The sequence below is a fragment of the Xyrauchen texanus genome, chromosome 32, assembly GCF_025860055.1.
Source record: "Xyrauchen texanus isolate HMW12.3.18 chromosome 32, RBS_HiC_50CHRs, whole genome shotgun sequence".
Classification (NCBI taxonomy): Eukaryota; Metazoa; Chordata; class Actinopteri; order Cypriniformes; family Catostomidae; genus Xyrauchen; species Xyrauchen texanus.
Window position 1 is genome coordinate 31,907,915 of NC_068307.1, and position 133,511 is coordinate 32,041,425.

The 133,511-nt window shown below is 37.1% G+C and overlaps 12 protein-coding genes, 1 non-coding gene and 2 pseudogenes across 16 annotated transcripts; 7 read left to right on the forward strand and 8 right to left on the reverse strand.

Annotated features, from left to right (window-relative positions):
• Positions 1 to 2,128: 2,128 nt before the first annotated feature.
• On the forward strand, positions 2,129 to 3,290 carry LOC127626383 (protein ATP6V1FNB). Its single transcript, XM_052102131.1, has 2 exons — positions 2,129 to 2,654; positions 3,153 to 3,290. The coding sequence occupies exons 1-2, from the start codon at positions 2,237 to 2,239 to the stop codon at positions 3,269 to 3,271; spliced, it is 537 nt and encodes a 178-aa protein (XP_051958091.1). The 5' UTR covers positions 2,129 to 2,236; the 3' UTR covers positions 3,272 to 3,290.
• Positions 3,291 to 3,352: 62 nt separating this feature from the next.
• Positions 3,353 to 15,887, reverse strand: LOC127626382 (deoxyribonuclease gamma-like). 3 transcript variants are annotated; one of them, XM_052102127.1, is made up of 10 exons: positions 15,775 to 15,887; positions 9,123 to 9,256; positions 7,949 to 8,098; positions 7,273 to 7,361; positions 7,009 to 7,101; positions 6,674 to 6,786; positions 6,475 to 6,587; positions 4,836 to 4,993; positions 4,503 to 4,599; positions 3,354 to 3,844 (listed from the first exon to the last, which is right to left on the reverse strand). In XM_052102127.1, exons 3-10 carry the CDS (start codon positions 8,081 to 8,083, stop codon positions 3,779 to 3,781), a joined length of 864 nt encoding a protein of 287 aa, XP_051958087.1. In that variant the 5' UTR covers positions 8,084 to 8,098; positions 9,123 to 9,256; positions 15,775 to 15,887; the 3' UTR covers positions 3,354 to 3,778. The 3 variants fall into 3 exon arrangements, with proteins under 3 accessions (XP_051958090.1, XP_051958087.1, XP_051958089.1); XM_052102130.1 differs by lacking the exon at positions 9,123 to 9,256 and having other exon boundaries at positions 3,353 to 3,844; positions 15,775 to 15,868; XM_052102129.1 differs by lacking the exons at positions 9,123 to 9,256; positions 15,775 to 15,887 and having other exon boundaries at positions 7,949 to 8,175.
• On the reverse strand, positions 9,862 to 9,943 carry trnas-uga (transfer RNA serine (anticodon UGA)). Its single transcript has one exon. It is a non-coding gene; the product is annotated as a tRNA-Ser (tRNA).
• Positions 11,510 to 25,050, forward strand: LOC127626381 (monoacylglycerol lipase ABHD6-like). The gene is made up of 9 exons (XM_052102126.1): positions 11,510 to 11,620; positions 13,378 to 13,497; positions 15,788 to 15,944; positions 16,124 to 16,237; positions 16,733 to 16,865; positions 18,606 to 18,763; positions 21,343 to 21,397; positions 21,589 to 21,689; positions 22,936 to 25,050. Exons 2-9 carry the CDS (start codon positions 13,379 to 13,381, stop codon positions 23,116 to 23,118), a joined length of 1,020 nt encoding a protein of 339 aa, XP_051958086.1. The 5' UTR covers positions 11,510 to 11,620; position 13,378; the 3' UTR covers positions 23,119 to 25,050.
• An 8,376-nt stretch (positions 25,051 to 33,426) lies between these two features.
• LOC127626011 (transcription factor HES-5-like) lies at positions 33,427 to 34,685 on the reverse strand. The gene is made up of 2 exons (XM_052101512.1): positions 34,631 to 34,685; positions 33,427 to 34,522 (listed from the first exon to the last, which is right to left on the reverse strand). Exons 1-2 carry the CDS (start codon positions 34,676 to 34,678, stop codon positions 34,103 to 34,105), a joined length of 468 nt encoding a protein of 155 aa, XP_051957472.1. The 5' UTR covers positions 34,679 to 34,685; the 3' UTR covers positions 33,427 to 34,102.
• A 4,003-nt stretch (positions 34,686 to 38,688) lies between these two features.
• On the reverse strand, positions 38,689 to 44,401 carry LOC127626007 (transcription factor HES-5-like). Of its 2 annotated transcripts, XR_007968393.1 has the most exons (3): positions 44,347 to 44,401; positions 43,528 to 44,238; positions 38,689 to 38,868 (listed from the first exon to the last, which is right to left on the reverse strand). XR_007968393.1 is itself a non-coding variant. In XM_052101508.1 (2 exons), the coding sequence occupies exons 1-2, from the start codon at positions 44,392 to 44,394 to the stop codon at positions 43,807 to 43,809; spliced, it is 480 nt and encodes a 159-aa protein (XP_051957468.1). In that variant the 5' UTR covers positions 44,395 to 44,401; the 3' UTR covers positions 43,479 to 43,806. The 2 variants fall into 2 exon arrangements, 1 of the variants encoding a protein (XP_051957468.1); XM_052101508.1 differs by lacking the exon at positions 38,689 to 38,868 and having other exon boundaries at positions 43,479 to 44,238.
• LOC127625989 (transcription factor HES-5-like) lies at positions 38,962 to 39,732 on the reverse strand (annotated as a pseudogene).
• Positions 44,402 to 46,123: 1,722 nt separating the features above from the next.
• On the forward strand, positions 46,124 to 46,788 carry LOC127626009 (transcription factor HES-5-like). The gene is made up of 2 exons (XM_052101510.1): positions 46,124 to 46,191; positions 46,300 to 46,788. The coding sequence occupies exons 1-2, from the start codon at positions 46,144 to 46,146 to the stop codon at positions 46,717 to 46,719; spliced, it is 468 nt and encodes a 155-aa protein (XP_051957470.1). The 5' UTR covers positions 46,124 to 46,143; the 3' UTR covers positions 46,720 to 46,788.
• Positions 46,789 to 56,913: 10,125 nt separating this feature from the next.
• LOC127625990 (transcription factor HES-5-like) lies at positions 56,914 to 57,654 on the forward strand (annotated as a pseudogene).
• A 3,974-nt stretch (positions 57,655 to 61,628) lies between these two features.
• On the forward strand, positions 61,629 to 62,601 carry LOC127626010 (transcription factor HES-5-like). Its single transcript, XM_052101511.1, has 2 exons — positions 61,629 to 61,696; positions 61,805 to 62,601. Exons 1-2 carry the CDS (start codon positions 61,649 to 61,651, stop codon positions 62,222 to 62,224), a joined length of 468 nt encoding a protein of 155 aa, XP_051957471.1. The 5' UTR covers positions 61,629 to 61,648; the 3' UTR covers positions 62,225 to 62,601.
• A 7,701-nt stretch (positions 62,602 to 70,302) lies between these two features.
• On the reverse strand, positions 70,303 to 71,408 carry LOC127626012 (transcription factor HES-5-like). The gene is made up of 2 exons (XM_052101513.1): positions 71,354 to 71,408; positions 70,303 to 71,245 (listed from the first exon to the last, which is right to left on the reverse strand). The coding sequence occupies exons 1-2, from the start codon at positions 71,399 to 71,401 to the stop codon at positions 70,826 to 70,828; spliced, it is 468 nt and encodes a 155-aa protein (XP_051957473.1). The 5' UTR covers positions 71,402 to 71,408; the 3' UTR covers positions 70,303 to 70,825.
• A 4,945-nt stretch (positions 71,409 to 76,353) lies between these two features.
• On the forward strand, positions 76,354 to 77,502 carry LOC127626008 (transcription factor HES-5-like). The gene is made up of 2 exons (XM_052101509.1): positions 76,354 to 76,421; positions 76,530 to 77,502. Exons 1-2 carry the CDS (start codon positions 76,374 to 76,376, stop codon positions 76,947 to 76,949), a joined length of 468 nt encoding a protein of 155 aa, XP_051957469.1. The 5' UTR covers positions 76,354 to 76,373; the 3' UTR covers positions 76,950 to 77,502.
• A 3,530-nt stretch (positions 77,503 to 81,032) lies between these two features.
• LOC127626374 (transcription factor HES-5-like) lies at positions 81,033 to 81,849 on the forward strand. Its single transcript, XM_052102117.1, has 2 exons — positions 81,033 to 81,116; positions 81,232 to 81,849. The coding sequence occupies exons 1-2, from the start codon at positions 81,060 to 81,062 to the stop codon at positions 81,643 to 81,645; spliced, it is 471 nt and encodes a 156-aa protein (XP_051958077.1). The 5' UTR covers positions 81,033 to 81,059; the 3' UTR covers positions 81,646 to 81,849.
• A 2,804-nt stretch (positions 81,850 to 84,653) lies between these two features.
• LOC127626375 (transcription factor HES-5-like) lies at positions 84,654 to 85,657 on the reverse strand. Its single transcript, XM_052102118.1, has 2 exons — positions 85,601 to 85,657; positions 84,654 to 85,485 (listed from the first exon to the last, which is right to left on the reverse strand). Exons 1-2 carry the CDS (start codon positions 85,655 to 85,657, stop codon positions 85,072 to 85,074), a joined length of 471 nt encoding a protein of 156 aa, XP_051958078.1. The 3' UTR covers positions 84,654 to 85,071.
• Positions 85,658 to 98,434: 12,777 nt separating this feature from the next.
• LOC127625906 (delta-1-pyrroline-5-carboxylate dehydrogenase, mitochondrial) lies at positions 98,435 to 115,402 on the reverse strand. Its single transcript, XM_052101351.1, has 16 exons — positions 115,302 to 115,402; positions 114,366 to 115,135; positions 112,307 to 112,400; positions 112,136 to 112,228; positions 111,308 to 111,355; positions 109,885 to 110,040; positions 109,561 to 109,710; positions 109,301 to 109,375; positions 109,037 to 109,224; positions 107,381 to 107,454; positions 106,276 to 106,472; positions 103,782 to 103,829; positions 103,506 to 103,658; positions 102,738 to 102,859; positions 102,439 to 102,557; positions 98,435 to 100,899 (listed from the first exon to the last, which is right to left on the reverse strand). Exons 2-16 carry the CDS (start codon positions 114,404 to 114,406, stop codon positions 100,787 to 100,789), a joined length of 1,671 nt encoding a protein of 556 aa, XP_051957311.1. The 5' UTR covers positions 114,407 to 115,135; positions 115,302 to 115,402; the 3' UTR covers positions 98,435 to 100,786.
• Positions 115,403 to 133,511: the final 18,109 nt, after the last annotated feature.

A 133,511-nucleotide genomic window follows, 5' to 3' on the forward strand; every position in this document is an offset into this window, starting at 1 on the left:
ATTTCCCTGCTAAACACAGAAAACAATGCACATTATGGTGTTACCATAATAACCTTCCCAGATAGCACACATACATTTCCGAGATGTCTGTTTTAGATCTTTTTATATGGAAACAAATATCACAATCTAATTAACATCTGTTAAACATCTTATAAAGATCATATTTACAAACAAGCATCTCAAAGACGTCTGCTGAATGTTTTATTGACATCCGAAACATAAAGACAAACCGTATTGCAGATATGCAAACAACGTAAAAAATGACGTCTTCCAGATAAACACACACATCATGTATACCTCACATGTGCTATCTATCAGGGGTGATTAAGGGCTGCCATATTTCACTGAGATCGCACATTTAGCCCCTATACATATAGAAAATAGTATTCCTAACAAATGATGTCCAACATTGATGGAAGTGGGCAGTGGGACTAAGTTGTGATATTTTAAATAATACCAAGCTATAACAAGTCAGAAATGTTTAATCAAATATTGTATTATGTTTACAGGACTGTTGGTTATTCATGTTTTTGAGATGTTACAGACATTACATCAGAAATGTGCATAATTTATTCAGATTCAAAGTAATGTCCAGCATCATCCAATCACAGCCATCCATGTTAAAATAACATTTAGCATTATAAATTGTGAATCTATGTACTGATGATCATTGTCCCATGTGTGTCAAACATGTTGAGAGATCCAAACATCATCTGCAGCCGGAAACTGAACTTTAAATAGGAAGATTAAATTAACTGTATAGAGAGCTATAGGATGCTCCCTTGCTCCCTATTTAGTGAATGACTTAACCTCCAGTGTGCTGTCTGTCTGCACTGGTCTCAGAACAGTTCAAAATACACCTTCATTTCATCCTAACTCCATATAAAGCCTCTGAAAGCAACATTTTCCAGTTTTTGGATGAACCCATTGCTTATCAATGTGAATGAACGGTAAATATATGAATTAATTTACTAATATTAATGAATGGAAACATATTGTTCAGTGATAACAAAATAAAATAATAATTTAATATAAAATTTATATTACAATTAAGCAAAATAACCCAACATTTGTTAATGTTGAAAGTTATTTAAAATAGTTAACATGTTTTTTCATGTTTTGTGGGAATAATGTCCCAAAATCCCCATATGTGGACATCATGTTTATCAGCACGCTGACACTAAAATATTAATGCATTTTTTAAAGTGGCATATCAAATTAAACTAGAGACGCTACTTTTTACACCCAAACAGGTTTCAATAAAAAATGAAAGACATTTTTTTAAAAGAGGCACTTTTGTTGGCTCAGCACCCACAGAAGTGCTTTACGGAAATTGATGTCATGTTGTTGTGTTATGCAGGGCTCTACTGGCAATCTGGCAGAACCGAGCGGGCCGGTGATGCTTCCGCAAAACGTGGGCCTCAAAAAGCAAAAATGAGCCGCGCCGTTATACAGAGCGGACAACAAAACGGCACCGCGATATGCAAAGGACAGCGAACCCCACCCCCCCCCCCTCCCCCCTTTGGGCCAGTTGCCATGTAAAATCCCAGGCCGAGTTCTCTTCCCAGTCCAGCCCTGGTGTCATGTGACTTGGTGGGACAGAACTTTAACCCTTAAATGACAGCCTAGAGTATTGTGAACATTATTCAGTCAGTTTAAATTCATTGAAAGTACGTGTTGCATATAGCAAAGCCAAAATACAATGTCCACGCATGTGGATACGGAGTCGCACAAGGTTAAGAGATCACTGTTTCATCTTAACAGAGTAAGTCCTTGCTTTTTTATTTAATTTCCATCAAGAGTATCATAAGTGAAAACTTGGCTTGTTTGTAAGATATTTTTATGTATTTACTTAAATATGCATATATCAGCTGGGCTATGACCTAGGCGATATTATACAGTACAGGTCCATGTTGAGATTTTCTCCTCATTTCTTGGGTATTTTGGATGCTTTCTGCAGAAACCCTTATATTTTTCTGCATTGTAGAGTAGCGTAGGTCTCTTTTGTTATTCTGTCAACACATTTTTGTGTGTGTGTGTGTGTGTGTTTGTGTGTGTGACAGAGTGAAAGTGTTATATGCCCTCTCCACTGTCTCCCCGATGAGTGATCTGTCCTCTGATTGGTCAATTGTGGGCAGGGTACAGTAAACAGACTCCTCTTGGGTTTCTGTGGATGCACTCTCCCATTAATCAGTAAGAGAGACTCAAACAACGACTGCATTCTTGCAACCTAGACATGAGGAACCTGCTCACCACTCAGGACCAGAACTTCTACCGTGAACTGATTCTGAAGGAGGCCTACACACGACTGGCGTGGAAGATGAAATACAGCGAGGAATATCCGACTAGATTCACAACTCGCAGGTCCAAGTCAATTGAGCCGTTTAACCCCCCGACTGTCAGTAAACTCGTACTGCCTCCTGTGGTCCAAAAGCTTGAGAAGAAACAAGGAGCCCCTGTCTTGGTGAAGCGGTCCCTGAGTGAGGCCCCTCTGATGAGGCCTGTGAGCCCACACATCAAAGAGTCTCTCTACCATGGCTTTTCCAAAGAGGGCAAAGGACGACATCTGTATCTGCGAAAACGTGCCCAAAAAGACCCGGAGAACAAATTTGATTATCCAATCCTGTCGTCCTGGGACTATGGTTGGAGGTTAGGTAAGGAAAGTGGGAATTTAGGAAATTCAGGGATAAAATGCTTGATTTGAAAACTAGAGTGGTGGTTACCTATGTAAAAGTTACCACCATGATGCTAGGTTGTTTTTCGGTAATTGCGAGGGCATAACTATGTGGTTGCCAGGTGATTGCGTACTTGCACAAGTTAAACAAAAAACACCCAAAAGTCACTATTCTGGTCTCTGGATATTGTAAGGGTTCCTGCTTCAATGTAAATCTATTGGATTTTTTTCTTTTGATGTTAACCAGCCAAATTATCTAGAAAAGTAATAGCACGCATCTCCTCCTGCAGCACTTCTGGTTTTAAATCCATAACCCAAAGTATGAGCGAAAGTAATAGTGCTACTTGCTTTAGCAAACCACAGACTGTAAAGTTAACTAATACAATAGTTAATGCTGAAGCTGCTGTTTTATGATTTGTGTAATGATAAATGCTTTATAGAGTAAATATTCCACTGAACTGACTTTATGGTTCCCCAGGTGACTATGAGATGGACTGCAAGACGCCGGCCCATGGGAGATCTGGGATTGTGAGGAGCACATTCTACGCCAGGAATGGCATTTTTAATATTCCCACGGCAACGGATCAGTTTGGATGAAATGTCACCGTCTTTCTCGCCTTCAGAACTGTTTACACTGAACAGAAAATGTCTTTTCCTTCCCACGAACTTTAACTCACCTTCTAAGTCTAAATTGAAGCAATTAATCTCATGACAATGGCAACAAGCTCTTTAATGAAAAATTATTTGATAGAACATTAAGACTTTATTTAGTTACACAGCATATCGATATCTTGTCATGAATGGAGTTAATTATTAATATAGAGGTGTAAATGTATGAACAAACTTGCAAACTAATCCTTACAGTCTCATAGCAACCGGTAAACCAACACTTTAAACTGCTGGTTCATAATTAACAAGCACTGGAAGCTTTTCATCTCCTTTCAAATAAACATGCACTCTTATTTCTACAGAAATACCATTGATCACACAATTTCTGCATCTCTGATTAATTGGCAATGTGTTCTAACTGATTAATTGTCTTATATAAGCTGTACTTCAATCTTAACTGTAGCAGGCAAGTAAAAGTGTACAAGGAGTATATTGTTATCCTCTCATCCGTGCTTGATTTACAGTAATGCAGAGTGGAAAATGGTCGCTCACTGCCAAAGCCTGGAGAATAGACAAAGATAAGAGTGCTGTTAGTATTTCTTATGGTTTAGTATAGTCTTTGGGTCTATATATATATAAGCTTGAAGAGGTGGTCACCATAAACTGCCATTGTATGACATCACTGAGCGCAACATTTGTATTCACAATTTCTACCTTTGAGTTTAGAAAAAGAAAGAAAGTCATACAGGGTTATAACAACACATGGGTGAGTTAACAATGACTGAATTTAAACTTTTGGGTGAACTATCTATTTAGGGTTTGGATTTGGCAATGTGAAACTGGTCCTAGTTCAGTAGTTATGGACTGCTTCAACACAAAGCAGAAATTGAAAGAAACAGGTGGTGGATTTAAGTGAGAGGCCTGTTTCGACTTTATTGCAGGACTATAGTCATTTAAATGTTAGTCGAGACTTTCCTTCTTACGTTAGTGCATGAAACTCAAATCATGGAAAAAAATCTAAAAAGTTTTACAAATATATTAAGATTAATTCAATTAATTACAAGCAGGAAAAAAATTGAAGTTATGCTATCAAAAAAAGCACCACTCCCACACCCAATATTATAAGATAATAAGTGTCAGTTATTTAGTGGCTTAGAAATGTTTGAGTAAGAACTTTTCCAAAAACTCAAAGATTTGAATCTCATTTTATATTATTTACCTGTTGCTCAGTGAGTCCAAATTCATCTTTGAAGTCGAACACCTCTACTGATTCAGGGTTCACAGCTTCAACCAACTTCTCTCCACGGAGAACGACCCTGCAGCCCGGAAAATGAGAATATTAAGACATTGGATGACATTAACTTAGCCATGATTGCATTTGGGACCATGTGTCCTTCATAACATCAGGTCAAAGTAGTAAAGACAGTTCAAGTTCATGTTAAGTTTTAGCACATCCACTTCAGCCATTAAGAAATGTGTCCAGTACATCAACATATCAGTGCTTTATTAACATGACGTGTTCAATCATCTGTTCTCCTAAAGAGCTGCTGACCTGTCATAAGCACATTTGGTTGACACCTTCACTGATGTGTCCAGCTTGTCCCCGGTCAACCACACAAATTGACTGTCAGATCGCAGACGGATGTTCACCCATTGTCTCTTCGGCACGTAACCGCAGGCGGCATTGAAATCACCCATGATGATGAAGTTCTGGCACAATTAGACCAGGTGAACACTTGAGTTAGGAAACAGGAACTCAGAAAGACGCCAAGAAACCAAAGACGCTTTGTGGGTGAAACCAGGTGCACAGTAGACCAGGTGTGTGGATCACTTTCAGTAATGCAGAAAAACAACTCCTATACCCTAGTGTAATATAATAAAGTCATCATTGCTATGAAATACAAGTATGGGAAGTATGATAATTATGAAGCGACCAAATCAAAAACTCTTATGTATGCTGGAGACTTGTTGACTGCTTTTATTTTTTAAAGATATTCATCCCGTGTGAGCCCCAGTTTCTATTTATCTACAAAACATATTTCAAGCATTGAAGGTTTTTAAGATCATGAGATTCAAAAATGAAGTCAAGCATGTTCACACATTCTTTACAGAATAGTCCTGTTTGAATTAAATTCCACACTGTTTGTTTATGGTTGGAATGCATATACTCATATACACCACAGTTAGTTCCGGTCCTCAAATCTGATTGGACGAGAGACGTTCCATGAGTACTGATGGTGTGACAGGATCAGCACTCGGACGCTTCACTGTGTGTGTATCACTCCGCTTGTGTTCATGCTGTTCTAAACTAAAGTGTAAGAGTAGTGCATATCTGTTAGGAGTTACTGTCTTTATTTTTAAATTACATAAGTTAGCCAGCAGGTGGTGGCAAAAGATTATATTTGTGTGTAATATGAGCCAGTTGGTGACGTAAAGTGAATCCGTTAGTCATTGTTTACATAGAACAGTATTACCACTACACTACTTAAGCTTGTTTTAAACAGCTTTAATTGAACAATTTCAGGATTAAGGCTCATCGCAGCTGAGAGACGCAACAGACTGTTTGATTACAGAACTTGAGGCACTTATCTAAAATAGGGAGAAATACCCCTGCTTGGACGCTATTTTTCCACTGAGAAAGCTGACCTTCAGAAAGCTGACAGCATCTTTGATTGGGAGTGGCAACAAGTGATCGCACACACACTCTCTCTCTCTCTCTCACACACACACACGCACGCACATCCATCAATCCATCCTTGTTTATCCAATAACTTGTTAGAAACAGAACAAGCCGTGATACTATTTCTGAAGTGACATTTTTGAATTACTAACGGAGGCTTGGACGCATCATTTGTTTTGAACCAGCAACGGCAGATTCTGATCCATCACGTAAGAAAGTAGTTCCATGCACAAATGCGTTTTTATTTTTTTAAATTGACTTGTTCATTGAACTGTTGAATATAAGCAATATCACACTCGCAATCGTGCGATATGGCCCTACATCAGCACTGCTGTAATTACCTACGGCACTCGACCTGCGGCCGAATCACAACAGTGCTGATGTAGGGCCATATCGCACTCTTGTTCATGTGATATTAATTAAATATTATTACCCTCTAACATATGACATTTTTGTTATCAGTGTATTTTGCAAACCAGACCATGATCAATTCAACTTGAGAAATTCTCACCTCTGATTGCCACAGTTCTGAGACGTTGTGATAAACATCGTACAATTCATCAATTTCTTTCACGGCTGCCTCTGGGACTGTGTGAATAGGAATGACGACAAAATCCTTGATTTCTGTTGTAAGACAGACAAAAATATGTTTGCCCTCATTTCGATAGCCAATGTAAAATCTTTCACCTTGCAGATGTTATTTGTCTCACCAGTCTTTGGAGACGAAAACCAAACGGCAAACGGTTCTCGAGCGAATGCATCTTCATCTCCAGTTTGTGTGTCTGGATACTGATAGACTGCATTCACAGACACCCTCTTCTGCCTAATATGACCATGAGGAGCATTTTTATGGCCTGATTATATTTCAATACTTTTGGACTTATTGCAACTCAGCATTTATCACATTTGCATCCTTCTTGTGTAAATGTACAGAAACCAAGTACATCAATGCACACTGCTAAACAAAACCATACAAATCTGTTTTTGCATGCATACTAACACTTTATATAATCATTAATCATCTTTGTTAAAGAATCATACATACCTGTATATGAAAGCATACTGCTCCTTATATGATTTTCTCCCCAGTCTCTCACTAATAACGTAACCAAATTCATCTGCTCGGGTTCTGTACCTGCTGTAAAAGGTGACGAGTTTACCATCAGGAAAATGCATGAACTGTAACTGTAACTGACTGGCATTTTACTTTGACATTATGACTATTAGCTGCTCTCATATTACAATACATTAGCTGTCATCAATCAATATCAATTGCAGTGCCAGTAGATTTATATTACAGCAGAGGTACCTGTTCAGTTGAGTCATGAGTTGACCGAATGCGTTTCCTTTCACATCTTTGATCTCCAGAACAAGCATGAGGTCACAGCGACTGATACTCTGCAGTGTTATAGGGAGAAAAACTATATTCCAACATTCATTCATGCCATGAAAATTACTGCACTTTTGTCAAGATATGTTGGTGAGTCACCAAGCGCTAAACTTTGACGCATTGGGAGGAGATCCAGAAAGAAATCATTGTCCTTCAGAGGCCTGAGCGCCCCCCAAAACAACAGCAAAAACTACAATGGGAACGGCAGTATATCCTGTTCCCAATTGTTCTCCTGTTTTGACACAATGAATGTAAAAAAAACTGTGCATCTTCTGGGGAACTCATTACAATGGTTATGCATTCATTTTCTCATTTGCAAAACATAGAGAAACAACTGTATCTGGTTTTAAGTGCATTAATGTAATGTTTATTTAAAACAGAAGCACATCAAGGGCCAGTACATCACATATAATGTTTATGGGTCAGTCTTGGTAATGGATTGCATTCAAACATAAATAAAACACAATTAAATGAATTATGAAATATATAGTACCTTTAAATATATACCCTATAACAGCCATAAAAATGGTTTCTATGTGGCATTACTTATTTAAAAAAATAGCATGCAAATTAAAAATGAAACCAAAAATCTCACCTCCAGGATAATGTCCATCACATCTGGTTTGGAGATTTTGCTCTCTCCAAAGGACTTTATGTTAAAGGAGCAGATCTTTAGGGTCAGGGCTCCTCCGAGGTTCAACAGCAGGAACAGAGCTCTGGTCAGCGTCATTCTGAGTGAAGTTGGCTTGAATGAGAGTCAAAACGGTGAACTTCCCTCAAATATCTGTAACCGAACACTTTCAGTTTTTATCAGTGGAGAACACCCACTAATGCATTCTCATTAAATGTCATTAAATGATATAGATGTAATCAAGGGCGTAGCAGCCGGGTGTGGGGGGGGGGGGATGCGCTGTAAGTGTTGGGTCTGTGCAAGCCACCTACTGATAGCTGTGTCCCCCTTTTTTAAATGACTGTTACACCCCTGGACATTATTAAAAAGACTACATAATAATAATAATAAATGTATTTACAACTATTAAATATTTATGGAACAAGGACAAACTAAAATACATATGGGTAGTTTCCAATAAAATTAACATAAACATTTTCAACATCTTGAATTTATATGAATATATACTGGAAAGTGTATTTTTAGCTTCACTATTTTCAATTCAATATTTTATAAAATGTTTTTAAGTACAAATATTTTAGTCTCTCATGTAATGAGATCAATAATGCCATAAAAAGAATAGGAATAAAAAACATTTAAAATAGGAATATGCTAATATTAAGGGTCATTTTCAAAACTAACAAAAAATCGGCATTCCGATTTGCTAAATATAATTAAAATATAATATAAATATATTTGAAAATGTTCAATTCAGTTCTGTTCAGTTTTAGCTGAGGATAAAATTGCTTGCAACATTTTGAAATGATTTTTAATCATAAAGCACAACGTGACTGTTGTTCTTTTCTTGTTTAATTGTGTTTAACTGAATGCAAGGTTTGCACCAGTGACAAATTCTCTTAAAGAGGTCATGACATGAGGAATAAACATTTCCTTGATATTTTGACATAAAAGAGGTCATTTTACTATAAAACCAAATGTAATTTTCAGAACTCAAAACTTCTCCTTGCTGCAAAAAGAGCATTTGTTGAAACCAAGCTGCCAAAACGACATTTTCTACGTCCTCCACATTGTGATGTCACACTGTGTAAGTAATTTGCATCTGACCGCCTCCACAACAACACATTAACGCCTACTTTACCTTATCACTTCCGTAGCCCCATCCAGTAGCGGTGAGATGGCAAGTAGAGAGAGCAGGTCAGTCAAGAGCCGAGAGCAGAGAGCCAATCAGAACAGTGGGTCTTAAAGGAGAAGCAGCACCAAAACTGACCGTTTCTGACAGAGGGTCAGAATGAGGGTAGAAAATTATCATTTCACAAATATATGACTGTGTTTTGAACAAAAAACCTTTACTAATACTATATGTTAACGTTAAGGAACATATTAAAATAATAAAAAAGTAATTTTGACCCCTTTAAAATATGCATTTTCTAAGACAGTGTTTAAATCAATAAATCTAATCATTCAAACTTTATTCAATTAAAATCTTTCACATGAACATTACACACCGTAACACCAATAACATATTTCAAACAAATTCAAATATATATTTCTAAAAATGTGCAAAACAAACCCCAAAACAACATTTTATATGATTTAATAAAAGGTTAGGCTATAGAATGATGCCTTTTAAATGGGGTTTATTGACTATTTGGAATCTTTTTTATGACTGAAAAGGGACATGTTTGTTGCCCATTTTGATAATGACCCTTAAAATAGTTGTCTACAGTAAGTACACTACACTTGAGTCAGTATTGTGGTACGACATCTGTATGGAAATGTAGTCCAACAATCATTATAAATATGACAACCTTCTGAAGACATTGATATCTTTTTCGTGATTTTCTAAAGATCCTGTCCGGCTTCAATATATCAACCTTCGCTGCGAGCAGGGTTCGAACCTGCGCGGGGAGACCCCATTGGATTTCAAGTCCAACGCCTTAACCACTCGGCCATCGCAGCTATAAAACGCAACGTGGTCTTGAACGGGATTCAAACAGTGTGTCCTATCTATAAACACACGCGTCTTGATTATTGGGAACTCATAATTTACTCCATCATGTACTTATTCTAATCTTCCTTTCCGTCTTTCCCATTCAGGCCAGATTGATCTTGTTTTACACTGTACGTTCCCCTTTAAATCGAGCGTAGTCCCATAGAAAGAGAAGTAGGTGGAGCGGCTCTACTAAATGTCAAAAAACGTGTTACGACAGTAAGTCACTGTTTGCTGATACCATACAAACGAATGGGTGGGAGCCGTAAACTGATACCCAGCTTGTCGCAAAATTGTCCGTGACTTCTCTTATAACGCAACAATTCGTGACAGTCCACACTCCAAAAGGATTGTTTAGTGTTTAAAATGTTTGTAGATTTGCGGCCAATTTGTGAAGTAATGAGCTGTTACCGGAACTGTTACTTTTCTCATCGCTGGTCAGGATGGACCAATCACGTTTTGTGATTTCTGGACGATGATGATGATGATGAGTGTAAAATCAGTTTAAGTGCTTATGTGCTTGGGCTGATTTCAATTCGCATATCAGATGTGAATCTTTTTATTCATAGATTCATAGTACAAATGTCACCAATGAGACGAAATTCACCCTGAGATTTGAATGCGGCCCAATGGATGATTCGGCTTTATGAGCTGCCAGGCGCCCTCTGGAGGAAAACTAGACTATATCTCAGAAACAAGTCATTATTTTGCTATATTTGCCGTCCAATTGTGTCATTCTACGGTCAGTTGTGCACCTATGGAGTTATATATGTGCCACAATTCTGCACGCGCACAATAATATTTTGAGTTCAAAAACAATGTTCTGCACATATAAGATTATATTTTGAGCGCTCAAAAAGTTATTTTTCACACGTAAGATGATATTTTGAATGCAAAAAAGAGTTCTGCATGCGAAAAATGATATTTTGAGTGCACAAAATCTTTTCTGCATGCGCAAGATGATATTTTGAGTGCACAAACAATGTTCTGCACATATAAGATTATATTTTGAGCACTCAAAAAGTTATTTTTTCGCAAGATGATATTTGAGTGCAAAAAAAAGAGTTCTGCATGCACAAAATTATATTTTGAATGCACAAAAACATTTTCTGCTTGCAATGTTCTGCACATGCAAGATGATATTTTGAGCGCACAAAAAAAATCTGCATGTGCAAGATGATATTTTGAGCACACAAAATTTTATTTTGCAAGTGCTTGAACACAGTTTTGTAAAACAATGAATCTTCTTGCAAAGATAATTAAATTTTGAGCAAACGAAAATCTATTTTGCACTTGGATAATGTTTATTCGAATGTGAATTTGCTCAGAATTCTTACATTTGCTTTCTCCTCATACCCACTCTGCATCCAAAATATTTTGCGTGGTCAAAATATCATCTTGCGCACACAGAATTGTGGCACAAATATAACTCCATATGCACCTGACAAGCGTTCACTAACAAATTTAATCGGCACAACATTCTCCACCGTATGTATTTCCCTTTAAATCTAGCGCACTTCCCTGTTCGAGAACGCGCATCGGGTCTGCAGCCTCACAGATAAAGAGCGAAAGGACTCTGTGTTGATCGGCCTGGACATTCATTCCAGTTACAACACATTCATTTAACAAGCTGCGGACATTTAAAGGTATAGGCCTACTTATTAATTACAAATACAACTCTTGTTCATTTAATTTAGCAGCTAAATCAAATGCTCTTCACTGTCATTGATTTGTATTCAAGATCTATTTTCAGATGACCAACACTGACTCTGATCTCTTGCATTATAATCTGAAATTGCCAGAGTATCAATAGCAAGTGAATTAGAATTCATGCTTCCTTGTAGTAGAAATACGTCTCATAATTTACAACGCAATGCTCTAAATATTGACTGTTTTGTATACCCTTCCTTAGTTTTTAATGGTCTGGATTTATATGTATTAATATACTACTTTAACCCTAGACTCTAGAGGGCATATGAAACTTATTTAACCTCATTATTTACTCACTCTCATGTCATCATAGATGTGTAGAACCTTTTCTGAAGAACACAAATGAAGATTTTTAGAAGAATATCTCAGCTTTGTTGGTCCTTACAATGCAAGTGAATGGTAGCCAGAAATGTATAGCTCTAAAAAGACCATAAAAGTAATCCATACGACCCCAGCGGTTTAATCCATGTCTTCAGACGTGATATGATAAGTGTGGGTGAGAATCAGATCACCAATTTAGGCCTTTTTACTATAAATCTCAACTTTCACTTTCACATTGTTCTTCTTTTGTTTTTGTTGATTTACATTCTTTGTGCATATCGCCACCTAATGGGATGAGAGGAGAATTTATAGTAAAAAAGCACTTAAATATTGATCTGTTTCCCAGCCACACCGATCTTATCACTTTTGAAGGTATGGATTTAACTACTGGAGTCTTATGGATTACTTTTATGATGCCTTTATGTGCTTTTTAGAGCTTTAACGTTCTGGCCACCATTCACTTGAATTATATGGACCTACAGAGCTGAGATATTCTTCTAAAAATGTTAGTTTGTGTTCAACAGAAGAAAGAATGTCTTACACATCTGGGATGGCATGAGTGTGAGTAAATAATGAGAGAATTACAATTTTTTGGTGAACTATCCCTTTAAACATCACGTCGTGTCCATTTAGTGACACTAGAGATCGACCCCTAGTGTCAGTACATCGACACGACATCTCGTTCCCTCCATCAGGGAACGGAGGTTACGACAGTAACCGAGACGTTTTAATTTGCTGAAACCTTTCCAGTCTGAACAGGATTTCTTGATTACGTTTCCATGGCATATTTTGTTGATGTGGTGTGTGTGTGGTTTCCACCAGTTCTACTCTCATATACTATTAGTGATTACATCAGCACATACTGAGCATGCACCAATTTCTGCTTTTTTCTTGCCATGTTCCTCTTTTTTTTTTCTTGTTCGAAGACTTTCAAGAATCAGTATCTTGCAAACTAGCCAATATCTTGCAGATATGGTTAGTTATGTATTCAAACACAATTTTATAATTGGTTTACTGGGTGTGCTCAATGTACATACAGTGGGGTTCAGTAGTCTCCAGTACACTCGTGGAAATGCTTCTGTTAATATCAGCATAACAATTTTAGTAAAAATAAATATGACCTTTTGTTCAAAGTAGTCGACATGATCTATGCAATGAATTTGCTTATTTGGTTATTGACCTAGAAATAGTGCAGAACGCAAGATTTTCATACCATTTCTTTACTTTGAATTTGTCAGAATCCTAAATCTTTCTGTTTATTTATGTTTAAGCTAGATATTCAATGCCATATTGTCAATGCTGACTCAGAATTTTGTGCACCCCTGTATTAGACACTGTCTAACATGATTTTCAATTCGGTGTTGTTTAACAGGATGGATTTGGACATGGTGAATATGTTCGTCATTGCCGGTGGGACGTTGGCGATACCCATTCTGGCATTTGTAGCCTCCTTCATGCTCTGGCCTGCAGCACTTATTAAAGTCTACCACTGGTGAGACCTTCTCCCTAGATGCTTCAATATAATTTCCCGATGTTCTGAGTTCATAAGAGCTCATTTGTACAGACCATCCAGAGAAAACATGTGCTGATGGATTGATTTACTCTTTACGGACACTCCGGGGCATTTGTGTATGAGGGGGGCACATTGTATTACTTTTGAAATACAATGTTCTGCATTGATTTTGTTTTTATATCTTTTAAGGCCAGAAATAGTCGTGTACTCAATTTTCTGAAGTGTATCTGTGACTAATGGGACTATTCTGCAATTGCCTTAAGTGTTATATTGCTCTACAAAGGTAGATAATTTTCTATCAGGCATTAAAAAAACTGAATAAAGACTGAGCTTATACATTTATTTTACCATCTCTACTACCATTTTAATTTATTATTCAATTTAACAATCTCTACATCAGGGGTCTGCATGGTTGCCAGATTGCACAAAATAAGTAACATTAGGCAGAATATTTCCAACTTGCGCAAGTATAAATCTCAAACTGGGGGTGTTGCATATCTTATCTGGCAACCCTTGGTATGTTAAATGCTTGTGGAGATGCGTTAAGTCCCAATGCATGTTAACTGAAATATCCAATGTAAAAAAATAAACAATAAATGAGCCGCAGGCCACATTAAACCATGTGGAGGGCCTGATCTGGCCTGCAGGCTGTATGTTGCCCATGTATATACTAGAGCTTCCATGCTACTTTCGCCAAATTTGGTACAGACCTTCAGAATGTTCTGACTTAGTAAGCTATGACTTTTCTTAATGATGAGACCTCCGATTTTCCTTTATCTGACATTCAAAGTGGCCAAAAATCCCATAGACTTACATTGACGTATCTGACCTTTTCTGTTGGTCAAACTTCAAGCTTTTCTAAATGCATTTTCAACTTTCATACAAGTCTTTGATAAACCAGCATAAAAGTTTGTCATGACAAACTTTATTTTTCTAGTTCATGTCTGTAGCACAAACGCTTAGGTTAATCTTATGTTAATTACATGACAATGGCTACATTTTTGCTAAATGATATGGTTTCTTTCCTTACAGTTCCGAGGTGAAATGTCCACTGTGTGGCGCTAAAAGCGAGTTAAATGTTTTCCCAGACAGATCAGGTATTTAAAGTTTATGCTTTATCGAGATTTAAATCAACAAATCCGACCTCCTTACCTCTAAACCTAAACCGATAGTGACAGAAAAAGAACATGTGAGATGAAAAACACAATTGCTGAAGTGTTTCTATGACACTTTCAGCTCACGTGTTAACTCGCGCTTCAGGACTCGTACCCAAAGTGCAACGCTCTATCAGTTGAGCTACTATGCATTTTGATCACTCTCAAACTAGCTTGTAAATGTAGTTGATTATGTAATGCAAATGTTAAAACAATTCATGTGCTATATTAAAAGTGTTTAGATGTCATAAGATAGCATTGTGTGAGGAACAGTGTGAAAAGTGTTTATAAAATGATAATCTGACATTTTACCGGTACTCATGATTTGTGTGAAAAGGAATAAAAGTCGTTGTTGCTGTAGCGCATGTAGTGTTCATTTCACCAGGAAACTGCCGCGATACATACTGTACAACAAGCAACGTAAAAATAGGTTTAGTAACCCGATTCTTTGTAACCAGGTTGGAGATTAGCAAGTTTTATACACTACCCCTGCCTTCCATTGGCCAAGTTTGTATTATTTAACATGTCTCTTATCTGATGACCGTTATGAAGACAGTTGGTTTAACAGGCTTCTTCTTTTACCACTCGCCACTAAACTAGGTCAAGGGTTATGATGTCATAATACATGTGTACAGCATGCCAATGTTTGAAATATTTTACTTGGTCATGGCAAAACTTTAGCTTTGAATAATACACGCTCTTTGTATGCCTTCAGAAAGCTAAATCTGTGTACATGCACTTGCTGAGTACATTGAGTATGTTGCACAAATCTTACACAAGCTGCCCAGTAGACTTTGGTTCTTGTTAATAAATTTTAGAGGCAAACTATGCTCCACATGATGAAGCAGCCATCAGAGCAGCTGTTTCTCTCTGGGCCGGACAGACTGATGTTTTCCTGCAATATCAGTCTTCTCCTGGATTATTTATGTATAATTTGGTGTTTACTAAGGCGAGCATCACTATTACTATTGCTCAAACTGACCAAGCAAACCCCTGACGTGTAACTCGTCATCAAACTTTTAAAGGGTGAAAGCAATCCACAGACTTATTTAAATGGTATTAAAATATTGAATGCTAGTTTGGTTTGGTAAAATGTACTGACCGTGTTTCAACAGGTACTGGCGGAGAAGGCTGGGGATGCAGGTGGATTATGCAGAACATGAAGGATATCGCTTCTGTTATTCTCACAGAGGGACTCCAGGCGTACGGCCGTCCTTTCTCATGTTACATGGCTTTTCTGCACACAAGGACATGTGGCTCACTATAGTCAAGGCAAGAAACAGCTTAACTCTTGCTTCACAGTTCAAATCACAATTCAAAAATGTTATTTCTGTTGATTTTAAATGCCAAATATTCAAGTTAAATGATCAAGAATAATGAACAATTCCATTAAATAGCCAACAAATCATGTGACAGCCAAAATTGTATTGCTTTTATTTTTGCTGTTGCAGTTTCTCCCTAAAAATTTGCACTTGATATGTGTTGACATGCCCGGACACGAAGGTACCACACGGACCAGTGCCATAGATTACTCCATAGAGGGCCAAGTTAGACGCATGCATCAGGTGAGAATGTTCTGGAAGCCTGCATGTTAACAAATTCTCCATGATCAGAATGTCCTCATAATTGCTGCAGGGAAGTATGTTTTATCACCTGTCTAGTCCTTTATTAACTTAGTCTTTAGTATTCAAAGGTGATGTGATGCCACAAGTTACAGTTCATTTTAAACACTGTGTCCTAAAAAGGAAAAAACAAAAATGTTCATACTCGATGTGACTCAACACAACCACAGCAAATCAGAACATATTTGATTTGATGAAAAAACATCCTGTCACTCAATGCCAGTCACAGCTGTGGCAGAATGGAATACAAAGTAGAATACGGGTGAGACAGAGAGACCACTCGCAACACAATATAGCAATTTTATTTCACTAAAAAAGCCAATCATCTTCTGAAAGAGGCACGCCCAGTTTGTTTACCCAAGAAGTTGCATTTACTGTCCCTTTAAGGCAAAGTAATATTTCATACTCTCATTTGTTTCTGTTTTCTTCTTTGTTTAGTTTGTGAAGAGCATCCAGCTGAACAAAAAGCCTTTCCACCTGATCGGCACGTCGATGGGCGGAAACGTCGCCGGAGTTTATGCTGCGCGCCACCCGTCCGATCTCTGTGGTCTAACGCTCATCTGTCCGGCAGGTTGGTCATGAATGTGTGTGTGTGTAGTGTTTTGTCTTGTGTTTCGGACCCTCTCAGTGCCTCTTTCACATCACAGTCATACTGATTGGGTCAGTCAGTAATAGTTCATTAGGGCCATTTTTAACCCTTGGAGAAAGACTAATGGACCATGAATGTCCAGATGAAAGTTAGAAGTATTTAATTAATGTCTTTTAAGGTCTGGCCATATATTCCCTCTAATCATCTAATGATAACAAACTTCACACCCTCAAATGAAAAACAGGTTTTTATCAACATTACTTTTCATTTTCACCAGGGGTGTAGCAGTCATTTAAAAAAGGGGGGGACTCCGCTATCAGTAGGTGGCACGCACAGACCCAACACTTACAGCACAGTATTGATATATATTACAGTATATATTAATATACAAGTACCATCAAAAGAACATTTTACTCCTTTAAAATCTGTCTAAAGACCTACAAAGAGACGCAAAAAATACTGTAGACAAATCCAACATTTGGACTCGGTATGGGTTTAGCTTGGAAAAGTGTGGGGTACCGGATACACCTTTTTTGAAGAGTGCAGGGGACGTGTCCCCCCTGGAGGCTACAGCCTTGATTTTCACTCATTTTAACAATGTAGGGCAAATGTATACAAATATACTGTATGAAAACTGAGGGAAAATCTTTTACAATACCTACCCACATAAGAACTAAAAATGCAATCTAATATACAGTATTTTACATAAAAATACATTTAAATAAATATGTATTTTTTTTTCACCTTTTAAAAAGCAGAAAATGCCTGTTTTTCCTTTTTCTCTAGTATATCCTCACATTCGGAATTGTGAACGCTGATACAAAGCTGTATGCACTTTAGAACCAAGCTAAACATAGTCAAAATAGGCCTATGTGAATGTTTGCAGGCTCACGTTATCAACAGATGAGACACCCCTGTTAACACATGAAGCATGGAGAATAAAAGCTAACTTTTATGTGTATTTTCTTAGTCATCTATTTAGCTTATGTTGAATAAGATTGTGCATATGAGCTGACACAAGTTCTGTAACAGCTGCGGTGATAATAGAATATATTTTACGTCTGTAGAATTTTTCACTCTACTAGCTAGCATATTGCAGAAATACACTTGATTGAATCAGACGAGATCAAATGCTCACCTAAACTGTGCTGGCTCTTGTTTCTGAAAGCAGTGTTACTGAACTATGGCCAGAAAAGCTTAAAATCGTGTGCCGGGGAATGTTGCACACGCTGAATGCTGTTTTGTGTCCTATTGTACAAAGGTGCTTGGGTTTGTTCCAGGAAGGCAGCAGATGCCCTAACCCTGGATTCTTAATAAGCAGATTGATAACTGCCATTTCAAAGTTTCTTGGGACATGTTCAAGGGATTGCGAGGAGTTAAAATTATTAAAATGAGGTTCTGAGATTACAGGGAATAAATCAGGGAAAATAAAAAGTCCCAGGGACTCCAATGGCACCTTTTTCTGAGAATGACCTCATAATGGCATTTACATTTTCTCATTTAGCAGACTCGTTTATCCAAAGTGAATTAAAGCTTTGCATATATTGTTCAGTCATATGTTGTCCAAGTTAAAAGGCCTTTGTTGATCTACTGTTACTTTTAGAAGCCCAGAGTAACATACTACTAATTAAAGTAAAGATGAAGCATTATCAGCACATAAAGTCTCCCAATAAGTCATTTTATTCCATAAGCTAAAATCAGACATTCCCTTATGTCTTCCAGGTCTTCAGTATCCCACTGAAAGTAAGTTTGTTCAGCATTTGAGGGAACTGGAGACTACTCCGGATAGTGACAGGATACCACTCATACCCTCCACAGCAGAGGAGATGGAGAAAATGCTGCAATTATGCTTTTATGTCCGCTTTAAGATTCCTAAACAGGTATATTGCGTATACATTGTACTAAAAATTAAGCACAGATCAAAATCACTCTTCTTATGGAAGTGCTTCCCAGCCATGTTCAAAAAATAACCATAGAAATTATAAACTTTTTACCAGAGATAAATAGGTCTATTACTAAAATCAGTTGACATCAGCACCCCTTGTTGCATTATATGCCAATGGAGTACAATAATGGGGGAAATGTTTTGTTTGTGTTATTTTTCTAAAGTTATAGTGCCCCATATCTCATATTTAACTATATAGAGCCTTAAAGAGCCCATTTTATGCAAATTTACATGTTCATAATTTTATTTTGGGGGGTCTACTAGAATAGTTTTACCTGCTATTTTTCTCATACTGTCCATTTCTTTTCCCCGCTCTTCATACTCTGGCCAAAACGTTCTGATTTAGGTCCTGTCTCTTTAAAGCCCCCCTTACCGAAAAGCCCAGTCTGCTCTGATTGATCAGCTGGCCTAGTCTGTTGTGATTGGTCAACCGCATAGAGCGTGTGTCGGAAATGTAACGGCCCTTGCCATGAGTTTCATCTCCCAAGGCTTCGTGAGCAGCTATGTATACGCTATTGTAACTATGGTAACAATGGCGTTAGTTTTTGCCTTACCAATTTTTTATTTATTTATATTTTATCCCCTTTCCTCCCAATTTGGAAAGCCTAATTCCCACAACTTAGTAGGTCCTTGTGGTGGCGCGGTTATTCACCTCAATCCGGGTGGCGGAGGGCAAGTCTCAGTTGCCTCTGCTTCTGAGACCTTCAGTCAGCACATTTTATCACATGGCTCATTGTGCATGACACCGCGGAGACTCGCAGCATGTGGAGGCTCATGCTACTCTCCATGATGCACGCACAACTTATCACATGCCCCATTGAGAGTGAGAACCACTAATCGTGATCACGAGGTGGTTACCCCATGTGACTCTAACCTCCCAAGCAACCGGGCCAATTTGGTTGCTTAGGAGACCTGCTGGAGTCACTCAGCACGCTCTGGATTTGAACTCGCGACTCCAGGGGTGGTTGCCGATAATGAAAGTTTGGAAGACCAAGCTGATCGACCCAAACCACCTTCACATGCACGACTTGAGCAGGATGTTTCACAGTGGTAAGTTTTAATTTAGTAGCTTTCCTACAAGTACACTGTTGATTGTTGTGAACCTATCAAAGCTTCAAGTAAAAGACACGTAGTGCATCTAAATTAGTCATCTTTTGCTGGAATGGGTGTAGAACTGAGGTTTACTCCAGGTTAGTGAGCAAGTTAGCCGGGGACTACCATTGATAGCGGCTGTAACATTACAGCTTGTAATTAGATAACTATATAAGAATCTTGACCATTTTGTTACACAGTTTTAGGTAAAAGCTGGCCCACAGCTGAATAGTAAACTCTTACCAAACCAATAACATTATATGGCAAGTTAGACAAGCACTATCGTGGATTGCAGATGTAAAATGACCGTTTGTAAAAATAAAATGCATCTCCACACTTGACCACTATTCATGATAGTAAGAATGACAAACAATCTGCATAATTCTACATAATTATAGGGAAAAGAGGGCCCGCAGCTCATTAACAGAACTATTTCAACACAATAACATTAGCTAGCAGGTTAGCTGTGCACTGGGTTTACACCGAAGCTGCAACACAAAACTCTGCATTTGAACTCTTGGTAGCAGATAAATCCACAAATAATGAATCATACTTACAGGTTGTGATCCTGAAGCACCAGATTGTCCCAAAAAGTGTGAACTGCTCCATCTTTCAGGGGTAACCTGAAAATCCAGCATTGCTTGTGGTTGTACTACTATAATTTGTCTGCCTGCTATAACTACGTTTGTTTGAGGGATGGCCAAAGTAGCCCTTAGGTGGGCATTATGCAAATGTGTTACATAGTGATGTAGTACTTAGCAGAAGAAATGGCTGGACTATAGTGTTCTCACTTTTGCGTGGACTTTGTGCTTTGTAAATCTGCAGACCTTTTACATGCACAAAGAGCTTTGTTACACACTAAAGGAAAGGTACAATTCCAAAAAGCATAATAAGACCTCTTTAAAAATTAAGATATAAAGTTAGTTTTGAACGAGAGTCTGAAAAGGTTATTAAGATTTTATACTTCTGTAGTTATGGGCACTCCAACTTTGTAAAACAACACAAAAAAAGTGTTTTGTCCAATTTTTTAACTCACACTATTGGAATGTAATTCAACAAGGGCTGCTGAAGTCAACAGATTTTAGTAATAGACCTATTTATCTCTGGTAAAAATACAACAATGAGGCTTCCATCTTTTGTAAGTCTTTTCCCTGTAGTTTTGCTCAAAAATTAAATGATTACTTTGACCCTGTTCTACAAAATAATGAAATACACAGCCATTTTGATCCATGGCATTAAATCTGGTTGAATTAACACGAAACAGCCCTACTTTATTTCGTCCCTTAAACAACTGTTGTTTCTATGTTGAAGAACATACTTGTCATGAAACTGCTAAAATGAAGGGATTGGATCCCCAAACATTGACTGATCGGAATATGAATCTGAATAAACTGCTAACTGTTGTATTTTATGGTTTTCCAGCTTCTTCAAGGACTGGTTGATGTTCGCATTCCAAACAATGACTTCTACCGAGAGTGTTAGTAACGCAATACACTGTTGATTCCATAGATTAATGAAGACAGCAACAAATACGTGTATGTAGAAATAAATAAGCTTTGCCAGAAGCATGTAGAATGGATTATTTACTACAGAAAAATCTTCGTTTTATGTTTTTTTTTGGACAGTTTGCTCACAACTCATGATGATATCTCTCATTGTCTACTGCAGGTTTTATGGAGCTTGTTGGAGAGAAATCGAGACACTCTTTACACGAGAGCATGCATCTCATCTCAGCTCCACTACAAGTTATTTGGGGAAAGAATGACCAGGTATGGCCAAACGTTTAACTAGTCAACTGTTTCATTTTTACTATAATGTTCTGTGGAATCTACATAGAAATACCTTTAAACAGACCCTTTATTGATTTGACGTCAGGGCCCACCGAGGAAATAAAATATGATCAAAATATAGATAACTACAGTCAAAATAGGTGTGGTTTTAAAGCTTAGAGGCTGTGCTTTACAATGCATGACCAAAACTGAACAAGTGCCTTAAAATTTGCAGATAAATCAAAAGTGTTCTGTTTTGATAATTTATTAATACTTTTGCACTGCACATATTAATTAGAAAAACATCAAACTTATCTAATAGCCATGCGTCATTGGAAAGCTCTCAAAGAGTAGAAAACAACCAGCCTATTTGTTCTACACACAGACAAAAATATAGAGAGTAATTGCTGTAACATACATGTTACATGTAAATAGGTGTTGATATAAGCTGCATTTTTGCTTATAACGTCAAGAAAAATAAACGAAACATAAAATATCATGTTAGCTTTCCTGGATCAGATGACTCCATCTGAAATAATGTAGTACGTTGTCCATCATGGAATGCTAAACCAATTATATTAGGATTCAGATTGCTGCAACCAGAGGTGGAAGTCATCCAAATATGGGCAGAGATGATCGTTCACTGTAATTACATATGATCACTGCTCGATGGGGCCAAGTACATGACACAGACTCAATGATGACTCAAATGACACAGAAAGGAACTGAATAACTGAATCCCGTTACTCATACCTGCATGCTTTGGGGAATGAGCATACAATTAGCCATAGTTGTATTTGCATTTGTAATTAGTTCTTATGTTCAATTGTTATGTTTTATTGGTTTGGAGATGTTTTTGGGCACTAGGATAAATAATATTCTTAATACTGAAACATTTATTGCTTTGTTGTATCAACACAAAATTTTTAGTCCGTTACAGTTGACATAATTGTTTTTTTTTTAGCTATCTTATTTATACCCAGAGATAATGTAAAATCAGAAAAATTTGAAAAAAAACTTCAGTTGACTTCAGTTTTTTGTTAATTGTTTTTCAGAGTCTTATAATTTAGCATAATCTATATCATAAAAAAATATGAAAGGTTTTCTTTAAAATAAACAATTGACCCTCTTTGATTTATTGTTGAGTTATAAGATTTAATTTTGGGTATGTCAGAGAAACAGGAAATCCTTAAAAATGCCTTCAGAGCTTAAAGGGTAAAACACTAATGTACAATCTTTACTACAGGTGCTAGACATGTCTGGAGCTTCGGTTCTCGCTGAGGCCGTTCCTGGTTGCCAGGTTCATCTCTTAGACAACTGTGGCCACTCTGTAGTGATGGAACGGCCAAGAAAATCTGCCCAGCTCATCATGGACTTTATCACCGCACAACAGAACACAGGCAGCAACAGCAAGAAGAAACTTTCATAAGACTAGACCATATATTTGTGCAATGTATGGGTTGGTGGTTGCATAAAAGCTATGGATCTCAGCTGCAAACACAAAGGTTGTTGGTTCAATCCCAAGAAACTGAAAAATTACAGAGATCGTAGTACTGCTATTGTACCTATAAGCTTGGCACCCAATTGTACGGTGCTGAGAGTATTCATACAGTTTTTGCACTAAAAGCTAAATAAGAAGTACCAGTATTGTCCACTTTTTACATAATCAGTAAATGTATTTTTAAGTGAACGCACAGTCGCCATCTGATCTAATCACAGCAGTTTTTTGCCATCCAGTTTTTATTTAAGTGGATTTGACAGACATGAGAGACACATAACAATACTGTTTGCAAGTTTAAAAGTGAAATGCTTTTATTAAAGTTTTGTTATTGTGTTATTTACGAAAAATATAATGGGCTGAAAGTATTACAGCAAAACTCATAATGTGTATTTTAACTGTCATTAACAAAGTAACAGTTCTTAGCTTATTTCCAGTGAGTCAATTTATTTAGTCTGATTCTTCCAGTCACTGGTCCTACTGATTCATATGTCTTTTTGATTCACTTAAAGAACCGGCTCAAAAGAGCCATTTGCTTGGGAATAGACCACACTTCTTGCACTTTGTTTCACGCTGTAGATTCAGTAGCAGTGTTGTGGCGCCGCTCAATAGTAGTGTAGTAATTCTTTTAGTATGAGTTTCTGCCTGAATCGGCATTCGAGAAACATTGACATTGACTGCATGAAAATCATTTGGTTCTGGTATTTTAATGCAATCATTTTTGGAGAACTTGTGTGGTAGTGGGTAATTAAACTTACATCAACTTAAATCTGAGAAAGTTCTTACCACTTCTTGATGGCATGAACAGCCCTGAGAACATTGCTTCACTTGAACTCAGTACTTTGTTGAAGCAGCTTTGGAAGCGATTTTAGCCACAAGCCTTTTTGGGTATGATGCGACAAGCTTTGCATACCTGGATTTGCCATTCTTCTCTGCAGATATTCAGTAAGCATCTTACCATTTATAATCCTGTATCTACCCAGTGGACCACGTTTTAAGGATATGAAAAAGGACCTATTTGTGAACCTCTATGTGGAGCTGCAACTTTATGTGGCGCTGCAACTCTGTGGCGCTGCAACTCTACGTGGCGCTGCATCTGGATGTGGCGCAAGCTGATATAATACCATTCAAAGGACCTTTCTCACATGTTAGCAAATTGGCTCGCTCACATGTGACATGTTAAGCCAACTGGCTCGTATTTTGTAAACTGATTGGTCCTTTGATGTGGAAAGGGTTAGCTAATCAACTTGCTTCTCTCTTTTTGTCTAACATTTTAAATTAATCAGTTTTGCTGGTTTCTCTGAAACTCGTCTTCACCCCAGATTCACATAAGGTCCTGTAATAAGACATATGAAACCAAACATTTTCACAAAGTCCTAAAACAAACAAACAAACAAACAAAAAAATAACTTTGTGGATAATTACATTTTAATTACAGATCTGCTTGTTAGTCAAAACCCAGCAGCATCAAATCTGTATTAATGCATCATATCTGACAATAATAATGTGAAGACTTGGAAACGATTGAGAAATGTACTTTTTATCTCAATTTTTTTTTACTTGTATCTTGATTAACTGTGCATGGACACTGGCAGGCCAAAAGTTTGGAATGTTGTACAGATTTTGCCCTTATGGAAAAAAATTGTTACTTTAATAGACCAAAGTGGCATTAAACTGATCACAAAGTCAGGATATGACTGATGTAAAAAACAGCACCATCACTATTTGAAAAAGTAATTTTTTATCAAATGTAGACAGCAGCATCACTCCAACAACTTATCCTTGAGTAATCATGCTAAATTGATCATTTGGTACTATAAAATCACTTGCCATTATATCAACCACAGTTGAAAGATATTTGATTCATTAAATGAAGCTTAACATTGTCCTTGTGTTTGTTTTTGAGTTGCCACAGTGTGCACTCGACTGGCATGTCTTGAGGTCAATATCAGGTCAAAAATGGCATAAAAGAAACCACTTTCTCAAGAAACTTGATGTCAATCATTGTTTTGAGGAATGAGGGCTTTACAATGCTTGAAATTGCCAAAAATAGTGAAGATTTCATACAAAATGTTCACTACAATCTTCAAATACAAAGAACAACTGCCTCTAACAAGGACAGAAAGAGATGTGGAAGACCAGATGTACAACTAAACAAGAGGATAAGAACATCAGAGTCTCTAGTTTGAGAAATAGACGCCTCACATGTCCTCCGCTGACAGCTTCATTGAATTCTACCCACTCAACACCAGTTTCATGTACAACCGTAAAGAGAAGACTCAGGAGGACTTATGGGAAGAACTGCAAAGAAAAAGCCACTTTTGAAACAGAAAAACAAAAAGAAAAGGTTAGAGTGGGCAATGAAACACAGACATTGGACAACAGATAATTGGAAAACAGTTATGGATCTTAACCCCATTGAGCTTTTGTGGGATCAGTTAGACTGTAAGGTGCGTGAGAAGCAGTGGCGGTTCTACATTGTATTGCACCCTGGGCGAGTCCACCTTTGAGCCCCCCCCCCAAAAAAGACACACACACAAAATTATCCACAAACAGTCATATTTTATTATAACAACATTTCTCTTAAAGAGAAATTTATATTTCTCAATTGCACAAATCCTTCCTAACATCCGACATTGTGCAGAATTGTGTTCATTGTCTTTTGGCAAACTATGGCAGTTATCAGAACTTAAATATACACTATATACATAAATGTGCCAAACATATATACAATCAGATATATAAAAATGTAACAAGTGCAGAGAGCAACAATAATATAACACATTAAGAATAATATACAAATAAAATATAGAATAGAATATATATATTATATATTACACACAAATGTGAAAACACACTAAAGAGAATCTAATTATTACACTATTGCACTAAGAACAGAAAACACAAACTAAAACCTGACTTTTCTGGCTTTCCTTGATGCAAAATCATCAATGATGTCATCGTATGAAATCTGCTTCCCTATTGATTGATACTGATGACGGCAAGGCCAGTGAGCCGTTCCTGGGACATGGTTGATCTCAGGTATGACTTGATCAACTTTAGTTTTGAAAAGCTCCTCTCTGCTTGAGCCACAGTGACTGGCAGAGTAAGTGCAATCCTGATAGCAGTCCAAAAAGTGGGGTAGATCTCCGATAGATCCTTATCATGCATAAAAGTGATAAGCTCAAGGAGGCTCATGGTCTTTGATGGCAGTTCAGGGAAGGTCTTAATTTCCTAAAAAAAGAATAAAGAAAAATATTCATGACACTCATTAAATATCGAGAATAAAGTCATTATAATGCGAGATTAAACTTAACGAGTTTTTTCTCGAAACACAACGACTTTATTCTCGATATTTAATGAGTTTATTCTCAAGATTGTATTTCGACTTTTTTCTCGAAATGTAACGAGTTTAATCTCGCATTATAATGACTTTAATCTCGAGATGGCTTTATTTTTTTTTATTATTGCTTGGCCCTAATCCTCTTCCGTACTTTGAAACTACCTACAGATTTAAAAAAAATTCCGTTGGCTAATTACAGGGCCTAACGTAACCCAACTGATGGAAATAAATAATAACTGAACTTGTAACAGTTTGGTTGCAAAGCACAATCTTATGGTGAAATTAGATGTCGTGTTTGTTGACTTAAAACCGAATTATTGTTGTATAAGCATAGCAAGCATCATAGCAAATAGGCTAACAAACGTAAGAGTTACCAACAATTAACATTAGCCCTTCATTCATGACAACATGGATACCGTAATTATATCACAGAGAAACATAGTTGCATACCTTTATCTTTTGCTCGTTTCTCCTCTTCTTCTTTTCCTAAATTGTGCACCTGATGGCTTTGACCTTTTCCTATCCATCCCTGTTTATTTGGCACTCGACAATCAACAGATTTCCCATCCCCCGCCCCCCAACACTGTCACTCACTCACCACGTTACGAGTCACGGCCAGAAGTCAAGACTAAACCAATTCACCTTGGTGAGGTGACCACGTAATCGTTTTGTATTACTTATTTTTATTAGCCATTTCACACAGAAAAACAAAAATGTGCAGGAACTATAGGCCTGTATTTATAATATTATGAATAAAATGTGCGTTATTTGGAAGAAAGTCGAGTGTGACTGACTTTAGCCCACTAATTTCATTAGAGTATTGCTCTGTTATACAGTGGACCCCCCCTCAGTCAGTCACCCAGAGGTGAACTATCCCCTGCCTGCTGCGCCCCCCTCCCCTTTCCCCTTCTCACACACGGCACATTCTCAGCACGCAGGGGCGCCAATTTGCCAATTCCCCACACGGTGAAATGATAGATCATTTTATGTATTTATTTATTTTTTTAACTGCTCGTGCCGCCCCCCATGTGACATGAAAAAATGCCGCCCCGGCCAAATGCCCGGTTCGCCCGTGCCTAAAACCGCTACTGGTGAGAAGTGCCCGACAAGACAGTCGCATCTATGGCAAGTGCTACAGGAAGTGTGGGGTGAAAGGTCAAGTGCTACAGGAAGTGTGGGGTGAAAGGTCAAGTGCTACAGGAAGTGTGGGGTGAAAGGTCACCAGAGAATCTGGACAAACTGACCGCTAGAATAACAAGGATCTGTAAAGCTGTCATTGCTGCATGTGGAGGATTTTTTGATGAGAACTCTTTGAAGTAGTTTAAGATGTTGTGAAAAAAAGAAAAATCCAATTGTAATAGTAACTTTTCACATTATTAATGTTCTGACTATTAATGTACCAATTTCTATCCAAAAGCTGTACATTATTCCAAACTTTTGGCTGCCAGTGTATACTGTACATCATTTTTTCCATTTTTCCTTTATCACAAATAATAGACTCTTCTGTTATAGGCTATTTCTCTTAAAAAGCACCATGATAATACACTTGTTTATTTAGTTATCTTCAGACATGGTCTGTGATAACCCCATGCTTTTGACATGTGTCATAGTAAAACCATGCTGTTTTTTAAAGTACCTTGGAGTACCATGAAACATGATCAGTAATTCAGTACCATGGCATTACCAGGTGATGTGGTGCACGGTGCGAAGGCATGGCGAGAAAGTGCCAGCGCGAGGTGATCGACTGTTCCGCGAATGCTACAGGGTCCTTGAATAATGTATAACACGTGAGTAAGGGCAGCTGGTGGAGTTTCTGGTGCCCCCTAGGGTATGATGGTGCCCCCCTAGAGAGTTGGTGCCCTACACAGACTGTGATAATATGTGTATAGGTATATGCGGTACTGTGGTAGTCTAATGTATTTCTCTGAAAGTAATTAGTCTAATGTCTTATTAGTTTTGACTAAACCAAACTGGCTTTGGCTGAACTGGACAGCTCCTTCAGTTTATGTCAATATTCTATAAAAGACTAATTGAATTTATATCTCTGAATGTGACGCGACTGCTCCCATTATAATTAATAGATCTGTCTACACTGGTGGTACATGATGTCAGAAATGCAGAAGCAATCGAGTATTATTCTTTTGATGAACTTACAGCACAATAACTGGAGTAGACTTTATATCTGACCTGTTATTCGTCTTAGGTAACGGCACTTCGATGTTCAAAGCTTAATTTTTTGCTTCCTTGAAGGACACTCCTGCGGGAGGGGATGTCACTCGAAAGCTCGTTTGAAACAAAAGTGAGAACATGTATCTTTTCTTGAAGGACTCTTTCACAAGACTGTTAGTGAAGGGTACATTGATACAGTAATGCCATGTTTCCTTCAGAGTACCCACTTCAAGGGCTCTGTGCTTCAGAGTGAGTAGGGCATAGGGACTATCACTTGCGATTGGACTCTGCCCCACGATATGCTGCAGCATGCACTCTTAAAGGCACCTACCTAAAACATTATTACTGTTATTGTGAGATTATTACGATATTTTAATTTAGTTTTATTTAACTATTTTTATTTATTAGCAAAAGGGAACCTTTAGATTTGTGAATGAAAGGGGCTTAGCCCCTGCTGCCCCCGTTCTATGCACGTCAGTGATTGTGTGTATCTTGGGTAACCGACACTGAGTCATATTGAGAAAAACACGTGTGTGTGCTGTGGATATAAAGATGATGCTTAATATTGTTTACAAACCAAAGTGACTTTAATTACCATTCTTAATTACTGGCAGCTGTTTCCGCTTTGAATCCAGGTATTAAAAGTAATTTTGGGTGGGGAGAGGGAATGTTGTGTGAGGAGTATTGGACTGAGAAGGGGAAGTTTGATTATGACTTTTCCTGGTCCTCTATTTACATTTAATTTATTATATATATATATATATATATATATATATATATATATATATATATATATAATAATAACCTTTTCTTTCTTTCTTTCTTTTTTTGTGGCAATTGAATTTTTTTGTTGAGTTTGCTTATTATATTATATTATATTATATCAATGATTTCAATTCAAAACCTAATTACACCCAAAAATAAACTAAGTTTGAGGGTTTGTAAAAAGAAATGTAAATGAAAGAAATAAAGCAAAAGAGGGACATCCCAAATAATACAAATTCTGAAATTGGTTTATTTTTTTTAGTTATGGTCATTCTTGAACTAAGAGGAAGAAAAATGGTCATAATGGGTCACCGTTGGGGGACATTTTTTTACTGTGTGCTGGAATGTTCCAGATCTGCATTTCTCCATATCATACCTTCTTGTTTTCATGACAGTGAATGGATTGGCCAAATTATACTCAACACTCCAGTATATCAATGTGTATGAACTGTGTCAACTGCTCTTTTACAACAATGTAGTATACTATACTTTGAAATGTTTATTGTAATATAATGCTTACTGTCCCACATAAAAAATAGTAGCAAGTATGCAGCATATACAGTACGCAGCATATAGGAAGTATGCAGCATATAGTGAGTACACATAATATAATTTATGCAGCATATAGGAAGTATGCAGTAATAAATAGGCTTGTATTCCATTCTGAACATTCTGTAGCCTAAATAAAAAACATTTTGAATAGGTATTGTCACGATGTGGGGAGTCAGGAGAAGGCAGACGGTAGATGCGGATCCAAACGCGGTTTTTATTAATGAATGTACACAGATAAGAAAACACGGGAACAAATCAAAAGTCCACGATGGGAAAAGTGCATTCAAACACACAGTGACACACGGGTGAACACAAGTTGACAAATATCCACGAAGGGGAGAGGGAACCTCGGACGAACACGAATCAACATCAGGGGCAAGAGCAGCAACCATGAAACGATCCATACATCCGTTCACAAACAACGACCGACAGAGACTGAACAAACAGACAGGGTTAAATACATGAACAAGGGAAAAAGGGGCCAATGAACAAACAGAACTCAAACAAGGTGATGAACAGAAACCAATGGCAAATTAAGGAGGGCAGGTGAAAACAATGAACGGAGAACACGAACGCTAACCAGAAAACTATGGAAGTACAAGGGTGACAAAAGTGAAAAACTAAGGAGTTAGAAAAGTGACAAAAAAGACAAACAAACGGCAACAGTGAGACAAGACACGGTAATCATTACAGGTGTCCTTATATTTTAAATAAATGTCTGTCCCTCTTTTTAATCCAAAGGAGAATAATATTTATATTGTTCATTGTTAGTTCATGATATCTGACAAATTAACAAATTGTACCTTATTGTAAACAAAGCGTTACAACATTTTTTTTTCTTTTTAAAATTTTTGAGTCTGGGTTTGTCTTCTTAACTCTTCATTGACATGAGCGAGAACAAGGCTGTTATGGTGTCAGATTTTTAAAATACTGAGTTTTATTGATGTTTAGTCATGCTAATGTGACTGATGTGACTCAGTGTACTAGAGCGTTCCCACACTGAACAAAAGACATGTGCCTATTTAAATGCTAATGAACGTTTGATCCTATCATGACAATTCCCCTGTGAGGCTGTTGAATGCTTGTCAGTAACCAGATAAACACTACTGAATAAAGGTTAATGCATTTGTACTAATATACATGTGGTGAAATAAATGTGGAGGTTGTTTTTCAGGTGACAGCAACTGGAGATTGAACAGAAGTTTTATGTAGAGCATGGAATAACCTTCATCTCTCAAACATCCAATAAACTGTTGAATTTCTGGAGAGATTTCACCAAAAACCCAAATTTGACTTGCAAGTGTAAAGTGACTGTAAGAAATGCAAAAGTACACAATACTTCAGCAACTGTAAAAGACACTGTATGATGTCCATACTTCATTAACCCTTTCATCTATTCTGCTAATAAATAAACTATTCTTGAGAATAAAATTAGCACATTTATTAGGGATTAGATGACATATATCTTCTTAGAAGACTGGAGTAATATCTGCTGAAAATGGGGCTTTACTATCAAAGGTACAATAAAAAAAAGAAAATATTTTTAAGTTGTTTACTAAATTCAAATGAACTGAAGCAACACAATTCTAAAACATTCTGTCAAGAATTAATTTCATTGTGTTCTATTTAATTACAGTTGTTAACACTTGCTCACCTGGCTTGAACTTATTAACTGATAATGATTAAAATAAATTAAATTGGACCAACACAAGAAAATGTGTTAAATTAAATATTAGTACATTTAGTTTGATGAACCAAACATCATCACCGTTTGACAGCGGCAAAACAAATGCTTGAAAAGCCTGAAGCAGTCACAACATATCCAACTGCACAGCTGCCACTGATCATCTCCATAGTAACAGTGTAAGTGTCTCCTCCACATTTTGTGTTCACAATCAAAATCCTTCTAAACTTTCGTGGGACCGCAGAGAGCACACATACATCACACAAGTGTTTAATCATCACCCTGAGTCCTGCAAATGAGACACAAAAACCCGCATTTATACAAAGATTCCCTAAAATTCACTTAAAAATCTTTAGTGTAGTAAATAAGACAAAATCAAATGAGATTAGAAATGATTAATAGGCTACAAATTTGAAAATCGCAATTTATGCTGAACACTTATATGCTGAAAGTAAATGTTAATACATGTTCTGATATAAAAAGGTCACTTATAGATATATGCAATATATATGACAAAAATGTCAATTTTCATAAATGTTAAATATTTTTTAAACACTTAAACTTGTACATAAATGCTCAAATGTATGAACTCTAATTGTATTTGTTTGTATATGTCCTGTGGTATAATGTTATAAGCGTTTATGGTGTAATTGCATATTAACTCCGATAGAGGGCCACCGTGTTTTTACGGCTGTGGTTACCGGGAGTGAGTGAGTGATATACATGCACGAGCTGGTTAGCAGCACGAGCTGTCAAGTGGTTCTGAGATAATCCTATCCGTGTGAGTAGTTTGTCAAATACACTACACGAGGAGGAACACTACATGTCCATACACCAGATTTAAATATCAGACCATGTAATAATGGCAACAGGCCTAATTATTGAATCCTCATTTGTGTTTTTAGTTTACAGATTTATTGTACATTTATTTTGACCTTAGATAATTTTCTTGCACTGTCTGAGGCAGAATATTTTCATACAAAAATAATGAAGGGTCTTTCAATACCCACAGATTTCACCTAAAAGTATGCTATTTTAGTGTAATGGCTTATTTATTTTTTGATTGCTAACTGCATATTCAGTTATTATACACTAAAGTATTTACTGTAACTGCAAAAACTGACACTTTAAATCAATATTGAAATGCACAATTTTGACAAAAATAGTTTTAAAGTGTATAAATATATATTCCGAAGCAAATCTTGTGATAAAATATCAAATTAAGTTACAGCAAGTCATCAGACTGCACAATAAGTGACTACAGTCATCTGCTGGCTGTTACTGGCATGGCATGTTGTTCAAGTCATGTTATTTATAATTTGTTCACCAGATGGCAACAATCTGTCACACATTTATGTGAAATTCTCATATTTTCTTCATGTTTCAACTTCAAGATACTAAAAGAAGGGTAAATTAATTTTATTAGATGCTATTTTGATGATGATATTAATTAAATCTAATAACATGGAACAAATAACACAACATTCAAAATTTTCATCTTCAAATCCAATTAATTTGTTATTATCATTATTATTATTATTATTATTATTATTATTATTATGTGCAGTCTGTTGTTTTGTTCTGCATATTCATTAACTATATAATCTGATGAAGCACAGACACATGAGGTAGAATCAACTTTTGATTTTATTTTCATGAATATCTGTTTTGTCATTTAGTCATAAAGTGAAAATATATCACAACATTTACTTGAAAAATTCCCAAGACACATTGTACTCTTAATAGAGCAGAATTTTAACATCGTTCAACAGTCTTCTCAAAAGACACATTTACATAATCAACACAGAAGTATTGCAGAGTTTATGATTAAACCACCATCTCTCAATATGACAATAATGATAATTAATACAAATACAATATCAATATTTGATATACATTAGTGTTTCAAGTAATGAAAAAGAAAGGTCAAAACTATAACATTGCTTTCATAAAAGCAAAATCAGAATAAAAACATTTTTTAATCAAAATGAATTAAAGGTTTAATCATTAAAATCATGTGGCCGTGATCATGATAGAAAGTCTTCATTGAAGACAGAAACAAGTACTTAAAAATACATAAAAGAATGTCCCCTATATGAGATTCTGCCAAAACCTCAAGAGACACTCTTAACAAATCAATCTCTTTCAGTCCTGAGACAGGACAATAATACAGTAAAGAAAACTGTTAAATGGATCTAATGTAAAAGTCAATGTTGTCTAATATAGACGTCCGTATATTTTCCCATCTGGACCTCTTTACATGAAGTCTTCATAGAAGATAAAATCATCAGTACTTATCAGTACAAAAATCTTTTCCATAGTGGAACTGGTTCAACACTTTTTCTCAAATCGAGACACATAATTGTTTTGTGCATTCAAACATGATCAGTTCATGTCAGGTTCTACCAAGGTCTCCAGATGATGCTCTTGTTGACATTCATCTCTTTACTGAAGGTGTTCTGGTCTGAGGAGATCAGCTGAGACAGGACACTTTCCCTCCTGTTCTGCTCACATGATGTCTGCAGGTTCTGGAAGTGTTTCAGCAGTCTTCTCTGGCTCTGTGTCTTCATCTCATCTTTGGACAGGAAGTGCACAATCTCATGGACACACCTGGAGAAGCCTTGATTGACAGCATGTGAACTGGAGTCTAGAACAGACTGCTGGTGTCTCAGGAAACTGACTGTCATCTCCAGGATATCTGCTTTCTCCAGCTTGGAATCAGACTGCTGGTTGAGGAACTCTGGAGCCAGAAGACACTTGAGCTGCTCAATGCTGCTGTTGATACGTTCTCTGCGCATCTTCTCCACTATTGGCTTTCTCCACTGAAAACAACAACAAAACACGTTGAGTAAACTTGCCTTCAAAAAGCAATACGTTTGAAGATGAGACATGAAAGCTGCTGCAGTAATGTTGCTGTAATGTGAAAGTACCTTGTTGTTGAGAGGGAGATGCTCCTTTGAGATGATTGTAGGTGTCATGTCTGTATCTCTGTGCAGAGTGAGTCTGATTTGCACTGGCCGCAGCTCCTCTATTTATACTCCCAAATCTCCATATGAATGTGTGAGGCTTGAGCTTGTTGGAGTTTCTCACAGTTTGTAGCCAATGGAAGAGCTCCAACAGACAATGAGGAATGTGTGGCGCCACATGCTCAATGATCCTCTATCAGGGGCACAAAGCCAGTGTCTCAGGGGAGCAGGTGATGGAGAGGGAATCACTGTGTGACTCTGGGAAAGTGTTGACCCTGTAGAGAGAACAGATCTGCGGCCTGATGTTCACATTAATGTCACTCAACCAGCACACGCTAGTCAACACTGTACACACGTGTGGAACGGCTGTTCATTTGAGTCTTGCATCAGTCAGACAATAAATAGTTTCAGACATTGTAGAGCATCAACAGCACTTAAAATGTGTTTTTCAAGGTGCCCCAATGAATATATTTATAGCTAAAGCTTTAGAGTTGTGTACAGTAATTCAGACACCATTGTCTCTATTGTCTCAGACTCCAGATGTGTGTTGTGTGTTTATTGTTGTTGGTCAGTGTGAGTCGAGATCTTAGATGAGGTTCCCACACTGAGTCTCTGTGTTCACATCAATGGAGCACAAAAGACATCCAGAGTCCTGAATGAAGCATTAGTGACGGCTGAAGACTCTGTCATCTATCTGACGTCACCAACCATCTGGAGGGAAACATCTGACTTGGTGCAAAAGTCATGAAGTTATTAAACACTTTTTTGGTCATTTTATTTTAGTGGAAATTGTTCTGCCTGTTATTGACCTCAACTATCGAATATGCAAAACACGACACTTTGTGATACAGTACATATTATTTAATTGACATTTTTGGCTGATAAAACATGTTTGGGAATTTACTCTCTTAAGTTCCAGATGTAAAATATTTGTTTCTGTATAATATAGATTTAAAAGTACATAATGAATGTTGACAAATACATTATATTAGATTTGAATAGTGTTTTAGTTTTAAGATTTCTGTTCCCGTTGAGGAGGCTTCTACATCAATGTTGATCGATCAACATCAGGTATATCTAAATATCTATAAGTGTGTCAACTCCCTTGTGTGTTTGTCAAATATTGAGGTTGTGTTGGGGGTTTGGGATGCTAATGACACTAGAACTGTGACTCTGTTCTCTGGAGTTTTCCCACATTCGGACAGTCACAGATATACACAACAATAGAAGTGTGTCTATTCACATGATAATGAAGATTCATTCAAGACAGATTTTCACAAGCATGATGATGAACGTTTACTTTTTAGTGTTTCAAATAATTTGTTTTTAATTCATTTCAATACATTATTTCTATATAAAATCTGAGTTACTGTTTATTTTATTATATTTTTAGTGAATTAATTTAAAATAGTATAAAGCTATAATCCAATTCATTCATGTTGACCTCTGACCCCTGGTCTTTGAGTTGAGTTTTATTGTCTCTCTCTGAGGGTCTGTGAGTGAGTTTTTCTCTGGTTCTCACACTCTGTTCATTCACTGATTTTAATTACACAACAATAGACGCGTGTCTAACTGAAACACACAGCAGACACGTGTCTCCAAATTTACACTGTCCTAAATTCATCAAACAGGATGTCATTTTGTTCCCTAAACAAGCAGAATGAAACAATTAGACACCTGATGCACCTGCAAAGAGATTTTATTGAAGTTCCTGTTTGATTCTAAGACAGAACCGAATGCCACAACAAACAGCTGCACAGTTAGCTCTAATATCCTGCTGGGCATTATTGCCTGCCCCACCTCCACCAGTGCCTTCAGCCCAACCAGGAACTACCTATCTTCAATATTTTGCCCCATTAATTCTGGAAAAACCCCTGGCGGAGTGCTCGAGGCTTGAGACTTGACCTGAGCTTGAATGCCCCCCGGACTGGATTAGTATTGATGGAATAGATAGGAGGAAATGGGGAGGCGTTGGGATGCCAGAAACACTCAATGCTACACAGAAGCAGCTGTTTAGATACTCTTGCTCTGGCTGTGTGATTGGTCGGATTAAATGAACTTGCTTCTCCTGAACTTTGTTAATAAAACACCATTTCAGTAGTTCGCAAGTTAATGTAATCCTGCTGTAAAGACCAACAGAGTAGTTAAGTACCATTTTGATTATAGTTACGCTATAAGGTTTCATTATTACGGTATCGAGCTTCACTTGGTAACCATAGAAACCGGAAGTATGGTAACGGAAATCAGTTTAACGAACGACTAAGAAGACGTAAGAAAGGTCTGAAAAGGTTCACGGAAAAAACAGTTAAAACTACAAGGTTTAGCTTCGGTCAATTGGGGGAACAAGGTTTGTAAAGTTAACGAAGCTTATATTTGAGCTACTTGAAATGTTTATCACAAAATGTATAATTTGGTAATACTAACGGATTGAAACTAATGTAATGAGCTGTGTAACGGTCGAAATGTGATGGTAATGCATGGTTTATTTGTTTTTACCCAGCTCTTACGTTGGTTAATGACACAGACGGCAATAAAAATCATTTAGCCATCAGTTCTGGCCTTCTCAATATTGACTGGATGCTACACCTGCAGTGAGGATAGTGTAAACATATGTGGCTTGCTGTCCCTGATGGAGGGCTCGAGGCTCCAAACTTGACCTGAGCTTGAATGCCCCCCAAAAAACCCAAGGAAGGGGGGGCTTGCCTGGCATTGTGTGCAAGATGGGCAGAAGTGCCAAGGAAGGTAAAACAAACGGAGCTGCTTGTGGGGGCATCATTATACTAGGGACCACTTGGGGGACAGGAAACCAGAAGGTGTATGATAGGGAGGAATTGGGGAGTGAAATTTAGGCAGAATCACTGAAAGGCAGTGGCGGTATCGGCCACATAGAAATGAGCTTGCAGAGAGCTATTGTGCACAGGAGGGATTTATACGCCCGAACAAGGGGGGCACCTATGAGAAACGGCAGGGTCAACGCCTGCAAACACACTTGTTGAGAGAGACGTGGTAAGCGTGACATCTGCGGATGCGTTAAGCTTAATTGTAGGCTAATTTAAGTGACAGGAACGTATGCTAAATTAAGTGACAGGAACGTATGTGAAGCAATGTCGGGATGCAGGCATGTGTAACTGGAGCCAGCTGATAGATAGCTGTACAATGTGTATAAACCTCAGTGTCCTGACCTCAAGAGGTAAACTAGCGACTGATGCTAGCGGCCGTAGCCTTTAGCCTCCTTGTTAGCGCACCTGCCTCCCATGCTGGAGACGCCGGTTTGAGTCCTGTACGGAGCAGGTAGAAGAGGAGCATCACACTTGCATGTGCATTTGTGATATGAACGGGCGGATCTTCAGTCATCCTCTGTATCGAAATTAGTATCGAGAATCATGAAATGCTAGTGGGATTGGTACAGGCTACTGAAATGTAGGTTTTATGAAAACTCAACAATAGACATGATGTGTCTCTCACAAGCTTTAAAGTTCAGTAACACCTGTTTATATAAGCACCATTTTCTAATTCAAAACTACATTAAAAATTAATCTTCAAATCCCATTAATTTCCTTTCAAATCAAATGTATTAACAAAAATGTATATTGTTTTCACATGTGATGTTCAATATTTAAGTTATTATAAGAATGTATATTATTATTATTATGTGCAGTCTGTTGTTTTGTTCTGCATATTCATTAACTATATAATCTGATGAAGCACAGAGACATGAGGTAGAATCAACGTTTGATTTTATTTTCATGAATATCTGTTTTGTCATTTAGTCATAAAGTGAAAATATATCACAACATTTACTTGAAAAATTCCCAAGACACATTGTACTCTTAATAGAGCAGAGTTTTAACATCGTTCAACAGTCTTCTCAAAAGACACATTTACATAATCAACACAGAAGTATTGCAGAGTTTATGATTAAACCACCATCTCTCAATATGACAATAACGATAATTAATACAAATACAATATCAATATTTGATACAATAGTGTTTCAAGTAATGAAAAAGAAAGGTCAAAACTATAACATTGCTTTCATAAAAGCAAAATCAGAATAAAAACATTTTTTAATCAAAATGAATTAAAGGTTTAATCATTAAAATCATGTGGCCGTGATCATGATAGAAAGTCTTCATTGAAGACAGAAACAAGTACTTAAAAATACATAAAAGAATGTCCCCTATATGAGATTCTGCCAAAACCTCAAGAGACACTCTTAACAAATCAATCTCTTTCAGTCCTGAGACAGGACAATAATACAGTAAAGAAAACTGTTAAATGGATCTAATGTAAGAGTCAATGTTGTCTAATATAGACGTCCGTATATTTTCCCATCTGGACCTCTTTACATGAAGTCTTCATAGAAGATAAAATCATCAGTACTTATCAGTACAAAAATCTTTTCCATAGTGGAACTGGTTCAACACTTTTTCTCAAATCGAGACACATAATTGTTTTGTGCATTCAAACATGATCAGTTCATGTCAGGTTCTGCCAAGGTCTCCAGATGATGCTCTTGTTGACATTCATCTCTTTACTGAAGGTGTTCTGGTCTGAGGAGATCAGCTGAGACAGGACACTTTCCCTCCTGTTCTGCTCACATGATGTCTGCAGGTTCTGGAAGTGTTTCAGCAGTCTTCTCTGACTCTGTGTCTTCATCTCATCTTTGGACAGGAAGTGCACGATCTCATGGACACACCTGGAGAAGCCTTGATTGACAGCATGTGAACTGGAGTCTAGAACAGACTGCTGGTGTCTCAGGAAACTGACTGTCATCTCCAGGATATCTGCTTTCTCCAGCTTGGAATCAGACTGCTGGTTGAGGAACTCTGGAGCCAGAAGACACTTGAGCTGCTCAATGCTGCTGTTGATACGTTCTCTAGCATCTTCTCCACTATTGGCTTTCTCCACTGAAAACAACAACAAAACACGTTGAGTAAACTTGCCTTCAAAAAGCAATACGTTTGAAGATGAGACATGAAAGCTGCTGCAGTAATGTTGCTGTAATGTGAAAGTACCTTGTTGTTGAGAGGGAGATGCTCCTTTGAGATGATTGTAGGTGTCATGTCTGTATCTCTGTGCAGAGTGAGTCTGATTTGCACTGGCCACAGCTCCTCTATTTATACTCCCAAATCTCCATATGAATGTGTGAGGCTTGAGCTTGTAGGAGTTTCTCACAGTTTGTAGCCAATGGAAGAGCTCCAACAGACAATGAGGAATGTGTGGCCGCCACATGCTCAATGATCCTCTATCAGGGGCACAAAGCCAGTGTCTCAGGGGAGCAGGTGATGGAGAGGGAATCACTGTGTGACTCTGGGAAAGTGTTGACCCTGTAGAGAGAACAGATCTGCGGCCTGATGTTCACATTAATGTCACTCAACCAGCACACGCTAGTCAACACTGTACACACGTGTGGAACGGCTGTTCATTTGAGTCTTGCATCAGTCAGACAATAAATAGTTTCAGACATTGTAGAGCATCAACAGCACTTAAAATGTGTTTTTCAAGGTGCCCCAATGAATATATTTATAGCTAAAGCTTTAGAGTTGTGTACAGTAATTCAGACACCATTGTCTCTATTGTCTCAGACTCCAGATGTGTGTTGTGTGTTTATTGTTGTTGGTCAGTGTGAGTCGAGATCTTAGATGAGGTTCCCACACTGAGTCTCTGTGTTCACATCAATGGAGCACAAAAGACATCCAGAGTCCTGAATGAAGCATTAGTGACGGCTGAAGACTCTGTCATCTATCTGACGTCACCAACCATCTGGAGGGAAATATCCTGACAAGAAAAAATTTATTTAGTCACATTATCCATGTAAGACTGGATGATCTGATGGAAAATTCAAAAAATTTCTGCAAATTTATTTGACCTTTTAGGAGATATTTTTAATAACATTGCATAGAAAATGTAAGATAGAATCAACATTATTCATCCTATTTAATATATCAGTTAAGGCACCTTCATAGCCACAATATATTTACATGTTTTATAGTTAAAAAGGTAAACAAGTAGCCTATCACATATCATGATTAAACATCTGTACTGAGAAAGTGTGTCTTTTCCCACATGACTCTTTATAAGTGTGTCAACTCCCTTGTGTGTTTGTCAAATATTGAGGTTGTGTTGGGGGTTTGGGATGCTAATGACACTAGAACTGTGACTCTGTTCTCTGGAGTTTTCCCACATTCGGACAGTCACAGATATACACAACAATAGAAGTGTGTCTATTCACATGATAATGAAGATTCATTCAAGACAGATTCTCACAAGCATGATGATGATGAACGTTTAGTGTTTCAATTAATTAGTTTTTTTATTTATTTGAATACAATAATTCTATATAAAATCTGAGTTACTGTTTATTTTATTATATTTTTAGTGAATGAATTTGAAATAGTATAAAGCTATAATCCAATTCATTCATGTTGACCTCTGACCCCTGGTCTTTGAGTTGAGTTTTATTGTCTCTGAGGGTCTGTGAGTGAGTTTTTCTCTGGTTCTCACACTCTGTTCATTCACTGATTTTAATTACACAACAATAGACGCGTGTCTCTCACCAGCGCTTTAAGTTTAGTTCACCTGTTTAGAGAAGGACCGTGTTCTTTGAATGACTTAGAATCAAATGTATTAACATTCTGAGCACCTGTGAAAAGGATGCGAGATATCAGGGATTTTGATTCCCCTTATAAAAATGTCCTGTGGTATGGTTGTGGTATTTCTATGTTTCCACACAACATCAGAACACGGCGGATTGTGACAGGATTACCACAGCACTTTCTGCTGTTCAGTATCACATGAATTTATCAACTTCACAGCCAATCAGCTCACAGTATGACACTACGGAGGTTACTATAGCAATCTTTCTGTTGAGCAGCTTTAGACAGTGTGTAGACAAGCAAGTCCTGCCATATTTATTACTTTATTATAGCTTCATATAGAATATCACATAAAACTACTAAAAAGTTCATGTTTTGTTTAAGAAACGTTCGTAAGACTATGTTAAAAAAAAACATCTTGCCGAGTTGAGTCTTTTGAATCTGTTTACCAAACAGATTCATTCAGATATGTTCAGAAACCATTTCTGTTGTTCACCTTTATGCCAGTAGACTGCGACAAATATGTGTAATATTTTATGATTTATTAAATCATTGATTCAACTGTGTTGTTAAAATAACACTTGTTTTGGTCGTGAACGAGAATGATTTGTTCACTTGAATGATTTGTTTAAAAACACTGATTTGTTCATGAATTAAAACACTAGTGTTTGTACTCAAGTGAAGTGATATTGATTTTACCAAACGATGGAAGTACGACGAACAGTTCATCAAATATAGATTCATGTGCATCATGTTAAATGGGTACTCTTAAAAAAGTTTTACTCCTAAAGAAATGAATATTCATTTTGAAACATATGTATAAAATCATAAGCACTCACATGTAATGAAAACTCCAGTCATATCAGTAACATTATAAAAGCTGTTTTATTCTACAGGAGAGGGTCCACCCTTGGGGCGGCCATATTGAGATCACATGACCAGCCGAATACTACTCGATTAATCTCAGTAACATCCCTTTTATTGGACACGTTATTTTCTTGGATTAAATGAATCATGGCTGAATATGAGTAGTGAATTTCTACAATGACATCTGTTAATTGGATTCATGTTGCTGTAGGTGTCACTGCAAGTCCAAATGACACAAGCAAAAAAGTTACTACTGAGTGCCCCTTTAAATAATGAACAACATCCACAGTGTGTTTTGTGCTCTGATCTGATCACAAATGACAGTTTTAAACCTGTTAAACTAATAACACACTTATAAACCAGACTAGTCAAACTAAACTAAACTCGCATCAAAAATAATTAGATTTATGGACAGTGGAGGATGATTTATGACTATCTGCGTCTCGTATTGAACCACAGACTGACATGCTGTGCTCTCAGGAACAGTCTCAACTATGTTAGTGAATGTTGATATTTTCTACCGGTATGCGAACAGCATGCACACATTAAGTAATATTATTTTAATAGTTAAGGGTGTTGCTACTGTAGCATGCATTTCTTTCTCAGTGGATTTTGGGTTGAGATGGGGGTGAAAATGATGGTGGTTTCACATATTCAAAGTTGACTTACACCCATTGCAAACAATCCTTAATGTATTAAATGAATGTTTTACTATTTTTAGGCTTGTTATTATTTTTAATTTATGTCTTTTGTTTTGGGGAATTTGCAGAATGAAAAAGCACAGAGACATTTATTAAGGTCAACTGATTTTATTATCATGAATATTTGTTTTGTTGATGAGGAAATTACCTCATTTAGACATTAAGTGATAATATATCACAACATTTACTCAGAGAATTCAATTCCCCAAGACTCATGTTACTCTTAACAGAGTTTTCAGTCTTTCAAAAGACACAATCTCATTCAACACACAGTAGCAGTGTTCATGATTACACAAACATTTCTCAATATGAAAATAATGTTAATTAAGACTTTGTTACAATAGTAACATTGGAGACTGTCACCTTAATTACAATTTCAAACATGAAATATCACAAAAACAAACAACAACAAAAACAAAAATTTTCCATTTACATTTTCCCTCAAAGAAAAATTGTTTAAAATAGATTTAAAAGCAAATTCAGATTAAATGTCAATCAAAGCAAATGAAAGATTTAATCATTAATATAATGTGTCCGTGACATTCTTAGAAAGTCTTCAAAGAAGACAGAAACATTTATGTAACAATAAATAAAATAATTTTCCCCAAAAAGGAAAAAAAGACTTTGTTTCTATTTGTGGTCAAATCTCAAAGTTATTGACATAAAGATCCCCTATATGAAATTCTGCCAAAACCTCAAGAGACACTCTTAACAAATCAATCTCTTTCAGTCCTGAGACAGGACAATAATACAGTAAAGAAAACTGTTAAATGGATCTAATGTAAAAGTCAATGTTGTCTAATATAGACGTCCGTATATTTTCCCATCTGGACCTCTTTACATGAAGTCTTCATAGAAGATAAAATCATCAGAGTACTTATCAGTACAAAAATCTTTTCCATAGTGGAACTGGTTCAACACTTTTTCTCAAATCGAGACACATAATTGTTTTGTGCATTCAAACATGATCAGTTCATGTCAGGTTCTGCCAAGGTCTCCAGATGATGCTCTTGTTGACATTCATCTCTTTACTGAAGGTGTTCTGGTCTGAGGAGATCAGCTGAGACAGGACACTTTCCCTCCTGTTCTGCTCACATGATGTCTGCAGGTTCTGGAAGTGTTTCAGCAGTCTTCTCTGACTCTGTGTCTTCATCTCATCTTTGGACAGGAAGTGCACGATCTCATGGACACACCTGGAGAAGCCTTGATTGACAGCATGTGAACTGGAGTCTAGAACAGACTGCTGGTGTCTCAGGAAACTGACTGTCATCTCCAGGATATCTGCTTTCTCCAGCTTGGAATCAGACTGCTGGTTGAGGAACTCTGGAGCCAGAAGACACTTGAGCTGCTCAATGCTGCTGTTGATACGTTCTCTGCGCATCTTCTCCACTATTGGCTTTCTCCACTGAAAACAACAACAAAACACGTTGAGTAAACTTGCCTTCAAAAAGCAATACGTTTGAAGATGAGACATGAAAGCTGCTGCAGTAATGTTGCTGTAATGTGAATGTACCTTGTTGTTGAGAGGGAGATGCTCCTTTGAGATGATTGTAGGTGTCATGTCTGTATCTCTGTGCAGTGTGAGTCTGATTTGCACTGGCCGCAGCTCCTCTATTTATACTCCCAAATCTCCATATGAATGTGTGAGGCTTGAGCTTGTTGGAGTTTCTCACAGTTTGTAGCCAATGGAAGAGCTCCAACAGACAATGAGGAATGTGTGGCCGCCACATGCTCAATGATCCTCTATCAGGGGCACAAACACACACAGCTGCTGGAATCACAGAGACACACGCTTTCACACACTTGTGTATTCATCACATTAAATCACTCACACAATAGAAGCGTGTCGGTTCTCACAGGATTAAATCATACTGTACGTGCTGAGTGTGTTTACTCACAAGAGTAGGTGAAACTCTTTGTTAAGGCTGGACTGATTCTTTTTTTCTCTAAAATTTGATAAATATTTTTTCTTGATTTAAGGATGCAAATGTTTATAATTAATAGATGCAACATATATTAATCATTTTTAACTGAAGTATGTTTAAATCAAGTTGGACCAAAATCATTTCTAAAGAAAAACTATTTTTAAATGTAAAAACTCTTGTGGAATTAATTTAATTTATCCAGGTAATTATCATGTGAATAGACACACTTCTATTGTTGTGTATATCTGTGACTGTCCGAATGTGGGAAAACTCCAGAGAACAGAGTCACAGTTCTAGTGTCATTAGCATCCCAAACCCCCAACACAACCTCAATATTTGACAAACACACAAGGGAGTTGACACACTTATAAAGAGTCATGTGGGAAAAGACACACTTTCTCAGTACAGATGTTTAATCATGATATGTGATAGGCTACTTGTTTACCTTTTTAACTATAAAACATGTAAATATATTGTGGCTATGAAGGTGCCTTAACTGATATATTAAAGAGGATGAATAATGTTGATTCTATCTTACATTTTCTATGCAATGTTATTAAAAATATCTCCTAAAAGGTCAAATAAATTTGCAGAAATGTTTTGAATATTCCATCAGATCATCCAATGGCCTTACATGGATAATGTGACTAAATACATTTTTTCTTGTCAGGATATTTCCCTCCAGATGGTTGGTGACGTAAGATAGATGACAGAGTCTTCAGCCGTCACTAATGCTTCATTCAGGACTCTGGATGTCTTTTGTGCTCCATTGATGTGAACACAGAGACTCAGTGTGGGAACCTCATCTAAGATCTCGACTCACACTGACCAACAACAATAAACACACAACACACATCTGGAGTCTGAGACAATAGAGACAATGGTATCTGAATTACTGTACACAACTCTAAAGCTTTAGCTATAAATATATTCATTGGGGCACCTTGAAAAACACATTTTAAGTGCTGTTGATGCTCTACAATGTCTGAAACTATTTATTGTCTGACTGATGCAAGACTCAAATGAACAGCCGTTCAACACGTGTGTACAGTGTTGACTAGCGTGTGCTGGTTGAGTGACATTAATGTGAACATCAGGCCGCAGATCTGTTCTCTCTACAGGGTCAACACTTTCCCAGAGTCACACAGTGATTCCCTCTCCATCACCTGCTCCCCTGAGACACTGGCTTTGTGCCCCTGATAGAGGATCATTGAGCATGTGGCGGCCACACATTCCTCATTGTCTGTTGGAGCTCTTCCATTGGCTACAAACTGTGAGAAACTCCAACAAGCTCAAGCCTCACACATTCATATGGAGATTTGGGAGTATAAATAGAGGAGCTGTGGCCAGTGCAAATCAGACTCACTCTGCACAGAGATACAGACATGACACCTACAATCATCTCAAAGGAGCATCTCCCTCTCAACAACAAGGTACTTTCACATTACAGCAACATTACTGCAGCAGCTTTCATGTCTCATCTTCAAACGTATTGCTTTTTGAAGGCAAGTTTACTCAACGTGTTTTGTTGTTGTTTTCAGTGGAGAAAGCCAATAGTGGAGAAGATGCGCAGAGAACGTATCAACAGCAGCATTGAGCAGCTCAAGTGTCTTCTGGCTCCAGAGTTCCTCAACCAGCAGTCTGATTCCAAGCTGGAGAAAGCAGATATCCTGGAGATGACAGTCAGTTTCCTGAGACACCAGCAGTCTGTTCTAGACTCCAGTTCACATGCTGTCAATCAAGGCTTCTCCAGGTGTGTCCATGAGATTGTGCACTTCCTGTCCAAAGATGAGATGAAGACACAGAGCCAGAGAAGACTGCTGAAACACTTCCAGAACCTGCAGACATCATGTGAGCAGAACAGGAGGGAAAGTGTCCTGTCTCAGCTGATCTCCTCAGACCAGAACACCTTCAGTAAAGAGATGAATGTCAACAAGAGCATCATCTGGAGACCTTGGTAGAACCTGACATGAACTGATCATGTTTGAATGCACAAAACAATTATGTGTCTCGATTTGAGAAAAGGTGTTGAACCAGTTCCACTATGGAAAAGATTTTTGTACTGATAAGTACTCTGATGATTTTATCTTCTATGAAGACTTCATGTAAAGAGGTCCAGATGGGAAAATATACTGACGTCTATATTAGACAACATTGACTCTTTAAAAGATGCTTGATTTTCCAATGTTTATAACATACAGAAGTTTTCTTCTCAAAGTTGATACAGAGGAAATTTGCACAGAAAGTTTTAATATTAAACATTTCTTGATATGAATTTTGCTCTATTATAAATTCTGTGCTGTTTATATCAAATGGCTCAAATTGGGCTCAATTTCTACTATTTCTGTGATTATCAGCCTATAGAAACTTTGCATTTCATATCTTTTTCTTAACTGTATAAAGTTGTCATCATTATGTCTTCTGTGAAGTTTTATATTGTCATGAAAATCTTTGTTTGTGAATTTGTCAAACTGATATGTGTGATTTAAATTGATCATGTGATCATTTGTTTCCTTCCATGAAGGCGATTTTTAAGTTTTAAAAGTCTAAACCAGTTCAGTGAATGTATTTCTGCTGTGAAATAAAACAATCAAATGAACATCTTTTCATATGTTTTTTGTGTTTCTCTCTCTATTTTAGTAGCCGACACTCAGTTATTATTTCATTATATAATTTTCCCATTATACAGGATTCATAGATTTTGAAGTGTGCTAGAACTCATTAAAGACTGTTTTATTAATATAATCTCACATATTGTATTTGCATATAGTGTAAACCTTAACCTCAGGCAGTTTCGATAAGCAAACCTTTCTCAAGAAAATTGGAAGTTAGTTTTCTTTATATTTAGCTGGTTATTCAAGTCAATGAGCATGTGATTGGTAGCTACACAAAATGAACTGTAAAAAAACTGAATTTAAATAAGGATTCATATATAATACAGTATGAATCATTGAGGAGAACAAACAGTAAAATGCCACAAACTTTCAAATGTTTGAATGTAATGCTGCTGCATGAAAAGGTGAAATATAGGTCATTCAGAAGATCTTGAATTAAAAAAGATGAACTCAAATATTCAGTGTATTTATCCTGAAAATATAATTAGGTTGTAAACAACAATTCTATTCTAATCCAGTCTGATCTCAATGTGAATTTGGTGACAGCATGATGATGAAATTCAAGCAAAGACCCCAAGTGGCCACAGCGGGAAGTGTTTTGAACGTGTGAGCACGTGTGACCTCCAGTTTCCTGGTAAAATGTTCACAGATCGCGCCAAAATCGAGTTGTTCACCCAAAAATGATTTTATTATTATTATTTGTATATATTTTTTCATTATTATACCAACCATTAACAGATCACAATATATAATAATAATAATACATCATAAATTATGGATAAGAATTACATTTATTTATGAAAGCCTTAAGAATATTACAGGTAAATATTAAATATTTAGATGCTTTGGTATTAAGAGGTCTAGACATTTTCTCTAAGGAGGCAAAAAGGCACTTCAGCAGAAAATATTATTTAATTAGGATATGTGTAACTCTGTCTTTGTGAATATGAAATTTACCCAGAAGACAAAGCGATATTGAAGTGTAATCAAAATTAAAATAGTTTGAATGAATATCTGAAAGAACTATCATAGTATCTGTAATCTGCACCAATTTGTTAAAACATAAAAACAATAAAACAGCAAGCTCAACTTTAGATTAAAAAAGAGCACAAAGGAGATTTTTCTTCTTCAAAGAATCGGTTTAAGAGTTTGTTGCACCTTCTGGACAAGGAGGAGAAATTATAGTATAAAAGGTCTTGAATATTGAAATATGTCAATGTCAACTGGAACATTCGATATAAACATGTTGACTCCATGCGATCATTTTGCCTCAACAGCGCTGAAATGTGTTTATATTTTGAACACTTTTCAGAATTTTTAACATTAGATTTGTATCTTTTATCTAATTTGAGTTTGTGACTTTCCTTAGAAATTCAAAGCTGAATGTATGTATCGGTTGTGAATATGAGTGTGGCGGTAAATCCTAATAATATATAGCATTACAGATAAGAGACGGAATAAACAAATGTCGTTTATGTGTTTATTTTCTTCATTTTGGACAGCATTGTCAATTTGTATGTTTTAATATAATGTACATATCATTACAGAATTAACAGATATGAACTACAATATTTGTACAACATTTACTCCCATTAAAAGGAGTTTTGGTTTAAAATCTTACGCCATGTGAATGTTTAAAATTAAAACACAAGTGGCATAAAGTCAAATACAAGTGCACATCAATCATTTACAAACAACAACATAAATTACACATTCTTAAAAACATGTAGCAGTGTAAATGCTAATAACAATGCATACAATGCAAATAATTGATCGTAAATATAGATTTAATTTTCTTTTGGGGGTTTGGGTAGCTCAGCGAGTGAAGACACTGACTACAACTCCTGGAGTTGCAAGTTCAAATCCAGGGGTGTGCTGAGTGACTCCAGCCAGGTCTCCAAAGCAACCAATTGTCCCGGTTGCTAGGGAGTTGTACGTGGATGCCGCGGAGAATAACATGAAGCCTCCACATGTGGTAGGTCTCCGTGGTAAAATGCTCAACAAGCCACGTGATAGGATGCGCGGATTGACTGTCTCAGACGTGGAGGCAACTGAGATTCGTCCTCCGCCACCCAGATTGAGTTGAGTCACTAGGCCACCATGAGGACATAGAGCACATTGGGGATTTGGCACCCCTGCCAAAAAAAAAGAATTATTATTGATTTACTTTACACTATATTTTTCACAGAAAAATATCTTTTCAAAAGTCACTATTAAAGTATAATCATTTGTTAAATGACATTATAGTTCAAGGTTTATTTATTTATGTTCTGTATTTGAAAAGAGTTGTTTGGGGGAAGAGCTTTTGTTGTTTATGACATCATCATCATCTTCAAGTGATGTTCATTCTTCAGAGCATAATGCAACTACACCCTCTGTGTGATCAGGGAAAAGACGGAGGATATCACATGTATATTTGGAGTAGCCGTCATGTGAAAGTAAAACTCTTTTCAAGGTGATGAAAGACACAACCCTCTCCAAAATATCTGAGGTGGAGGTGCCATTCAGAAGATACTCTCCAAGAGCACACTTGAGTTTCTCCAAACTGCTTCCACACTTTCTTTCCAAGCTCATAAGAACACATCTGAAAACAAGCACAGAATCTCTTTTAGTTGATGTTCATTTCAAATATATTTAACTTGGATACAATGGTGATAATAATGGAAATGTATTCAGAAATGGAGCCGTTTATAACGGTTTCAGGCCTAATTGCATGTTGAACATGTTGAATCTTGATGTTGTTCTGGAAAGACATGTCCATGTAGGTTGCCATGACTGATACTGATGCCTGTTGAAGTTCTTGAAGGTCTTCAGTGTGAAATGTTCCTGCAGGAGCTGTTGTCTCTGTTGAAGTAAAGATCTTGTCTGATGGATCCTTCATCTTCATCTTCCATTTATACTGACAGAGGAGCATCTCACTCATCTCAGCCAATCAGAAGCCTCAGAATTTTGAACAATAACGTGTGGATGATTTTCTGTGTTCAGTGAATAGATGGGACGTTCTCTTCACTGCCATCTGCCAGTAAGGTCACTCATATTCATCTTTATGAATGTGGGTACTCAAGACATTTCAAGTTCCCACAAGATGTTCAACACACAGTTATATCGTCAAGTGACTCAATATTTTTAATTTCAAGGAATGAGTGATAATAAAACAACATAGCCTTATGAATACTCGTAATAATTTCTACAAGATGGCGAAATCGTAAAACTTTTATTCATATTGAGACCAACCACATATCAAACAGAATTTCAAATTGTATCTAAACTCCTATTCATAACTTTATTTTAAGATGGAAATGCCTGTGAACAAATTTGATTACTCATTCCATATTTATTTTTGCAATAAATATGACTGATTTAAATTAATAACCTGTATTACGCTTCCTTCATCTCATTACTAGAGGTGTAGTCAGGACCAGATCATCCAAGAACCAGACCAAGACTAAACCCCTCGAGACCCAGACCAAAACTAAATCCCTAGAGATCCAGACTAAGACTAGACCTCTGGAGACCCAGACCCAAAAAAGACTAGACCCCTCGAGACCCAGACCCAGAACAAGACTAAACCCCTCGAGACCCAGTCCAAGACTAGACCCCTCAAGACCCAGACTGACTAGACTCCTCGAAACCCAGACCAAGACTAGACCCCTTGAGACCCAGAACAAGACTAGACCCCTCAAGACCCAGACCAAGACTAAATACCTCAAGACCCAGACTGAGACTAGACCCCTCAAGACCCGGACCTAGACCAAGACTAGACCCCTTGAGGCCCAGACCCAGACTAAGACCAGACCCCTCAAAACCCAGACAAAGATTAGACCCGTCGAGACACAGACCAAGACTAGACCCCTTGAGACCCAGACCCAGAACAAGACTAGACCCCTCGAGATCCAGACCAAGTCTAGACCCCTCGAGACCCAGAACAAGACTAGATTGTTCAAGACCCAGATCCAGACCAAGATCTGTCAGTTTAAGAACCAGGCAGTAAATCTGAATGAAATAAGATGCTGAATTTATATGTGAAGAATCTTCTTTAAAGTTTTCAAATACAAATTTGATTATTGCAGGCTCTGACATTTTCTAGACAGCTATATAGAGAAAACAGTCCAGTTTTACAAGATGCCTTCATAATCCAAATGCCCCAGGTGCCACAAAGCTGTTTGTTCTTCTACCATAATAAAAGAAAATAAAAAGTGTCATATATGGCTCTGTATTACAGGCATCATTTAAAAAAAAAAAAAAAAAAAAGAAATCCTGAAAGAATGTTAATAGATTGTAAATTAAATAATAACACTTCAGTTTAACCAATAGGATCTTAATGTATTCTTAGTGGATATTTACAGTATCTGATTGGTTCAAAATGAGATTTTTAGCATAAATTAACACTCAAAACACACATGGCTGATTCACATGTTAACACAAAATGCCATATTCCTCTTCACTAATTAAAGTTAAACAGAGAGGTGGAAACTTAATTGAAAAATATTGTTGGAAAATGAATCTATTAAAACAACTACGCATAAACAGAATGTTCTTTATTTATTGTGCAGTGTAGACAACTTCAATGATTATAACGGGAGTTTTGGCGAGTCAGTCAGTGAGTTCACACTGAACTGAAGTTATTGACACTTCAGCGATTATAAAGGGAGTTTTCTTTGCTCGCTTTCTGTATATAATTTCATCACAATTTGAATCACAGTTGTTTGTCCTGCTAATAAGAGGAACAATGTGAAGTTGACCATTTAGTCACTGTCTTGATTTACTGATGCATAGAACCAGGGGCACTTTTTTATTTTCACATTCTGGTCCACTGAGACACCTTTAATGATTGCACATTGTTACCATGTCAACAACCGCGTCTCCCGCTGCCAGCTTTTAAACGCGCTCCTACCGCTGGGCCCTATGGGAGTTGTAGGCCCCTGGCCTATAAGCCTGAGCGTTAATGCGCCTCTGCATAGAACAGCGATAAAACAAATTCATGAACACAGTTCTCAGCACTTTTGGGATGTGTAGCTACATAAATAAAACACCATACAATACATTTATATTAATCAATATTGTTAATAGTGATTTCAATATCAAGAGAATTAATCCTCAATTATGATTTAAGTCATAATTGTGCAGCCCTACTCCCACCAACAACTCTTTGGGGGCTTGGGTATCTCAGCGAGTGCTGACACTGACTATCACAGAGTTTGAATCCAGGGCATGCTGAGTTACTCCAGCCAGGTCTCCTAAGCAACCAAAATGGCCCAGTTGCTAGGGAGGGTAGAGTCACATGGGTTAACCTCCTCATGGTCACTATAATGTGGTTCTCGCTCTCGGTGGGGCACATGGTGATTTGTGCGTGGATGCCGCGGAGAATAGCATGAAGCCTCCACACGTGCTATGTCTCCACGCTCAACAAGCCACGTGATAAGATGCGCGTATATTTACAGTCTCAGATGCAACTGATGTTCATCCTCCACCTCCCAGATTGTGGCGAGTCACTACACCACCATGAGGACTTAGAACATATTGGGAATTGGGCATTTCAAATTGGGGAGAAAAGGGGAGAAAATAAAATAAAAAGAAAAGAATACCTGTCACTCCCGCTTACAACTCCCACAATGCAACAAGCTTAATGGGTCCCGTGGCTACTGCAAGTAAAGTCATGGCCTCTATACGGATGTTTTAACATACAGTGAGGAAAATAAGTATTTGAACACCCTGCTATTTTGCAAGTTCTCCCACTTGGAAATCATGGAGGGGTCTGAAATTGTCATCATAGGTGCATGTCCACTGTGAGAGACATAATCTAAAAAAAAAATCCAGAAATCACAATGTATGATTTTTTAACTATTTATTTGTATGATACAGCTGCAAATAAGTATTTGAACACCTGTCTATCAGCTAGAATTCTGACCCTCAAAGACCTGTTAGTCTGCCTTTAAAATGTTCACCTCCACTCCATTTATTATCCTAAATTACATGCACCTGTTTGAGGTCGTTAGCTGCATAAAGACACCTGTCCACCCCATACAATCAGTAAGAATCCAACTACTAACATGGCCAAGACCAAAGAGCTGTCCAAAGACACTAGAGACAAAATTGTACACCTCCACAAGGCTGGAAAGGGCTACGGGGAAATTGCCAAGCAGCTTGGTGAAAAAAAAGGTCCACTGTTGGAGCAATCATTAGAAAATGGAAGAAGCTAAACATGACTGTCAATCTCCCTCGGACTGGGGCTCCATGCAAGATCTCACCTCGTGGGGTCTCAATGATCCTAAGAAAGGTGAGAAATCAGCCCAGAACTACACGGGAGGAGCTGGTCAATGACCTGAAAAGAGCTGGGACCACCGTTTCCAAGGTTACTGTTGGTAATACACTAAGACGTCATGGTTTGAAATCATGCATGGCACGGAAGGTTCCCCTGCTTAAACCAGCACATGTCAAGGCCCGTCTTAAGTTTGCCAATGACCATTTGGATGATCCAGAGGAGTCATGGGAGAAAGTCATGTGGTCAGATGAGACCAAAATAGAACTTTTTGGTCATAATTCCACTAACCGTGTTTGGAGGAAGAAGAATGATGAGTACCATCCCAAGAACACCATCCCTACTGTGAAGCATGGGGGTGGTAGCATCATGCTTTGGGGGTGTTTTTCTGCACATGGGACAGGGCAACTGCACTGTATTAAGGAGAGGATGTATTGCGAGATTTTGGGGAACAACCTCCTTCCCTCAGTTAGAGCATTGAAGATGGGTCGAGGCTGGGTCTTACAACATGGCAATGACCCGAAGCACACAGCCAGGATAACCAAGGAGTGGCTCTGTAAGAAGCATATCAAGGTTCTGGCGTGGCCTAGCCAGTCTCCAGACCTAAACCCAATAGAGAATCTTTGGAGGGAGCTCAAACTCCGTGTTTCTCAGCGACAGCCCAGAAACCTGACTGATCTAGAGAAGATCTGTGTGGAGGAGTGGGCCAAAATCCCTCCTGCAGTGTGTGCAAACCTGATGAAAAACTACAGAAAACGTTTGACCTCTGTAATTGCAAACAAAGGCTACTGTACCAAATATTAACATTGATTTTCTCAGGTGTTCAAATACTTATTTGCAGCTGTATCATACAAATAAATAGTTAAAAAATCATACATTGTGATTTCTGGATTTTTTTTTTAGATTATGTCTCTCACAGTGGACATGGACCTACGATGACAATTTCAGACCCCTCCATGATTTCCAAGTGGGAGAACTTGCAAAATAGCAGGGTGTTCAAATACTTATTTTCCTCACTGTAGATAACTAATGATTGCTTTGTGTTGTTAGACCATAGTTCTTGTACTTACATTCATATGATGAGAGCAGGGCTGGACTGGTTTTCTGGCATACCGGGCATTTTCCCGGTGGGCCAACGCACTTTGGGGCCGATCAGGGGCGGACTGGCCATTGGAAGAATCGGGCTGGGCCACGATAAGCTAAAATTATTATGAAGCTAAAAGTTATGCAGAACGGACCACAAAACGCCGCCGCTCAACTTTTGGGCTGGTTGCCATGTAAATTCCTGGGCCGATTTCTCTTCCCAGTCCAACCCTGGATGAGAGAGACAGTGCTTGATGAAGCATACATGATGACACAAAGGCAGAAGTACTTGCAAATTCTCAGTAATGGTGAAGATGCCACACCAACTAGTGGTTGAAATAATTATCACATTTAGTGCACTGGTAATACACTGATTGCAGTCGTGATATATGCTTCATTCATATGCTATCGGAATTATCCTACTTCCCACTTCGGAAGTGGTAGTTATAAGTACGTTGTGTTCAAGTGCAGGAAACATGGACGACGCCAGGTTCATTCATACATATTTCTGAGAAACGTTTATTTTGACACCATAATACATATTACCCATTTAGCTTGCTGATGATAATGGAATACAAGCTATTTTCACGGTGTAAAGATGTACAACATGCATATAATGGTTGCTGACATAAATAAATAAATATGACAAAAATGGCAAGCACTAACAATTAGCTGAAAAATTAACAAGACCTGTCGTGCAAAACAGAAACTGCACTCTCCTCTGCCATGTTGAAAGTTTAGGACCTCTACCATCTCGGAAACTTGGGTATCAAAATGATCTCAGATATTCCCAGTCGTAATTACAACTTGAGAGGTCATTCATGTGCAACTTCCGAGTGGGAAACTCGTAATTTACGATAATTTTCCAAACCACGTGAAGGCAGCATAAGACCATAAGCTGAGACCCAGATCAAGACCAAGATTGCCTTTATATAGTCTCAAGACGTCTTGAGACCAAGACCACAAGATCAAGACTTTAACTTTGCTAACCTCTGATGTTTCTTTCTTCTGTTGTACACAAAGTTATTTTCCTATTAAATTTATGGTTAGGTTTAGGGTCTCTTGTTTTTCTACAAGCCTTATATGATTTCTTACAATTTTGCCATCTCGTACTATCATTACAACTCTTCAGTTGACCAGGATGTTTTAGCACATGATTGAACTCAGTTTCTGTTTTTCTAGCCTTTAAGTCTCCTAAAAATTTTATTACACAAAATCACATTTTCAATATGAAACTTGAAAAGAGAGGGTACATTTGATGCAGATGGTTTCTGGTTCTGGGAACACAAAACATATTTATGGACAGAATGGACACACTATATAATATAGATTTAAAAGTACATGATGCATGTTGACAAATACATTATATTAGATTTGAATAGTGTTTTAGTTTTAAGATTTTGTTCCCGTTGAGGAGGCTTCTACATCAATGTTGATCGATCAACATCAGGTATATCTAAATATCTATAAGTGTGTCAACTCCCTTGTGTGTTTGTCAAATATTGAGGTTGTGTTGGGGGTTTGGGATGCTAATGACACTAGAACTGTGACTCTGTTCTCTGGAGTTTTCCCACATTCGGACAGTCACAGATATACACAACAATAGAAGTGTGTCTATTCACATGATAATTACCTGGATAAATTAAATTAATTCCACAAGTGTTTTTACATTTAAAAAGATTTTTTCTTTAGAAATGATTTTGGTCCAACTTTATTTAAACATACTTCAGTTAGAAAATGATTAATATATGTTGCATCTATTAATTATAAACATTTGCATCCTTAAATCAAGAAAAATATTTATCAAATTTTAGAGAAAAAAGAATCAGTCCAGCCTTAACAAAGAGTTTCACCTACTCTTGTGAGTAAACACACTCAGCACGTACAGTATGATTTAATCCTGTGAGAACCGACACGCTTCTATTGTGTGAGTGATTTAATGTGATGAATACACAAGTGTGTGAAAGCGTGTGTCTCTGTGATTCCAGCAGCTGTGTGTGTTTGTGCCCCTGATAGAGGATCATTGAGCATGTGGCGGCCACACATTCCTCATTGTCTGTTGGAGCTCTTCCATTGGCTACAAACTGTGAGAAACTCCAACAAGCTCAAGCCTCACACATTCATATGGAGATTTGGGAGTATAAATAGAGGAGCTGCGGCCAGTGCAAATCAGACTCACTCTGCACAGAGATACAGACATGACACCTACAATCATCTCAAAGGAGCATCTCCCTCTCAACAACAAGGTACATTCACATTACAGCAACATTACTGCAGCAGCATTCATGTCTCATCTTCAAACGTATTGCTTTTTGAAGGCAAGTTTACTCAACGTGTTTTGTTGTTGTTTTCAGTGGAGAAAGCCAATAGTGGAGAAGATGCGAGAGAATGTATCAACAGCAGCATTGAGCAGCTCAAGTGTCTTCTGGCTCCAGAGTTCCTCAACCAGCAGTCTGATTCCAAGCTGGAGAAAGCAGATATCCTGGAGATGACAGTCAGTTTCCTGAGACACCAGCAGTCTGTTCTAGACTCCAGTTCACATGCTGTCAATCAAGGCTTCTCCAGGTGTGTCCATGAGATCGTGCACTTCCTGTCCAAAGATGAGATGAAGACACAGAGCCAGAGAAGACTGCTGAAACACTTCCAGAACCTGCAGACATCATGTGAGCAGAACAGGAGGGAAAGTGTCCTGTCTCAGCTGATCTCCTCAGACCAGAACACCTTCAGTAAAGAGATGAATGTCGACAAGAGCATCATCTGGAGACCTTGGTAGAACCTGACATGAACTGATCATGTTTGAATGCACAAAACAATTATGTGTCTCGATTTGAGAAAAAGTGTTGAACCAGTTCCACTATGGAAAAGATTTTTGTACTGATAAGTACTCTGATGATTTTATCTTCTATGAAGACTTCATGTAAAGAGGTCCAGATGGGAAAATATACTGACGTCTATATTAGACAACATTGACTTTTACATTAGATCCATTTAACAGTTTTCTTTACTGTATTATTGTCCTGTCTCAGGACTGAAAGAGATTGATTTGTTAAGAGTGTCTCTTGAGGTTTTGGCAGAATCTCATTTAGTGGATCTTTATGTCAATAACTTTGAGATTTGACCACAAATAGAAACAAAGTCTTTTTTTCCTTTTTGGGGAAAATTATTTTATTTATTGTTACATAAATGTTTCTGTCTTCTTTGAAGACTTTCTAAGAATGTCACGGACACATTATATTAATGATTAAATCTTTCATTTGCTTTGATTGACATTTAATCTGAATTTGCTTTTAAATCTATTTTAAACAATTTTTCTTTGAGGGAAAATGTAAATGGAAAATTTTTGTTTTTGTTGTTGTTTGTTTTTGTGATATTTCATGTTTGAAATTGTAATTAAGGTGACAGTCTCCAATGTTACTATTGTAACAAAGTCTTAATTAACATTATTTTCATATTGAGAAATGTTTGTGTAATCATGAACACTGCTACTGTGTGTTGAATGAGATTGTGTCTTTTGGAAAGACTGAAAACTCTGTTAAGAGTAACATGAGTCTTGGGGAATTGAATTCTCTGAGTAAATGTTGTGATATATTATCACTTAATGTCTAAATGAGGTCATTTCCTCATCAACAAAACAAATATTCATGATAATAAAATCAGTTGACCTTAATAAATGTCTCTGTGCTTTTTCATTCTGCAAATTCCCCAAAACAAAAGACATAAATTAAAAATAATAACAAGCCTAAAAATAGTAAAACATTCATTTAATACATTAAGGATTGTTTGCAATGGGTGTAAGTCAACTTTGAATATGTGAAACCACCATCATTTTCACCCCCATCTCAACCCAAAATCCACTGAGAAAGAAATGCATGCTACAGTAGCAACACCCTTAACTATTAAAATAATATTACTTGCATGCTGTTCGCATACCGGTAGAAAATATCAACCTTCACTAACATAGTTGAGACTGTTTCTGAGAGCACAGCATGTCAGTCTGTGGTTCAATACGAGACGCAGATAGTCATAAATCATCCTCCACTGTCCATAAATCTGAGCCGTAATTATTTTTGATGCAAGTTTAGAAACGTGACTTCGCTCTTTGGTTTGACTGGTTTATAAGTGTGTTATTAGTTTAACAGGTTTAAAACTGTCATTTGTGATCAGATCAGAGCACAAAACACACTGTGGATGTTGTTCATTATTTAAAGGGGCACTCAGTAGTAACTTTTTTGCTTGTGTCATTTGGACTTGCAGTGACACCTACAGCAACATGAATCCAATTAACAGATGTCATTGTAGAAATTCACTATTCATATTCAGCCATGATTCATTTAATCCAAGAAAATAACGTGTCCAATAAAAGGGATGTTACTGAGATTAATCGAGTAGTATTCGGCTGGTCATGTGATCTCAATATGGCCGCCCCCAAGGGTGGACCCTCTCCGTGTAGAATAAAACAGCTTTTATAATGTTACTGATATGACTGGAGTTTTCATTACATGTGAGTGCTTATGATTTTATACATATGTTTCAAAATGAATATTCATTTCTTTAGGAGTAAAACTTTTTTAAGAGTACCCATTTAACATGATGCACATGAATCTATATTTGATGAACTGCTCGTCGTACTTCCATCGTTTGGTAAAATCAATATCACTTCACTTGAGTACAAACACTAGTGTTTTAATTCATGAACAAATCAGTGTTTTTAAACAAATCATTCAAGTGAACAAATCATTCTCGTTCACGACCAAAACAAGTGTTATTTTAACAACACAGTTGAATCAATGATTTAATAAATCATAAAATATTACACACATTTGTCGCAGTCTACTGGCATAAAGGTGAACAACAGAAATGGTTTCTGAACATATCTGAATGAATCTGTTTGGTAAACAGATTCAAAAGACTCAACTCGGCAAGATGTTTTTTTTTAACATAGTCTTACGAACGTTTCTTAAACAAAACATGAACTTTTTAGTAGTTTTATGTGATATTCTATATGAAGCTATAATAAAGTAATAAATATGGCAGGACTTGCTTGTCTACACACTGTCTAAAGCTGCTCAACAGAAAGTTTGCTATAGTAACCTCCGTAGTGTCATACTGTGAGCTGATTGGCTGTGAAGTTGATAAAGTCATGTGATACTGAACAGCAGAAAGTGCTGTGGTAATCCTGTCACAATCCGCCGTGTTCTGATGTTGTGTGGAAACATAGAAATACCACAACCATACCGCAGGACATTTTTATAAGGGGAATCAAAATCCCTGATATCTCGCATCCTTTTCACAGGTGCTCAGAATGTTAATACATTTGATTCTAAGTCATTCAAGAACACGGTCCTTCTCTAAACAGGTGAACTAAACTTAAAGCGCTGGTGAGAGACACGCGTCTATTGTTGTGTAATTAAAATCAGTGAATGAACAGAGTGTGAGAACCAGAGAAAAACTCACTCACAGACCCTCAGAGACAATAAAACTCAACTCAAAGACCAGGGGTCAGAGGTCAACATGAATGAATTGGATTATAGCTTTATACTATTTCAAATTCATTCACTAAAAATATAATAAAATAAACAGTAACTCAGATTTTATATAGAATTATTGTATTCAAATAAATAAAAAACTAATTAATTGAAACACTAAACGTTCATCATCATCATGCTTGTGAGAATCTGTCTTGAATGAATCTTCATTATCATGTGAATAGACACACTTCTATTGTTGTGTATATCTGTGACTGTCCGAATGTGGGAAAACTCCAGAGAACAGAGTCACAGTTCTAGTGTCATTAGCATCCCAAACCCCCAACACAACCTCAATATTTGACAAACACACAAGGGAGTTGACACACTTATAGATATTTAGATATACCTGATGTTGATCGATCAACATTGATGTAGAAGCCTCCTCAACGGGAACAGAAATCTTAAAACTAAAACACTATTCAAATCTAATATAATGTATTTGTCAACATTCATTATGTACTTTTAAATCTATATTATACAGAAACAAATATTTTACATCTGGAACTTAAGAGAGTAAATTCCCAAACATGTTTTATCAGCCAAAAATGTCAATTAAATAATATGTACTGTATCACAAAGTGTCGTGTTTTGCATATTCGATAGTTGAGGTCAATAACAGGCAGAACAATTTCCACTAAAATAAAATGACCAAAAAGTGTTTAATAACTTCATGACTTTTGCACCAAGTCAGATGTTTCCCTCCAGATGGTTGGTGACGTCAGATAGATGACAGAGTCTTCAGCCGTCACTAATGCTTCATTCAGGACTCTGGATGTCTTTTGTGCTCCATTGATGTGAACACAGAGACTCAGTGTGGGAACCTCATCTAAGATCTCGACTCACACTGACCAACAACAATAAACACACAACACACATCTGGAGTCTGAGACAATAGAGACAATGGTGTCTGAATTACTGTACACAACTCTAAAGCTTTAGCTATAAATATATTCATTGGGGCACCTTGAAAAACACATTTTAAGTGCTGTTGATGCTCTACAATGTCTGAAACTATTTATTGTCTGACTGATGCAAGACTCAAATGAACAGCCGTTCCACACGTGTGTACAGTGTTGACTAGCGTGTGCTGGTTGAGTGACATTAATGTGAACATCAGGCCGCAGATCTGTTCTCTCTACAGGGTCAACACTTTCCCAGAGTCACACAGTGATTCCCTCTCCATCACCTGCTCCCCTGAGACACTGGCTTTGTGCCCCTGATAGAGGATCATTGAGCATGTGGCGGCCACACATTCCTCATTGTCTGTTGGAGCTCTTCCATTGGCTACAAACTGTGAGAAACTCCAACAAGCTCAAGCCTCACACATTCATATGGAGATTTGGGAGTATAAATAGAGGAGCTGCGGCCAGTGCAAATCAGACTCACTCTGCACAGAGATACAGACATGACACCTACAATCATCTCAAAGGAGCATCTCCCTCTCAACAACAAGGTACTTTCACATTACAGCAACATTACTGCAGCAGCTTTCATGTCTCATCTTCAAACGTATTGCTTTTTGAAGGCAAGTTTACTCAACGTGTTTTGTTGTTGTTTTCAGTGGAGAAAGCCAATAGTGGAGAAGATGCGCAGAGAACGTATCAACAGCAGCATTGAGCAGCTCAAGTGTCTTCTGGCTCCAGAGTTCCTCAACCAGCAGTCTGATTCCAAGCTGGAGAAAGCAGATATCCTGGAGATGACAGTCAGTTTCCTGAGACACCAGCAGTCTGTTCTAGACTCCAGTTCACATGCTGTCAATCAAGGCTTCTCCAGGTGTGTCCATGAGATTGTGCACTTCCTGTCCAAAGATGAGATGAAGACACAGAGCCAGAGAAGACTGCTGAAACACTTCCAGAACCTGCAGACATCATGTGAGCAGAACAGGAGGGAAAGTGTCCTGTCTCAGCTGATCTCCTCAGACCAGAACACCTTCAGTAAAGAGATGAATGTCAACAAGAGCATCATCTGGAGACCTTGGTAGAACCTGACATGAACTGATCATGTTTGAATGCACAAAACAATTATGTGTCTCGATTTGAGAAAAAGTGTTGAACCAGTTCCACTATGGAAAAGATTTTTGTACTGATAAGTACTGATGATTTTATCTTCTATGAAGACTTCATGTAAAGAGGTCCAGATGGGAAAATATACGGACGTCTATATTAGACAACATTGACTTTTACATTAGATCCATTTAACAGTTTTCTTTACTGTATTATTGTCCTGTCTCAGGACTGAAAGAGATTGATTTGTTAAGAGTGTCTCTTGAGGTTTTGGCAGAATCTCATATAGGGGACATTCTTTTATGTATTTTTAAGTACTTGTTTCTGTCTTCAATGAAGACTTTCTATCATGATCACGGCCACATGATTTTAATGATTAAACCTTTAATTCATTTTGATTAAAAAATGTTTTTATTCTGATTTTGCTTTTATGAAAGCAATGTTATAGTTTTGACCTTTCTTTTCATTACTTGAAACACTAATGTATATCAAATATTGATATTGTATTTGTATTAATTATCATTATTGTCATATTGAGAGATGGTGGTTTAATCATAAACTCTGCAATACTTCTGTGTTGATTATGTAAATGTGTCTTTTGAGAAGACTGTTGAACGATGTTAAAATTCTGCTCTATTAAGAGTACAATGTGTCTTGGGAATTTTTCAAGTAAATGTTGTGATATATTTTCACTTTATGACTAAATGACAAAACAGATATTCATGAAAATAAAATCAAACGTTGATTCTACCTCATGTGTCTGTGCTTCATCAGATTATATAGTTAATGAATATGCAGAACAAAACAACAGACTGCACATAATAATAATAATAATAATAATAATAATAATGATAATAACAAATTAATTGGATTTGAAGATGAAAATTTTGAATGTTGTGTTATTTTGTTCCATGTTATTAGATTTAATTAATATCATCATCAAAATAGCATCTAATAAAATTAATTTACCCTTCTTTTAGTATCTTGAAGTTGAAACATGAAGAAAATATGAGAATTTCACATAAATGTGTGACAGATTGTTGCCATCTGGTGAACAAATTATAAATAACATGACTTGAACAACATGCCATGCCAGTAACAGCCAGCAGATGACTGTAGTCACTTATTGTGCAGTCTGATGACTTGCTGTAACTTAATTTGATATTTTATCACAAGATTTGCTTCGGAATATATATTTATACACTTTAAAACTATTTTTGTCAAAATTGTGCATTTCAATATTGATTTAAAGTGTCAGTTTTTGCAGTTACAGTAAATACTTTAGTGTATAATAACTGAATATGCAGTTAGCAATCAAAAAATAAATAAGCCATTACACTAAAATAGCATACTTTTAGGTGAAATCTGTGGGTATTGAAAGACCCTTCATTATTTTTGTATGAAAATATTCTGCCTCAGACAGTGCAAGAAAATTATCTAAGGTCAAAATAAATGTACAATAAATCTGTAAACTAAAAACACAAATGAGGATTCAATAATTAGGCCTGTTGCCATTATTACATGGTCTGATATTTAAATCTGGTGTATGGACATGTAGTGTTCCTCCTCGTGTAGTGTATTTGACAAACTACTCACACGGATAGGATTATCTCAGAACCACTTGACAGCTCGTGCTGCTAACCAGCTCGTGCATGTATATCACTCACTCACTCCCGGTAACCACAGCCGTAAAAACACGGTGGCCCTCTATCGGAGTTAATATGCAATTACACCATAAACGCTTATAACATTATACCACAGGACATATACAAACAAATACAATTAGAGTTCATACATTTGAGCATTTATGTACAAGTTTAAGTGTTTAAAAAATATTTAACATTTATGAAAATTGACATTTTTGTCATATATATTGCATATATCTATAAGTGACCTTTTTATATCAGAACATGTATTAACATTTACTTTCAGCATATAAGTGTTCAGCATAAATTGCGATTTTCAAATTTGTAGCCTATTAATCATTTCTAATCTCATTTGATTTTGTCTTATTTACTACACTAAAGATTTTTAAGTGAATTTTAGGGAATCTTTGTATAAATGCGGGTTTTTGTGTCTCATTTGCAGGACTCAGGGTGATGATTAAACACTTGTGTGATGTATGTGTGCTCTCTGCGGTCCCACGAAAGTTTAGAAGGATTTTGATTGTGAACACAAAATGTGGAGGAGACACTTACACTGTTACTATGGAGATGATCAGTGGCAGCTGTGCAGTTGGATATGTTGTGACTGCTTCAGGCTTTTCAAGCATTTGTTTTGCCGCTGTCAAACGGTGATGATGTTTGGTTCATCAAACTAAATGTACTAATATTTAATTTAACACATTTTCTTGTGTTGGTCCAGTTTAATTTATTTTAATCATTATCAGTTAATAAGTTCAAACCAGGTGAGCAAGTGTTAACAACTGTAATTAAATAGAAAACAATGAAATTAATTCTTGACAGAATGTTTTAGAATTGTGTTGCTTCAGTTCATTTGAATTTAGTAAACAACTTAAAAATATTTTCTTTTTTTTATTGTACCTTTGATAGTAAAGCCCCATTTTCAGCAGATATTACTCCAGTCTTCTAAGAAGATATATGTCATCTAATCCCTAATAAATGTGCTAATTTTATTCTCAAGAATAGTTTATTTATTAGCAGAATAGATGAAAGGGTTAATGAAGTATGGACATCATACAGTGTCTTTTTACAGTTGCTGAAGTATTGTGTACTTTTGCATTTCTTACAGTCACTTTACACTTGCAAGTCAAATTTGGGTTTTTGGTGAAATCTCTCCAGAAATTCAACAGTTTATTGGATGTTTGAGAGATGAAGGTTATTCCATGCTCTACATAAAACTTCTGTTCAATCTCCAGTTGCTGTCACCTGAAAAACAACCTCCACATTTATTTCACCACATGTATATTAGTACAAATGCATTAACCTTTATTCAGTAGTGTTTATCTGGTTACTGACAAGCATTCAACAGCCTCACAGGGGAATTGTCATGATAGGATCAAACGTTCATTAGCATTTAAATAGGCACATGTCTTTTGTTCAGTGTGGGAACGCTCTAGTACACTGAGTCACATCAGTCACATTAGCATGACTAAACATCAATAAAACTCAGTATTTTAAAAATCTGACACCATAACAGCCTTGTTCTCGCTCATGTCAATGAAGAGTTAAGAAGACAAACCCAGACTCAAAAATTTTAAAAAGAAAAAAAAATGTTGTAACGCTTTGTTTACAATAAGGTACAATTTGTTAATTTGTCAGATATCATGAACTAACAATGAACAATATAAATATTATTCTCCTTTGGATTAAAAAGAGGGACAGACATTTATTTAAAATGTAAGGATACCTAGAATTCAAAATGTTTTTTACTTAAGCTACAGAATGTTCAGAATGGAATACAAGCCTACTTATTACTGCATACTTCCTATATGCTGCATACTTTATATGCTGCATACTTTATATGCTTCATACATTATATTATGTGTACTCACTATATGCTGCATACTTCCTATATGCTGTATACTTTATATGCTGCATACTTCCTTTATGCTGCATACTTTATATGCTGCATACTTTATATGCTGCATGCTTCCTATATTCTGCATACTTTATATGCTGCATACTTCCTATATTCTGTATACTTTATATGCTGCATACTTTATATGCTGTATACTTTATATGCTGCATACTTCCTTTATGCTGCATACTTTATATGCTGCATACTTTATATGCTGCATGCTTCCTATATTCTGTATACTTTATATGCTGCATACTTCCTATATTCTGTATACTTTATATGCTGCATACTTTATATGCTGCATACTTCCTATATGCTGCATACTTCCATATGCTGCATACTTTATATGCTGCATACTTCCTATATGCTGCATACTTTATATGCTGTATACTTTATATGCTGCATACTTCCTATATGCTGCATACTTTATATGCTGCATTCTTCCATATGCTAAATACTTCCTATATTCTGTATACTTTATATGCTGCATACTTCCTATATTCTGTATACTTTATATGCTGCATACTTCCTATATTCTGTATACTTTATATGCTGCATACTTTATATGCTGCATACTTCCTATATGCTGCATACTTCCATATGCTGCATACTTTATATGCTGCATACTTCCTATATGCTGCATACTTTATATGCTGTATACTTTATATGCTGCATACTTCCTATATGCTGCATACTTTATATGCTGTATACTTTATATGCTGCATACTTCCTATATGCTGCATACTTTATATGCTGTATACTTTATATGCTGCATACTTCCTATATGCTGCATACTTTATATGCTGCATACTTCCTATATGCTGCATACTTTATATGCTGTATACTTTATATGCTGCATACTTCCTATATGCTGTATACTTTATATGCTGCATACTTCCTATATGCTGCATACTTTATATGCTGTATACTTTATATGCTGCATACTTCCTATATGCTGCATACTTTATATGCTGCATACTTCCTATATGCTGCCTAATTTATATGCTGCATACTGGCTACTATTTTTTATGTGGGACAGTAAGCATTATATTACAATCAACATTTCAAAGTATAGTATACTACATTGTTGATTGTTGTAAAAGAGCAGTTGACACAGTTCATACACATTGATATACTGGAGTGTTGAGTATAATTTGGCCAATCCATTCACTGTCATGAAAACAAGAAGGTATGATATGGAGAAATGCAGATCTGGAACATTCCAGCACACAGTAAAAAAATGTCCCCCAACGGTGACCCATTATGACCATTTTTCTTCCTCTTAGTTCAAGAATGACCATAACTAAAAAAAATAAACCAATTTCAGAATTTGTATTATTTGGGATGTCCCTCTTTTGCTTTATTTCTTTCATTTACATTTCTTTTTACAAACCCTCAAACTTAGTTTATTTTCGGGTGTAATTAGGTTTTGAATTGAAAACATTTATATAATATAATAAAATATAAAAAGCAAACTCAACAAAAAATTCAATTGCCACAAAAAAAAAGAAAGAAAGAAAGAAAGAAAAATAAATTAAATGTAAATAGAGGACCAGGAAAAAGTCATAATCAAACTTCCCCCTTCTCAGTCCAATACTCCTCACACAACATTCCCTCTCTCCACCCAAAATTACTTTTAATACCTGGATTCAAAACGGAAACAGCTGCCAGTAATTAAGAATGGTAATTAAAGTCACTTTGGTTTGTAAACAATATTAAGCATCATCTTTATATCCACAGCACACACACGTGTTTTTCTCAATATGACTCAGTGTCGGTTACCCAAGATACACACAATCACTGACGTGCATAGAACGGGGGCAGCAGGGGCGCAAGCCCCTTTCATTCACAAATCTAAAGGTTCCCTTTTGCTAATAAATAAAAATAGTTAAATAAAACTAAATTAAAATATCGTAATAATCTCACAATAACAGTAATAATGTTTTAGGTAGGTGCCTTTAAGAGTGCATGCTGCAGCATATCGTGGGGCAGAGTCCAATCGCAAGTGATAGTCCCTATGCCCTACTCACTCTGAAGCACAGAGCCCTTGAAGTGGGTACTCTGAAGGAAACATGGCATTACTGTATCAATGTACCCTTCACTAACAGTCTTGTGAAAGAGTCCTCCATTTCTGACATCGTGTACCACCAGTGTAGACAGATCTGTTAATTATAATGGGAGCGGTCGCGTCACATTCAGAGATATAAATTCAATTAGTCTTTTATAGAATATTGACATAAACTGAAGGAGCTGTCCAGTTCAGCCAAAGCCAGTTTGGTTTAGTCAAAACTAATAAGCCATTAGACTAATTACTTTCAGAGAAATACATTAGGCTACCACAGTACCGCATATACCTATACACATATTACACAGTCTGTGTAGGGAACCAACTCTCTAGGGGGGCACTATCATACCCTAGGGGGCACCAGAAACTCCACCAGCTGCCCTTACTCACGTGTTATACATTATTCAAGGACCCTGTAGTTTAAAAAAACAGCATGGTTTTACTATGACACATGTCAAAAGCATGGGGTTATCACAGACCATGTCTGAAGATAACTAAATAAACAAGTGTATTATCATGGTGCTTTTTAAGAGAAATAGCCTATAACAGAAGAGTCTATTATTTGTGATAAAGGAAAAATGGAAAACATTTATGTACAGTATACACTGGCAGCCAAAAGTTTGGAATAATGTACAGATTTCGCTCTTATGGAAAAAAATTGGTACTTTTATTCACCAAAGTGGAATACAGCTGATCACAATGTATAGTCAGGACACTAATAACATGAAAAATGACTTTACAATTTGAATGACAATGACAGCTTTACAGATCCTTGTTATTCTAGTGGTCAGTTTGTCCAGATACTCAAGTGACCTTTCACCCCACACTTCCTGTAGCACTTGCCATAGATGTGACTGTCTTGTCGGGCATTTCTCACGCACCTTACAGTCTAACTGATCCCACAAAAGCTCAATGGGGTTAAGATCCATAACACTCTTTTCCAATTATCTGTTGTCCAATGTCTGTGTTTCTTTACCCACTCGAACATTTTCTTTTTGATTTTTCTGTTTCAAAAGTGGCTTTTTCTTTGCAGTTCTTCCCATAAGGCTGCACCCCTGAGTCTTCTCTTTACGGTTGTACATGAAACTGGTGTTGAGCGGGTAGAATTCAATGAAGCTGTCAGCGGAGGACATGATGAGACTGATGTACTTATCCTCTTGTTTAGTTGTACACCTGCCGTCCACATCTCTTTCTGTCCTTGCTAGAGACAGTTGTCTTTTGTCTTTGAAGACTGTAGTTACACCTTTGTATGAAATCTTCAGTTTTTGGACACTTTCAAGCATTGTATAGCCTACATTCCTAAAAACAATGATTGACTGACGAGTTTCTAGAGAAAGTTGTTTCGTTTACATTTTTGATCTGATATTGACCTTAAGACATGTCAGTCAATTGCATACTGTGCAACTCAACAACAAACACAAAGACAATGTTAAGCTTCATTTAATGAACCAAATATCTTTCAACTGTGTTTGATATAATGGCAAGTGATTTTCTAGAATCAAATGATCAATTTAGCATGATTACTCAAGGATAATGTGTTTGAGTTATGCTGCTGTCTAGATTTGATCAAAAACTAGTTTTTTCTATTAGTGATGGTGCTGTTTACATCAGTCATATCCCGACTATACTTTGTGATCAGTTGAATGCCACTTTGGTGAATTAAAGTACCAATTTCCATTCAAAACTGCAAAATCTGTCCATTATTCCAAACTTTTGGCTGCCAGTGTGTGTGTGTGTATATATATACTGCACATAATTTTTACTATTTTTCCATTATCATAATTAATAGCCAATTCTGTTATAGGATATATATATATATATATATATATATATATATATATATATATATACACACACACACACACACACACACACACACACATACACACACACACACACACACACACACACACGAAAATGGTTAAATACTAAAAAAGCAAAGAAATTAGTTAAGTAATTATAATTTCTACTAATTTCTACTCATAAAATCAGTGCCCTTTTTTATCCATCTGCCCTGTCCCTGCTAAGGTCTGCACACAATGGTCTAGTTAGTAGATCACCCATGTTGTTCTCACTGCCAACAGTAAGTGGCATATGTATTTGCCTTAGGCGCAAAATCTGCAAATAACTTGAGGAAGACAACAATGTTTTTCGTTTAGCGTAGAAATAGGCAAAGAAAAATGAAATGAGATATGTTACAACAATATATTTTTAACAATATACCTTAAGTTGAACTCTTCTGGGATAACAGAAGAAGTCTATAAAGCAAAACAAAATGTTAAAAAATAAAACAGGAGCTTTGTCTTATAAAAGGCAGAATAAACAAGCCCCATGAATAATTAAGACTGACTGAATGAAAACTGAATCGATAAGTAATAAACCTGTGTGAGAAGTTCTCTAAATGAACAGACAAAACCACAGAAGGTTTTTTTGATTGTTTTATTTCGCCATGACTGATTGAAATACATTCAGTGGCCCTTGTGACGTTATTAAATGCCTTCACAGAAGGAGACTTTTTTTTTCACATACAAAGTGAAAAGGTTTTGACAGTGCCTAGATAAAAGGCTGTTTAATAACTCTATACATAGTACAGAGAGTACAGTAGAATTTAGCAGCCTTTACAAGCCAAGATAGTGTTCAGATAATGAACAATACAATCTGCAGCATTTCCTCAGAAACACAAATACAAGCCCGTTTGGGGTTAAATAAATCTACATACGATTGGAAAAAATCAACCAAGAGTGTTTTCCCAAATATTGGATGCTGGACAAACTTTTTAAAACAAAGTATGAGCAATATATTACTTAGATAAGAGGAACAATCTTTCACAATTGAAAGAAAACTTTTTAAAGCTGAATTTAAGACATATACATCATGTCACAATGAAAGTCTAGAATGACAGCTTCACTGATCAATATTTCTGAGCAGTTTGGTCATCTACTTTAAGTCGAGCTGAGCTCCAGTGTGTGAAGTTCTACCAAGGTCTCCAGATGATGCTCTTGTCGACATTCACCTCTTTACTGAAGGTGTTCTGGTCTGAGGAGATCAGCTGAGACAGGACACTTTCCCTCCTGTTCTGCTCACATGATGTCTGCAGGTTCTGGAAGTGTTTCAGCAGTCTTCTCTGGCTCTGTGTCTTCATCTCATCTTTGGACAGGAAGTGCACAATCTCATGGACACACCTGGAGAAGCCTTGATTGTCAGCATGTGAACTGGAGTCTAGAACAGACTGCTGGTGTCTCAGGAAACTGACTGTCATCTCCAGGATATCTGCTTTCTCCAGCTTGGAATCAGACTGCTGGTTGAGGAACTCTGGAGCCAGAAGACACTTGAGCTGCTCAATGCTGCTGTTGATACGTTCTCTGCGCATCTTCTCCACTATTGGCTTTCTCCACTGAAAACAACAACAAAACACGTTGAGTAAACTTGCCTTCAAAAAGCAATACGTTTGAAGATGAGACATGAAAGCTGCTGCAGTAATGTTGCTGTAATGTGAAAGTACCTTGTTGTTGAGAGGGAGATGCTCCTTTGAGATGATTGTAGGTGTCATGTCTGTATCTCTGTGCAGAGTGAGTCTGATTTGCACTGGCCGCAGCTCCTCTATTTATACTCCCAAATCTCCATATGAATGTGTGAGGCTTGAGCTTGTTGGAGTTTCTCACAGTTTGTAGCCAATGGAAGAGCTCCAACAGACAATGAGGAATGTGTGGCCGCCACATGCTCAATGATCCTCTATCAGGGGCACAAAGCCAGTGTCTCAGGGGAGCAGGTGATGGAGAGGGAATCACTGTGTGACTCTGGGAAAGTGTTGACCCTGTAGAGAGAACAGATCTGCGGCCTGATGTTCACATTAATGTCACTCAACCAGCACACGCTAGTCAACACTGTACACACGTGTTGAACGGCTGTTCATTTGAGTCTTGCATCAGTCAGACAATAAATAGTTTCAGACATTGTAGAGCATCAACAGCACTTAAAATGTGTTTTTCAAGGTGCACCAATGAATATATTTATAGCTAAAGCTTTAGAGTTGTGTACAGTAATTCAGACACCATTGTCTCTATTGTCTCAGACTCCAGATGTGTGTTGTGTGTTTATTGTTGTTGGTCAGTGTGAGTCGAGATCTTAGATGAGGTTCCCACACTGAGTCTCTGTGTTCACATCAATGGAGCACAAAAGACATCCAGAGTCCTGAATGAAGCATTAGTGACGGCTGAAGACTCTGTCATCTATCTGACGTCACCAACCATCTGGAGGGATGTTTTAATGTTTTCTTACATATTCCACAAGTACATCAGCATTTTGATACATTGCATTTATATGAATTGACCAGTAAAGCACATATAAAATATTATTTTAAGCTAGATAATTTTTGAAATATTCTAACCATAGATTTGTAGCTATGACCTCTCTTGACACCAAACCTTAAAGCTGTTACCTTACACATCACGTCAATGTGTAATACGCCTTTACCCTATCTTTTATGTTTACATGCGAAAAACATAAAATGCTTTCAAAAAATTGTTAAAGTTCTTTAAAATTGCCCATTAAAGTTGCTCCTCTTTTATCAAGGGTTTTTCCCACGCTCACCTCAGTGAATGGACAATAAACGAGTATCCTCTTAAAATTGCAGTTCTTTCTTTCATACATCTGTCCATCGTGTGCCCAGGACGCATCACTCATGTTGGGCATTAGTTCATACTGCAGACCTTGTGAGTTGACTATTGCACGTGTTAGATGCATGTATATATATAAATATATAAATATAATTTTTTTTTTATTATTTTTTTTTTTTTTTTTTATGGTAATGTGGTCACGACGCGCAGTATTATTATTATTAGTGGTATTAATATGCTATAAATTACTATTTAATTTTGAGGTATCATTTTATACAAGTTTATGCTGTTTTAACAGCTTACAATTGTGTAACATTATGTCCTGTAGGCACGTATTGTGTTACATTATTTTCATATTGAGTTCTGTGGCTTTTAGAATAACAAAGTAATTTACTCATTAATAATTTGAGAGAATACATTGATTGTATTTTTGTTAAAGGTATTTTAATCAAATCCAAATGGAAGATTATATAAATTGTGTAAATTATATAATGTTGTATAATGTATATTATACGTGTATATAATAATTGTAATTAATATGTGGTAGCACAACAATATGACCTTTAACTTGAGTTAGTTTTATATCCATCCTTATAGCTAATACTGGCACTGTAATAATAATAAAACAATAATAATAACAAAAACTAAATTATAAACAGGAAATGTGTATTCTGTTAAAAATAAGCAGTTTAGAAGTTGAAGTGAAACAGTTCTTAATTCTATCATTTAAAAAAATAAATTTTTGTGTACCTCCTTAATATTTCAAATATAAAACCACAAACAAATGAATGCATTTAAAATCACATTTATTTTATAGACAAAATATGAGAGCTTCAAACACAATTTATTTGAAAAAAAAACAATCATCACACTCAGAAAAGTGATCCAAATGATACACTGTATCTTTAAATTAAAATAAAGTGTTTTTCTTTTCAGACTGCATGTCCTCCAAAAGAGAGCATGGTCAAACGGTTCTAAAGACAGGAAGTACATTTCTCTTCAAGAGAAAAAATACAGCATGGTTTTATAACTAGAATCCATAAAATGCATCTTCAACTTGGTGGTTTCCACACGTTAATGTGAATCACAAGTGATGCACAGCTGCGCTTTTAGAGAGTCATGTCAACATTTATTCTTGACATTGCAATATCTGCAATAACATCTCATCAAAGTCCTTTAGGGAACAAATTCCAGAGAGAACAATCAAAGTGCTGGTTTCCTCTGAGGTAGATGTGCTTAAACATAAGATCACATCAAGTGCTTGACTTGTTAACCCTGCCATAGTCTGGCCAGTCTGTGATGGACATTCCTTTAGAACAACGGGGTCACGTCCTGTTCTGGAGTTGGTGAAAGACGCAGAATGTCACGAGAACACTTTGAGTAGCCATTGTGGAAGAGTAAGGCTCTTTTCAAACTGAAGAAAGACACTGTCTTCTCCACAATGTCAGGTGAAGGGATACCGTGATGGAGATGGTCTTCAAAAGTGGACTTGAGTTTTTCCACTTTGCTGAAACATTTCCTCTCCAAGCTGTAGAGTTTGCACCTGTAATACAAGAGAACATTGTGAGTGTTACTATGAGTACAAATCAAATCAAATCAACATCAGTTAATGTTGTGATGTTTTAAGTGTTGAATATTTCTGAGCCTTCTTACCTGGCAAAGTGGATGTTGTCCTGAGGGGCGATGTCCATGTAGGCAGGCATGATTAATGCTGATTTTGAGATTTTGGAGTTTAAATATCTGAAACTTCAGCTGATGTAGTTCTTGGTAGTTAGATCCTTTTTAGATCCCTCTGGTTCTAAATCAAGTGGTAAAATCAAACTCCACACAAGACCTTCAGTCTAGCCTACTTTTATACCAGAGAGTATCTGCAGCCAGCCAATCAGAGAGCAGAGAAAAATGGAACAATAGGCTTATCATAATTGTCATTGGTCTGTAGGCTTTTAATTAAACACTTCAATAGACAGGTTGGATTTGTTTTTCTCCAGTGCCATCTGGTTGAAAGGTCAGCCTCAGGAATCACGGAGAATGGCTGAGGGCACGAGGATTTTGCTGTTCTTACAGTAAGATAAGTAATGGGGATGTGTAGAAATGATACACTGTGCCAAATGATTTAATGACAGATACAATGAACTCAAGTTTACGTTCGGTCATTTATAAAATATTTTTTAAAAGAATGCCATTTGTGCTATAGAAAATTATTATTATCTATAATAATAATCATCATCATCATCTATTTTTAAAGAGCACATTTTAAAGAAACTTTTATATAATTACAAATATATTAACTAATAAAATAATAACTGATATAACTAACAAATATAACACAATGCTGAAACACAACACATTTAATAAAAAAAAAAAATTTAATTAATTAATAAACTTTACTATAGTACTATTTTAGACTTCTAACCAAAATAAATAAGACTTTTTAAATAGTGCTTTTAAAAGAAACTTTAGTGAAAACAGTAAAAAGTAAAACAATTATGTGTAATTTTTTTACCAAAATAGCATTGTTATTATTTTTAATAATAATAATCTATTTTCAACTAGCACCTTTAAAACTAGCTTCACACAGTGCTTTAGAGAGTAATATAAAATACAAAAATATAGCTTAAAAAATATAATGCTTTGCTGAAATGCAACACATTTATTAATAACACAATAGTATTTATTTCTATTTTAGACTTCCCTCTAGTCTACCCATAATAATAATAATAATAATAATAGTAACTAATAAACTTTGTTTCAAGGCAATTTAGAGAGTAAATTATTTAAAAAAAAAATAATAATAAAAAAGCATAATAATTACTAAATAAATGTAAATATTAATACTAAATAAAAACTAAACATTTAATTATTTACAATAAATGAATTAATAAATATGATAACTAGCAGCCATAAGTACTTTTTTATATTTCCCTCCAGAAACTCTAGCTCTAAGCTAGTTCAGCCATGTGAGAACCGACACACTTCTATTGTGTGATTGATTTAATGTGATGAATACAGAAGTGTGGGAAGCTGTGTGTCTCAGTGGCTCCCACCAGCTTCAGGGTGAGCCGGGGCGTGTGATTGGGGTCTACATTATATTGTGAGCCAGCTGTGTGTGCGTGCGTGCGTGTGTGTGTGTGTTCTGGAGTGTGTGAAACACAAGCCTAAGAACAGGTACAACCACAGAACTCATCAAGCACCTGCTTCTCCAGAATATTCAGTTACATTTATCCTGGAATGTATCATTTACAGAATTCCCATTGAATCTTTATATACTGCAACAGCATATGCGAGTTAGTTCACTGACTTGAATGTTTACAATGAAAATGTGAACTAATATATATATATATATATATATATATATATATATATATATATATATATATATATATATATATATATATATAATGTACATAATATAATTGTAATGTAAATAATACAGTAGTAAATAAATACTACCTGTAGTTCGTGAAAACAACTTTTGGTTGCGATCAACAACTATCCAGTTAACAAGACTATTGACTTGATGTTCTAAAATCAATCAATGTTCTTGAGACTGCAACAGTATGGCGTGTGTTTGGTCATGATGGGTGTGTATTCATAAAGACTCATTGATGTGAACATCAGGCCGCAGATCTGTTCTCTCTACAGGGTCAACACTTTCCCAGAGTCACACAGTGATTCCCTCTCCATCACCTGCTCCCCTGAGACACTGGCTTTGTGCCCCTGTTAGAGGATCATTGAGCATGTGGCGGCCACACATTCCTCATTGTCTGTTGGAGCTCTTCCATTGGCTACAAACTGTGAGAAACTCCAACAAGCTCAAGCCTCACACATTCATATGGAGATTTGGGAGTATAAATAGAGGAGCTGCGGCCAGTGCAAATCAGACTCACTCTGCACAGAGATACAGACATGACACCTACAATCATCTCAAAGGAGCATCTCCCTCTCAACAACAAGGTACATTCACATTACAGCAACATTACTGCAGCAGCTTTCATGTCTCATCTTCAAACGTATTGCTTTTTGAAGGCAAGTTTACTCAACGTGTTTTGTTGTTGTTTTCAGTGGAGAAAGCCAATAGTGGAGAAGATGCGCAGAGAACGTATCAACAGCAGCATTGAGCAGCTCAAGTGTCTTCTGGCTCCAGAGTTCCTCAACCAGCAGTCTGATTCCAAGCTGGAGAAAGCAGATATCCTGGAGATGACAGTCAGTTTCCTGAGACACCAGCAGTCTGTTCTAGACTCCAGTTCACATGCTGACAATCAAGGCTTCTCCAGGTGTGTCCATGAGATTGTGCACTTCCTGTCCAAAGATGAGATGAAGACACAGAGCCAGAGAAGACTGCTGAAACACTTCCAGAACCTGCAGACATCATGTGAGCAGAACAGGAGGGAAAGTGTCCTGTCTCAGCTGATCTCCTCAGACCAGAACACCTTCAGTAAAGAGATGAATGTCGACAAGAGCATCATCTGGAGACCTTGGTAGAACCTGACAGCAGCCAATACCTCAAACATTGAAAGTCTACATTAGATTTAATGATCTACATGTCATAGATTTCCTATTTCAGGAAAAGTGTTTGTAATCAAATTCCAGTTTGTAAAAAATACTTGTATTGCAGAGAACTGGATACAGTGAAGACGTTGCATTTAAAATTTTAATATTTATATCAAATATGTATGTGCAATGCATTTATCACACTTTGTCTTTAACACATCTGTTAAAAAACACATTATTTCTGTTTATAGAAACCATTTTCCATTGATGTTGATGGGTTTTTACTTATTTCAAGTACTATTAATTGGTGCTTCATATTGAAGCAAGATTTTATCTTGAACCCTTTGGGTGAATATTATTTCTCAATTTTGAGCATATTTGGACAGATGTTGTCCATTTTGGTAATAGTTCCAAGTTTGAACAAGTTTGCCATTTGTTTGTGTCCCTATTTCTTTTATAAAGGCATGTATTATATTGGGAACATTACGTTTTCAACTGACTCACTTTTATTGTATCAATATACTCGTTGACATTGCATGTGTAATATCCAAAAAAAAAAAAAAAGAAAAAATGTTTTCTGATTATAGATCAAATAAACCAAACAGATTTTAAAATCACTTGTTTTGGCTCAATTCAATGATATGACACTATTTTTAATAGACAAAAGGATGAGAAATTACTTTTTAAATACAGGGAATGTTTAATAAGTGATATCAGTTACAGTATGATTACAAAGCATGTAGGGATTCAATCTGAACCAAACCACGTCTTTACAAAAGACACGGATTACATTTGAAATTGAGACTCAAGCTCAAATCACATGATTATCTCATTATGTCATGCTTGTCATACACTGTAGACAAATTCTATAACTAGATCAAATCCAATAGAACATCAAAATGTTGCACAGAAAGGGGCATTACAAAGCAACAAAGAGATGTCAGATGTCTCTAAAGTTTTACTTAGACAGCTCTCCATTAATTGTTTTTACATGGTCTCCATAATGGCACTCTAAATCATGATGATGATCGTTTTGGTGATCTGTGCACCAACCCAAGTTGCATCGAGGCCATTATGTGTATTGATTGGTCCTCTGCTGGATGTAGAATCATTTGATCGCTTCTCTGTCGTCCAGCTGTAGGTGCACGTGCATAGCGTGCATAGCTGGCACTGGTGCGAGAGCATCCCACACTTTGCTTAAAAAAAATGAACTTCCATTTACAAAATATCGGCTTTCTCTTGTCGAACGCCCTTCTGTTCCTAGATTTGTAACGTTTCGTGAAATAGTTCTCTCAGCGGTTCGATACTGGTGTTGATTTGGTCCTTCTCCACAAGGATCTTTCGAAAGATTTTTGTCAGTTATAGTAAGTAAAGAGCAAAAATATGGGAAACTGTTGACTCAACATGTGGTATAAATGCGGTCGCACACCGGATAAGAAGCGTCACACCGTGTCGTGGTTAGGACACGGCATAGGTATCAAACATGGGGCACGTCAATGCGGTTCAGGTTGCAGACAGTACACATAAAGGTTACCAAGGTTTTTCCCTTGTTCAAGAATGAGGAACGCTATAATCTATGTCCTTGATTTGGATTGAATTTAATGGAAAATATACGAGTTGCACTCTGTGACACAGCAGAAATTTGAGCAGCTTCCGGAGTTGTAGCTGGGCGCAGCCAACAAATGCTGAGCGGCGGCAGCGGTGTGCATACCTTCATTGAAAACAGTTGTTTCAAATTTTAGAACGCGATATGTCATCCACCAGACGCGTCCATTGTGCGACCACATTTATACTTAATTTGTGGTTGTCTGGATATAATACGCTGTTACTGGCTTGATTCTGACTTAATGGTGCATTGTCGTTCAGGTAATAACAAAACAACAACAAATTTGTACAAAAAGTCCGCTCCCGGTTATAGCCAGATGAGTTGGCTCATTTAAACCTGAGGTAGCAGTTATTTCATGCGCTTCCCACGGTTTTCCACACGGTCAGCCAATCAGAAAGGAGCACAAGCCACAAGCTTTCAAATCGAAGGTGTGATGGTTGTTTTATGTCCCACAGGCTTCCTTCCTCTCACGCCATGGGAAAACTGTGTCACTGGTTGCTAAAAGTGTGCCAAATACACCTGCTAAGATGTCCAGTTGTGTTGACATGACTAACAAGTCAGTGTGAGGCAATAAAAAGACCTAGGCATGCTTCAGAAAGACAGCAAGCCTCTTTGATCCTTGGAAGGGGAAGCAAAGGTTTTATTACCGCAATGAACATGGGGTTTCCCAGGCTCAAGTCCCAGTCATAACTCCCAGTTTATGATCTTGGGAGTGTGGTGAGTATTTCAAAACCAGACTGTACTCTTAAAACATCTCAAATTCAATTTGTAAACTGTTGTGCTTTTCATTCTATCCATTTATCAGTGACTAAAAGTTTCTACTTTCTTTTCTAACTATCAAAACTTCAATTATACGCAAACAGGAACTGGTTTTTATCAGTAATTAATGAGACTGTTTACATACGCTCCAAAATGCTGATAACTCCCAAAAAGCAGCTTATTTAAAAAATCTGACGATGCAAGAAAAAGTTTGCAAAAACGCGTTTACATGAGATATGACTTAATCGAGTTATTCTCTGCTTTTGATGTCAATAATTTGTTTTAAAAACAGTTGTTTGGGCCTATTTTGGCCAATTAAACAAAACAAAAATTGTTTTGCACGATTGCCTTACTTGAGTTCATCTAACATTTCTATGGTAACTCTGCTGTGTCATGGTAGGGATGATGGTTTACTTTTTTGAAGTGCAAAATTTTATGCTGAACACATGCTGAAAATATCCACCTTGGTCTCATCTTTCTAAACTCACAACAGTCATATTGGTGAACAGTATTGGGTAACGTTACTTTGAAAAGTAACTCATTCGAATATTGCTTTACTCCTTAAAAAAGTAACTTAATTCATTCAAAATTTCTTTTTTTCTCACTGCCACTCCCTCTTCTGCTATGCTAAGCATTCCATACAAATAAGCCATGCATAGCATACAAGAGACTTTACAGGTCATGCATGCTTCTGTGTAACACGCATGTCAGAGCAACATACTAAACAAACAGAGATTTAGAAAGTATACAATCAGTAGGTCTTCATGTCATATTTATAATAAAGACTCATTAACAGAAATATGCATGAGTTGTTTCTCCATCGAAATGGCAGCCAACATGATCAACCTGATCTCACAGAAATACGTGAAATGAACACGAGCCCTTAACCTCGATTTACGTGATGGTGTCACGTAAGTGTGTATGTTCAACTTGAACCTGCTTCAGATGTTGTGGTGCCCATCGACAATGCCAGAGTCAACTAGAGATGTTTTTCAGAAGTCAGGATAAAATTCAGTGGGAATTGCTAACCTGACATGTTCAAGGTATAAGTCTGATGAATAAATGAATATTTTTCACTTAAGTCATCTCAGTGCTAGCTTGTTTTGAGCTGACCCACGATGCATACGCCAAACGCAAACTCCGATATTATGTTCTAAAATAAATAAATATTGCATCACTTTAATCGTTACTCAGAAAATTAACCTGATTACGTAACACATGTTCCTTATATGCATTTCCCCAAACAATGTTGGAGAATATATATTATCATCATCATAATTATCATTATAATAAAAAACAATGTCACTAAAGCACTGCAGTTTTTAACTGTATAAAATAATGTAATAAAGGAAGTATAGCCTCACTTTGTGGTTAATTAAACATTACACAGTCCACCATGTTGACATGAAATACATATATTTCATAGACAGCAATTAATTTTGGTCAAAATAAAGTTTCGATTAAGTTAATCTCATGATTGGAGCATGCAACACTAGATTTAATTATTGCATTGACAGCTAAGATAAATGTAACGGCTGAGGGACAGTTCAGCCAATGGTTTGAGGTGATTTGTTGAGGACGCCTCACCCACTGGCCTCGGAGTGTGGGAAAGCTAATCCTGCCTGGGACTCATGGCTTTGTAATGCTAATGAGCTCCTATAAATGGAGGAGTGGGACACTCATTCTCGACACAACTGACTTGCTCTCCTCAGAGAAACCTCACTCCATCTGAAAGAATGGCTCCAGCCTACACTACTGACTACTCCAAACTTTCCAACAAGGAAAAGCATAAAGTAAGTATCTTTGACATTCAATGGTATTCAATGGTTTCAACAACATTTCTCTTCTATTCTGTTATGTTCTTCAGTCAAACTAACCAAAGAACTAATCAAGTCTTTTGCTCAACAGTTACGAAAACCTGCTGTGGAGAAGATGCGCCGAGATCGCATCAACAACTGCATCGAGCAGCTCAAGACAATTCTGGAGAAGGAATTCCAGCAGCAAGACCCCAACACCAAGCTGGAGAAAGCCGATATTCTGGAGATGACTGTGGCCTTCCTGAAACAGCAGATGCAGCCCAAGACCTCAGCAGCTCCACAGAAAGCACACTTTGACGGCTACTCCCAGTGTTGGAGGGAGACCATGACCTTCCTGTCGGTCAACTCCAAGGTGGACACAGTACGTCAACATCTGAACCACTGCCAGGAAGCCCAGAGATCCGCTGAAGATCTCACTCACCTGTCTCCAGCATCCCATCAACCCACCAAGGTCTCAGTGAAGCAGGAACCATGTGCTCTCCGACCTCTCTGGAGACCTTGGTAGAGACTCCAAGCTCAAAGACTTTTCCATGTAAACTAGATGGTGGTTTTACCATCTCTTATGTTGAAGGAGTTATTTCCTTTTTATGTCAATTTAAGTTATTTCTTTTGAAAGATGAAGATTTTATGGGATAGCTACTTCACATTGAATGAATTTGATGGAAGAAAATGTTTCACAATGTGAAAGTATAATCTTCTGCGTATGATTTTATAGGTCTTCTATGTTTTCCTAATGGATGGACATTGATTTGTACAAGTAATCTTCACAGTGAAGATACAAGAGATGTGATTTTAACTCCTGTGGAGTTGGAAGTATTTATTTGCAATAGTTTCACATATGCTTTCTCTAAAATGTTATTGTTCCTTCTTATGAAGAATGTGAGTCTTCACTTGTTAATAATATATATTATATGATGACAGATGTCAAAGTGTGTGAATATATTGTCACAAAATAAACCCCTTTTAATATTTAAACAATCTTGCTGTTCTCTAATTTATGAATCAAAACAAATGTCTGACTAATGTGCCTTTGAAATTCATACATGATGTTTTTAACAAACTATCACACTGTTAGTTAAAGTTTTCAGACAGGTCACCCTTTAATGGTAGTCCATTACTCACATTTAAACTCAATGGCCCAAAATATCTTAAACTCAAAATCCAAATTCCATATATGTTCTTTAAGAGTGAGTATCAATTTTATGAAATGCCCCGGTCATATTTTCACACCAGAATAATTATAATAATAATAATAATAATAAAACAGATGTTATATTCTGTATTAAGAACATTAAGATTTAAAAATATATTTTTAGGAGCATTAATATTTTTCGTATTATGATATTTATTTTCATGACAGTTAAGCTCATTACCCCCCACCCGCATATGAAAAAATACATTTATTTCTAAATTTAATTTATGCTGATTTTAATGTTTACTTTTTTCATGCAAAATATTTTTTAGATTTTGGGGTGAAATCTAACCCAGATTATTCTTGAGACGTTTTATCCTTAAGTAAACATATCCCCCCACAAACTCTAAAATGCAACAAAGTTGATTTTGTTTAAAAAATTTTAACATTACGTCTTCATTATCATGTATTGTAAATCATTTAAACACACTGTACATGTGCCTAAAGCATGACTGTAGAGTTTTGAGTGTGAGAAAGAGTGCAGGGGCTTAATGTCGCTGTTTGTACTTTCAAACCCTTGATAATAGACGCTGTGTGCTGTCAGCTCTGGTTTCATCTGACAGCTGGCTGGCCTGATGGGGGGGGGGGGCACGTTGCCCATCCTGTGTGGGGCCGGCTACTTCCAGGATTTCCCACACTCTTGATTCTGGCTCCCGTTTCAGATCAGACATTAAGGAAGTGTGCCGCGCTAAATCATCCATTAGGTATGGTGGTGTGAATCTTGACCCTTCCCTTCTATTGCCCCCAATTCAAATATGTGCCCCCCTGGGAAACAGCTATCCACTTGTTGTTTGATTCAACATGTTGCAAACTTGAATTGATCTGTTGGGAATTTCAATGTTCTTTATGCTTTAAAAACTTTATAGGAAAACACTTAAATATGCTTTACGATCACTAACATATATTAAAAACTTAAAGAATATTAAGGTGAAAAAACATAAAATAAAAATACTAATATTTATCTAAAACAAAAATGAAAATGTTAATTAAATCTTAATTTGTAACTATTTTTACTAGTTTTAATAAAGTAACAGTCACTGGAAACCCACAAGTTGTCATTAATAATAATAAAGAAATTATTAAAAATATTTGTAACACTTTACAACAAGGTTATTTATTTTAGTAAATGTTAGTTTCAATATATACTAATACATTTTTAAAATCAAAAGTTGTTTTAGTTAACATTAGTTGCACTATGAACTAACATGAGGCAATGAACAATTGTATTTTTATTAAATAAAACTAAGATTAATAAATGCTGTAAAAATGATACTTAATGCCTTTACTAATGTTAACGAATGGAACCTTATTGTAAAGTGTTACCAAAAAATCGACTTTTCCTAATTAAACATTACTTGAAACACATATTTGATTTTTAAATGCAGTGTACATGAATCAATCATGAGAATCAAAGTCTCTCTTACCCGAATGTTACATGAATGTTAGTAGTATTATTATTGCGCAGAAAGTATTGTAATTTGAGTAGGTAATATTTAAAGTTACACGATTCAAGTGCCGACACACTTTTCACACCACATCCACTGAAGGTGAGATGCATTTTATGAGGCTATAGAGCAAATACAGGATGTCCATGTGCCTCTGTTGAATTTACAGAAGCCTTTGGTATCAGATGTTAGGCAGTGTAATCTGGAGAAAGCACAGTGAACACATCTACACAAGACACAAATAGTGGTTGTTCAATCCACTTTCAGGAATCAATTACCCCCCTCCTGGTCCAAGCTGCTGATGTTATCAAGTGTTACAGACAGCCTCGTGATTGGCCGGTGAGTGTGGGAAAGCATCAGATGCTTGAGACCCATACTGCTAGACGCAGACAAAAGCATTGTAAATAGAACATCTCTGTGTGTAGTCAGTCCAAACTCCAGCATGTTGTTCATAGGTGTGAAGAAGCCTTGCAATAAATACTGTAGCTGTTGTCTAAGATGTTCACAAGTATATGCATAGAATTCAATCAATTAAACCATATGTATTTGTTAATAGACTACCACTAAAACACGTGCAGGCATTTAAAAAACGTCCGTGAACTTATCAAAGTAAGTGGGAATAATTATCATACATTGTTCTAAAAAAATTCAGCTTGTGTATGTTTTGAGTATTTTGTATTTTTTAGATAGTCAGAGTTGAACTGAACTATCTTTTAAGCATTATTAGAATAATATTAATATTAATATGAGTATATTGTTAATCAGCTGCTAGTTTTTTTTGGTGAATTATGCAGCGTCTTTATCATTTATTAAGGAACGTGTGTATGATTTAAGAATGAATCAAACATGTTTTTTTTTGTTATAATAATTGTTTGCTTTTATTAAATGCAATATTAGACACACAGTGTCCATCATATGTTTCAGTGCAACGAAACAAGAACATACACTGTTTTTCAATAGCCTTTACAAAGGGCTAAATCAAACATCCATAAAAGTCCCAACAGGACTATACAAAGCGCTCAGATACTGAGCAACATCACTGTTTACAAGTAAAACATTAGCATCACATGGAGGAACACCTCTAGACAAAATGAAAGCTAGCATCATACTAATCATAGCAATTGAATTGGCAAAGAAGCTCTTATTACAAAATAAAACAAATGAAGCTTCAATATGAAGCAGTTGCAAATATGTTTGAAATCAACATAGAAACGGAAATATGGATCTCCTACAAAATAAGAGATGGTAAAACCACCATCTAGTTTACATGGAAAAGTCTTTGAGCTTGGAGTCTCTACCAAGGTCTCCAGAGAGGTCGGAGAGCACATGGTTCCTGCTTCACTGAGACCTTGGTGGGTTGATGGGATGCTGGAGACAGGCGAGTGAGATCTTCAGCGGATCTCTGGGCTTCCTGGCAGTGGTTCAGATGTTGACGTACTGTGTCCACCTTGGAGTTGACCGACAGGAAGGTCATGGTCTCCCTCCAACACTGGGAGTAGCCGTCAAAGTGTGCTTTCTGTGGAGCTGCTGAGGTCTTGGGCTGCATCTGCTGTTTCAGGAAGGCCACAGTCATCTCCAGAATATCGGCTTTCTCCAGCTTGGTGTTGGGGTCTTGCTGCTGGAATTCCTTTTCCAGAATTGTCTTGAGCTGCTCGATGCAGTTGTTGATGCTGATCTCGAGCATCTTCTCCACAGCAGGTTTTCGTAACTGTTGAGCAAAAGACTTGATTAGTTCTTTGGTTCGTTTGACTGAAGAACATAACAGAATAGAAGAGAAATGTTGTTGAAACCATTGAATACCATTGAATGTCAAAGATACTTACTTTATGCTTTTCCTTGTTGGAAAGTTTGGAGTAGTCAGTAGTGTAGGCTGGAGCCATTCTTTCAGATGGAGTGAGGTTTCTCTGAGGAGAGCAAGTCAGTTGTGTCGAGAATGAGTGTCCCACTCCTCCATTTATAGGAGCTCATTAGCATTACAAAGCCATGAGTCCCAGGCAGGATTAGCTTTCCCACACTCCGAGGCCAGTGGGTGAGGCGTCCTCAACAATAGAAGAGGCATCAATTATTTCATGGTTAACTGGCCTCAGGGCTCCCACAGAGGGGATGGTCTTCTAGCTACCATTAGCACACAGTGAACACAAGCCGGTTGTTATACTTTTATTACCTGGGAACATCACCGCTCACTGATAAGGCTTCTGCAGATGGGGACAGTAAGCATCTGATTATTTCCCAAGAGATGAAAAGGACATATAGATAAGATGTTACACACCTTATCAGGCAAAGACAGATTCTGTACAACAGCTGGCTGAATGAAAAAATGGATGATAATAGTTGATAAAGAAATTATGTATTCAGGCCCAATAATTGGCTAGGTAAAAAGCTTTATATTGCCAAATAAACGAAAAACATGAAATGCATGCATACACATTTATACACATATAAACACACATTTATAAGTATAAAAAGTTGAGAAAAAAAAATACTGTTGATGTACGCATTATTTGTGATAGCTCTAACAAACATTTTAAATCTTTGTCTTTCCTTCTAAAACCCTCATATTATCCACCTACCCACACATACCCACATACACCTAAATACATTCACTGTGAATGTCAATTAAGCACATTTATCTAGTGCTTTCAGGGATGGCACACTTCTATTGTTAAGAGAACCCCCCCAGCCCACAGAGAATTGAGGGAAATAAATGCACAGATAGTGTGGGAAACCCAGGCAGAATCTTGCTCACACATTCTGAGTCAATAGAGTGGAGCCCCTCCTCAAACAGCCTTTGAACCCCGCTGCTCAGACCAGAGGCACCACTGGGCTGCGGGATGCGTGTGTGTTCTCACTGGTCTTCTCTCGCATCACCTGCTCCTCTGCTTCAGATCCCCCCCCCTTCTATCTCAGGAAGGGCATGTGCCTCAACATCTGCAGCAAAGGTGCAGCTGACATTAAGAGCTTGAACGTGGCTTTTCTTGAATATTAAAAGTCAAAGTTCTCGGCAAAGTGAAGCAAAAACTGATTTTTTTTTTATCATGTAATTATTTAAAATGTAAATGAATTATAAACTTTATATACAATTTTATATAAATAACATTTAAAATAATAATTAATGCACATTTTAAAATAAATAAATACAAATACAATTACAAAAATATTTGCTCTGTTTTTATAGTTGTTTCAATTAATGTAAAAATAAATGAATTAAAATCAATTAATTGATTAATTTAAATCCTTTTGGGAAATTATTGCTCTATTGTTTTTAAAAATTCTTCAAAAAACAAAAGCAATAAATGATAAATTTATTGCTATATTTTCATAATAATTATTAAAAAAAAAAAAATGAAAATAATTATAGATATCTGATAATAATAGGCTGAAAATTCCCACATACCACAGATATACTTTTACTTTACATTTAAATGAAATAAATTACAAATTACATTTTATGTATTGTTTCTTCTGTTCTATTGAACACTCTTTTTATCTTAGATATCATCTAATCTTATCTAATATTTTTTCAATGCTCAAATCATCAACAATCATCTCAATGGACACTATATGCCAGATGTCTTTTGGAGGGAAACTTGCTCTTTTTTCCTTTGGCCTCTTTCTTCCATCTTAAAGACTCGCATTTCTAAACAGTGAGTCACCCTGACAGATGACACTGATAGTTTAAGAATGAGTAACCTACATTCCACCATGGACCCTCTCATCATAAATGTCCTGGTGCCATAATAAGCCTGACACACACTCTCACACACACTCTCACACACACACACACACACACACACACACACACACACACACACACACACACGTTGTGGCGGTGTGTCCAGCTGCTGGGCCCAACGCAGGTCTCTCCAGTGTGGAATGTGTGAGAGCTCTGGTGTGTGTCTGCTTCCCACACTTCAGCCCCATTCATGAGCCGCCCCACCCCGCTGCCACTGATCCAGTGCGCTTCATTATTCCCCTCTCTCAATAGACCATCTGGTTCTCTGCTTGCAAACACAAAGCTTCCCGCTCTCCCACACTCACCTCAAAGCTGCAGGTACACACTTTGCTGAGGAGCGACTGATCTGTGCACTAGACCACAAACAAATATGAAGCTGTGTGTACAAAACATGTTTCTGTATGCAGCAGTATATTTATATATGTGCGAACAGGCATTCTTTCTCTGTACATGTCACACACATAAACAACAGGTTGCAGTCCACAGAATGACTAAAGATGTTTTCTATTGAGATAAATACAGTAACCCCAAAACATATTTGGACACTGAAGTTTCACTTATAAATGCATCTAAATAGTAAGTGTCATTTATTTAAAAAAATTAGTTTGTTAGGTATAAAAAGATAATAGATACATTGTTCAAAAGTATTTTGAACAGACAGATAGAGAGAGACAGACAGACAGATAGAGAGAGAGACAGACAGATATGATAGTAAGATAAACAGACTGACAGACAGACAGATATGAAAGATAGATACACAGACAGACGGACGGATGGATGCATGAACAGACAGACAGAAAGATGGTTAGATAGACAGATAGATAGACAGACAGATAGACAGATAGATAGACAGACTGATAGAGAGACAGACAGAGAGACAGACAGATAGGATAGTAAGATAAACAGATGGACAGATAGACAGATATGATATACACAGACAGACAGATAGGATGGATGGTTAGATACACAGATAAACAGACAGACAGACAGATGGTTAGATAGACAGATGGACAGATAGAGACAGACAGATACGATAGTAAGATAAACAGATGGACAGATATGATTGATGGATGGATGGATGAACAGACAGACAGATAGGTTGGATGGATGGATGAACAGATGGATGGATGGATGGATGAACAGACAGACAGATAGATAGACAGACAGACAGATATGAAAGATAGATACACAGACGGACGGACAGATGGATGCATGAACAGACAGACAGAAAGATGGTTAGATAGACAGATAAACAGACAGACAGACAGATGGTTAGATAGACAGACGGACAGATAGAGACAGACAGATACGATAGTAAGATAAACAGATGGACAGATATGATTGATGGATGGATGGATGAACAGACAGACAGATAGGATGGATGGATGGATGGATGAACAGACAGATGGATGGATGGATGAACAGACAGACAGATAGATAGACAGACAGACAGACAGATAGAGAGAGACAGACAGATACGATAGTAAGATAAACAGATGGACAGATATGATTGATGGATGGATGGATGAACAGACAGACAGATAGGATGGATGGATGGATGGATGAACAGACAGATGGATGGATGGATGAACAGACAGACAGATAGATAGACAGACAGACAGACAGACAGATAGAGAGAGACAGACAGATATGAAAGATAGATACACAGACGGACGGACGGACGGATGCAAGAACAGACAGACAGAAAGATGGTTAGATAGACAGATAGGTAGACAGACAGATAGAGAGACAGACAGAGAGACAGACAGATAGGACAGTAAGATAAACAGATGGACAGATAGACAGATATGATAGATAGATACACAGACAGACAGATAGGATGGATGGTTAGATAAACAGATAAACATACAGACAGGCAGACAGACAGACAGACAGACAGACAGACAGATGTTAGATAGACAGACGGACAGATAGAGACAGACAGATACGATAGTAAGATAAACAGATGAACAGACAGATAGAGAGAGACGGACAGATGCGATGATTAGATAAACAGACAGACAGACAGACAGTTAGATAGATGGATAAATAGACGAGATACAATAGTAAGATAAACAGATGGACAGATATGATGGATGGATGGATGAACAGACAGATAGAGAGAGACAGACAGACAGACAGATAGAGACAGACAGACAGATAAGATGGACAGACAGACATATAAAGTATATCAGTTAAACAGATTGCTGTTGTTCCATAAAAATGTCCACAATTTGACTTTTCTAGCACACAAAAAAGGACTGCTTTCCTGTTTTTCCCTTCTTTTTGTTTTAATGACCACAAACACCCTGGCAAGACTTCATGGGTTTCAAGGGTGTAGAAGGTATCGGACAATGTCACAGTTTCCCGCTCTAACTGTTTCTTTTCAAGAGCCTGCGCTGTGAATGCCAGAGCAAATGATGCTGGAATGCCGTTGAGCACTGCTCACATCAAGACTTAAATTCCTCTCAAGCCGAGGAAAGGTCAGAGGCTTCCCAGGTCCCGTTTTTATGAAGAAAGAGGGTCTCTTCACACTGGGCTCATAGTGCTGAGCATCTGCTTCTCTTGCTTTGTGTGTGTATGTGAGAGAAAGACAGGAGTGCCGGACAAGGGGGCGCCAACTTTCAAAGCCTCTTTTGCAGAGTGGGATGGAACACATTGTGGCTTTACCAGGCAGTTTTGGCGGGAGTTGAGAATTGGTGTGGGAACGGAATTTGGGGTTAACCAAACCACAGGATCTCCTGATAGAACGGATACTCAATTTGCTCAGGCACCATGAGAAGCACTTGTTCATAGATCAGATGCTACAATAAAGGAATACTACTTCTGTGTTTATTAAACCTACTCAAGTGCCAGTTTTCAACTTTCCTTTTTTAAAATGGACAGGTCAGTTTGAGAAAAACATAAAGTGAAAAACCTGCATTTTGATATACATGCTTGTGTATTGATTAATGAATGTGCTGCATTGATATCATTGTGCAGTATGTCAGCATATGTCTTTGAGAATTGTGCTCCTAATTGGTTTAAAATAATCATATAGTTACCAAATTCAATTTATAGCTGCTTGAGTGAGCCAAGTGAACTGAGTATGAACCTTGCATGTGAAAAGCTCTACGAAACGCCTGTCAGTGCTGGGCTTTGCTGACCACAGTTTCCCGCGGACAGGAGCCAGCTGCACCTTTGAGCTCTTCAAAATCTAATCCTGGAGCCTGTGTTGTCCCAACTTTCCCACAGCAACATTTCAATGGGGTCCAATAGAAGTGTGCCATACTCCCCACTGGATTAGTAATGGTCTCTCAATGAAGCTACCAGTTCCCCTGGGGATATATTGAGGAATGATTTACAGAATAATTCATCTTAAAGGGGCACACTTTACTTTTTGAGTGTAAAATTAAGGTGACCACAGATATGGCAAAAAAACATATTTAAATATATAAATAATACAAATCTGCACAGCCAACCCTAATACTCACAATGTAAAAGGACATTATAACATGAAATAAATAATATACACACACACAAAAAAAGAAAGAAAACAAAGAAAGAAAACAAAAATTTTATTTAAATTAATAAATACTAAGAATATGAATATGTGTTAATTAAAGACTGTTTGGTCATTGTTAAACTGCTTTGGGTATATTTTTTGCAATCTTTTGTGGAAAAAGGTTGAGTGGCTTATGTGTAAAAGTTCTTGCTGTCTCTTTACCACATGATAATATCTATGTGACAGAATGCATGTGTGTAAATGTACACAGACATAGCCAGCAGTAATATCTACAATATATGAAAGTACAATACAACAAATAATAATAAAAAACACCATAAATAAATAAAAATATTATTTATTAATTATGTAAAAATTATTATTTATATTTATAAAGTATTTTTTATTTTTTATATTTTTTATATATGAATAAATTAATAGGTGTTAATGTATGGCTAAAATTTGGTCGTTGTTAAAATAAGGTAATTATTCAAAATTTGTTTCTGAAAATGTTTTGAGCGGAGAACGTTCAAAGTTCTTACAATCTCCCCTCAACACATCCATAATATGTGACAGAAATCATGTGGTAAATATTACACATAGACTAGCCAGCATTAATATCTCACAATATATAACATGACATTACAACATATAATAACAATAAAACACACACACACACACACACACACACACACACACACACACACACACACACACACAATAAAGAACTGTTATAATTGTAGTTTTTAGAAAATATAATTAACATTTATAAAATATTTTTTTTTCTAAATAAAAAACAATATATGATTAAATTAATTTGTGTTAATTAATGGCTAAGCGCTTTGTTGTTGTTAACTTGTAAAATAATGGGGTATTATAAATAATAATATGCGGGAGAAACATGGAACATAAAGCATGTGGTAAAAAAAAAATAGGCTATTATAAATAATAAAAACCAGCATTAATATCTCTATGGAAAATGAGATTACAGCATATTATGAATAATAACAATAATATATATGTATATATAAATCTATAGCTAATAAAAAACACCATATATTGACTGCGATATGAATATTATTTAATGGCTAAACGTTTGGTCATTGTTATGTAAAATAATGTCTGATTTGGAAAAAGGTTTTCTGGAAGAGATTTTGAACGGGAACCGCTTGAAAGTTCCTATAATCTCTATTCACAGCACTGATCCTCTACTTTCCCGCCTAAAAAGTCACGCACGCTGTCAAAGCCTCGTGCACACCCACAATTTCACGCTTTCTATTTACTGCGTGCGAACACACACACGCTCCACCTGTTTGCCTGCAAAATCATTCCAGAGAATTATGGAGTTATATTTGTGCCACTATTCTGCGCGCAAAAATATATTTTGAGCGCACATTTTTTTTTTTTTTTTTTTTTGCGTGCGCATGATATTTTGAGCACGCAAAATATTTTGTATGCACAGTGGGTAGGAGGAGAAAGCAATATTGAAGAATTCTGAGCAAATTCACATTGTAATAAACTATATTCAAGTGCAAAATTGATTTTTTTTTCAGATAAGATACATTGCTTTACAAAACTGAGATTGCTTGCAAAATAATTTTTTGTACAGTCAAAATATCATCTTGCACGTGCAGAACATTTTTTGTGAGCTCACAATATCATATTGCATGCTCAGAAAAAAAATTACGCACCTGAGACTCGTAGTGACGGATTAATTGACAGCAGCTGTCAGACTCTGTTATTATTATTCCTCACACGGTCGCAAGACGACATGTACATGAATCTGGCGTGGTGAGCTGGAACCTGCTTACGTCAGCTGTCACCGCTTACGTCACGAAGTACCGCAACAGCCAATAGGAAAATTCAACTGCAGTAGCCACCGTTCAACCTGAAGAGGGCAGCACTCAGACGTTTTTACACCATATATTGTAGAATTAAAACACTTTATACACAAATGTCAAAAAAATTACTTGAATCAATGACCAGTACTAATAAAGCCCCATGCTTACAGATCATTAACTAAAAAAAGTTGGTTTAGGGTTTAGTTACCCTTTAAGGAAACCGGTGATGGAGAAGAAAAGCAGAGATCGTATCAACAAAAGCATTGAACTGCTTTTATCAAATCTGAGATAAAAGCCAAGCATCCCTGTTCTGAACTGGCAAGGCTGATGTTCTGGACATGGCAGTCATTTACCTGCAGTGCAACTCTCGGCCACTGGCGTCGCCAAACTCAAGCACACCGGCTGCACAGAGCCACAGAGACGGGTTCTCCAGGTGTGCAGAAGAGACAGGACGATTTCTGTCTCTTCACAACCACCAACAGACCACCAAACCTGCTTTAAAGCATGTTGACAGAATGCAGCTACCCAAAGTGAGTGCAAAATGTGTTCCATCTGCGCACAACTACAACTGTGAGATCTTTTCACAACACTCAAGAGACCACCAGGAGCTTTGGAGACATTGGTGATCTTCATGGCATCATTAGGAAGACAAAAATAGAGAACTGTGACTGTTTTCTCTATGCAAGTAGAACAAATTGTTTGGTTAAAGTTTATATTAATGTAGACCACAGCCGTCATGACGCATAGAATGTACCAGACTACCCCATGCCTACATTTGATGGCACATATCTATCTATCTATCTATCTATCTATCTATCTATCTATCTATCTATCTATCTATATATATATATATATATATATATATTTACATTTTGTAAAAAGGAGGACTGTCATCTCTGTATGTTTCTGTTGAAATGTCAAGATTTGTAACCTTTTACAGGTGACCAATCTATCATATTGATAGAATGTGTAAAATTGACTCATGTTGTGTTTGTTTGAAAATAAACGAATTAAATGAAGCGTTTGTGTTCAGTTTATTTATTAAAGTAATATTTGGTGTTCCATACAATTATAGGTCAATCGACAGCATTTGTGGCATAATATTGATTACTACAAAAAATAATTTTGACAAAAATTAAAAGCAAAAATCTGGGTTACAGTGAGGCACTTGCAATGGAAGTGAATGGGGCTAATCCGTAAATGTTAAAATACTCCCTTTCAAAAGTAGAGCCACAACACAATAAAACATTATGTATCTTTACAGATTTTAAGTGTGATCAAATCATTGCTAACTAATTTTCTTGCTAAAACTTTCTTGCCATGACAGTGTAATGTCAACCCTAAAACCACTGCAAAAATGACGGATTTTAACAACTTTACAGCTCAACTAATACAAGTTTTAACAGAAGAATAAACGTAAGTGCTTTTTTTTTGTTGTCTTTAAACTCCCCCAAAATTGGCCCCATTCACTTCCATTTTTCATGTAACCTTGATTTAAAAAAAAAATAAAGGAGGGACGATAATAAAATAATTTGTGGTAATCAACATTATGCCACAAATGCTGCTGATTGAGCTTAACTTCTATTGGACCTGGAATATTCCTTTAAGTTGAATAACAGGCTCAGATTTTATAAGGTTTATTAGAATAAAAAAAAAATAAAAAAAACTTAAAATAGGATATCTTAAACATGAAAGTAATGTCATAATTACAGTTTGAGCTGTTTGAGATTTGCCAGTCTTTTTGAAATTGACAGTAAACAGAAAGCTAAAATGTAATACTCCGCTTAATATTAACTTGGACATAATTATCTTTAATAATGTTTTTTATAGGTGATTTATGCTTGGTAGTAACAGCACTGTTAATTTTAGTGCTGAGAACCAAAGTGGGTATAAAAAGATTTTGTCAAGACAATTTCAGTGATGTTACATTGCACATTTTTGCCTTAATGAGACACCAAGATCCTTTAGGGCCTAGAAACAGCATGCTTTAATCTCTAGCACAAAAGATTATCCTTTACTTGGATTTTCCCATCCTCATATGGAGTAGAAAGAGGAAACTGCTCACACGAGAGACTGGAGAGTCTGTGTTCTCAGGCCATCACATACCGTAGACACTCTTGATTTTATTGGGTGTTGAGAAGTGTGCCTCTGTGACCATATCGCTATAAAGCGTCTGCTTGAAGTGTGCCGCAGTTGCTTTGATGCGAATCATATAAGACCCCACAAAACGTGTCACTGTGGGAGTCAGGAACCAGAGGTGGCCAAACACAATTAAAACAGTCTGCTTTGTAGCCCATTCTTATATAAAGACAAAGGAACAAGCAATGTTTATATTTCAAAAGCTTTAACTTGTGTAGCAACATCATGACGATGTTAAATAAATAATTTGATATGTCAAAGTCTCTGGTAATTCAGTCAAGTCTTCAGTAATCTCCTAGAGAGTACATGTACATCTCCGAGATGTCCGTTTTAGATCTTTCCATCTGGAAAGCATCACAATGTAATTATTATCTGCTAAACATCTTAAAAAGATCAGATTTACAAACATTCTAAATCATAAACATCTAAAAGACATCTGCTGAATGTCTAATTGACATCAGAGACATAACATGATAGCACACATACATCAACCAGATCTCTATTTGATGTTTGTGTTTACATTTTTGATGTGTGCATGCGATTAGTAAGACTAGAATTCGGAAATACTTCATATGGAGGACGTTGGCATTGTCTCGTGACCCGAATATATGATGTAATAACCACGAAAACTATCTGCTTTGGTTTTGTTAAACAAGTCCCATTCCAGCACAAGGAACAATTATCTTGGTATATATAGCTGTGGTGGCAGAGGCGTGGCTGAGCGCCGTGCTGTGGAGAGTGAAGCAAGGGAGATGAGTGGTGAATGATTTCCACCTGTGCTTAACACCTGTCTTGTGTTTCAGTGGAGTGATTGGGGCTTTTGAAGAGAGCAGCAGTCAGAAGCTGCTTGTTTGTTGACCGCTGCCGTTTTTCATTAAAGAAACTTTTAGTTATTTATCTGAAGCTACAACCGCATAAGCGAACATGGTTTGTTGTTAATAAAAAGTGACATTCCTGAGTTGGAATTGCCGTCTCCCGCTTCCTCATTCCTTGAACCTCATTACACTGGTGCTGAAACCCAGGATTCAGGGAGATACGTCATCATGGAGTTCTCGCAGTTGGCGGACACCATCTAAACCCTCGCTGGCATCCACCAGACCCATCACCAGGCCCTCCTGGAGTTTCGATTGGAACAGGAGCAATGTTTCAAGACTCTCCTGCAAGCCCAGGTGGGTGTTCCAGAGCTTGCTGCCACAGGGTACTCCAGCAGCGTCACCGGTCGTGGAACCACCACTTCAGATCACCCTGGCCAAGATGGGTCCCCAGGATGACCCCGAAGCCTTTGAGCCGTTTTATCGGGCGCTGACCTACGGGTAATTCAGCCACCCATTTGCCTTCACACAGCAGCTCTGGGATGCCTGCCGGATATGGTTGATATTGGAGGACCACGACACCGGGGGAATTATCAACTTTGTGGTGCTGGAACAGTCCATTGACTGCCTGCCTAAAAGGACCGCGGAGTGGAGGCAACCGAGATTCGTCCTCCGCCACCCGGATTGAGGCAAGTCACTATGCCACCACGAGGACTTAGAGTGCATTGGGCATTCCAAATTGGGGAGGAAAGGGGAGAAGAAGAGAAAAAAAACAAAAAGATCGAGTCACCCCGGTTGTCTGTGGAGACCACCTGTCACCATCCCAAATTACGAGGTTGCCAGGTTGCAAGGAGAATTCTCAGATGTGATCTCACCTCTTCCCAGGCATATGAATCTCATAAAACACCATATCAGTACGTCCCCAGGGGTAGTGGTATGCTGTCGTTCCTACGATTTACCCGAACACAAAAAAATAGTTTAGAGCTATGCTTGATTTGGGGGTAACAGAAGAATCCCACAGTGATTGGGCCAGTGTGGTAGTCTTAGTCCCTAAGAGTGAGGAGTCAGTTTGGTTTTGTGCGGATTATAGAAAATGGGGTGTCTTAATTTGACACGTACCCAATGCCTCACATTGACAAACTGCTCGATCGGTTGGGTACAGCTCGTTTCTATTCAATGCTGGATTTAACAAAGGGATATTGGCAGTACTTTTTACTCCTATGTCCTGAGGAGAAAAAAAAAAAAAACGGCCTTTTCCACAACAGTTCATTACTCTTCTGTTCGGTTTGTTTGGGGCCTCTGCGTGATTTCAGTGACTCATGGACAAAGTTCTCCACCCACATGCTGCGTGTGCTGCTGCCTATATGGATGATATCATCATAATCTATAACAACGATTGGCAGCGGCACATCAAGCATCTGAGGGCTGTCCTGAGGTCACTGAGGTGGGCGGGACTCATGGCAAATCCAAAGAAGTGTGCATTTGGGCAGGTGGAAGTAAAGTATCTGGGCTTCCACTTGGTCACGGACAAGTGCGTCCCCAAATTGATAAGAGAGTAGCCATTGCTTCTTGTCCGAGGCCCAAGTCCAAAAAGGGGGCGAGACATTTCCTGGCTTGGCTGGCTATTATCAAATTTTTGTGCCTAATTATTCGGATGTCACCAGCCCACTGACTGATCTCACTAAAAAGGAATGCCAGACCCGGTCCAGTGGATGGAGCCGTGCCAACAGGCTTTCTTATAAGTAAAAGCCGCACTCTTTGGTGGTCCACTGTTGCATTCCCCTGACTTCTCTCTCCCTTTTGTTTTACAGATGGATGTATGTGACAAGGGGTTGGGAGCTGTGATGTCCCAGGAAGTGGAGGAGGAGGAGCGCCCCGTGCTATACATTAGCAGAAAGCTCTCGGTAAGAGAGACTAGGTACAACACGATAGAAAAGGGATTGTCTGGCCATCAAGTAGGCGGTCCTCACTCTCCGGTACTACCTGCTTGGGAGGGCCTTCACCCTCTGTTCGGACCATGGCCCACTCCAATGGCTCCACCACATTAAGGATACTAATGAACGGATCACTCGTTGGTATCTGGCACTTTAGCCATTTAAATCCAGTGTTTTAAATGTAACGTCTCCTCCGCTCCCGAGGTATTATGGTATCGTTAAGTGTCCAGTCGATCCACACTTAAAAATCTTGCCGGAAATAGTTGGTCATCACGGTATTTCTCGCTTACTGCTTCATGACTACAGTGGATTTTAACATACTAGCCCATTAGTATACTGTTTTTGACACACTATATAGTAGAGAAGTATGTATATTCAGACACAGCGCATGACTTTTCTGTCGTCGGCACATGCTAATGCCGTTCGATGCATGCTCACTTGGACTGCTTTGTGATACTATTTTAGTAGTCAACGGCTGGTGCATGCATGTCGAAAAAATATGGGCTACATATTGGACAGTCCGAACATTTGCATTCTGTGCACGGAGTGATAAGCAACACAGACAACCGAAGTATATTTTGGCCTTAAATGTATACCGAAATGTTGAGCGCTCGACAGTGCACAAGGAAAAAACGAACACACAGTATCTGTATTGTGGCCTCACATATTCTTATTCTTGAGCTGTTCATATTCAATGTCACAAATGAAACGGTTATCCACAATTTATCTTTATTGAGGCACTGTTGTTAGATTGCAATGTCTGCAGTCTAGATTGCATTGTGTGTGGATAATTAGACCAAGTAAGGCTGTAGAGTACCTTGATAGCTTTGTTGCCATTGTCAATCATTTAACATACAATACAGAGGCAATTAAAACCATACTTGAACCTTTAAGATCACATCACATCACAGGATAATGATTGAACTGGGCTATGACAAGCAAACCAAATCTGTCCTACAATCATTCATTTTCAACAAATGGAAGACATGTCCTCATATCTGCACTCACAGTTACATGCAAATTATATTAGAATGCTACAGATTAAATTAGGACGGCACATGTAATCCTAATAATTTAAATAAAAAGCTCAAACAATAGATCACTGTAAATGTAACCGTTCACAGGGTGAAGATATCAGTAACAGAAAACAATAACAAACGGATGTTATTAGCTGCAGTACTTCCACTTAGTAGATTAAATTTAGTCATAGATTAGAATGATATAAAAATAGATTTACTCCATTTACTAACTGGATATGGTAAATTCTGAAAGCAAATCCTATATACAGTGGCCCACACTTAAATGTGTGAATTTCATTGCATTAGGTAACAAAATATCAAACGATTGCTCAAATGCAAATCAAGCATTTCTCAGAACTAACTTCACTTTGCGGTGCAATTTTTTCTTCCAATGACTGTTAACTGGCGTCAAGGTGATTGTTAGTGGATGTATAAAGTCAGTCTGATTGAAATTTGTTTGAAAATAAATGCCATCGGTTTGATAATTTTTGTTATAAAATGCAAAAGGAACTCGTAAAACATAAAAATTCAAAATACCCTTTTAGGACAACTGTAACAGTGAAATGATCACTAATCAGAGCAAAACAATATAAGAAATTTCCAGTGCACTCTGAGGTTTGATCTTGCTTACTCCTAATTCCTCTCGTTAAGGGTCCAGCAGACTTTCAAGATCAGAGGTAACGGAAATCTGAAAAGACGTGCAGTTTCTTGAGTACATTCAGTCCTTCGAGAGCTGTTGCCACCAGTTTCCTAGCCCATAAAAAGTATTTCTTATACACAGGCGGCCAAAAGTTTGGATTAATGTACAGATTTTGCTGTTTCAGAAGGAAATTGGTACTTTAATTCACCAAAGTGGCATTCAACTGATCACAAAGTATAGTCGGGACATTACTGATGTAAAAAACTGCACCATCACTATTTGAAAAAAGTTATTTTTGATCAAATCTAGACAGCAGCATCACTCGAACACCTTATCCTTGAGTAATCATGCTAAATTGATCATTTGGCACTAGAAAATGTCTTGACATTATATCAAACACAGTTGAAAGATATTTGGTTCATTAAAAGAGCTTAACATTGTGTTTGTTGTTGAGTTGCCACAGTATGCAATAGACCGACATGTCTTAAGGTCAATATCAGGTCAAAAATGAAAAAGAAACATCTTTCTCTAGAAACTCGTCAGTCAATCATTGTTTTGAGGAATGAAGGCTATACAATGCTTGAAACTGCCAAATACTGAAGATTTCATACAAAGGTTTACACTACAGACTTAAAAGACAAAAGGACAACTGGCTCTAAAAAGGTAATAAAGAGATGTGGAAGACCTGATGTACAACTAAACAAGAGGATAAGTACATCAGAGTCTCTAGTTTGAGAAATAGACACCTCACAGTTCCTCCACTGACAACTTCATTGAATTCTACCCGCTCAACACCAGTTTCATGTACAACAGTAAAGAGAAGACTCAGGGGTGCAGCATTATGGGAAGAATTATTGAGCTTTTGTGGGATCAGCTAGACTGTAAGGTGCGTGAGAAGCGCCCGACTAGACGGTCACATCTATGGCAAGTGCTACAGGAAGTGTGGGGTGAAAGGTAATCCGAGTATCTGGACAAACTGACCGCTAGAATAACTGTAAAGCTGTCATTGCTGCACATGGAGGATTATTTTATGAGAACTCTTTGAAGTAGTTAAAGTTCTGAAATTATTTTTCATATTGTAATAGTAATTTTTCACATTATTAATGTGCTGACTATACATTTTGACCAGTTGAATTCCACTTTGATGAATAAAAGTACTGATTTCTTTCCATGAGATAAAAATCTGTACATTATTCCAAACTTCGGGCCACCAGTGTACGTTCAAGGCAGCACCAGTCGGCAGGAGTCTTCTGTTCTGGAGCCCTAGTGTGCCTTTTTCAGCAAGTCATTTGGGCAAGATGAGACATCAGAGGATAATTAATTTGATTGTTTTATAAGTCTTGATGGAGGGATTTGGGGGAAGGAAAGCTTTTGGGTCAGAGATATAGGCAAGACTGGCAAGACCACTTAACCCATGTAGGCATATTTCCATTCTGTAAGCGGCACATACGTCTGCTTGACGACTTGTGGTGATGTCCATCGGAGGACGTAGTGTGGACCTCCAGGCTTGTCGTTGGTGCCTGAAATTATATTTTTAACATGAATTCTAAAGTCATAACATGCCTAAGTTGTTCTTAAATTTTTGGGTTCAATAATGTCAATTAGGACAGGAAAAGATTTTGACTCATAATTCAGAGCACAAATCATGGTTACAGTATCCACTTACGATGGAAGTAAACTACAGTGGGTTCAAAAGCAGAAATGTGCCCTCATATTTTTTTTAAAGCATATAGATAAAGTTACTGTTTACAAACAAACGTTGACATGGCAGAACTGCTGTCTATGGGTACTTCACTCAAACTGAGCTGAAAATGCACATGGGGCTACGGATTGTGAACGGATATTTGAGTAAAAATAATATAATTTTCGATTATTACATCTTTGCCTATATTTTGACGGCAGTAAACAACTTGTTAATTGGAAACTGGCTGTTTTAATATGCTATACATGATGATATTGAAGTCAAATATGAATATTTAATGCATATAGACCAAAAATGTATGTAGTAATGACACATATTTCTTGTTTAATGGTAGTTTTCATTTCTATATTACACATGTCAGGATTTAGAAGTGTTTTAAGCATGCAAGAATGTGTATTCATCAACCTGTTGCATGTCCGACATAATCACATTGAACAAAGTTAAAATTGTTTTGCCGATAGTTCAGAAAGAACGACCCACTTAACTTTATACCATAGATCAGTGGTCTCAACCCTGTTCCTGGAGGCCCCCCAACACTGCTAATTTTGGATATCGCCCTAATCAAACACACCGGATTCAACTCATCAGCTTGTTAATGGAGACTCAAAGACCTGAATTGGGTGTGTCAGAAAAGGGAGATATACAAAATGTTCAGTGTTGGGGGGTTTCCAGTAATATGGTTGAGGACCACTGCTATAGATAGACCTTTAGAATAACTTTTATTAACATTAACAAATATTGTGACATGCTTAAAGTTTATTCAAACTGCAGTGCTGCCCATATTTACCATTGAAATCTGCTGCTCAAAAGAACCTGGAAGCACAATTGAGATTATTCAGGACTAAATAGTTTATTATTTTAGTTGTAAAGTTGTCCAAGTAAGTTTTTTGTGGTGGCACTTTTTCTCTAGAAGAGTGAACTTTTGGTTAAGCATAAATCACAGCAAAACGTATTTTCTTTAGTAATCAACATTGTGCCACATGCCGTCTATAGACTTTAAAGGAATGTTTTGGGTTCAATACAATCGACAGAATTTGTGGAATGTTAAGAATGTTTTTTTTGGCTCATTACATTAAAATGCTTTTTCCGAAGTAAAGCAACAAGACATAAACATTATACAGGTTATCATGATTTTAGTCAATTCCTAACCTTATCTGTGTAAAATATATATTCAACTTTGTTGAGTCATGATGATCATGAAACACTGGTAAACCCTGTAATCTGGCTGTAACGGCGCTAAATCCCTGATTAGATCACATTAAAATTATGCTAACGCATATAATAATGAAACATTTAATGTTTATGAACTGCCCACATTCACTCCATTCCTCTACTCAGGCAATGATTTTTCTACTACCTGATGCTCTGGCGCCACCAAACGGTTGCTGGGCCACAACGGATCCTGTCGATTTGTCGTTGACATAATAATTTCCAGCAGAGTTTCTCAAGGCCTTTCCTGCTTCGTCAATAACAGCCCTGAAACAAGCAACGACCTCATGAACTCCTGTCAAGACGTTTTGATAAACCGTTGTAGGCCAACAACAGTGAAAAAGATTCTTGTTGAAAAGCTGGGAATGTGCTGAAGCGGATTTTTTTAAATGGATAATTATTTGCATACTAACATCAGGGACATTGATGAAACGGTGCTACACTCACTTATCTTGAGCAAAGACGGCTCCTGTTAGGGCGTACGGAGATGTGTTGTCTATTAAGTGCAGGACCTTTTTGTAGTCGTTTTCAGGGTAAACATATACCGTCAGGACGGGCCCAAAGATCTCCTACAGAAGCAAAAAACATATCAACAGATTTTGACTTTCACTTTTGCCATATATTGTTTAAAAATAAAAAAAGAAGAAGAAAATGGATTTAAAAATGTTTTAATTGTGCAGAAAATACCCATCCCTCTGTTCATTTTTTTTTTTTTTTAATAAAAATTAGTTCTCAGTAAAACTCTTACAATGAAAATTGTCCATGGGTTTATTGTTTTACAAACTAATGAACAAGTCAAAGTTATTTTCTATGGTAAATCGTGGTAGGCCACTAGTGTCGCTACAGTTGTATTTAACCTGGAATATTCCTTTAATCACTTTCTTTTTTTTAATTTAAACTTTCTTTTTATGCAAATGGATTACATATTTGTCTATGTTCTAAATATCTTGATCACTCATCCAATTAGATAAGGGTGGTTTGAGATTGATTTATCCAAACAAACTAAAGTCCACTCCTTCACTGCTCTAAGCCTGTGTGTGTGTGTGTGTGTGTGTGTGTGTGTGTGTGTGTGTGTGTGTGTGTGTGTGTGTGTGTGTGTGTAACCCTGGCTGATGGAAAACCAAACCTTAAAACTGAACCTTTGTGCTCTCACTGAATAAAACCACAAATACCAAATCTTTGTATACAAGAAATGACATACAATCATATTTCTACCTCAATCATAATTTTCTCCTGTGGGTCTGTGGTCTCAATGATTGTGGGTTCCACAAAATATCCTGTTTTATCATCACAGCTTCCCCCAGCGATGATCTTCAGATGTGGAGAAGATTTGGCGTGTTCCAGCCAACCCTTGATCCTCGAGAAGGACTTTTGATAGACAAGACATTTAGCAGATTTGTTCAGTATTTTATGAGTTCCACAGGAAGTTAATCAAAATGTAATGCACTTTCAGCTGTTTTGTTATTGGACAAATAGAAGGCTTGTTTGTACCTTGTCATCAATAACTGCGGAGAAGAACGTGCTGAAATCTTCGACAGGCTGTAAAGTGAAACAACAAAAAATGTATGTACAATTCTGTATTTTTTTATTACCAATCGCTACGATCATAAAAGCATAATACTGCTCTTACTATTTCTGCAGTATGCATACTGTGCACCAGTGCTGGAAGTGTTTTGGAATTAATCATAATTTATCTTGTACATAAATATTGCAACGTCTTTTTGTTGTGATGTGTGTCCTACTAGTAAAATTAATCTTGTTGCAAGTAATGCTATCATTTCTGGACAAACAAAATAATGCATACATTGATGGAACGTTTAACCAAAGTAATGTCGTGCAGACTTTTTACATTGGGAACTTCATCACAATCGAAGCTCAACAAGTATGAGATAATGAAATACAGGTGTCGTGAAAATCCAAAGCCTGCATTAACCAAGCAAATAATCTAATACAAACTTGAAATGCGCAGAAGAGCAGGTTTACAATCTGGCACTTTTGAAAAATATCTTAGAGCCACACAGCAAAGTCATAAGGATTGAGGAACACACACACAACGCTCCCAGAACAGTCAGTCCCAGACAAGAGACAAGTTCATTATATATCAGAGTTTCTCTACCGGTGGGTCACGATTCAAAAGTGTGCCGCAGGTCTATTCGGACTATGTCATGGACAGCAGGGAAAGAACAAAGCCATGGTTCTCGAATTAAAAGTTGCTCGGCTAATTGTTAGCTAGCAAGCAAAGTCCCCCTTGTTAAATAATAATAATCATAAAATATATTGCCGTTACATAGAGGAACTTACAATGGAAGACGAGTTGTATGCACCTTATTGTAACTGCAATTTTTGCTTCTTTTTTTAAAGAATAATGAGTTTAAATGATTTTCTATGGTTATAAATGTTGTCGATTGAGCTTAACTTTTACTGAACCTGGAACATTCCTTTAACCCTTGTGCATCAATTAAAAAAAGTTACACATAGGTTCATTATGGACAAAAATGGCCATGTCCAAAAACTGTCATAAAAATATTATAGATTTATATTTTTTTCCACTTTCACTGACATAATTTTTTTAACCAGCATCATCTCTAATCATAATGACCAAACATTCATTCATTTTTAGAATTTTAACCCTTTAAACGCTGGTTTGTTTACATAATGCCACTGTTGTTTTTTTTAGGAAAAAAATTTAAAATAGTAATTATTTTCAATTTAATAGATGCTAAGCAGAATTTTTTTTCTTTGATTATTAGAGCCTCGGATATGTCAATGATTAACAACAACATTCATTTTGATGCTTTCATATTTTTTATGCAGTATCAGATTTTAAAAAAAGCTACCACTTAGGTCCATAATGGACAAAAATGGCCATGTCAAAAAGTGTCATAAAAATATTATAGAATAATATTTTTTCCACTTTCACTGACATAATATTTTAACCAGCATCAGTTCTAATCATAATTACCAAACATTCATTTATTTTCAGAATTTTAACACTTTAAACGCCGGTTTGTTTACATAATGCCACTGTTGTTTTTTATAAAAAATATAATAATTATAATTATTTTCAATTTAATAAATGCTAAACAGAATTTTTTTTATTTTTATTATTAGAGCCTCAGACACATACAAACCACACTCTGAAATCCATACCAACACACTCACACAATTATATATTCATAATGTATCTAATTGGCTCTATAATATGCATAAGCCAAAAACAGCAGAAAACAACAACAAAAGCGATGATATGCCAAACCTGAAAAAATGGCACGATCTGATAAAAAATATTTAAAATGTAAATTTTGAAGCCTTGCCAACATAATGAAAGCATGTTAAACAAGATTGCATAATTTTATAGTTAAATGGCACTGGGATTAAAAATCGCAGTTTTAATGGGTTTCAATGTGCCATTTTTGTCCAAAACGACGCTAAGAGGGAGTATTTTGTGTAACTAGTGCAAAAAATATTTTTTAAAGAAAATAGGGTGAAATATTAAAATTCAAATAAAAATTCACACCTGTGGAAAATTTTATGCAGTTAGCATTAACACAGACAAAGTTATCAAAAAAAAAACTGAAAAAGCCAAAAATGTCCACAAGGATGCACAAGGGTTAACATATTTTTCTTGACTCATTGTTTGATCAGAATGCCAAAAAAAAAAAAAAAAAAAACACCACACTACAAATACAAAATTACCGGCTGAAATATAATCACTCACGCAATGAAATCACGTGACGACAATGTAGCATACTGTCATTTGCGCACTGTTTTACATACTATTTTTTCCAAACCAATAGGCAGTATGCAGTACAAACTGTGCAGTAAGCAGTATGGAAGTATTCAAGTCCAAACACATCCCATGTCAAATTAGCAATTTAAAATCTTTTGACCACAATGCAGTTTTTGACAATGGATAGCAGCCATAAACATTAAACCTTGATCTGTTGCTGTAGCCAGTAATTACAAATTCAAATCTTCTACTTACATTTCCCAGTTTGATCTGTTTGAGCACAGTAAGGAGCCCCTGTTTGATTTGAGGCCACAGTGAATCTGGTACATACATCCTGGAACAGGCCGAACATTTCTGTCCTCCGTACTCAAACGCAGAGCGGATGGTGCCGGTCACCACGCTATGAACATCTGCCGACTTGTGCACAAAGTGGAAGTTCTTGCCACCACATTCTAAAACATACATATCAAATACAATTAAGTGAAGCGTACATTTAAGTAACCATTCAATGGTTAAAGCTGAAGTATCAAATTTTTTCGGAGTTAAAATACATTCTTCTATCCCAGCTTAATATACAGAGACAACTATAAGGAAGCCATTCATAAGTTAATTTTCTCAAACTGTAAAAATCATGTCTTTGTGGTGGATAAAACGGTGTGTGTATGTTTTGAATGACCCGCTTAGATCTGCCGCAACAAGGGGTACTGGGTAGCTCAGCAATTATTGACGCTGACTACCACCCCTGGAGTCACAAGTTCAAATCCAGGGTGTGCCGAGTCTCCTCCTCCAGCCAGGTCTCCTGAGCAACCAAATTGGCCCGGTTGCTAGGAAGGGTAGAGCCACATGGGGTAACCTCCTCGTGGTCGCGATTAGTGGTTCTCACTTTCAATGGGGCATGTGGTGAGTTGTGGGTGGACCGTGGAGTGTAGCATGAGCCTCCACGTGCTGGGAGTCTCCGCGGTGTCATGCACAATGAGTCACGTGATAAGATGCGCAGATTGACGATCTCAGAAGTGGAGGCAACTGAGACTTGTCCTTCACCACCCGGATTGAGGCGAGTAACCGCAACAGCGCGAGGACCTACTAATTGGGCATTCCAAATTGGGAGAAAAAAAAATAAAAAAAGATCTGCCCCAACAAAGTTTGTTGGGGGTGAGACTATCTGGCTGTTAGAACAACGGAAGGTGAGGGGCATATTCAGAAATCTGTTTTGAAAAGATTGTTTATTTTTGCAAATTAGTTTGGTGGCACAATGTCGCAGATACTTTAAAGTAACTACATCTTTATATTTTCGTAGGAAACACCCCTAATAAGAATTTAAATATTAAAGAAAATGTTCTGATGCAAAAGGACAACAAACCTCCAGCAACACGAGGGAAGTTACGATAGATGTCCAGATTCTGGGCCACCTGCTTCCACAATCGCTTAAAAGTTCTGGGGATAAAACAGAAAAAAATGCAACTTATAAAACTGGACAAATCTTTAATACGTAGATACAAAAATATCTAAATATTACAAGGCTAGTGCCTAGATAGACTACTGTATATAAAACACTTCAGGTAAAATATCAAACTAAGGTTATAAATGTCTGTAAACATTTGTGTAGATTTGGCTTGAACTTTGAGGGGGTTGCAGCATTTCACATTGACAACAAATAGAAACAGCATGCTTTAAGTCATTAAGTTATCATTGTCATCATTTATTAAGATATTCAAGTTCAAAATTGTAAACATTTTAGGTTAGAAACACATAAAACATCCAAAGGATTTAAACATTGACTTGGCACTGCAAGGTCTGACATAGTTGTTAACCCAGACAGAAGGTTACAATCATATGGGTGTTCGTGAACTTTGGGCAAGGGGTTGATTTTTATTGAAGCACACTGATTTAAAAAACGTTTTCTCATTAAAACGGACTTACCAGTCCTCCATCAATTATTGTGGAATTTTTTTAATGCCTTTTATGTATAGATTTTACAATTTTAGCCTTGTACAAGACCCAGACTTTCAATATTAAACTATAAAAATCCATTATAAAAATTAAAAAAAGAGAGTGTAATAAACAAACCATTTCACCGTTTACTGTGTGAAAATTATTTTGATCAATTTTTTCAAATACTACAGTCGCACAGTTGTGGCATCATTTCCACCACATACTATTTTTGTTTTTTACAACAGACTACAGATTGGCTCCATTGACTTACCACGATCTCGTTGTGTCTAATTTTCTTGTCTTGTCATATTATCTGAGCAAATTTTTGGGTAAGTTACTCCAAAAAAAGTAATTAATTACAAATGACATCTACATTGTAATTAAATTACTGTACTTATTACTCTGTCTGAAATGTAATTAAATTACTTATTACTTTTCTAAAACCCATATTATCTTTGACCAGATGGACAATAAAAGCTTTTCTGGTCCAGGTACACATTATGAGTCAGGTCACTAGCCGCTAAAACATTTTGGCAAAACTGGCCCAGGCACACAGAGACATTTGTGTAATTTTCACCACACCAAACAATTTTGCCCCTAATAATGGTTTAAAAGTTAATGCACTTGTTAATTATTTCAATAAAAGTTTCAGTGAAGAGCATGCTTGAAATATGTTATATCAAGTAATGTTTGAAGAAAATTTAAATTAAAAAGATAAATATTAATTGTAAGCAAAATATTTTTATTGGATAGTTTCCAATCAAGCTAAAATGTTGCCAAATTACATAAAAAGAGTGAAAAATATTATTTAATTGTCTGTATTTAGAATATTTATTTATTTTTACATAAAAATTGTAATTTCAGTCAGTGTCATTTCCACCACAGAATTCTAATGACACTGTGGTGGAAATTTGTATGACTTTCAGACAAAATTCCAAACATACATTGTTAGTAGACAAAATTAGAAAATGAGTGAGTATAAAAATTGTTTTAACAAGACTTCCATGGTGATAAAAGTGCCCAAAGTTGAACAAACACCCATATATGACAGTGACTGAGTCAATAAGCACAGAATGAGACTTACGGGACACTGCCGGTAAAGTTAATACCAGCCAGATGTTTAGAGGATGTGATGGTGTCCCCAAACACTGGCCCATCAGCTGGCACAAACTGGATGATGTTGGGTGGCAGTCCAGACTCCCGCAGGATCTTATAGATGGTGTAGCTGGCGGACATAGCAGTGTCACTGGGTTTCCACAACACCACGTTACCCTGGATGTACATATTTGATGTTGTCAAATTTAGGACTTGTGAAGCAGAGCTCACTGATTTGGTACAGAAGACTAACCATTAGAGCGGGGGTGCCCGCCAGATTTCCACCAATGGCTGTGAAGTTGAAGGGGGCGACAGCAACTACAAATCCCTACAGCAAAGATATACATGGAGTTACACCAAGAAATGTGCCATTCAATAGCTTTGTGTGAGCAACAGATGGAAATTTAGCACATTCATGAGAGAAATAGTTATGCCTGATTCATAAATGGTCTGAATGGTTTGTTTATGAATCAGACCGATTCGTTCAGCAAGTCTGCAGGAGAAGCAACCCACCTCCAGTCCACGGTACAGCATGGTGTTGGTACTTCCATCACTGTTTAATGGCTGCTGATGTTCTAGTTCAATCGCATGTTTGGCGTTGAATCTGAAGAAGTCAATGAGTTCTGCAGCAGCATCTATTTCTGCCTGGACAACCGTCTTACCCTGAAACACACGCATCAAAAATCATCATGACTAATGTATGCAGGAATAGATCCTCAGACATACATTAATCTTGAGTCCAAAAGATAATTGTACTGGTTAATATCAAGCGACATCAGCCTTCAAATGGAAAGAGGTCTCCGTTTGAGGCATTTCTAAATGTTTGTGAATATGTACCTGTCCGATCATAGTCTTGGCCAGAACTTCTGCCCTCTTGGGACCACTGATGATGTCAGCAGCTTTGAAGAAGATCTGAGCTCGATCTGTAACTGGTTTGAGGTCCCACTCTTTACGTGCAGCCACAGAAGCCTCAATGGCTTTATTTATCAACTCCTAAAGACACCCAAAAAAATTAAACCCCTTTCAATGAAACTCTATAAAAATCAATGCATTTAATCCTACAGTAAAAACACTGCCTGGCCAAATTGATTGGATCATTATTGCATCCAATTGCATTGATTGGAACATGATTGGATCATTATTGTAGCGAATAATATTTCAGCTGACAACAATTCTTTAAACCTAAACTGATGCAGTGTGCAGCTTCTCATTTCTTAAACAACCATGTCGGAAGATGTATCCCGTGGTCGTGGAAAAGATGTTAATAGTGAAAATAGTTTAATAGTGAAAGTAGGAGCATTTCCATGTGCACAATGAGACGAGGACTAAACTAAGTGGTTACTGAAAAACAACTTCAATTTGCTAGAGAGCATAAAGATTGGACTGTGGAGCAATGGATAAAGGTCATGTGGTCTGATGAGTCCAGATTTACCCTATTCCAAAGCGATGGGTGCGTCAGTGTAAGAAGGGAAGTGCATGAATCGATGCGCCTGTCATGCATAGTGCCCACTGTACAAGCCTCTGGAGGCAGTGTTATGATCGGAGGTTGCTTTAATTGGTCAGGTTGAGGCTCAGCAACATTATGCAGCAATAAAATGAAGTCAGCTGACTAACTGAATGTACTGAATGACCAGATTATCCCATCAATGGATTGTTTTCTTCCCTGACGGCACGGACACATTCCAGGACGAGAGTGATGAGATTCATCAGGCTCAGATTGTGAAAGAGTGGTTCAGGGAAAATGAGGAATCATTTTCACACATGAATTGGCCACCACAGAGTCCTGACCTTAACTCCATTGTAAGTCTTTATGGAGTGGTTCGATTCTCTCGTCATCAATACAAGATCTCGTCTAAAAATGCATGCAAATCTGGATGGAAATAAATGTTGTGATGTTGCATAAGGTTGTCGAAACAATGCCACGAAGAATGCATGCCATAATCAATGCTAAAGGGGGTCCAAAGAGTACGCAACTTTTTGTTGGCCAAGTGTATATGATCTCATGAGATCAAGTGACCTGTTAAATAAAACATCCAAAACATATTTGATATTTGAAGCATCTGACATGGGTCAGGTCTATACTTACTTTTCTTCATATTCATTCAAAAAAAATATTTATTTTAATAGCACTTAATATGTACACCTTCTCTTACATTGATACATTAATATATATATTTTAACCTGAAATGTGTTCTGTGTCAACTAGCCATTAGCAGCATTTCCATATTTTCTTTTAATATACTTTCAAATCATACCATACCTTATCGGCATAGCAGAACTTGGACACTTTGTGAGAATGGTTGAAGGGCTGTGAGGAACAAAAACAATTTATTTGAACATGAACGAGAACATGGCTTGTAGTGAACGGCGATAAAGCAGTTATAAAGCTATACCGGTACAAATACTGCTACAAATACGCAGCATGGTACAGAATGCAAAGTTTGTGCTACAGATAATTATTTGTATCTATCATCAAATATTTTGTAAAAACTCCATGAATTTAAATGCACAATCCAGAAACAATAATAGCCACACTATGTAAAAGAGCTGGCACTAAGAACATTGTTGTCTCTAAACATATTTCTGGTCTAGTTCTTATGTTAATGCAGGAAAAAACTCAACATAAATGGACGTGACGGCTGTGAAAGTGGCACTTACCTATAAGCTAGGTGATTAGCAGACTTTGGCCTGTCATATGGTCAACAGATCCAATCCATGTTCAATGGAGAGTGAAAAAGCTTTTGTACCACTTTGCACATTTTTCAAGAATAATAATAAGGTAAAGTGGCAAAATAAGGTAAGAGGCAAAATGTCGGTATCAGTCCCTGATCATGATATACTGTATATCGTTATAGACCAAAAATGGTAAGAATCTCGCAATATAAATTTTTGCTTATATGGCCCACCCCAAATGACTTGACTGTACAATATATACTGCTGTGAATGTTTGGAGGCTCCTGTTAATGTGATGTTTTTCTGATTCATTGAGAGCAAATATTTTTTCATCCATTAAACCGAAGTCTCTGAAGAGCATAAATGTGTTCTGAAAGAGATCTACAAGTTGACATCAAACCAACAATCAACTCACAGACAGCTGGTATCTGATATCTTTGGTCCAAACTTCTTCATTTCCAACCACACATGGAATCTCTTCAGTCTTTCCCTTTAGATTGTGTAACACCTGATATACAAAGTAAAACGTCAATAAAAACTGCTTCAGTGTATTGGACATCTGCGACTGTGTGTGATTGTGTTTTACCTTTTCCAGTTCTGCTCTCTCTGTACTTCCCTCTTTAAACCCCAGGATGGGCTCATTCTTGACCTCCACAGCTGCATATGAGAAGGTCTTGAACCTCCAGAAAAACAAGACCAACGAACCATGATTTGCTTGTTTTGCTACAATGTGAATTACTGTGCTGTAACAATATGTTTTCACTTGATGTTCAGAAATCAGTAAGCCTTCCCACACGTTTTGACCATTGAATTTCCATTCCAGTCACTTGTGATAACTGTAGAAGGATTATAAAAAGTCCTCTCCAAAACAGTCTCTAGAATTTACTCCGAATGGTGCCAAAAACAAACAAAAGAAAACATCCAGTGAGCGACAGTTCTGTGGATGGAAATGTTTTGTTGATGAGAGAGGTCAACAGGGAATGGCCAGACTGGTTCGAACTGACAAAGTCTACAGTAACTCAGATAACCGCTCTGTACAATTGTGCTGAGAAGGATATCATCTCTGAATGCTATTCTGAGATGCAGGTTGGTGCTGTTTTGGTGGCACGAGGGGGACCTATACGGTATTACGGTGGTTTTAATGTTGTGGCTGATCAGTGTATATACAGCTCTGGAATAAAATGACACTGTAAAATTATCATTTGCTCTGGATTTACTATCTGTAGGTATCTGTTTGAGTAAAATAAAAATAATAGTTTTTTTTTCTATAAAGTACTGACAACATTTCCACCAAATTCCAATTAAAATATTGTCATTTAGAGCATTTATTTGCAGAAAATAACAACTGGTCAAAATAAAAAAAAAAGATGCCGTGTTTCAGACCTCGAATAATGCGAAGAAAATAAGTTCATATTCATTTGTAAACAACACAATACTAAGGTTTTAACTTGGGAAGAGTCCAGAAATCAACATTTGGTGGTATATCAATGATTTTTAATCACAGCTTTCATGTGTCTTGGCATGCTCTCTACCTGTCTTTCACATTGCTGTTGGGTGACTTTATGCCACTCCTGGTGCAAAAATTCAAGCAGCTAGGCTTTGTTTGATGCTTGTGGCCATCCATCTTCCTCTCGATCACATTCCAGAGGTTTTCAATGGGGTTCAGGTCTAGAGATTGGGCTGGCCATGACAGGGTCTTGATCCAGTGCTCCTCCATCCACACTTTGATTGACCTGTCTGTGTGGCATAGAGTATTGTCCTGCTGGAAAAACCAATCCTCAGAGTTGGGGAACCCCAGGTCATCACCGATCCTCCACCTGGTTGTCTAATGGTTAGACGGAGACCTGGAGAGGTCTTCAAGCCACAGTGTCTCGCACCCACTGTGAAATTTGGTTTTCTTTGCATTATTCGAGGTCTGAAAACACGGCATCTTTTTTGTTGTTTTAACCAGAAATGTTGTCAGTACTTTATAGAATAAAACTTTGCATTGCATTTTTCTCAAACATCATTTTGCTGTGGTCTCTTAATTTTTTTCCAGAGCTGTAATATATATAAATTTTCATGGGAACCCTGATCAGCACGCAAAAAACTTTGACTAAAATATATCATGTTCATATGATCTTTGACAATCAAATATTCTAGAACAACCAAAACACTCAATTAGCAACTTATATGAAGTAATGAGAATGGATGCAAAAAAACAAAAACAAAAAAAAAACAAAAAATCATATCACCCTGTCTTCACCTTAACATTTCAAACTATTTCCAAACAGCTTGAAATGAAAAGGACACCTGCTTCAACTTGCATAAAGAGTGAAGCTGTTCAATGCTTCTGCAGAGAGTCTCAGCATGTGCATTATGCTTATGAACAGATCACACTGCAGTCATAAAGGAATGATACACTTCAACAAACAGATCTCACCTAACTAACAGTGGGTGGGTGGACAGGTTTCTCGTGTCATTACATAACAAAAGCTGGTCTGCCTTGTCTATGTCCACGTTCTATCACTTAATCACAATCATATAATGTAAATATATGCATAAGTGATTATTGAACGCAAAAAGTGAGACATGTCTAGAAAGCTTCAAAGTACTCCCTAAAAAGTGAAAGTCGTGTGTGAGTGCATGTGCACTTGCATACATACCCCCTCCAAGACTGACAGACGGCTGCTCTCACTCGTAGCATGTTTAATGTAGATAAACAAGACAGGGAAACAGATTATAAATAAATACGTATAATTAAAAAATATCCTTCTGCTGATAAACTGCAAAGCCTATCAGGGATTAGATTATGTTACTTTTTGTATCCTCCAAGATCACAGGAACTATCACACGAATGGGAAACTGCCATTCGACTTAAAGGGGGGATTTCATAACAAGGGAGATATGTGTTACGTTTTACATTTACTGTAATTGCGTAGGAAGTTGTTTCTTATAAATAAAAAGCATTAATGTTTAAAAGATAAAACATAAAACATTATAGTTAGGTTTGCAGATTCTTTATGTAGAAAAAAATATTTTTCTTTTTTTTTTAAGTTAGCGGAGCCCCTATTGTACATCAATGGAACAGACCAGAGGGCGAGTCTCTAAGTGGCCAATCCGCATCGGAGACGTTCCGCTCTCAGCCAATCACATGAGAGACATTTTTGACACACAAGCAAGGTGTTCTATTTATAAAAGATTAACGTTCATTGTGTTTTTATATAATAAAGGGATAGTTCACTCAAAAATGAAATTCTCTCACTATTCACTTACCTTGATGTGTATGTCTGTCTTTCTTTAGCAGAACACAAATGAAGATTTTCAGAAGAAGATTGAGCGCCATCAGGTCCTTAGAAGTACACCGGTGCCAGCACTTTGAGGTCCAAAAGTTACATTTAGGGTGTGTTCATACTTGCAGTTCGGTTCTCTTGGTCTGGACCAAAAAATATAATAATAAATTTAGTCCTGGTTCGCTTAGTTCGAAAATCTAAATGAGGAGGTTAGAGGCTACAACTCTTGAGGTTTAGCCTACTGTGGGTGAAAGCCAGCTAGATGATGATCTTCAGACTTTAAGGACAAAAACAAATGTGAATTCTTACCCACTGACTTCTTTCGGAAAAATCCCCAAAGCCTCATTTGCTTAATTTTTGCTGTCTTTCCTGCTAATTGCCGTTAACTCGCCACTAAGTAACGTTAGTTGATGTCAACGACTGTGCAAGCTCCTCCTCTACCTGCTGCATATTCAACAGAGAGGAAGAAACGGAGTCGCCCATAGGCTATCGACAGCAAAGGAACTTATTCTATAGGCTAGATTATGCCTATGTCTATTTTTACAGGCTGTATGCAGTATGTGCAAAGCCAAAGCACAATGACATAAGGCAACTTATGATTTCGGGGGTTTACATAGGCTTTTGTCCGGTTTCATATTTGTCAGTCAACTATTCAAAATACATTCGGGGCTACACTCAAAACATTCGGGGGTGATGCCCCGGCAAAATCGTCTGCCGCCGCCTCTGATCAGATGGACAGATTATTCCTCAAATTCTCAGGGGAGGCAGAGCTTATCCTAGGGGAGGCACTGCCTCCCCCAGCCTCCCCCTAGACACGCCCTGCTTCATGTTATTGGTCCGTTTAGATATCTTTGTCCATGCTGAGTTCATATATCAGTCGAACTGAATCAGATTTCCTTTTAAAGCAGACCGAGACCAACTATTCAGGGGGTCTCGGGCCGCTTGTTTGGTGCACACCAAGGTTCGGATGCCAGCGTTCACACTTGTTCAAATGAACCGCACTAACAGAGCAATCACATCAGAGTTCGTTTCAATCGAACCAAACCTGCCAAGTGTGAATGTGCCCTTAGGCAGCATAAAAGTAATCCACACAACTCCAGTTGATCAATGAATATCTTCTGAAGTGAATCCATATGTTTGTGTAAAAAATAAATAGATAATTAAAGCATTCTTAACTTTTAAAAAGCGTTTCCTGCCAGCATCTAACGTGAACATGACGTAAGAGCATCGGCGAGTTCGTGCGAGAGTTCGGCCATTTCAAACTGCATCAGAGCCCTGGATGGAAGCGCTGATTTAAAGTTAAAAAAGTTTTAATTATCGACTTGTTCCTTACATAAACCTATCGATTCACTTCAGAAGACATTCACTGATCAACTTGAGTCACATGGATTACTTTTTTGCTGCATAAATGTGACTTTTGTACCGTCAAAGTGCTGGCACCCGTGTACTTCTATTATAAGGACCTGATAGAGCTCAATCTTCTTCTATCTTCATTTGTGTTCTGCTAAAGAAAGACAGTCATACACATCTGGGATGGCATCAGGGTAAGTGAATAATGAGAGGATTTTAATTTTTGGATAAACTATCCCTTTAAAGGATCTATGTGTTGCTCTTTTATATACAATATTCCACATTCAAAGTTTATGTCCTCATAATTTCTGTTATAATTTCTGTCATAATGCACCCCAGTTGATTGAATATTTAGACAAATGTATAAAAAGCATGCATGTACATAACAACACAAATGTTAATTTGACCATATGTAATCCATCAACAGAGTTTTAAAATATGTTCATTTCAAAGCATATAGATTCAAAAATAATAGAAGACAGATATAATGATTTTTTTCATAAATAAATTCAGCAAGACTATCTATAATATTTGGACTGTTCCCATGAGTAGAACACTAAATGTTTGTTTCATACTCCATGACAGATATTGTTTTCCTTTCATCATAATCTTTAGTAATACTGTACCTAAAGGCAAACAAGGCCAGTTTATTTCTTAATATCAAACATCATTCAAACAGAAGTACAGTATTGTAAGATCCACCTCTTGGTCCAATGGTGGCATCCAATACTGTGGCAGAAGGGTACATGCATGTCTTTTTATGCACTGTAAATAATACTTTGATTTGATGTTTTATTAATCTTATCATTAATTATTTTCTTTATTTCATCGGACTCCTATTATGAAAAACCTTGTTGATGTATCTATGCTCTGAATTTATGTTTTGTATCTTATTATTTTTTTAGTAATTCTCTCTTCTAGACTGCATTTATATTTCAATGTTATTTGGGTCATTTAACTAAGCATTCATCAGTTTCAGATATTAGAAAGTTTTAGACTAAGTCCTTATAGGTTCTCTGCTTTATCTGTTTAGTCTTATTTGGCTAAGTTCAGTATAGATTCTCGACTCACTGTTTAGCCCCAATCAATTAAGTTCTGTTTTACAGGTTCTCAGTCCTACTCTTAGTTTTCCCGTTTAATTCTACTTGGCTAATTATATTATAGAGTCTCAGTTTGCCGTTTAGCCTTTTAGTACATACTTAACTAATGGGTTACTTCTGAAGTAGCTTAGTTAAGCCAACTCTGACTATAGATTTGTAGTTAATAAGAAATGTACTAAAAAAGTATGAATTAATCATAATAACAATTTATATGACCAGGTAGTAGTAATACATTCAAAAAATCCAATCAAATAATAAATCAAACTCAAAGCTTTCAATGAACCAAGCATAATATTATAATTAAAGTTGTATTCCATTCAAACATTTCCCAAACATAAGAAATAAGATTTGCATACCTGGTAGAGAAACTACACACAATGTTTTCTGTGTGGGTCTTCTGGTTACAGAGACCCTGATTCATTTGTCATCTCTACTTAAATACCAAACAATTCTATTTTTATTTCATATGTGTTTGTTTGATGTTATTCAGGATTTGGTTTACAATTTAGGGGTTTGAAGGTAGACCTTTGAAACTTGTGATTGAGTAGGTAATTTGATGTTTACAAAGAATGCACCTAATCTACATACAGCATCTGGTCTCTGGGAGAGAACTGGGAGGGGCATGTCTCTGATAGAATGCAGTATTTTACTTAGTTCTTAAATCTTACTTGTGATTTGACTTTGCTGAAAGGGAATGAGACAGTTTTTCCTGTTGCACTGAGACCTCTTGATTGATACCAAACATGTATGATAAGAGAAACTTTTACATTACAGAACAGGATAAGTCATAACTTAGTTTTTGGTGTCCTTAAAGTGGCCTGAGGTGAGAGACGGCAGATGTGAGTGAGTATTGTGTTTTATGGTCCTTGCTCAGTAGGGTGTGCTGTCTCAGGTGAGATGCACTTATGTGTGAGAGTTTTATGATGTTGGTTCTTGCAGAGTTCTTTGTCTTTTACTGGAAAAAGCACCTTTTGGGCATAGGCATTACATTTAAAAGGTCCCATATACTTAGTGAAAATTGCTGGGCTGTTGCGGAATTCATAATAAGATAAGGCAAGTTTTTATTTTGCTATCATACTGTAAAATTTATAATTTTATGGTTAGTTCCATTTAATTATTTGCATTTCGCATGAGTTACCCTGCTGTGACCCTATCGGAACAGAACATTTTCTCACACGTAGATTGGTGTATTTGACTTGTGTTCAGAAAAGCTAGTGCAATTATGACACTGGCTCTATGCCAGCACTTCTACTCCTCCTATACAATCTACAAACCACACCTCATGTTTTAGATTGCATCTTTAGAGGCCAATGTACTCGACAACAAATGAACCAAAGTACAGAGAGCCATCTCAGCAGAGCACCAAACAAGAGAGAATCTGGATTACTTCAATGGAAAAAATGTACAATCAAGGTCCAGCAATCGGAAGAATTGTTCCAACCAACTCATTCAATGACCCTCCAGCAAACTGGGATGCTTCAGGAAGACCGCAAATGGGCCAATTGCGACCACCACCCTACCATGAATACCCTCAGAACCCAACTGCAGCATACCCTCCTCCTAGGAGCTACCCCTACCCTCCTGGATATCCAGGCCAGCACTATGGAGCTCCAGGTGGCCCCCAGAGCCCATACCCAGGCCCATCTGTATATTACCAAGGAGGAGCATATCCAGGTCACCCGGCAGTCAATGTCCAGCCCACTGTGTTCATGACCCCCGCACCACGGGCCAGTCCATCGCCGGATCACATGTGCTACTCGGTCTTTACCATGCTGTTCTGCTGTTTCCCTCTGGGCATTGCTGCTCTTATTTACTCTGTCTCTGTAAGTCATTACTTCATGGAACTTTCCTTAATTTCAAGTATATTTTATTCCCATGTACAAATGAGATTGAATTACCAAAAGGTGGTAATCCTACAGTAGATGATGGATGTTTTATAACATTAATATTTATAATATTGGAGAGTTTACTGAAGTTACCATATAATATTAATACTGTATAATATTTATACTGTATAATATTTTATATGATATTTATGCCTTTGCCAGTCCAACTGCTGTTCTGTGATGTAAAGGAGAGTGATAAGGGCAGAGCTCAATTTAAGGATTGCAAGAATCCTACCTCTCTTTTATGTTATGGTCAAATGTTTTCTGAGTTGTATAAAATTTAAAGTAGTCGACCGGATTTTCACTTTCTAAATGACAGAAAAACATAAAAAACTGAATATTTTTCCAGCAAATAATTGAAAAAGTGTTGATGAAGAAGCTAAATTGCCCAATATAACATCTTACTGTCTATGTCATCGATATTATAGCTGGAAAGAAATATAAGTTGCTATTAGCACCACTCAGTGGACATTTCACCTCAGCACTGCCGCTATACATGAAAAGCCCCATTCACACAACCAGCGGCTTTATCACTTGATGTCGCTAGTACCTGTATGTTATTGCGGGACTGAATGTCTGGCCATTTACTTTTGAAAATATGATAACAGATGAGACATATTGCCGTTGAAAAGTTCAATTGACGGTATTTGTGGCATAATGTTGATTACCACAAAAAAGTATTTTGCCTCATCCCTCATTTATATATATATATATATTACAATGAAAGTGAATGGGGACAATCCGTAAACGTTAAAATGCTGTTTCAGAAGTATTGCCTCAAGACATAAACAATATGTATTTTAACATATTTTAAGTGTGATAAAATATCTAATTTTTCTGTGTAAATTTACAGGCAATTCTAAGCTCCAAACCGCCATTAAAGAAAACTTTTGATTCACCCAAAAATAAAAATTCTGTCATCATTTACTCACTCTCGTGCCATCCCAAGGGGTGCATTAATGCACAGGCTTACATGGGCTGAAGCCCAGGGGCCCACATCTCCAAGGGGGCCCAGCCTGTTTCAAAATATTTTCCCTTATCCATGTTCGCGGGAGGAGCGTGTCTATCGCTGGAGTTGTTGACATCGAGACGGTGCTCAACTGTGAAAGGTGTCTGTGTAGCGCATGTTCAACGCACAGTAGTTCCACCAACACCAGAATGCCCCCCACACTCAACAAAGAGAAGGGGGCCCCCATGGGTCTAGAGGTACCTCAAAGCATCCCTGGCCATCACAGATATGTACGACTTTCTTCTGCGCAACACAAATTAAGAGTAATTGATATGATTCCAGTGGTTAAATCCATGTCTTCAGAAGTGATATGATAGGTGTGGGTGAGAAACAAATTAATATTAAAGTCAGTTTTTGCTAAAAAAAATTCTTCTTCCTGCCCAGTAGGGTGCATTTGCATGAAGAATGTGAATCACCAAAAACACAAGAAGAAGAATGTCTTAATGTCTCTGAAAGTGAAAGTTAAAGTGGAGATTGACTGAGCAGGGAGAGAGAATTTAAAGTAAAAATGTAATAAAATATAGATCTGTTTCTCACCACAGCTATTAAATCGCTTCTGAAGACATTGACCACATTTACATGGACACTAGAAAGTCGTGTATTGCGAGAAAGCAACGTTGCGGTTTACATGCACTGTATAATCGGCAATGCAGACTGGACCATGGACCGACTGGATGAGATCGCTTCCACCGGGCGACAATAAGCAATCTCGCCTAGAAAATGGTCAGAAACGGCCCTGCTCCACAGTCACATAATTTTCATGATATCAGGCTCTATTATTCTCATTTCTTAATAACTTTCATATGTTTGATTGATAAATAGATGTGTTTTACCTTTGTGTTTTCACAGACTCGAGAGTCTAACAATTGTGAACAGCCAGAGATTGCAGCAAGATACTCCAAACTGGCCATAACACTAAACAGTGTCGCTCTTGCTTTTGGCATTACAATCTATGCGTCAATGATTGTCGCATTGATTATTATATTCACTCTGTAAAAACAGATTTGGAATTATGCTACAAGTTGGACACGTTATTGTGCAATAACTTTTGCAAAAGCACCATAAAAGTGAGGAGTATTTTCTTTTTGCCCACTGAGAGAATGATCCAATGAATTATTACTTTATGCTTTAGATCATTTTTAATGTTTTAATGCAAAATTGATCATACACATGCATGTACAACTGTCTGTGTTATCCTTCAAATTGAAAGTGTTTGCAAAATGGATTTTTTTTTCGTAAATAAAGCTTGAAATGTAACTAAATGGAATATAAAAGTAAACAATAAGACTGTAAAGACTTATACTCTGTTCAGTGCTGTTCAATTCAATTTACATAATAAATACAATAAAAAAAACAATACAAATATTGTTTGACCAGAGATTTTATGAAAGCTATGAGAAAACAGGTGTCTGAAATTGGGTTATCTTGTTTATACTTTACAATGGACAAGTAATTAATAATGATGTAGAATCATACTTTAGCATATTTGTATATGGCAAGGAGTTTTATTCAGGAGGGCTAACTTATAAAGTTATATGATAACTTTAGTTCTTTTAGTAATACATTCTCATTTGTCTTTTGTCAAAGCAACACCTATGGCCTTAACAAAAAAACATTCGGCACATTTCACTCGGTTCTCCCGATGAACCAGTCTGCCCATGATTGGCCCAAAGTGCGTTGGCCCACCGGGAAATTGTCCGGTATTCCAGATTACCAGTCCAGCCCTGTCTAGAAGTCAAAGATATTATGAAAGCTACTATATATGGAAGCCATGGAAGCTGAGATATACATATATATATTATATATAGTCTCTTAAACAGTATATGCACTAATGCTTTCTTATTTTACTGCATTCCTTGACGGTAAGTGAAACTATGTAATAGTCTGTATGTTTGTATCTTACTATGATATGAATAATAAAAGCATCAAAACGCTTGTCCTTTCACCTGACAATGAACTACATTAACACTCTATCAATGATATTCCTGAGTCCCATGATGCTTTGCGGGCGATGTGGGCGGAACGTCTGGCTAAGGGTAAACAATCGTTATGTTCGCAGCATTAAAAATGACGGAAACATGAGTACAAATAATCACAGAATTATAACGAGGCGATATTGTTCTTTCTCACCTATCTCGCAATATTGCAAATAGAAGCATTTTAATTATTTTGTTGAGTCTTTAACCATCGATGGAACAACCTGAGCAGATAACATGAAGAGCTATGTAGTCTATTAGTGCCTTCACCACTGTAAAGTTGGAAATGCTTTGAGAGCTGTAGATAATTATGTTTATTTAAAGGAGATGTTGAGTCTAGTCAGAACCTGAAGAGTTTTTTGTACTGAAATTATGTACTTACTGCAGATACAGGGGAGGTCCAGACAGCAGGATGCTCGTGTATTACAGGACTCGGATGATGATACTGTCATGCTGCTGTTTTTTTGGTAAAATACAATTATTTTGCCGGAGATGAATGTGTAGTCTAGCTTTATACTTATTAGTTTACATACATAATCTCTGTATCTAAATGCTATAACCAGGGCTGGACTGGTAATCTGGCACACCGGGCATTTTCCTGGTGGGCCGACACACTTTTGGGTCGATCAGGGGCGGAATGTCCATCGGGAGAACCCAGCGGGCCAGTGGGTCGGCCACGAAACGCATCGAATGGGCAGTGATAATCAACAATGAGCCGCTGCGTTATGCATAACGTACCACAATACGTTGCCGCAATATGCAGAAAAGGACAGCGCTGTGCTTTACAAGTGGTTTCTGAACATAACATTGCTGCTTTAGATAAAACTTTAGTTTCACTTGATTATTAGGATAACCATTAACTGCACACATTGTCTGGGGAATTTTAAAGACATCTTACAACATTTGGAGTGGTGGTGGCGTAGTGGCTAAAGCACAGGGCTGTTAATCAGAAGGTCGCTGGTTCGAACCCCACGGCCACCACCATTGTGTCCTTGAGCAAGGCACTTAACTCCAGGTTGCTCCGGGGGGATTGTCCCTGTAATAGGCGCACTGTAAGTCGCTTTGGATAAAAGCGTCTGCCAAATGCATAAATGTAAATGTAAAATCTTACAACATTTAAAAAGCAAGAATGTAACCGCATGACACGCAACCAAGCAGAGATCAGCTACACACAAAATGCCAACCAATCGTACTTCCACTAGCCAACCGGAAATTCCGCCCACCTAGCGAAATACAATGGACGCACTGAGAATATTGTGGATAACATTATAGTACGGATGTCAGAGGTGCAGCTACCCAGGAACCCGGCTTTGCCAGGAAGGCTTTTGTTTGACATTGCACAATTAAGGATTCATTTCAATATCAATGGATGAGGGCTGCCAAATATCAATTTCAATGCGAGTTTCATGCGACTCAAATACAGTTCCTGGGATTCAATGTGGAACCCGGCCTCATCCAGATGGACCCCAGGAAAGTGCAACCTCTTTCAGACTAACCTACTCCTTCATCTGTCAAAGAGGTACAGCAGTCCCTTGGCTTTGCAAACTTCTACTGGGGGTTCATCAAGAACTTCAGCTCTGTGCCGGCTCCTCTCTCTGCTCTTACTAAAGGAGGAAACACAGGTTTTCACTGGAGTCCTGAAGCCGAGACCGCCTTCTTCAAGCTTACAGTAAACAGAGTTTCACCTCTGCTCCCATTCTGACACTCCCGGATACTGGAAGACCTTTTGTGGAGGAGGTAGATGGTTCAGATGTCGGAGTTGGGGCAGTGCTGTCTCAAAGAGGAGAGGATGAGAAATTCCATCCACGCGCCTTCTTCTCGCATCGCCTTGCACCTACGGAGAGAAACTACGATGTGGGAGATTGTGAGCTCCTAGCGGTCAAACTGGTGCTCGAGGAGTGGAGACATTGGCTTGAGGGGCGACTCATCCCTTCCAAGTACTCACTGGCCACAAGAACCTGGGATATATTCAACAGGCTAAACGGTTGAATCCCCAGCAATCTCGCTGGTCCCTCTTCTTCAAAATTTTTGACCTGGTTCCAAGAACCTGAAGCCGAAAGCTTTGTCTCGAGTATATGCACCCTCTGTCATGTCTCTGAAAAGACTCTGCCATGCCCATCATTCCGAGCGCTAAGATTGTGGCACCTATTTGTTGGGAGATTGAGGACAGTGTGAGGCAAGCTCAGGCCCAAGAACCTGAGTCAGGAGAGGGACCAGCTAACCGTCTGTTTGTACCCAAGTCAGTCTGGTCTCAGGTTCTCCAGTGGGGATATTCCTCTCGCCTAACTTGTCACACTGGCATCAGTCGCACCCTTGAGTTCCTCCAGAGATTTGGTTAAAGAAGACATTAGCGTTTTTGTGAAGGCCTGCCTGATGTGTAACCAGGGTAAAGTGTCACATCGCTCACCTCAGGGGTTGCTCCATCCGCTGCCCATTCCCCACTGGCCCTGGTCTCACCTCTCCATTGACTTCATCACAGTACTCCCACCGTCCCAATGTAACACTGCTATTCTGGTCATTATCAAAAGATTCTCTAAAGCTGGCCGATTCATGAGCCGTCTTGATGTATTATGTTATTGCCACTAGGGGACCTCAGTGTGTGTGTATTTTGGTAGTTTCCCACCATTTGTAATAATGTTAACTGTTGCACCTGCGTGTTGTTTCCCCCTGTGTATTTTAGTTGCCCATTTTCAATGTTTCTCTGCTTGGTGTTTGAATGTTGTAAGCCTTCTGCCCTAGTCTACCTCAAGCTTAGAAAGATCTCTTGTTCCACTATTTTTGTGGAATTACCCATTTGATTTACTTTGATGTTTTTTTTTTCCATTGTGGATTTATCTTGTTTTGAAACTTCTGTCTTTTGAACTTGCCTTTGTGGATTTACCTCTTTTTGGACTTCTTCATTTTTGTTAACTGCCTTTTTGTGCTTGCCATTTGGATTTACTTTTTGAACTCAGCCTTTTCATAAGTGTGGAAATACGTTTTTGCTTTATGTTTTTTATTTAACTTCTACACTGGATTTGCTGTTTGTCTTCTCTTTTGGGTTTACCCCATGGCTCTCAGAGTAAGTGTCTGCCTCTCCAGGCCTTGATAGACATGGGTAATGTCAAAGATGTTGCAATAAAAATGTCAAAACTATTGGCTAAACATTTTCAGAAAAAATGATCAAAATCCAAAATAAATGCTACAGTTATCCCTGCTCTCCCTGACTGCCATTTTAGAACTTACAGAGGACTTCTTACACATGTGAAAATAAATGTCTGTCCTCCAGAACTGAGGCAATACTCCGAGCACGAGATGAAACATAAATGTCATTTTTGGACTGTAAATATCATTTGGACCATTACTGATCCTTTTTGTATACTATATCTGAAATTGCTTCAAAACATCATGGCCAGTAGACAATGTTTGCATGCAGCTACTTCTTGTTTTATATGATTAATATCACAGTAAAGACTGTAAAACTGTCTCTGAATTATGTATTTATTAATTCTGGAGCATTAAAAAGGGGGATAATGCTTCAAACTGTTTATACTTTACAATGGGCTACATTTTTCTTAAATCACCTCCTGTAAAAAGTACAGTACTGTTTAAGTTCCTCTGAGCATCAAAATAGATACATGTTTATTTTAACCCCTTTATTTTCAACAAGCATCTTATTTTGAGTCTCTGAATATTCTCCTTTTTCCAATAAAACTGTATACAGTGCTGTGAAGTAACAGATTTTTATGTAATTTGATTACAATAATCAAGTACATATAATTGGATTACATTATATTTCAAAATACTCATAATCGGACTACAGTTACTTTTTATAGATTACATATTAATAAGGCAACTGCAGTAACTTGTTAAGACATTATTGATATTTTTCATGTCAATATAATCATATTCTTACCCCGAAGCACAATATTCTCAGAGATGAACATTCTGAGCATGTGCTCCTTCCACATTACAACAGTAAGATATGCACCTCAGCTAATGGACTATTACTAAGTAGTAATAGTTTAAAGTGTTTAAAATGAACTTGATGTCTCAGTGTTTTGAATTAAAAGCTTTGGCCATGCATTTTTTGTCATGTAATTTGTAATCAATACTAATTGTATACAACTACATTTGTACAACTGCAGTTTTGTCATTCATGGTAGGGTACAACTGGGCTGAAGGCACAGCTTAAAGGTGCACTCAGTAATTTTTTTAACATGTCATCTTGGATTTAACCTGACACTTAGTGGCATGGGTGCAGCATTATTCAAATGCAATAGATTAGTTGTTGATGCGTTGTAGAAATTCACAATTCACAGTTAGCCAGGAGACATTTACCCACAATTGGGGTATAAAAGACCTCCAGGGGTGTTAAAATGATAGACTATCTTGTAAATATTGGGGGTTCATTCCTGGGATTCTGTAATATTTCAGTCACTGAGAATTTTCAAAGTGGTGGTTCACTAAAATTAAATGTTGAAAGCTTTTTACTAGATGTTGATATGCCCCTTATAATGAATTAATGCATTAAAATATTCTTTATCATAAACTGTATTCTTTCTATCTTATACCAAGCATTCTGTCATGTCCCTGAGGCTTAGTTGAATTTGTCCTTAAAAATATATGTTTTTGTCATTAAAGGGATAGTTCACCCAAAAATGAAAATTCTCTCATAATTGACTTACCTTTAAGCTATCCCAGATGTGTATGACTTTCCTTCTTCAACAGAACCGAAGTGAAGATTTGTATAAGCACATTTCAGCTCTGTATGTCCATACAACGCATGTAAGCAGGTGCCATTAGACTGCTGGATATTCGATGGTCCAAAAGGCATATTTAGGCAGCATAAAAGTAATCCAATCGATCAATGAATGTCTTCTGTAGCAAACCCATAGGTTTGTGTAAAATATAAATCTATAAAACGTTATTAACTTCTCTTCAAATTAAAATAGCTTCTAGCCGGCAGTCGACCCACCAGTGACATAAGTGCAATGGTGCGTTCACACAAGAAGTCGGAAGTGCGTACTTTGTATACAACAGAGGAACAAATCTCACGCGAGAGAGATTCATTTCAAACAGCAATCCAGCGCTGGCCGGAAGCAACAACTTACCACTATAGTATATCTATAGAGTATAGCAGTCTAATGGCACCTGTTTACTTGCATTGTATGGACATATAGAGCTAAAATGTGGAAAATCATACACATCTGGGATGGCTTAAAGGTGAGTAAATAATGAGAGAATTTTCATTTTTGGGTGAACTCACCTTTAATGTAGACATTTGTGTGTTCCTTTGCTAAGAAAGATATTTTACCAAAAAATGCACAATATTTTAAATAAAAACCAGGCTATAAACTCAACACCGTAACAACAACCATTTTCAATCCATAAAATGTTTTGTTCCACCCATACGTGACATTATTAACCTGAAGTGACTTCATTCAGCTTACTTCAACAGCGTGGTGCAGAAACATACTAATTTGTATTCTTAAATTAAAGTGTTATATAGTCAGGGTTGGTAGGGTTACTTTTCAAATGTATTCCACTACAGATTACAGAATACATGCTGTAAAATGTAATTTGCAATGTATTGTGTTAGATTACTCAAGGTCAGTAATGTACTCTAAATACTTTGGATTACTTCTTCAGCACTGGTAGTTTTTTCACTTGTTTTGACTATAAAAACTTTTGGTTAAAAACTACCTCAAAACCAAACTTTAGACATTACACGCAGTGATGTCATGGATCAGGAATATGTTGCAGTGTATGGTGACAAACAGGTGTTTAGAAAAGTACTGTGGGGTATTTGTTGCTGTTTAGTGTTTTGGGAGAAAATAAAATATAAAGTGACTTAAGCCCCGTTGTACCCTAATGCTTATTTTGCAACCATGAAATAAACAGCATCCACGATATGATGAAAATATGTTGATGTTTTTTGTTCATTGGCGAGCAAAACGGCAATTTTCTTTTTTTATATATTATTTACTTTATTAACTACTTCAAATAGTTCTCATTAAAAAATCCTCCATGTGCAGCAATGACAGCTTTACAGATCCTTGTTATTCTAGTGGTCAGTTTGTCCAGATACTCAAGTGACCCTTCACCCCACACTTCCTGTAGCACTTGCCATAGATGTGACTGTCTTGTCGGGCACTTCTCACGCACCTTACAGTCTAGCTGATCCCACAAAAGCTCAATGGGGTTAAGATCCATAACACTCTTTTCCAATTATCTGTTGTCCAATGTCTGTGTTTCTTTGCCCACTCGAACCTTTTCTTTTTGTTTTTCTGTCTCAAAAGTGGCTTTTTCTTTGCAATTCTTCCCATAAGGCTGCACCCCTGAGTCTTCTCTTTACTGTTGTACATGAAACTGGTGTTGAGCGGGTAGAATTCAATGAAGCTGTCAGCGGAGGACATGTGAGGCGTCTATTTCTCAAACCAGAGACTCTGATTTACTTCTCTTGTTTAGTTGTACATCTGGCCTTCCACATCTCTTTCTGTCATTGTTAGAGACAGTTGTCCTTTGTCAATTCAATTTCAAGCATTGTATCACCTTCATTCCTCAAAACAATGATTGACTGACGATTTGTAGAGAAAGCTGTTTCTTTTTTTGCCATTTTTGCCAAGTCTATTGCATACTGTGGCAACACAAACACAATGTTAAGCTTCATTTAATGAACCAAATATCTTTCAACTGTGTTTGATATAATGTCAAGACATTTTCTAGTACCAAATGATCAATTTATCATGATTACTCAAGGATAATGTGTTGGAGTTATGCTGCTGTCTAGATTTCATCAAAAATAAGTTTTTTCAAATAGTGATGGTGCTGTTTACATCAGTCATGTCCCGACTATACTTTGTGATCAGTTGAATGCCACTTTGGTGAATTAAAGTACCAATTTCCTTCTAAAATAGCAAAATCTAAACATTATTACAAACTTTTGGCCGCCTGTGTATAAGAATAAATAAGTTAACGTATGAATGTTACAACATCACCAATGCAACCAAAACATATTTTCTGATTTCATGTTAAAGTATTGAAGTAATTTGTGTTGTTCATAAATTTTACAGAAACTAAAAATTTCAACTAAATTATTTATTCAGTCTTTTTTACAGAAGTGTTCACTGGTAAGATCAACAGAGGAGAAATGTTGTGGCCAGTACCGGCCCATGGAAACACTCTCTCAATGAACTTGTGTTTAAAAGTGTGTATGTGTGTGTTAGTGAGTGAGTTGTTCTCTGTCACAGTCCAGATGAACTTTGAAGTTTCTCTGTCACTGAGAGGAGAAAAGATTGTCCTGGTGTTTTGAATACACAATATTTCCCAAAGACATACCTCAAAAACAAGAGTCCAGTCCTGGACAATATGTCATTCTTTCTCTGAGCAGATTCTTATCACACCAGTGTGTACAGTCTCCAACCTGAACATCCCAACAGTGATTCCCTGAGTTAAAACCTCCTGAACCCAGAACACATTCATATTTATCAAATCTCTCTGGATTATTAGGAAGCAGCTGTTCCCCTTCGCTGAATCTCACACTGATCAGATCATCAGACACGATGAGTTTGCAGTGAGCAGTGTTGGGGTCCAAAGTCACAGGAGCTGAAGAGAGAGGACAGATACATGTCAGCCATGTTGATTTGTGTGCAGAACCACAAAGAGAAACAAGAATCACAATAAAAACCTTTCCACTGTTCTGTAACAGTTCTGTAAAACAAGCAAGAAGAAATACAGATTATTCAGCGAAACTGAATTTGGTCATAGTGTTTGAAAATTACACTTAAATTTGAGCATTTGTCTCTATGTTGAATATTGAAGTTCTATAATAGTCATTTTCCCCATCTATAGGAATGAAACATCTCCAGCGGTCATTTGCTCCTCTGTGGCTCTTACTGTGTGTGAAAGAGATGAAATCTGCTCATCTTCTCAATCTTCTCCTTCATCATCTGACTCTTACATTTACATTTATGCATTTGGCAGACGCTTTTATCCAAAGCAACTTACAGTGCACTTATTACAGGGACAATCCCCCCAGAGCAACCTGGAGTTAAGTGCCTTGCTCAAGGACACAATGGTGGTGGCTGTAGGGCTCAAACCAGCGTCCTTCTGATTACCAGATTACCAGTTATGTGCTTAGACCACTACACCTCCACCACTCCAGATCCACTTCTGCTCCTCTTCCTCTCTCAGTGCTGTTATTCTGTCATACAGGTAAAGTTTCTCAAACTCCTCATTAATCCTCCTCTCTGTGTGGTGAGCCTTAATGGTTAAACTATACAGTAAATCAATATTCATTTCCAAAACAGTGGTGCTTTACAACCTTATATTACATTGTTTATTTCAAAGCTTTATTTGATCCCAGTTCTGTTTCTACTCCTCAAATACTCTCAGTTTCTCATGTAAAGGTTTTACTGCAGTTTTGAGTTTCTCCTGACAGAAATCAACATGTTAGTATAAAGAGTCCCAGCTCAAATGACCAGCATAACTAGCATGCAGTTCCCATTATGGTCTAGGCTGGTTAGCACTGGTTTGGTGCTGGTCAAGCTGGTTGACCTGCAAGGTCTTTTGTATGGAGCTTGTTTAAAGGAATAGCTCACCCAAAATTGAATATTGTTTCATCATTTACTCACCCAGATGTGTATGACTTTCCTATACTGAACACAAAGATTTGTAGAAGAATATCTCAGCTCTGTAGGTCTATACAATGCAAGTAAATGGTGACCAGAACTTTGAAGGTCCAAAAATCACATAAAGAGAGCATAAATGCAAGCCTCTTAAACAGTGGTTTAATCCAAGTCTTCAGAAGCGATATGATAGGTGTGTGTGAGAAAAATATCAATATTTAAGTCCTTTTTTATTATCAATCTTCACATTCACATTCTTCTACTTTAGTTTTAGCCGATTCACTTTCTTTGTGCATATTGCCACTTACAGAGTAGGGAGGAGAATTTATAGTATAAAAGCACTGAATGGGATAGTTCACCCAAAAATGAAAATTCTCTCATCATTTACTCACCCTCATGCCATCCCAGATGTGTGTGACTTTCTTTCTTCTGCTGAACACAAATGGAAGATTTTTAGAAGAATATATCAGCTCTTTTTTATTAACCAAGGCAACATCCAGATGTAAACACACATCAAATATACGTCTGGGTGATGTACGTGTGCTATCAGCGACATGGCCGTGTAATTTTGTTGTGAAGATGGATTACTTCAATTAAACTCATGATTAATATTTACTCGCTTTTTACTGCTATTGTTGTGGTAATATTATTAATTATCAATACGATGATGATGATGATGATAATAATAACAATAACAACACAATAATAATATAATTATAGTTGTAAGAAAAGAAGGAGTTCAAATGTATAGATATGATTTATGAAGGTTTTGCATGTGTAGAAAATAAATGGCACGTAGACTACATAATCTAGTGTTGGGTCCAAGTCCACCTTAGTCGAGACTGGGTCGAGTCCGAGTCTTTAAGCAATCGAGGACACAAAAAAGGACACAAAAAGTATAATTCAGAAGTCTAATCAATTATTGTATGTGACTTATGTCTTGTTCTCAAGGAAAACGATAATATTTGTGAGAAACAAACCGAAATCTGTATTCTTTAGTGAAACTCTTGACTGACCGTTGATCTCCTGTGCGCGTTCATGAGACTTATGAGCTTTAGAGCTACAGGCACACGAGCAAACCCTTTAATATGATGTGTTGCTTTCTCTATGATCAACGACTGTTTGTGTAATAATTGTTCATGAGTCCCTGCTTTGTCCTGAGCTGTGAAGCTGCCCACTTTTCTTAAGAAAAATACTGTACATTCTTTGGTTACCAGCATCTTCTGCACATTTGAGTTCTTCCCAGCAGTGGCTAAATGATGTGGGCATTCAGCTTTTGACACTTAGGACAACTGATGGACACATACACAACTTTCACAAAACGTTAAAACATTAATTGATGCTCAAGAAGGGTTTGTAATGTAGCTTTTGAAGTGCAGTACTACATAAAATATAGAATATTTTATCTCTTATGTTTGCATACATTCTGAAAGGGGTGTGAAAACATATAGGCCTGAAACAAAAGGGGTATGCTAACTTATGCAATATATAGTTTGTGAAAATGTATATTTTATTTTATACTTTGGTTATCACTATTTAACCACATTTTAGATTTTTTTAATTTACAAATTCCACGTAGCCTATTCTATCCATATAATTTCATATTGCATGTGTAACTATGAGTAGACGTACACATTTTAACACAAAATTCACAACATTGGAAACTACAATCCCCACATCTCAACATTTAAAGAAATGTTCCGGGTTTGATACAAGTCAAGCTGAATTAACAGCATATGTGGCATAATATTGATTATCACATCAACTAATTTAGACTCATCTATGCTTTTCTTTAAAAAAAGAAGCAAAAATCGAGGTTAGTGAGACATTTGTCACTATGTGACTAGTCCAATCCCATTAAAATTAAACTAGTGACTCGGACTCGAGTATCCCAAATAAAATATTTGATTATATTTAATTACAGAAGCCTTTCCTGATATAATTACAATGTAAATGATCATTTCCGACTCCTACATTCATAACCGTCCAATATATAGAAGTAGCAGGTGATTAGAATAAATTAAGGTTATGATGTACAAAATCTGTTGATATTTCTCAATTTGTGCTTATTTTGAATGAGTGCATCACATCCGGCCAGACAGTCGAATATACGGTGTAGACACACAAGTTGAAATATTTCAGTGTAGCCGAAGCTCAAATCAGATCCGAAAATGGCGCATCCGCAGATGGCAGAAGGACTACAAGGTGAAACTATGGAGTTATATATGTGCCACAATTCTGCATGCACAAAATTATATTGCAAGATGAAATTTTGAGCGCACAAAAAGTTATTTTGCACGCGCAAGAAGATGTTTTGAGCTCACAAAACAAATTCTGTACACAAGATGATATTACACCCAAAAGTGTTTGCATGCTCAAAATGAAATTTTTAATGCACAAAACGTTTTTTTCACATGCAAGATGATATTTTGAGCACATAAGTTATTTTGCAAGCGCTTTAACTCAGTTTTGTAAAGCAATGTATCTTCTTGAAAAGATAACTTAATTTTGAGCAAATTAAAATTAATTTTGTGCTTGAATAAAGTTTATTCAAATGTGAATTTGCTTAGAATTATTAGATTTTGCTTT

Bases quoted from the DNA above. Each gene is read 5' to 3' on its own strand.
- LOC127626383 (XM_052102131.1), top strand. From the start codon at position 2,237: ATGAGGAACCTGCTCACCACTCAGGACCAGAACTTCTACCGTGAACTG. The intron at 2,655-3,152 runs GTAAGGAAAGTG...ATGGTTCCCCAG, and splicing joins GGACTATGGTTGGAGGTTAG to GTGACTATGAGATGGACTGC.
- LOC127626382 (XM_052102130.1), bottom strand. From the start codon at position 8,083: ATGACGCTGACCAGAGCTCTGTTCCTGCTGTTGAACCTCGGAGGAGCC. The intron at 6,588-6,673 runs GTGAGACAAATA...GTCTTACAACAG, and splicing joins GTTTTCGTCTCCAAAGACTG to AAATCAAGGATTTTGTCGTC. The intron at 4,994-6,474 runs GTGAGAATTTCT...TAATTGTGCCAG, and splicing joins CAGAACTGTGGCAATCAGAG to AACTTCATCATCATGGGTGA.
- LOC127626381 (XM_052102126.1), top strand. From the start codon at position 13,379: ATGGATTTGGACATGGTGAATATGTTCGTCATTGCCGGTGGGACGTTG. The intron at 16,238-16,732 runs GTGAGAATGTTC...TTCTTTGTTTAG, and splicing joins AAGTTAGACGCATGCATCAG to TTTGTGAAGAGCATCCAGCT. The intron at 18,764-21,342 runs GTATATTGCGTA...ATGGTTTTCCAG, and splicing joins GCTTTAAGATTCCTAAACAG to CTTCTTCAAGGACTGGTTGA.
- LOC127626011 (XM_052101512.1), bottom strand. From the start codon at position 34,678: ATGACACCTACAATCATCTCAAAGGAGCATCTCCCTCTCAACAACAAG. The intron at 34,523-34,630 runs GTACTTTCACAT...TGTTGTTTTCAG, and splicing joins ATCTCCCTCTCAACAACAAG to TGGAGAAAGCCAATAGTGGA.
- LOC127626007 (XM_052101508.1), bottom strand. From the start codon at position 44,394: ATGACACCTACAATCATCTCAAAGGAGCATCTCCCTCTCAACAACAAG. The intron at 44,239-44,346 runs GTACATTCACAT...TGTTGTTTTCAG, and splicing joins ATCTCCCTCTCAACAACAAG to TGGAGAAAGCCAATAGTGGA.
- LOC127626009 (XM_052101510.1), top strand. From the start codon at position 46,144: ATGACACCTACAATCATCTCAAAGGAGCATCTCCCTCTCAACAACAAG. The intron at 46,192-46,299 runs GTACTTTCACAT...TGTTGTTTTCAG, and splicing joins ATCTCCCTCTCAACAACAAG to TGGAGAAAGCCAATAGTGGA.
- LOC127626010 (XM_052101511.1), top strand. From the start codon at position 61,649: ATGACACCTACAATCATCTCAAAGGAGCATCTCCCTCTCAACAACAAG. The intron at 61,697-61,804 runs GTACTTTCACAT...TGTTGTTTTCAG, and splicing joins ATCTCCCTCTCAACAACAAG to TGGAGAAAGCCAATAGTGGA.
- LOC127626012 (XM_052101513.1), bottom strand. From the start codon at position 71,401: ATGACACCTACAATCATCTCAAAGGAGCATCTCCCTCTCAACAACAAG. The intron at 71,246-71,353 runs GTACTTTCACAT...TGTTGTTTTCAG, and splicing joins ATCTCCCTCTCAACAACAAG to TGGAGAAAGCCAATAGTGGA.
- LOC127626008 (XM_052101509.1), top strand. From the start codon at position 76,374: ATGACACCTACAATCATCTCAAAGGAGCATCTCCCTCTCAACAACAAG. The intron at 76,422-76,529 runs GTACATTCACAT...TGTTGTTTTCAG, and splicing joins ATCTCCCTCTCAACAACAAG to TGGAGAAAGCCAATAGTGGA.
- LOC127626374 (XM_052102117.1), top strand. From the start codon at position 81,060: ATGGCTCCAGCCTACACTACTGACTACTCCAAACTTTCCAACAAGGAA. The intron at 81,117-81,231 runs GTAAGTATCTTT...TTTGCTCAACAG, and splicing joins CCAACAAGGAAAAGCATAAA to TTACGAAAACCTGCTGTGGA.
- LOC127626375 (XM_052102118.1), bottom strand. From the start codon at position 85,657: ATGGCTCCAGCCTACACTACTGACTACTCCAAACTTTCCAACAAGGAA. The intron at 85,486-85,600 runs GTAAGTATCTTT...TTTGCTCAACAG, and splicing joins CCAACAAGGAAAAGCATAAA to TTACGAAAACCTGCTGTGGA.
- LOC127625906 (XM_052101351.1), bottom strand. From the start codon at position 114,406: ATGCTACGAGTGAGAGCAGCCGTCTGTCAGTCTTGGAGGGG. The intron at 112,229-112,306 runs GTAAAACACAAT...TTTGTATATCAG, and splicing joins AGAGAGCAGAACTGGAAAAG to GTGTTACACAATCTAAAGGG. The intron at 106,473-107,380 runs GTTTGTTGTCCT...TGTATGTTTTAG, and splicing joins CTTCCCTCGTGTTGCTGGAG to AATGTGGTGGCAAGAACTTC.